This window comes from Pollicipes pollicipes, unplaced genomic scaffold (genome assembly GCF_011947565.3).
Source record: "Pollicipes pollicipes isolate AB1234 unplaced genomic scaffold, Ppol_2.1 Scaffold_4002;HRSCAF=4701_pilon_pilon_pilon, whole genome shotgun sequence".
NCBI lineage: Eukaryota > Metazoa > Arthropoda > Thecostraca > Pollicipedomorpha > Pollicipedidae > Pollicipes > Pollicipes pollicipes.
In genome coordinates, this window is record NW_023596420.1 from 14,784,353 (window position 1) to 14,926,877 (window position 142,525).

At 54.4% G+C, this 142,525-nt stretch overlaps 5 protein-coding genes and 1 long non-coding RNA gene across 6 annotated transcripts in view; 3 read left to right on the top strand and 3 right to left on the bottom strand.

Annotated features, from left to right (window-relative positions):
* The first annotated feature begins 8,635 nt into the window (after positions 1–8,635).
* Positions 8,636–23,349, top strand: LOC119093574 (uncharacterized). The gene is made up of 6 exons (XM_037216543.1): positions 8,636–9,105; positions 18,016–18,069; positions 20,149–20,220; positions 20,416–20,637; positions 21,766–21,966; positions 22,296–23,349. The coding sequence occupies exons 1-6, from the start codon at positions 8,971–8,973 to the stop codon at positions 22,806–22,808; spliced, it is 1,197 nt and encodes a 398-aa protein (XP_037072438.1). The 5' UTR covers positions 8,636–8,970; the 3' UTR covers positions 22,809–23,349.
* A 12,520-nt stretch (positions 23,350–35,869) lies between these two features.
* LOC119094134 (transmembrane protein fend) lies at positions 35,870–51,943 on the bottom strand. Its single transcript, XM_037217209.1, has 8 exons — positions 51,802–51,943; positions 46,490–46,549; positions 42,678–42,752; positions 40,037–40,237; positions 39,274–39,540; positions 37,831–38,040; positions 36,079–36,187; positions 35,870–35,946 (listed from the first exon to the last, which is right to left on the bottom strand). The coding sequence occupies exons 1-8, from the start codon at positions 51,922–51,924 to the stop codon at positions 35,870–35,872; spliced, it is 1,122 nt and encodes a 373-aa protein (XP_037073104.1). The 5' UTR covers positions 51,925–51,943.
* A 19,630-nt stretch (positions 51,944–71,573) lies between these two features.
* LOC119093236 (uncharacterized) lies at positions 71,574–79,478 on the bottom strand. The gene is made up of 2 exons (XR_005093621.1): positions 79,396–79,478; positions 71,574–72,106 (listed from the first exon to the last, which is right to left on the bottom strand). It is a non-coding gene; the product is annotated as an uncharacterized LOC119093236 (long non-coding RNA).
* A 647-nt stretch (positions 79,479–80,125) lies between these two features.
* Positions 80,126–82,307, top strand: LOC119093234 (uncharacterized). The gene is made up of 2 exons (XM_037216150.1): positions 80,126–80,209; positions 80,622–82,307. The coding sequence occupies exons 1-2, from the start codon at positions 80,158–80,160 to the stop codon at positions 81,905–81,907; spliced, it is 1,338 nt and encodes a 445-aa protein (XP_037072045.1). The 5' UTR covers positions 80,126–80,157; the 3' UTR covers positions 81,908–82,307.
* Positions 82,308–98,804: 16,497 nt separating this feature from the next.
* Positions 98,805–101,147, top strand: LOC119093235 (uncharacterized). Its single transcript, XM_037216151.1, has 2 exons — positions 98,805–98,875; positions 99,289–101,147. The coding sequence occupies exons 1-2, from the start codon at positions 98,824–98,826 to the stop codon at positions 100,572–100,574; spliced, it is 1,338 nt and encodes a 445-aa protein (XP_037072046.1). The 5' UTR covers positions 98,805–98,823; the 3' UTR covers positions 100,575–101,147.
* Positions 101,148–124,253: 23,106 nt separating this feature from the next.
* The window catches only part of LOC119093960 (nephrin-like), a 28,223-nt gene continuing 9,951 nt past the window's right edge, over positions 124,254–142,525 (bottom strand). The window contains 18 exon segments of the mRNA XM_037216987.1: positions 124,254–125,745; positions 126,083–126,192; positions 126,511–126,672; positions 126,946–127,117; positions 127,119–127,139; positions 128,105–128,332; positions 128,783–128,961; positions 129,493–129,774; positions 130,101–130,373; positions 130,831–130,958; positions 131,727–131,910; positions 132,493–132,783; positions 133,434–133,599; positions 134,595–134,731; positions 135,304–135,594; positions 136,576–136,755; positions 137,018–137,179; positions 138,203–138,382. Coding sequence (XP_037072882.1) covers positions 125,371–125,745; positions 126,083–126,192; positions 126,511–126,672; positions 126,946–127,117; positions 127,119–127,139; positions 128,105–128,332; positions 128,783–128,961; positions 129,493–129,774; positions 130,101–130,373; positions 130,831–130,958; positions 131,727–131,910; positions 132,493–132,783; positions 133,434–133,599; positions 134,595–134,731; positions 135,304–135,594; positions 136,576–136,755; positions 137,018–137,179; positions 138,203–138,382 — 3,521 coding nt within the window. The 3' untranslated portion in view covers positions 124,254–125,370.

Sequence of the window (142,525 nt, forward strand, 5' to 3'; positions counted from 1 at the left end):
GAATACTAACTGGGATAAAAACGTATTCATGGCACAAATATCGGCAAACTAGGTGATGAAACATACCCCCGTGATGAAGTCAAAATGTTATGCGCTTATTGGTGCTAAATGAGTTAGGCACGCTTATGGCAACTAGGGCACCGTCAACAGAGCCCTTGTCCATACACATGTGCATTCACCCTCACCTTCCCAGTGAGCCACATGTAGCATGCCGGTCGGCTAACGCGCCAGAATTGAAACATGTCTCTAAAAATTGAGTGTGCTGCAGTGTCAGCGCCAGGGCCCCGTTGTTTACGTTACGAACCGAGCATGACACGCGCCCCAGTGGCGAGCAGAATGCTCAAGCAGTCTCTCCATGCGGATGCACAGATCAGGGTCCTTCCACCGTGATGTCAAGGTGCCGGTCTCCAGCCCTCATGCCGATGCTGTGATCCTGACGAGCCTGGAGAGCACAGCAGACCCGGCGGTCCATCCTACCGAGCAGGCTCAGACCAGACAGCATGCAGGGCACACACAGCAGACCCGGCTGGTCCCATCCAACGAGCAGGCTCAGACAGACAGCAGGTAGGCGCACACAGCAGGACCCGGCGGTCCATCCTACCGAGCTGCGCAGGAGGAGCCTGCGCGACTGAACGCGGGGCGTGTCTCACCCACCAGCCGGCCGGCCGGCTGGTCAGCTCCGAAGGCGGCGAAGGTGCCGGGACATACGCCCTACGGGAGAGAGCCTCACACTGTTGGTGATACAGATGGTAACTTCATGCAATACCATGTGCGTCATGCCAAATTCTGAAATGACGGGAAGCTGCTCAACTTTCATTAACAGCGATGTTGCGCCTATAGGCGCCGCAATGGGTAGGGGAGATGTCCCCTCACTAAACGTCAAAATAAACCCCACTAATCCTCAGACTTCTCCGAAATCCAGAAAGACCGGCGAAGGTTAGCGAAGTTTTCTGGCCCCATACACCTATGCCCCACAACCTGATTGTTGCCCCCCTCAGCCTAAAGGCTCTGGCGATGCCACTAGTTCGCTCATGGTGGGTCGACCAGCAGCTATCACGCCGACGTTCAGCTGATTGGGAGCATGCGACCTATCGCGACCGATATCACCCGCCAAGGACGCTCGTGCGCTCGGCCGATCTCAAGCGTGACGAGCCCGTTGAGCGGTGGTTCGCTCGGACACCCAACGTGCAACGAACCGAGCAGACGCGCCGCAGCGCGTCACAATGAGAGCGCGGGAAAAGCAATCGCCTCCAAATCGCGGGTGTTGGTGGTACCTGACCGGCCGAGCAGCGCGTCCCGTGCCACCGGTAGCCGACTCGCGCTCCCCGTGACCACGGCGGCTGCGGCGGTGGCGCGGCGGGGGGTCCGGCGCCGCCGCCCCTGACAGGTCGACGCTGATCCCCATTAGGGTGGAGCTGCGCCGCGGCCGCTCGGCCTGACGCCTTTGTTGGCGCGCGGCGCGGCCGCCGCCGGCGACGGCAGCCGCCGCTAATGGCCGTCTGATCGGTGTGACGCATCGGCTGGGGTCGGATGGTCCCGGCCGGCTGCGGCGCGACGGCCGGAGCTGGGGTCCAGGGCACGGGACACGCCTCAGGCGCCCCCGGTCGCGGGACGACGCGCGGTGCGGCCGGCGCTGCTCGCGTCACGACCCGAATCCACAAGCGCTTGTTTTCTCCGCCATCCGGCTGTTGCACAGAGCACGCATCCGAGAGGTGCAGAAGCCGTGACAGATGTTAGGCATCGGCATCGGTACGTGGGCACAATGCATGACACTTCCTCAGCGCCCCCTAAAGACTTAGAGCCCTCCAGGGGGCAAATGCTCGGCGGCTTCTTGACTCGGATGTGAAGATCTTGTCTGTGAGAGCAAGTCGAGACCGTTGTCAGAGAGACCGCAAGTCGAGACAGTTGTCAGAGAGACCGCAAGTCGAGGCAGTTGTCAGGCGCGTTTTTGGGCGTGAATCCCGCCCACAAGAGACAGCTAGTTGGTGCACTCCGAACCCGAACTGGACACGGACCTGACTGGTGGCGTGTTCAGGCCGGCCGCTGGTGACACCGCGTGTTCAGGCCGGCTGCTGGTGACACCGCGTGTGCAGGCCGGCTGCTGGCTACACCGCGTGTTCAGGCCGGCCGCTGGTGACACCGTGTGTGCAGGCCGGCTGCTGGCTACACCGCGTGTTCAGGCCGGCCGCTGGTGACACCGTGTGTGCAGGCCGGCTGCTGGCTACACCGCGTGTTCAGGCCGGCCCGCTGGTGAACCGTGTGTGCAGGCCGGCTGCTGGCTACCACCGCGTGTTCAGGCCGGCCGCTGGTGACACCGTGTGTGCAGGCCGGCTGCTGGCTACACCGCGTGTTCAGGCCGGCCGCTGGTGACACCGCGTCTCCAGGCGTGAAGGATCGCGCCAGCTGCTCGCTAGAGCTATGCAAATGACCAAGGCCGTCGACTGGGAGTGACAGGCGCGGCCGCTTACCGTGCGGCGGGCGCACCAGTGGTCCATCAGTGTCACGCTCCTAATCCGCTTACAGTCCGGCCATGTTATGAAATAATCTAATGAAGCCGATGGGTTGTGACGATAAATCAAACCGCAATACATTGGTGCGTCCAAACTCGGATTACGCAGAGTGACCAGCGTGGGTAATTTGGCGGGCTCACACTCGGCAACAAAGGCGGAGATTTTTTTGACGTAAAAGTCAGAACCAGCAACGCAGAAACTGTCAAAAAACTCTGATCGTCCAAATTACTTTTTGGAGTCGCCCTTTTCACGCTTTACCACAGGGTCATGTTAAACTTTTACAAGGGGTGGAAATGCTCCCTGACCTCGAGGCTGATAAATCCTGCATTTTAGCACGAAAAGATCTCGCTTAGTGTAAATACAACCAAAATGCAGTTCACTGATATGTGGGAGTTATATGATTCCCAGAACAAATGCATTCTGATTAAAGACGAAGTGCGGGTTCAATAGGCGACCCTTTGCAAACCCAGGCAGATTCCAGTGACGCTCCTCGGACGGAAAGAGTAATGTTACCCGCATCTGACAACGCAAATCGCATGCAAAGCGCTGGCTGCAAGCATTGCCATCGACATCCAAGCGCAGTATTGACTACAATGCCGCCGCGTGATACGGCGGCCGCCCCGAGGCCCGCCTTGCACCTGCTGCGACAGCCTTCCGTCCCCGCACATCGCCCACCCGCCGGGCCCCGTCAGCGTCCCGTGCGAACGCTGCGACGCGGCGCTAGCGGCCGTCGCTCGGCCGCCTCCGGCCGTCGCTCATGCGTCGCGCGCGCGCTCGGTCCGACTGCCAAGTGGCCGCCCGCGCCCGCCGCGACGGCCGCCCGCATTCAGCTGTCGCTGCCATCGGTCGGCGGGGCGCGGCGCGCTGGCCGCGGCGGCGGACGCGGCGCGCCGGGACGCGCGCGGCGCGACGGGCCGTGTGCCGCGCGCGATACAATCGGAGCGGTGCGCCAGCGGCGGCGACGGTCCCACGGGCCGGCCGCGGAGGCTGCGGCGGCAGGGGTCGGTCTCAGGAGCAGGTGCTTTAGGACCTCATGGGTTTGAGAGGTTGCAGGTCATCACAGGCACGCTGTTGATGTATTGGCACTGACATCGTTACCTGCCGGCACTTCTCCTACCACTTCAGCTCTGTGCACGACCGATTTTCGTGTGTATGAAATTCAACACGCCCGGAAAGGAGCAACCGCGTTCACAGATGTATATTTAGAAGCCTCAAAACACCATTTCGAGGTTATTTGTGTTCCATAGATAAGACAGTAGCATTAGCCTTATTCCTCGGAAAAAAACAGGAGAATAGCCGTATAGTTAGGTCGATATTTTAACTGAACCACTGAACCACTGAACAACATACGTTATTTGTGTTCAACAAGCAATTTCGTTTCGTAGCGCAAAACGCCCCAGACGCACCTGTTGGAAGTTAGCAGCACTGATCATTGGATCGTCCACGACACCCACACACTTCGGAACTAATGTGGACGCGCCTGTGGTCGCCGCGACAAGTCCACGCCACGAGGCGAGAGCGCTTAGGGCTTAGTTTGTGTTACGTTAACTGAAAAACCACGATGGTAACGACGAAGCCGTGATTTCACAACCACAACCCGCGTGTTTTTTTAACCGGTGCGCTTGAACCACGGTAGCACTTGCAAATTGTCAATCTAAGAACATAGTGGCGTTCTGCTTTAAGGACGCCCACGCCATGAACCAGAAACGGGAGTAGTAAGAGCTTCAACAGTGCTCGGCTGGCTGGTCATTACGCTTTTCAAGGCCACAGGGATATTTATTCTCGATCGGATCGTGTTTTAGTGGTGCCGTTCTTTTATTGACTGGTATATATCTGACCTGTCTGCTGGTAGAAAGTCGACAGGCTTTTAAAGGTTATCTAGATTAAAACACTGGATGGGACTTCTTTTTGGAAAGCTGACCTTCCAAGTGACCAAAGCCAGCCTCAGGAATAAATAGCTTTCGTTTTGTCCAAAAGAATGTATATTCTCATGTGTTCTTACTGCCATATTCTGCTGGCTCCGTCAAGTAAAACCAATGCTGTACCACTACATAATACAAAAAGATTATTAAGGGCTAGGAAGAGTCGCCTCTTGGTCATCCATTTGGGCTCCTCCCCAAACCGCTAGCACTCAGAAGTGGTGCGATCGCTTGGCTGTTGTCGGCCGCCTGCACCCCAGTGTGCATGCATTCATTCGCGTGACTTGATAAGACAGCACAAATGAATGACCGCCACCTGGGTGAACGACAGGTGGAGATAACATTGGAAAGACTGAAAACCACGGTGCACTTGTGGTGGCGGTGGGATCAAGTTCAGCGCGCTTTAAGGCTTGACACGGTTCGTCCTGCGCTCTGAAGTCATTTGACACGTGACCCCTGCCACCGCCTGAATATCATGCCAACTAGAGCAAATAGCGAGCGCCCCAAGCGGCTGAAAACCAACGCGCCACAAATGGGTACATCGGAGCATGGATATTCCAACCAAATGAGCCACCTAGACGGACAGCGTTATGCTCACACGGTCGTAATTCACCTGTGGCGCCACTTCTGTCCAGCTTTAACATCCGACAAAGATCCCACGTGATGACACGTAGAAGCTTTGCTACTCCCGTCAAGACACTTACTGATATTGTGCCCCAATGCGTTACCGGCGTAGGATGCATGTTGGCTCATTGTTTATTACCTGACTCTGCCACTGTTGCATCTTGCGAGGTAGTGTAAAGGAAATATCAAATGATGGGTAGATTGCTACACAATGGACGAAAGAGAAGCCTTAGGAGAATGGCGTCAGAAAGTTTGTCGGCATCCATACCGCACGGTTGCTAGTGTCTACAGACGCGTCTGAAATGTTATTTCCATTGATAACCATGACAGCAGGTGTCAAAAAGAAACAACAACATTGCTCGACAGCTGAAACTGAAAGCTGACACCTACACCTGAACTAATACCTAATAAACCGAGCCCGTCACCAACCGTTGAAATGACCCTCACACCTCCCCCTTGCCAGACCGCCTGGCGTCGCCCCTGCACAAGCAATGTCGTTTTCTGTGCATACGGCATGTGTTATTTGCATTTATCTCGTTATTGGAAGCTGTGATAACATCTATTCGTAAGATTAGACCGTCTACGTGCTATTTGGCATGCCTGAAGTCGAAATGTAATCGCTCAAACTCCTCCCCTTCTTGCTCCTGGATCCACCTCTTGCACATTGCATACAATGCACATCTCCCAAACGCGATCAGTCCTAATGGAGCGATGGTGTGATAATTCCTCTTAGCCAAACATCGAACGAGCCCTGTGAGAGAACCGTTGATGGAGCATTCACCTCGAACAGCCTATGGTTTGCCCTAACATACCTCCTGAAGCGAGGTGCTTTGCTTCCTGGAGGCGACTGCGGATGTTTGGACAACTGACATTTTGACATGCCGTGTGAAGCTGGCATTTAGAAAAACTCACCTGTTTTCAGAACAGTTGTTTCATGGGAGGCAGCTGTTTATGGGTTTCTTATAAGCAGATATGGCGAGCATACAGATGTGAAAAACGCCCGGGTTAAGATGACCATCGCGTGACAGGGGACAAAGAGAATGCTTCACACTTCAGAACTGTCAGAGAAGGATAAAATAGGTTCAAAAAGCGTTCGGTGGACGTGACAATGTTGGTTGGTTTGGTTTGCTTTGTTTTCTTGTCACAAAGTGCCGGAATCCTAAAATGGCGGCAGGCGTCGGGACCCGCCGCTCCCTGTCACCGGAAGTCTCGGGTGATCGGTATGCATGCGCCACGTGCAGTCTGGGTGGTTTGTGCGATTCTTCACACAGCTGCAGCTCACAACAAGGCATTTCAGGCACCAGTTTTATTAGCGATATTATAGCATCGTGAAACACATGTTTGTGTTGCAGAATGGGAGAGAAGACAGCAAAACTGGGAGAATGACTCAGGGTAGCTCGCATGACCTCCGGCGCCGCCAGGTTCAACTCGCAGCGCCTGTGATACCATGCAGCTGGACAATGTACACACTTGCAAGAGATCCTGAAAGGCTGACGGTTTTTTGAAATTCTCAAAAACCTTATAGGATGTTACATTAACACCCCTACCAGGGTGAGGGTTAAAAGGTGAGGGCGATCACGTGAATTTGCTGGTTTTCAAGCCGATTGAATGCGCGTGTATGAGGGGTTCCCACAGGACTTCCGTAAGGGAGAGCCCGACCTCAAGGGAGCCGGACACGAGCCGTCAGAGGAGCTCTGCTTGAGTCCTCACGATACCCTCTCAGCGAGAAGCAGCTGCATGACAGTATGTCGATGCTATCTTTGCGGGGCCTGTTGGTGGTTTTGGGAGCCTGAAGCGGTGAAGTGACTTATCTTAGTCCTTGGATGAATGAAAATGATCCTGGTCTCATGCAGACGTATTATTAAGTCCGCATGAGGCGATCATGTCGAGCTGAATGGTGAGGTTTTGAATGCCAGTGTCGCCTCTGACCCGTGAATAAAAAAAAAACACAAACCAACTGGCAATCTTTGCCAATGCGGAGAGAGGGAAATAGCAAACGCTTCGGCATATCTTGCCTTGTATCACGATTAAGCCTTACCCGTCCACGTGATTCTGCAAGCTCCGAGGCCCGGCGTGAGGGTGAGCTCGGCCGCCGCAGCCTCGCTGCCGGAAAGTCGCTCACTCGCACTGGCCTCCCGAACACCGCCTACACCATCAGCGGACACAAACTCGCGTGAAGCGTACAGAAGCGCAGGTGCATGACCACTGCAGCGACACGGCAGATGTAGAGGGTGCATGCAAGTCCGGTGGCTATCCTGTGACTATAGAGTCTCATCGGCGATTTGCATGGAAAATCCTTAGTTATCCTGACATCTCAAGTTCACTGACTTAGTCCTAAAATAATTCAACATAACGCTCAGGGGCATGCGCGTAACTAAGCAGCCCGGATGGTGTTTCAAGTTGACAACATTGTTGAAACAAAAATATTAAATAAAAATGAGAGATATAAACAAAAGACTTGCTATGCATGTCATTATCGGATATCGAGATTTCTTAAGCTCCTAGTTAAACAATATTACAATCAGATGCTGGTCATTTTGTCAAAATTTGGCGTTTCAAGCTGTGGCTATGGTACCTAGTGAACAAGATTCAGCCAAAAAAAAGAAAACTAAAACGGGTGCATATCAAGGTGAAAATTTTCTGTATATGTGGAGACCGCGACCTTCAAAATGCGTAAAAATATCAGTAATTCGCGGTACTCCCACATCGCAACAACCCACCCGCGGTACTTTGCTAATGGCTGCACGAAAGGCAGGCGGCTAACGCGTCAGGTTCCGATGACGCACGCCGAGTAAAAGGTTAGAGAATTACTTCCCTAGAATATCACTAATCATGAGCATTGCACGAATATCACGGACATCCTGGTTAGTCAACTTAACACTCCTATCACGTGTCGAATATAAGGACGTTTGATGCATGTTTAGAATAAGTTCGTTATTCGCCGTGATCCGCACTCAAGCCGCCGGCACGTTTCTTTTCGGCGTTATTCTTGGTGCAGATCATCAAAGCCCTTCAGCTTAGCCGCCTACACTCCGCGCAACTCTCAGTTTCATCGGCCATCGGATGGCAAGACATGATATTTCAATTGCCTCATTATTTTGAAATATTTTTATATCAGTTCCTGCACTGATTCCAAACGTTTTTTGCATACAAGTGCCGTAGCTAGCAATTTTTATTCTTATTTTTGCTCGTACTTGTTCACATATGGCCATGAACGCGGCTAAAAACTTAAGTTCCTACAACGTAGCCAATGTTTGCTTGATGACGCCGTTTGTCTAGTGTTTCCTCGTCTACTCCACATCTGAAATATGAAGTTGATTATTGTCGACAAAATATTTCCACTCTCTCAAAACCTGTTTCTACCATTCCATCTTCATGAACTTTTTTGTCGTTTGCCTCTTGTCAGAGATCCGTCTACTCTGCGTCCTACCCGTAACCCCAGTCCTCTGTAATCGCCCAGTCTGCCTCCTCCGCCCGCTCCGCCCCCTCCGTCCGCTCCGTCCCCTCCGCCCCCTCCGCCGACCAATGCAGCGAGCAGCGGCCTCCCCGGCGCTCAGTAGGCTGCTGGCGGCGGCGCGGTGAGGTTCCATACGGATGATCGCTGCCGCAGTCTGGCGCGGAGTTCAGTAGGCTGCTGGCGGCGGCTCGAGGAGGTTCCGTACCGCTGATCTCTGTCCCAGTCTGGCGCGACCGGCGAGTCGAGACGTCGCTCCGTGCTGAAGTCGGCGGCTGTTCCGCGCCGACTCGCACCGTCGGAATTCGGCGGTTCTGCTGCGCTGACTGCCCGTGTCGGAGGGTCGGCGGCGCGGCTCGTGTCGGCGCGTGCCCGGGAGGACTCGTGACCCGTGTCGGGGCGTGCCCGGGAGGAATCGCGGCTCGCGTCGGGGCGTGCCCGGGAGGACTGGCGACCCGGCGAGATGCGTGCTCTGATGCTCGTGCTCGGCCTTTTCGTGACGGCGGCGCTGGCGCAGGCCGAGCGAACCCCTGTGAAGCGGGAACCCCCCAAGGAGGAAGCGTTTGTGGCCAAGTGTCGCAGTCAATGTGCCGCCCAGGTGAGTAGAACGGTGTGGTGATGCTTGTGAGATCAGGTGGATCTGGCAATAGCACAGTTTATTTTAAGCTCGCTTGGTGGACGGGCAATTATTGAGTGCTATATGGGCATTTTGGCTGTCGTGCAGGAAAAAAAATGGAGCTGAGCGTCGGGTGCAATGAAATTGGGTTAATATCACAATCGTGACATAATTGTACCTTGTAAGCAAATGATTCCCTCCGAAAATATCACCGCACTTAAATGTTTGCAAATCGAGCAGATGTGTTCACGTTGGTGTACATGTGGAAACGCAGAAGCAGTCGCAGCGATGCATTTTGACGGGATTTTGCATTGGGCCTCTTCGCAAATGACATTTCGAGTGTAGTGTACCAAGTGAGCCTGGTTGACAACATCTGTTCCCAATTCTTGTATAGTCAAAACTTGCTTTCATTTGCCTGTTCCTTGGTCTGGGGGAATGGATGCTGGGTCCGTCGTCCAGCGGATAGGTACGGGTCCCAAGGCGGGCGTATGATGTGACCTGACTTGCATGACAAGATCAGCTGGCAACTGGCGAACGAGAAACAACTCAGCCCCCGGGTGGTGAAGCCGTGCGACACGTACATAGCATGTGCCGAGCATAAATGTTCCATTAAATTACGCAAGTACAACTAGAAGGGCACGCACAACAAGATTCGCCGAGCAATTCCTTTGAGGCCACGCCACCCAAGCAAATGATTCTGAATAGTTAAAAAACCTCAGATGTGCATTGTCTTTATATAATGATATTGGCTGAGGCCCGTGTTGAAAGCTTAGTTGCTCTTTTACGTCAATTTTCAGAGAAAGACAAAAAAAGCATTTAAAACGTACAGTGCTACGTACGCCCTTTCAGGTTCAATAACAGCGTAGAATACCTGTTCCAACTGTGTCAATTCAAAAGAGGCATCTTTACAATTCGTACGTTTATCACCGATGAAGTCTTCTTTCAAATCTATGACAAAATCTTCACAGTGATTAGTAGGAAGTGGTTGGGAGTGAGAGGCCTGAGAACTGCACATTAGCTGTTTTCTTTTCCTTTCACACATTGATGGAAAGCAGGAGCTGGGCATGTTGGGAGAGAGTCTGTGGTTTTGCTCCATCTAAGACTGCCTGTGCCCTCGGGCTGCAGGAGCTTTCCACAAATCCCTTGTATTGCTGGACTAATGAGCAGCTTCCAATAAGATCAGAATTGATAGCTTACTGTGGTCGTGACTCACTCTGGATGCAATGAACGCCTGCTTGTAGATGTACATCTTGCTTGGGATAGCGTTAAGTGTGGTCTGCAGTATGATGATGTCGTATACTGGCATCATTTATCATATTGCTTTAGCAATGATCATTGATGCTGATTTTTTGCTTTCGTTTTGGCGTAAGGTCGTTTCAGACACCTGTGGCTTCAGAATTTGAGGAAACTCTTACACAGCCCTCTCGTCCAGAAAAGCCCTTCACCCTATAACCAACCGGACATGTTATATGTGAGGCTATGATAACCAACCCATAAACCTTGACTTCGGCTATCATTCGGTACGCTCCCGAATTTTAAGGAATCTCTCTCTCTCTCTCTCTCTCTCTCTCTCTCTCTCTCTCTCTCTCTCTCTCTCTCTCTCTCTCTCTCTCTCTCTCTCTCTCTCTCTCTCTCTCTCTCTCTCTCTCTCTCTCTCTCTCTCTCTCTCTCTCTCTCTCTCTCTCTCTCTCTCTCTCTCTCTCTCTCTCTCTCTCTCTCTCTCTCTCTCTCTCTCTCCTCTCTCTCTCTCTCTCTCTCTCTCTCTCTCTCTCTCTCTCTCTCTCTCTCTCTCTCTCTCTCTTCTCTCTCTCTCTCTTCCTCTCTCTCCTCTCTCTCTTCTCTCTCTATCCTCTCTCTATTCTCTTCTCTCTCTCTCTCTCTCTCTCTCTCTCTCTCTCTCTCTCTCTCCCTCTCTCTGCGGCTCTGCATGTCTATCTGTCTCGGTCTGTTGCTGGTTATTATAAGGTCACGCAAGTTTGATGCTTATTATCATTTTCTGCTCGCGCTGCTTCGATACAACGCCCTCTGCCTGCTGGCATGACGAGAACTGTGGGCCAATATCAGCATGTCGAGTAAGTCCGGTAGCGCCGAGCCATGACCAACTTATGTCAATACTGGTCGCCTACTGTTAACCACGATCATTGCTATCAACTGCAATTATACTTCTTATCGTGAGACCACGAGGTAATTTATTCAGCATAACGAACTATGGAAGCCCAATGCAAGCGCTTTATGTAACATGCATGAGAAAAACGACCTGGAGCCTCTCTCTCTCTCTCTCTCTCTCTCTGCGGCTCTGCATGTCTATCTGTCTCGGTCTGTTGCTGGTTATTATAAGGTCACGCAAGTTTGATGCTTATCATCATTTTCTGCTCGCGCTGCTTCGATACAACGCCCTCTGCCTGCTGGCATGACGAGAACTGTGGGCCAATATCAGCATGTCGAGTAAGTCCGGTAGCGCCGAGCCATGACCAACTTATGTCAATACTGGTCGCCTACTGTTAACCACGATCATTGCTATCAACTGCAATTATACTTCTTATCGTGAGACCACGAGGTAATTTATTCAGCATAACGAACTATGAAAGCCCAATGCAAGCGCTTTATGTAACATGCATGAGAAAAACGACCTGGAGCCGGATCTCGTTTTGACAATCAATAAGATTTACGGGACGTCTATGCCATCTGTATGTGTTTAATATGGCGGTCGGATGCAACTATACAACTTGACGTAACATTGGGCTGTCAAGTAAAGATGAGGCATTTTTAAAACATTGCGGAGTGTTTAAGTGTGTTAGCGGTTTTGACATGAAGCAAATATGCCGTGCGTGTTCAAAATTGAGCATATACACAGCACGCCGGTATATCATGTTCGAACCGAAATTGGCAAAAGGGAGTGAAATATTGAAAACCAAATCGGTTAAATCAAATTCCACATTTAGGATTGGCTAGTTGCCTGGGTGTCTCCAAATAGTAATCCGTTTTTAAATATAGATGCTACATAAAGTTCCTATAGAATCCAAAAAGCGAACGATGCTTTGGTGCTTAAATTGAAACAGAGAGGCGCATCCTTCATACTGCGTGAATGCTTATAAATAAGCAATATACACAAACTCGAAGCAGAAACCACTCAAATGCACACCCGAAGACGGCGACACCGGACGACACCCGGAACTGACGTCGGGCTCACGTCTGTATTTCGATCGCACCGCTCGCGCACCGTGGGAAGCGTGCCCGGTTCCCGCCGGTCGTAATGCACTTGGGAACACTCACAGCACGGTTAGCGTACCCAGGCCCGCCTTTCTCAGCCGTTCCCTCTGCGCAGGCTCACAGAGCCGTCCCGTATAACCGACGCCGATCATGCTCTCACGACTCCTTCCGCAGAGGCGCGCCCCGGCCGAAAGGCGCGAGCTCTGTTATCTTTTTACTATAGCACGCTTGTTGTCGTTTGTTGTTGTTTGTTGTTGCGATGCCGAGCGTTGATGCCAAGCAGTTGGCGGGCGTTCTGTGTTGAATGGCGAACATTAATTCGCGTTGTGCAATGTGAAACTCGACGAATTGCGTGCAGCAACCCATCCTCTTGTTAACCAACGACTGTTTCCGACCTCTATCCACACGAACCAGGCGAACATGGCCGATTACAGCCGGTCAGTTAAGTGTTGACAACGCTGTTAGTTACGGCCATCGCGCGGTTTGCAATTGCCTCGGAATGTCAATTGCGCGATTGTCATGGTACTGATTTCTAATAGCTCAAAGACAACAGGGATGATCATTATTCAGTGTTTTGCGCCTTCTTGCCTCTGCAATTTTCCGCTGTTGCGACGGCGCAAAGACGGTTATCCAACAGCCTGAGAGCAGCCGAGACCAATTGGAGTCATACTGTGAGTCGTAGCTCAGATGTGGAATAGTTAGAGGTTTTCGGGACGGTTTGGAGCAACCAGGAACTGGTTGAAAAGAAATCGTGGCCTTTAACTTTTGTTCTCTGTTGCTCTGTTGACTTACAAGTCATGCTGTGTTCGTTTTTGTGAGAGATGTTAGAGAAACAGCGCTTCCACCGCTCATGTCAAAACCGTCTCACGTTCTGCCGGCATCTTCACAAGCCGTAAATTTCCCTGCATACGCTGACGTCTCTTTTTACCGGAACGGAGACCTGGCGGGCGATAAGCACGCTGAAGGTCGTCGTGCGCCCGTTGATTGGATCTGACCTTGCTCCTGCATCCGTCCAGCGTCAGTCGGCGGCGTCCGTGCCTGATAGCAGTCGCCGCGCAGTCCACCGATTGCTATCGCGCCGCCGATTTCGTCCAGCCCCGCCTCCGGACCACATCCAAAACTCGATCTCGGCCGATTTTTGCCCGCCTGCAGCATGCACAAACCCCGGCTGACACGACGGCAGTCGGACTATCCGGTCGGCGGCGGTGCTGAGGCCGGCCGGTCACGTGGGCGACTGTACGGGCCTGCCTCGCGGTCGGCGGTGACAACCCCGCAGCCGGCGCCTGCGGTCCGGCGCCGGCCTGCTGACGCCGTGACCGGCGGTGAGCGACGCGACGTCACCGTGGCCGCTCGTGTGCTGTGAAGAGCTTGGAGAGCTGAGAAAGCCTGTCGGAGGCTCGCAAGGACTGAAAGGCTCTGAAATTATTTCCAAAAATTAACGCAATGCCATCCGCTGGGTCTGTGAGATGATGATATCTGCCGAGAGTCCGTTTAAGAGTGTGGACAAATTGGTCCGAGCCTGAAAAACTATTGATGGGCCTTTGAGAGTGATGAGTTTTTTTGAGCGGTGTAAGACTGATAGACGTTGAGTCCACAAGGCACTACACGACCCTGTGGGGCTCGCAAGTATCTCAGGGCTGGCCGTTTGGAACCGAGAGCCCGCAGCAGCCGGTGAGAGCGCGCAGCGGCCGGTGAGACTCCTCTGCAGCTGGTGGGAGCCCGCTGCAGCCGTTGAGACCCCGCGGCAGCCGGTGAGAGCCCGCTGCAGCCGGTGAGAGCCCGCTGCAGCCGGTGAGAGCCCAGCTCGCTCTCAGCCTGTTCACTCCGCAAGTCCGCTGAGCGAGCTTGCGGAGCCAGGTGAGAGCCCTGTGGGATCCCGCTGCGGCCGCACTCTTACCGCCGCTGCCGTGGGAGCGGCGCCGGGTCCGTGAGAGCCGGCAGTGCCAGACCGCAGCCCTAACGGCAGCCCGGTCACGCCAGGCGGCGCCGGAAGAAGCCACTTCCGGGACGGTCGGACCGAACCGAAGCGGACGGCGGGTTCCCACAGGCGGCGGCTGCCGGCGTCGACGAATTAGCGACTGTGATTGGTTCGCGTGGCATCGGATGTGCGGTGAAGCTGTTTTTGCACAACTGTCATGTATACTCGCGAGTACAAATCATCGGGATTTACCAGTCATAAACACGACCACAAACCACCACCAGTTCGTTGTGGACTGAAACGGTGCTATTTTTCTAACAGGGAAGACAACTTGGAATCGTTTCGGTAACTGGCTGTGTGCTCTCAGGGTTGAGTTCACGGAAAAAGTTATCCATTTTGTCTACAACGAAGCACCAGTTCTGATTGTATTAGGTTCTCTTAAACCCTGCTTGACACGGCACAAAAACCTTTGTTTTCACTACTCCCACGTGAGGCGCCACATGGCTGCCATCATATGCGCAGTGTCGTCGGGTTCCCAGCACGACCATTATCGACAGCCCTGCTCACTCTACTGCGGTCCATGGTTGACTTCATGCGCCGACCGACAGCGCGGGTAGATCAGCCAATATGGAGCCGAGCTCATGACTGCAGCGGCAGAAAATGTTGCGCCACTATCAGGCGCCGGTAGCGTGATTTCACAAATGCGACTAACCTGCATGCGCCATGTTTGCCAGCCAGCTCATTAATCGTCCGTTTTTGCAGCGGCTACATAAATTGGGTGCCAAAAATGCACACGACTACATCATCAATTTCGCTGAAATTATCCAATCGCCACATGGTGATAAATGGCCAGGGCATCGCCGACAAAGTGCAGGAAAATCGTGCATAACCGGTCTTCCGATTTCATTAATGGTCAGTCTTAATTCTTTCATTCATATCGCACATCGTTTCCAAGTTATCTAAAGAAAAACTCGAAGAAAGGTCCTAAGTCTAGCTATATGACGTGCGCGTGTCCCTCCGCATGCGTCTCTGTTTCCCCTCAGCGCGTCTACCCTCGGTTGTTGTACAGATCCCTTCACATACATCAAACATTTAGGTGATAACCTTAACCTTACAAGCGTTAAAGGACGATCCCAGCTCCAGCCAATGCTCCTTTCTCTTGTAGATGCCTTCTGACCCGCCACGGACACCCTCTGTCCCGCCACGGACGCCCTCTGCCCCGCCACGGATGACCTCTGCCCCGCCACGGACACCCTCTGTCTCGCCACGGACGCCCTCTGCCCGCCACGGATGACCTCTGCCCCGCCACGGACACCCTCTGTCCCGCCACGGACGCCCTCTGCCCGCCACGGATGACCTCTGTCCCGCCACGGACACCCTCTGTCCGGCCACGGGTCGCCTCGTCTCGGCGGCTGCGTCCGTCACGGCCGTGAAGGTCGTCCGCACGTCGGCGGCAGACCGAGCGTGGCCGGCGTGCCGCTTGAGGGACCTTCTCCCGGGTCGGGCCGGTCCGCCGGCTGGGTTTGGCTCCCCTGGCGCTGATGGCCGGGTCGGGCGCCGGACGCTGCTCTGCTTCTCCGGCGAGCGAGCTGCGGCCGACGGAGAGACCGGTCAGTGGCGCGGGGCGGCGGCGCACCGGACAGCAACACAAGACAGGGGCAGCGGGCAGCGTCACGATAGCCGTGCCGGGCAGCCGAGCAGTCGGGCAGTGATATCTGACAGCCGTGCCTGACGATGCCACTGGATGTACATTTATTCATTGCTCCAAGTTCATTTGTGCGGCCATTATACAAAGACGGCGACTCCAGATACGCATCAGGACATCGATACCGGACAGTGACACCAAACAGGGACGTCACGGGACTTTCAGGGCGGCTGCTACGCCAGCTGTCCCACCACCATCACTACCTCTCGAGCTCGAGCCACGGCCGGCAACCCTCGGTCGGCCCAGATGGCTCGTGACGTCATGCATCGGGACAGCCCCGCGAGCGGGGTCGCTGCCAGAAGACTGGTTGGTTCCAGCCACCGGTCGGTGGCCGGTCGGAGCTCCGCTCGTGACTGGAACGCTGCCAGATCGAGGACGTCTGGTGGCGGCGATAGGAGGAGTTTCGCGACATGATGATCGCCATCAGTCTGCCCGCTGCCCCGACGGTCGTGATGCTGGTGATGCCCCTTCCCCTTGACTTCGGCGAGTAGCATTGCTGTGAAGCGAAACTAACTCGAAGGAGTTGTACCCATTCAGTGGTGTGCTGAGAATGTGGCAACGGTAACGCGATCAATGTTGATTTCCTGGCACCAAAACACCGCTTTGTACCACTGTGTTTCAGAGTTGGGCGCTGTCCACAAATGTCCTCATAACATGGTCACCAGAATGCATCATCCCTTCTCCTCTCCTCTCAAACGGAGAACTGTTGACAATGCAAGAAAATGTCGCCTTTGATTTTTGAAAATAGGGGAGCTAGGACGCAAGCAATCATTTTGGCAAATCTGTAAATCCAGCCTGGTGCCGCGGTGCCCGACTCTGAGCGCCTCCCGTCGTGGCCAGTACGGGTAGCGGCGCTCCCCCGCGCTGGAGCCGCCCGGACCACAGCTGGGTCTGACCAGAGCCGCCCGGACCACAGCTGGCCTGGCCGGAGCCGCCCGCACCACAGCTGGCCTGGCCGGAGCCGCCCGGACCACAGCTGGTCTGGCCGGAGCCGCCCGGACCCCAGCTGGTCTGGCCGGAGCCGCCCGGACCACAGCTGGCCTGGCTGCAGCCGCCCGGACCACAGCTGGCCTGGCCGGAGCCGCCCGGACCACAGCTGGGCCTGGCCGGAGCCGCCCGGACCACAGCTGGCCTGGCCGGAGCCGCCGACGTCCGCGGAATGCGCGTCGCTGTTTTGCCGCGCTCCCGCTATCTCGGCGTATCTGGCGCACCCGCTGCGACCGATAAGTGATCGGCTGGTGACGATAGCCAGGCGAAGGCGTGCGACTCGGCTCGCTGGGGCATTCCTGGCGCGCCGGCCGGCTGCCGGTGACACCCGTCTCCGGTAACAGGGCCTTCTCCGGTGACGGCGCCGTGTTGTGGTAGAGGGTTCAGCGGCTCGGCCTCGGTGCGTGTGCTCACCATGCGCGGGCCGCGGCCGCACAGCCACGAGCTCAACGACGGGCCGCAAAAACCAGGCAGGGACCACCCTCACACCACTGTCCGACTGCGAACGATGCCGTGGAGTCGCTATGCCCGCTGCCGGCCGGGCGCCGCGGAGACGTCGAGGGTCTGATCGGCGCTCCGGGCGGCTCCGTCCGGAGCCTCGCGGGCGCTGCCTCCAGAATGAATCGATCACGGGCGGCGCGGACCGCCATCTGGTCCGCGGCGGTCGCTGACGGGCGTCGGACCGCCGTGAAAACACGGCCGGCCCGCTCCGGCCCTGATCGCGCCTCGCCGCACGCTAATTGTTACCGGGACGGCCCGGACTTCGCCGGCCTGTGCGCGCCTATTGACGTAATTGCTGTTTTTACCGGAAAAATCGGCGGGGTAATGGCTGCGCTCGGTTACGAAGCCTGGCATTATCGCTCGGGCATTGGTCCTATTCTGCATGTATGAGTCTATTATGGGGGCACAGTAATGGCGTTATAATTAAAGGGCCACCGGTTCGGTCATTCAAAGGGGTAGGTCGCCGGTACGGAAGCAATATAGATGCCGTAATTATGTCTGGCTTTGTCGGGTCGGTGACCTGTTTTTTTGCGGTGGTCCGCGTCTAATGACAGATCTCCCTTTGTTGCAGCTGACGTCCGACCACTCCCGGGACAGTTGTCTCGAGCAGGAGGAGTGTCTTCGGGTGAGTACTCTCCTGTCGGCTCGCTTTTGAAGCCGCTCGCTGTTCACACGTGACTTCATCCATGAAGCCCGAGTTTAAACCTATGGCGTCTCGGACAGGTGACAGCGTGTCTTCCGTTCTCACGGTCATCGGTAGCGTCTGGATACAGTGGCCCTCAAGAGCCCACAGTGACAGTCCTGAAGTCCCGTTATCCTCCAGTAACAGTTCGGAAGTCCTGTGATCCTCCAGTGACAGTTCTGAAGTCCCGTGGTTCTCCAGTGGCGGTTCTGAAGTCCCGTGATCCTCCAGTGACAGTCCTGAAGTCCCGTGATCCTCCAGTGACAGTCCTGAAGTCCCGTGATCCTCCAGTGACAGTCCTGAGGTCCTGTGATCCTCCAGTGACAGTTCGTAAGTTCCGTGATCCTCCAGTGACAGTTCTGAAGTTGATCCTCCAGTAAGCCTGTTCCCTAACACCGATCCCAGGACGTCAGCGTCGGCGTCGGCGTCGGCGCGGCCATAGCCGGGGTCGGCTGCGTGCGCTGGAGGCTCCCCTCGTCGGCTGTGTGTGCCGCCCCCGCCGCGCTGGCGTCAAGCGGCATTGACCGCATGTCTGGGCCGGCCGGGCACCTCGCGCTTTGATTCACTGGTGAGGTGTGTGCGACACCGCTCGCCCCGCCGTCAGCCGCACACATGCCGACCGGGCGGCGACCAGACGCCGTTTGAGGGCACGCCGCTCACTGGCACCACGACACCCTCCCAACGACCATGGCTACGGTCAACTTCGGCCTCAGTGCTTCTTGGCGCTCGACGGAAAGCCACAAACTCGGCTCGTGCTCAACTATTGAATGAGGTCCTGAATTCTGTCGATTCCCACCAGCTGTCTAAATCCGGTGCACTGTCTCATGGCTCGAGTCCGCAACCATCTTCGGCCCAGCGTGTGCCGTCCCGTCCATTACGGCTCCCCGGTTCACCCACAGCGGCATCGCCACCCCTCCACGTCCACCGACAGCGGCATCGCCACCCCTTCATATCCACCCACAGCGACATCGCCACTCCTCCACGTCCACCCATAGCACTATGGCCATCCCTCCTCGTTCACACACAGCGGCATTGCCATCCCTCCTCGTCCACCCATAGCGCCATCGCCACCCCTCCACGTCCACCCACAGCGGTATCGCCACCCCTCTACGTCCACACACAGCGGCATCGCACCCCTCCACGACGTTCTCAATCTCAACTTTGAGTTTTATTTTGTCGGCTTTGTCTCAACGCTGTCGGCTATTTACTCTGACGTATGCCATCATTCCCTCTAGCGACACCTCCGCCAGCGACTCTCGCGACTTCACCACCTACGTAGTAGACCCCACGCCACCAGCCTCGCCATCCTCTTGCCCCGCCTTTATTCCCTCCTCGCCAGCGGCCGTCACGGCCGATCGGCGCTCCTGCCTGCCGTGAAATTTCGCCTTTCGCCGGCCGCCTTCATCGGCTGCGATTGAATGGCGGGCGCCGGTCGAGAGCTGACGCGTCATCAATCGACCTCAGCGCCAGCCGTGCGCAGTCACCGATGCTGAGAGATGGCCCCGGCGCCGGCAGATGGACAAATCGGTCCGCGACTGTCCGTGGGCGAGAGGGGGTGGGGGACATGGATCGGCGCCGGTACAAGCGCCGCGGATGGAACCCCGCCTGCTGTCAACACCGGAGTGGCGGAGTCAGAGCTCCACGAAACGTCACATTTGAAGCGAGCGGGAATGTTTTGTGCATAATATTATGCTAGATAAAAATGCTTCTGGACATCTCCCCTATTTCTGCCGAAACAGGCGCCCGATAATTTATTGTGCATCTCGGCAGATGAGAATGGCGGACTCGTAATCACTTGATTTGAGCTAGTTGGCAGGGAAGCGTCTATGCTATACATATCTAACTAAAATAGTTGTAAGTAAGCTACGCAGCAGTACTGCAGCGCGGGTTATTCGGTGTTGAACTGAACGCCTCGGCCTGGCTTGGCGCACACCACGCATATACGAATGTTGTGTCCGCCTCTCCTCCTGCGCTCACTATGCGTCACTGGAACCTAGTCAATGGCGTTCCTCTTCTTTACAGTGCTGGGCTTCATGCCAGGCGTTCCAGAGTGACCACTTCATCAGGGACTACTGTGAACGCAACAAAGCCTGCGTAAGTAAAACACGTACTCGCCCTCACCATGTGCTGTAGCTTCGGCCCGAGGAGATTGCCACGCATCCTTGCCGTACATTGGCGCTATATGGCGGCAGCAGCATGGCGCGGCAGCAGCTCCCAACGAACGAATGCTCAAAGATGGAGACCACGGCTTGGCTTCCGTGCCTGACCCCAGCCTTACTCGCTGCGCAGACGGCGGGCTGCCGCCAGGCGTGCCGGTTCTACCTGGCGCCGGGCGGGCCAGCCGAGGTCACAGAGGATCACCCGGAGGTGGTCCTGGTGGACCACGTGCAGGGCGCCCTGCCCGAGACGCCCGCCTACAGCATAGTGGACGGCGAAGAGGCCGGCTGGAGCGGAGCAGCCGGTCTCGGGGTGGAGCTCCCCGGAGGTGCGGAACCACAGACGGACACCGAGGTGAGCCGGCACAGGTGTTCGCCCTTCTGCGCGCGCCTGGTTCAGGGAGCTGTGGCTGACTTTTACTTCCGTTTGCGGCATGTTGGTCGCTGTGATTGTAGGGGCACGTGTGTGCGTCGGCGGGTGCGAGGCTTATGAGCACCTCCGTTTGGACGAACAGGGAGTGCACTCGGGATTGGGTACACGGGACGACCGGGCCCGCACTCGGGATTAGGTACACGGGGCGACCGGGCCCGCACTCGGGATTAGGTACACGGGACGACCGGACCCGCATGCGGATTTGCATCGCCCGTTGCGGTTCTCTTTACCACCTCCGTCTGCCTCTAACGGTCATCAATCAGCCTGACTAAATCTGCAGTCTTTGTAGACGCTTCCGAGCATTTCATGCAAACGAAACAAACGCGTTCTATGCCGGATTGAGCTTCCTGTCTATCAAAGGACACCTTCAGCCCTGTAGGGCATGCATAAGGTTACGATCGGTGGCTTAACGGAAGCTTTGTTTCAAATAGGTGCATGCATAAGTTTTTCTTCCTTCGGTCCCTGTTTTGGCCGCCTTCGTGTCTTTAATGAAAATAGTACATTTCGATAGTTAACCGTGTCGGTACTAAACTGTGTGGAACAATGCAACCGAGCGTTTTCTTCACCAAACATCAAAGTCAGGCCAAGCTTAGTTGAACAACGAGGCGTGTGCTGTGTGGGCTCCCTGTGAACGCGTCAACACCCATCCCGCCGTCCAGTGACCCTACAGATACGCCGTGCGCTAGGGATGGTGTGTGCTCCCTCGAGATGTCCCCAGCGTGGTTCTCGCGCATTTTTTGCCTTCCGAACCTTCATCCCCATTGTGTTCAGGGTCGCCGCGTGTTTTTCAGCTCGCAGCGTCTGGGTGGTGACATTGTTCTCCGTTTGTTTTTGCGGACGGGGTGAGCCCTCGAGGCGGGCTGATGCTATCTGGCGAGGACTTAAAGCGTCGGCGGCCGCTCTGATTAGCATCGCTTATTCGGAGCGATGGCGATCAGCCGGCGGTCGGGGCCGTGCCCGGCTGCCGGTCACGCCGCCGAGTCACGCCCCCCCCCCCCTCCCCCCGATCCTATCTAGGCCGGCCCTGACGCTCGGCGCCCCTGGCGGCAGGCGCGCTGGCCGCTGCGGCTGGCCGCCATGCGGTTCGGCTCGCCGCTCGTCTCGGCTACGGTGGCCTGGGAGTCGCGCGGCGCCGGCGTGCAGTACCTGGCCACCTGGGAGCTGCTGTCGGGCGGCCTGCGCGGCCACCTGGTGTCGGCCGACACCTCGGCCAGCCTGCCGCTCTGGCCGGACGAGCAGTACCTGGTGCAGGTGAGTCAGCCGCCCCGCCCCCACCCCTCACGCGAGCCTGCTGACGGATGGGCCGCTCCGGGCCGCGGCGGACGCGTTTCTCGGACTGAGTGCGGTGCGTTCGATTTACGCAAGTCGTGAATGCTGCAACGGCGTATGGTAATGTGACGGTGCGCTGCACGTGCGCATTCCGTCGTTATTTATGGCCGCTATCAGGGGATGCGCTAACCCCACCCTGCACGATAAATCAAAACACCATCAATCATCTCGCACGGGTATGCGTGTGTGCATTTGTCCCCTCCCCTCCTCCCCGTGCCCTCGCAGTGACGGCTGCCTCTCGGCGTTATCAGGTGTTCAGCAACGGTGCCGCTAGTCAGCCGCTGCTGGTCAGCACCAGCCGATCGGCGGCGCCGCCCGAGTCCGCCAGCCAGCTGAGCCCGTCGCTCCCGGACCCAGCTGAGGCGGACGTCAGCGGACAGCCGGCGGTGGCCGATCGGTCCCGGCCGCCGGCAACGCCGCTACCCGAGTCAGCACCCGAGGAGGGCTGCCTGCCGCGCGCGCTGAGAGTGCGCCTGCTGGCGTTGCTGCTGCTGGCGCTGGGCTGCGCGGCGGGTGTATTTGCCTCCTGGTGCTGTCTCCGTCGCCTTCGACAGCTGGCGGCGGCCGCCGACGCCGACCCCGCACCCGACTCTGACCCCTACTCCGAAACCGAGTCGGTCTGCGACTCGGTACTGGATGCGGACGCGGAGGCCGGCGGCGAGCGACGGACGCTGCTGGCTCGCGGTCTACTGAGATTGCCGCCGCAGGTGCTGGCCGACCCGCGCAGCGCGCCCGTCTTCACCGTGCCGCGTATCAAGCGGTGAGCCGCTGAGGACGCCACGGCAGTGGCGCACCGGCGGACGGCGCGAGACAACCAAAGAGGTGTTACTGTTCTGTTGAGGCTGTGACGTGTTTTGTTACGGTGGTCCCGGCTCGGGCCGCTCTGTGATACCATTTAGAGAGTTAGAAGCGCAGCGGGTACCGGCGCTGCTGCGAGCGTGGAGTGTGAATGGAGCCACGGGCGTCATTCCGCGCCTGTCGCAGAATACAGTGCGTGTGGGTCCTACGTCACTCGGATGTAAGCGTCGTAAGTTGTGGTATTTTGTTGTTCAGACAAGTGCCTCCTTGTTGTCTCCAGCCGGTCATCACTCGGCCTGGCAATGAGCAGTTGTCTAGAAATGCAGTCGAAGTGTCAGCAAGGTCAGAAAACCTAGGCGAAACTGTTGCAAAATCCACTTACACCATCGACGCAACATGTGGTCGCACTGCCAGTGATGCGATTACCAGTCGAACCTACGCATGCATACACATCACGGGAGCGATATGGGTTCAGCCTGTGCATACCTCGCTCGCATCGTGTAAATACAGCCTTCTTGTGAGCCTGCCGTATGTGCTGGCCGGCGAGCGTGCCCCAACGCGGCGGCGCGGACTCACCCCTGCCGGCGGCGGCCGTTCCACGGAACGAGGCCGGCCCTCCGCCGGCTGCGGAGAACGACGCCGGCAAACGGCCGCCCACGGCGGCCCGGCCACGCTCGGGCAGGGCAGGCAGGGCAAGCCCGGGACGGGCGGCACCACCCCGCCGACGGGCGGACGAGCGGAACAGCTCGTCCTTGGCGAGGGTCGGCTCGGAGGGAGTTGACCTCATAACTGGTAGCCTGCTTCAGCATCCATATTCCGGGCTCATATCGTCTGCCTAGCAAACACCCACTGCAAGGGTTAACTCGCTATCAAGGGAGTGGAGCGGTCGCCCGCTCTGCTTGACCTAGCATTTTGCAAGTCATCGGCAATGCACTTCTCACAGCGGCGCACACGAGCCAAGTTTGTGTGCCGATCGTGCGTGCGAATCAGCCGGAGCAAAGTAACGTTACGAGGTCTGCGAGTGATGCCCCGCAGGCAGCAGCCGCCGCCGAGCGCCTGTCGCCGCTGCCGTCTATCACCAGCACGTCGCCGCTGCCAGCGACGGTGTTTGACAGCCGCATAGCTCTTAAGGGATTCTCACACACGCACGCTGCGAGCTACGCACACGCTGGGGTGAAGCCAGCGCCGGATCTTGGATGGGGCGAGCTGGGTGCGGTTTGAGAGGCCGAAGTTGGCAAAATTTCATTTCTAATATCGGTGCTTCAGCAAAGATCACGTGAAACGACAATGCAGACACTATAGCTTCTGGGGAGGAGCGATGGCCCCGGCGCACTAGGGTCCTGGTCACCGCGGTGACCCCTTTGGATCCTTCCCGGACGCGAGGGGCGGGCGGCCGGAGCCCGGCGGCGCTACCGTAGCTGCAGCACACGGGCCGTATGCTAATCCGGCCGGACTAATGAGGAGGTGCGCGGTGGCCGTCGGCCGCCGCGTGCAAATGCTAATGCGGGCTCATAATGGTGCGTTTCCTCACCGGCGTGGGATACGCCGCGCGGCCGGCGGGATCGGCGCTCCTCACGGGGCCGCGTAAAGAGGACGAAAAAACGCGCGCACCGCCGCCGAGCCAGCCCCGAACCGCGCGCTCCCCAGCTGCCCGCCGCTCCGCAGCCGCGGGGTTATGTGACACGAGGCGCGGGCAAAAACGGAGGTGTCGGCGCCCAAGGTTTATGGGGCGGTAGGCGGAGCTATCGGGCGGTATCGCGACCGGTGCTGGCGGTCCAGGCGGTGCCGGGATCGGCCGTCTCTTCTGGACCGGCAGTCCCGGCACGTCGACTCCCTCCGCCTCGCCCCGCTGTCTACGCTCCTGTAATGGACGGCGCCGCCTGAGTGATTGGTCCGCGGCTCGGCGCTGTTGGCGGCAATTAGGACTGGTGCTTGGAGAATGGCCCGATCGGGAGGTCCGGGCGCTGACGGATGTGGCGAACCTCGGGCAGCGCACAGACACCTGACGTCTTCCTCTTCAGCGAAGCTGACGCGGCCCCTCTCGGTCGGTCAGCCGCCGTACCGGCTCTTGCAGGCCGCGTGAGGAGCACGCGGAGCTGTGGGCGTCACCCCGACCTCACGCGCCCCGGTCCTGGCGAGATCGGGGCCAATCTAGTCCGGCGACCTGGCCGGCACGCTACAGCTTCAGCCGCGCCGACGCCGCCTGCCGGCTCGGACGCCTCTGTCACCGCTCCACATCGGGTGACGCCATGGCAGCGATCTGGCCGTGTCGATCTAATCTACCGACTTCAGAGGCGTCGCTCGACTCGCTCCGATTGTTTAATGCGAGCAGCGGCTGTTCACGCTCACCTGTGATCGACGCGCGACACCCGACACTGGCCGCCTGTTTCTCTGCAGGGGTCGAGGCAATAAACAGGACCGCCAATGCTTCGGCCGGCCCTGATCGGGTGTCGACCGATCGCGGTCCACATCTGTCCGGGCCGGTGTGTGTTTCGGCCGATAGCTCGGGGCACGCCGGGGCGGCGGGCGCGGCGGTCCGCACGGTCGTGGCACCGGCCCGCAGAGGCGACTGTCTGCAGCTCCGCCGGCGGAGGCGGCTGTCGGTGAGTGGCGCTGCACCGGCCCTGCTGGTGGGAGCCAGTCGGCTTTGAGCCTGTTCGTGTGTTTTGTGGCGGTCTGCCCTGGAATCAGCCGCAGAGCGTGCTGTTCATCCCCTAAAGCTCAACTGTCGACCGACAGCCGCTTTCAACTCTGAACTGTCGACCGACAGCTGCTCTCAACTCTGAACTGTCGACCGACGGCTGCTCTCAGCTCTGAACTGTCGACCGACAGCTGCTCTCAACTCTGAACTGTCGACCGACAGCTGCTCTCAGCTCTGAACTGTCGACCGACAGCTGCTCTCAACTCTGAACTGTCGACCGACAGCTGCTCTCAACTCTGAACTGTCGACCGACAGCTGCTCTCAACTCTGAACTGTCGACCGACAGCTGCTCTCAGCTCTGAACTGTCGACCGACAGCTGCTCTCAACTCTGAACTGTCGACCGACAGCTGCTCTCAGCTCCGAACTGTCGACCGACAGCTGCTCTGAACTGTCGACCGACAGCTGCTCTCAGCTCTGAACTGTCGACCGACAGCTGCTCTGAACTGTCGACCGACAGCTGCTCTGAACTGTCGACCGACAGCTGCTCTCAGCTCTGAACTGTCGACCGACAGCTGCTCTCAACTCTGAACTGTCGGCGGCGTGGTTAGCTGATTTTATCTGAAACTATGTCATTTGTTGTGAATGCTATCGCCCGGCCCCGGAGGACGTTCCTGTCGTCTCAGTCTGCACCTGATCAAATTTATAACGCGCGCGGTGTTGTCAGGGCGAACATCGGTTTCAGTCGTGGTTAGTTCGCCCGGCTGCCGCCCCGCTCACAGGGTGCATGGAGTTGGTGACAGCTGATTTTGCTTAGCACCCTTTCACCCGCCTGATAAACGGTTTGTTCCAATGGTCATTGTCATTGTACAGCTATTGCATCAGCAAACAATGAAAAGGAAGACAATGGCAATGATTAAATCAAATAAGTTTCTAACAGACTGTGCATCTTTTTGGAACAGAGTGGCTTTGACATTCCAACAGAGTTGACTGTTTTCGAGGTAGAGATATCAGGTCAAACGGGCGGTGAAGAGCGGCGGTTCTGATTTATACGCATCTCAGCACCGTAGAAAACATGCGTTTTCCACAAACTCTGTACATCTAACATCTGCCACTGATTTTAACAGAAAGCAGGCTCAAGTGCCGGAGTATGGGTTATGGGGCAACGTGCTATTTCTTGCGTCATTTATGATGCGTTTGATAGAAAACCGTCCCACATACATTACTGACATTTTCGTGTAAGGTGTCCCAGGCGATGACGATTCTGTGTGTTCTGGAGAGGGCTGGGCCACAGATAGCGATGGATATCTCGAACCGCTCCAACAGAAGGCGATTCTAGGTGCCGGGCGGTCCGCGAGTCCGGCGACAGCCACGCATTTACAGAGCCCCTGGTGCATCCTGCCCGTGACCACCAGTGAACGTAGCAACGTGTCGTCAGCAAGCCCCAGCCCTGCCCCATGCCGTAAGGAAGCCCTGTGCTCGGTCGTCAGTGAGCCCTGCCCAGGTCGTCAGGAAGCCCTGTGCTCGGTCGTCAGTGAGTACCGCCCAGGTCGTCGGCGTGCCCCGCCGGCCGGGCGTGTCGCCCCTGACCTGGCCGGCGGTCATGACGGACGGCCGGCCGCGCGACACAGGCCTATCGCATCCGATCGCCGCTCGCCGTTTCCATAAACACCGCCAGCGCCGGCCACCGATTCTATCGGCGAATTTACGGCGCGCCGGGAGAGGGCTGCCCCGGAGGGGGCCGGCTCCGGCCTTTCTTCCCCGGTCCGGCCTGCTGTTTAGGCTGAAATAGGAGGCCGGCAGCTTTGTGGGGATTTCGAGTGGGCGTATTTAAGGTGTGCCAAGCGCCACCGCGTCCTAATCGTCTCCCGGGAGTCAGAGTCGGCCCGAGACTGGCACCGCGGCGCGACAGCGAGCGCCAGCCGGCTGCTGGGCCGTGCCACCAGCCGCACCGCGGCGCGCGGCGCCATCAAAACAATCGGCCACTTTATGCCACTCCGTGGGCGTAAAATCCGCCCACAAAGCGGGCCTGTGCGTTGTAAACCCAGGTGCAAAGTCGGATAAATCTCCCCGGGCTGTTCATAAATAATTCAATCATGCCCGCGTTGCAAGACGTCGACGCAGCTTGAGCACTCCGCTTTGGCTGTGCGGGTGCTTTATGGGTGTGCTTAGCCGCAGCCGACAAGGCTCGGGTTTGTTTTGGGAGCTTGCAGGCACTAACATAAAACACGCATCGGAGCTGCTTGGGAGCTTCAATGCTAGATGCTCCTCGGAGGCGGCCGACTGAGTGGCTTTGTGGGGAGCATACCACAACAGACATCGAAATGATCTTAGTTCGATTATCTTTTACCGTGGAGCTGATGCCGGGCTCAGCGCGTAAACTGGTGCTTCTGTTTGCCAAATGTGATACACCATATCGCAGTTTGTTGCAAGACTATTTATGTAGCCGCACATTAATGCAAATCACGTTTCGGTACAGCGGCCTCCTTTTCGGGACCGAGCGGAGACGTCGCGCGGCAGCTGCATCCAGCGGTGATTATTTGGGGTCACGCCTCACCGCGCGCGCCGCGTGTCCGGCAGGGGGTGGCAGTGGTGACGGGCCACATCGCGCAGCTTCGAGAGCAAACATACCGCCGCGTCCGGAGACTCGACGGCGCTGCAAGTCAGAGGATCGCCTTGTCGAATGTCACGCGCCGTCATTTTCAAAGCGGGAATGACCTGGGTCCGGCCGGGGAGCCGGGCGAGACGTCGGGAGAGCTGAAGGCGGACGTCAAACGTTTAGAAACACGACAATGAGCGTGTGCGTCTGCACGGCCGCGGAATTGTCAAGAAAGTCCACGTCGGACAGCTGAATGGTTGCAAGCTTAAAGGCTTACCCAAGCCTCGCGGACTTCGCTTCCTTCTGGAGACGGTTTTATTCGTCAAATCGGTGAGGATTATCATTGCGAGATTTCAGGCACACATTGTCAAAATGGACTGAAGGGACTTCAAGAGAAAACCACTGGCGCGATAGGGGGTGCTGCTTAAGCCCCGGATGTCAGGATGACATGTGATTTTGTAAGCCCTTGCATGCACCTCTGTCAAGTGCAGGCATGGTTAAGCCGAGGGTATCAAGATAGGGACCAAGAGTTCCTGGGACGGATATGCGGCTACATGCTTAGCTGAGAATGTAAATCATTCCGGACTGTCTCTCAAATAAATTGTGCTGGTTGTATGAATGTAGCTCTGGCATGTGTAGCAGAGCAAGAACGAGAGCGAGGTTATATTTGACGAATGGAAAGGAAGTTATTTTAATACAAGTCATTCAGTGCGTGAGTTCCCCTCTGTTCGCTCCGGCTTCATCCAACATGGGCATTGATCATACGTCACATGGAAAATGTTGGGCACAAACCCAATTTACTGATTGTTTATGAGTGGGTGTCACCTACTCATCGATCTGTTTCGGAACAGCAGACGAATTTAAGTAATCAAAATTGCATTTTTGCTGGCGGATCTGATGGTTTTATGCATGTTGATTGCAACTTCTAATACTGGTAGCTCAGTTGGAAATGCCCTGTGAAGATGAAAAAATCATTGTTGGTTAAGTAATAGTTGCTTCATAATCTTTCACCGAGCTCTAATAGACGTTCTTTGAAATAACAGATAGACGAGAAGCAGAGACACAAACAGAGAAGCGAGCACTGGCAATAATCTATTATTCAGCATCATTTAAAAGTGCGTCAGTTACTGGACAACACGACAAATCCCCCCCTCCCCCCCCCCCATCCCTGCTCGAAGCCATTGCGCATGATCTCGCACGTGATCCTAATGAGCCCCATGGAATGTCTGCAGTGAGACGTCAGTTTTCGTGGCAGACCTCGGTAAATTGCAGCCGTGGAATGTCGACAGCTGGGGAGCGAGCGAATTCCTTCGGAGCCGTTGCGCGAATGCCTCATTAAGAAATGCGTTACGCTTGGTAATTGTGCCTTACCGTTCACGCCCAAGAAACAGATGAAGGTGATATGGACGATAAGGCCGCTTGCTTCTTCTCAGTTTGATGCCCGCATTTACAGTGAGGATATCACCGATGAGACGGGATTTTGCCTCTTGAATGGTACGCATAAACCTGAGCTCGATGATGGCGACTGCCGTCTGTTTCTGCATATCACATGACGACATAGCCTGCTTGGTATTTACCTTGCCGATGACGGGGTGGCCGTAAGCTACCACAGTACTCGACCAAGCTCAGCTTGCCATGACGAATGATCTTGCTGAGCGGCAGCAACTCTTATTCTTTTTCTTTGTTTTTACAACGGGGCGATTTGTAAAGAGACCCTTGGACGATCGACTGCAACGAGACCAACAACTGCAGCCCATTCACAACAATGTCGTGAATGGATGAAATAAGCAATGAGAATGCAAGACCAAGCACACAACGTGGGTGTCACCGTCAGAGTTTTAGTCATTCAGATGAGGTAATGAATAGCTCTCGCATGGCGACATCTGGCTGAAAGCTGCGTTGGTCAATATATGGCTCCTAACCGTGCTTGTATGGGAGCTACACCGGCGCACGCTACAACCGCTGCAAATACGCAGCCAATATTCACCGTGTATGGACTCTCTTCGACACCACGACACTCACTGCAGCACGCTTGTCCGCCTGGCTGCTCCGATTCCCCCCCCCCCAACCCCCCCTCTCCCACCCCACCCCATCCCGACATGGCGCCCGTCTGACGGCGCCCGTTGGCCCACACAAGTCCTCCGTTGGTACCTCCGTCACCACATGGCGCCTGCCTGACCACCCCAGCTTCAGCCTCTGTTAGCCCAGCTGAGGGCTGTTTTTGTGGGCAGAGGTGTATCAGCGTACCTGCAGCCCGTGTCCGCCTCGATGGCCATGACGCTGAGTGAGCTCATTCTCCAGCAGACCTTCTGCCGCGGAACAGACGGTCAGCAGCGGACCAGGCGAAGAAGCATCCGACCGTGGACTGGCGAGCAGGGGATGGGGGGAGGGGCAGGCAGAGAAGAGGAGTGAGTGAGAGAGAGAGGGGGAGAGGGAGAGGGAAAGGGGGAGAGAGAGAGAGAGAGAGAGAGAGAGAGAGAGAGAGAGAGAGAGAGAGAGAGAGAGAGAGAGAGAGAGAGAGAGAGAGAGAGAGAGAGAGAGAGAGAGAGAGAGAGAGAGAGAGAGAGAGAGAGAGAGAGAGAGAGAGAGAGAGAGGAGCAGCTGACGAGGCCAGCACGCCTGGCGCACCAAGCCTCACGTCAGGACAGCACAGCGGTGGTCCCGGATAATCGCCGGCTTAGTGGCGACAAATTGAGAGCGGACGGGCGCCTGCGCTCGCCACAGTGACAGACTTGTTTGTCAGCTCCCTCCGGTTTAGCACCGCTAGACTTGGCCGCCGCCTTTGAGCGGGCTGGTCGGCAGATCCTCCCAACGACACACGGCGGCGGCGATTGGTGGCCGCCTGGAGACCTGCGAAGGCAGCTGGGGATTCAGCGTTTATTCCGACTGTGAACGCCGACTTCCGTGTATCCCAGAGTGGGCGATTTCGGCGTGTTTGCCGAATCGTCTGGGGGATCATTGGCTCGGCCCAATGAGCCAGAATTTGTCTGGGCGAGTCGGCGCGTCTTTGAAAGGCTGTCTGGTCGGCTCCTTTGAGCGGAAACAGACGCCGCCCGCGCTGGCAGCGGCCGCCGCGCCGTCATTCCTCGAACGGACGGGGAGGGAGGCGTGCCAAGTCAGGCCTCCCTTCGAGGGAGCCGATGCGAGCAGCGAGATCCGATGGAATAGATCCGATGGAATCATTCTCCATATGGAAACAATGCTCTGGCTCGAATATGATGCGAGCGATACGTAGTTGCTGAGTTTGTTTTACTTGCTAGTCGATCTTTTTCAATTTTAGAGTGATATAAGGCTCTCTCTCTCTCTCTCTCTCTCTCTCTCTCTCTCTCTCTCTCTCTCTCTCTCTCTCTCTCTCTCTCTCTCTCTCTCTCTCCTCTCTCTCTCCTCTCTCTCTCTCTCTCTCTCTCTCTCTCGTTGTATCTCTCTCTGAGGGAGGAGAGTGGACAAAACTGTGCAGGCATTACAGAGGTCATAAAAATTAAGTGCAAAGCCATCACAGCTTTCGCATTTTTCATCAAGCGATGTTCGCTTCAGAAGCAAGTAGTCCTGCTTCCGGCGCGACCGGCAAGGTGAGAACGGCACGTTTAACAAGGGGGAGGCAGCCACCACCGGGGTGGTCTCGCGCCTCCGACTGTCGGTAGGGGCACGAAGCTATCCAAGGGGAGGCAGCCGCCACCGGGGTGGCTCGCGCCTTCGACTGTCGGTAGGGGCACGAGGCTATCCAAGGGGCGGCAGCCACCACCGGGGTGGCTCGCGCCCCCGACTGTCGGTAGGGGCACGAAGCTATCCAAGGGGGAGGCAGCCGCCACCGGGGTGGTCTCGCGCCTCCGACTGTCGGTAGGGGCACGAAGCTATCCGTCAGCGCCGTCTGAACACCGAGCCTCCGATCAAAGTCGACAAACAACAGCTGGCGTCATGGGCTGTCTCGACTCGATTATCGTTAAAAACAAAGCCGGTTCTGTTTGCTTTCGAATTAGGGCGCTCGCTGCGCGTTTGCTCAAGCTCGAAAGGTGGATCACGTTTCCTAGCGCTGCTTGCTCGACCTGTTTGGCTTAGACTCCAATATTCAAATCGAGCAGTTCGCCGTCCATTTGGAAGGGGGCGGCTTTTAAGCGGGGTGAGCTCCCACTGAGCACACAGGTGCTCGGCGTCCGAACGGCGATGGGTCGGCGGCACTCTCCCTGCAGTAACACAGACAGTAAATCAAGGGAAACGGACGCGCCCGGTGCATCACTGATGCGAGAAACCGCTGTTTCACGAGCGAGGTGCGGCGTTCACAGCCGAGACGCCTCGGCCGCCCAAGCACGCCTGGTCACCTGAACCACCTCTGAGACACGCCATTCACACACGCCGCTGAACATTACCAGTGTCGATGGCCTGTACTGCACACACACGTGGCAACTGTGCCGTGCATACATGATTGGCTTACGCCGCTGGCCGACGCCCTCGGCCCGTGGCTGCTCTGTGCCTCTCCCCTCCGCCCTCCCCCTGCCAGGTGCCGTGTTGCCACCACCAGATCGGCGAACATCAAAGTGACGGCTCACCGACTCCGGGGTTGTTCTCGGCGAAAGCGAGGCTGTGGCGGCCAGGCACTTTTTCTCCTACAGTGCTCCGCTGGATGACAATTAGCGCTGCCCGCAACCACCGCACGTCAGCTGAGCGGTATACACCGGTCAAAAAGTGGCCGGTGCCCCCCGCCCCCCCTCTAGTGCCCGTCCCCCATCAGCTTGCTCACTCTTTGAGATGACGCACCGGTTTGCCACGCATCAGCTCCGCCGCTGTGGAGTGAGCAGCGGAAACGGTCGGCATGTGTCAGACGCCACATATCTGCTCGGCGTTCGACCGGCGTCCACACGACAGCCACCAGCGCCGTGCCAGATGTAATGTAGATGCTACATGCTTTACAAACAATAAGTCGTATAGCCCCGGACGGTGCGGCCCGCCGAGATCTGGCGCAGCGATGACCACCCTGCCTGCTGTCGCGTGCCTGGATAGAGCACGCAGCAAAAACTCCGCGCAATGTTATCGCACCACGAAAAAAACTTTGCCAGAACAAAACTTTGCATCTAAGCGTTTTTCCGCCAAGACTCTAGGCTATGTGCGTTGGCTAACTAACGTACGCGCGTGCGCTGTTGGAATAGCCGTGCAACACGCAGTATGCACTGTAAATTAATGCGCTTACTTTAATTACTGATTTCAATACCCCAGTTCAATGGTTTAATGGCCTACCATATCTGACGCCGGACTCGTGTGATGCCGCCAGGCAGGACTCGCGGGCCTCGGGCACCACTGCACTGGAGAGAGCGAGGGATCTGCCACACCGATGCCGCGTTCTGTCTCCGGTCACGGCTCGCGCCATGGCCGGAGCCTGCGACCAGAGACTCTCCGCCTCGCTGCATTCGTGTGTGGTGAGGACTGCACACGATCGACGGTTACGGCCGCCGGTCCAGCAGCCGCTGTGGTGCTGGTCCAGCGGCCGCTGTGGTACCCGTCCACCGGCCGCTGCAGTGCCGGTCCAGCGGCCGCTACGGTGCCGGTCCCGCGGCCGCTGTGGCGCCGGTCCCGCGGCCGCTGCGGTGCCGGTCCGCGGCCGCTGCGTTGCAGGTCCGCGGCCGCTGTGGTGCTGGTCCAGTCGCCGCTGCGGTACCCGTCCACCGGCCGCTGCAAGTGCCGGTCCAGCGGCCGCTACGGTGCCGGTCCCGCGACCGCTACGGTACCCGTCCAGCGACCGCCGCGAGAGAAACTCGTTCGGACGATACCGGGAGGGGCATTAGAGTCAATCTCCAAACCATCGAACTGAAGCGCCTGATTGGTATGGGGTTGTCATCTCTTCTCGAAATCTATAAAATAATTTAAACTGACTTCCAAGGCATTTTAGAGGAAATCGATTCGAGACACTGTAGACGACACGGCCCGTGACTTCGATGGACCTGACACCCCAATTCTCCAGCGTCAGCCCTCCATAAAGATGGACGCCTGCTGGCCGCATTGTCGGCCCACACTTGGCCGACCTCAGCGGCTGCTCCTCCTTTCCCGGAAGCACTACCTCCCGGCTAAAACAGCCGCCGACAGACCGAGACTTTTACGGCGCTTTTTGTCCGCCACGAACTGTGCCGAGTCGTCGCGCGCACTCGAGGGGCCCTAAACTTAACAGCGCTGTAAACCCGGCGTGTTTGTAGCTGCAGCACGGTGACGGCCGGCCGGCGGCGGCGGCGGAGGCTCCACTCCCAGGGCCGGCGGCTCCTCGCCGCCGCCGGGGAGTGCCACCTGCACGCCACCGTGGGCGCCGCACCCGCCGCCGCGCCGTTAATTAGATTATGAGACCGGCGGCGGCGGCGGCGGCTGCGGAGCGCCTCAGCCGCCGGCGGGCCCCTGTCGCCCGGTGCCGGCACGCCATCAGCCCTGCAGGCCGGCGAGGGGGAGGGCTCGCGCACGCCCCGGCGCCGGTTCCGTGAGGTGGGCCGGCAGCTGTCGACCCGCCTGCCACCTGATCTGGAGGCCTGATCTGGGGGCGGAGCAGAGCGGCCTCAGCGCCCGCGCCGCTCCAGCGCGGCAGACCGGCCCAGTCGACTTCGAAGCCGACCCGTGCGACCCGTGCCGTGTTAGGCCCGTGCGAGGGCCGCTCTCCACTCCGACCCGTGCGAGGGCCGTCCTCCACTCCGACGCGTGCGAGGGCCGCCCTCCACTCCGACCCGTGCGAGGGGCGCCCTCCTCTCCGACGCGGACCCGACCTTGATCCCGACCTCAGCTTCGGCCGGCCATCCGGCGATGGCACCCAGAAGACCAAGTCATAAATCAATCAGCGGACGAATAATGGAGTCCTCCCCTGATGACTCTTCAGTGGATCCCATAGTCTTTGGAGGGGTGCCGGCCTGGTAGAGCGATAACGTAGCTTCAGAGCTCAGCAAGCATCTCTTCTCGAAATATTGAATAGACAAATATGATAGCATGACATAAGCTACCACCTTATCAGCGAAATTCGGCGCATAAATTTAAATTATGAAAAGGAGACAGCAGACTTTCTCTCTCCATCTCTGCGTATATTAGACACATAATATTTGTACACCAGCTGCACCAAGTCCCTGCGCACAACACCCACCATCTCGAGGTAAGAAACACCACGCATGAACTCCGACACACATAAAGCACCACAACTACACTACAAAAAACACCACGCATGAACTCCCACACATAACTACAAAAACGTTATTTACACTGTACAGAGGGCATGCCAGCGTCGCGCAACACCCATTATCACAGTCCATATTCGCACAGTGGCGATCCACCCAGCGGTGTTGATAAATACACAGAGGGTCGAAAGGGCGACACGCGCGCGAGACAACTCACGGAAGGGCGAAACGCGCGCGAGACAACTCACGGAAGGGCGACACGTGCGCGAGACAACTCACGGAAGGGCGACACACGCGCGAGACAACTCACCGAGGGGCGACACGCGCGCGAGACAACTCACGGACAATGGGCAACTGGACCATTACCGGCGTCGTAAACGGTGACGTTCGTGATTTTACAGTACTGACACCAGTAGAGCGCCAATGCGGAGACGCGTGAAGAAAGAAACAACGCGAGAGGCGAGACGAGGAACAAGACAAATCTCCAGGAGCGGGGACAACAGTGTGCAGTCTGATGGCTAGGCTCCTGATGAGGGCCGTGACGTTCCTCCAGCACCAGGCGACCGCAGCATCATGCCAATCTCCCCGCAGCACATCTGTCGCAGGACCGACACGTCACGAGCACACAGAGACACGGCCACGATGTCACACGGAAAGTTCTACGCCGGCTCTGGAACGTGACGCACCGCCACAGACGCCTCCAGCAACGGCGACGGCACGGGCTTCTGCTGGACGTCTGACGAGACGGCGAACACGCAGTGGGCGCCGGGCAACGGCGGCCGGCGCTGGCCGCAGCTGCGCGGCGCGCGCGTCACCAGCGCCAGCGCCGCGGCCAGCGCCAGCAGCGCCAGCGCCAGCAGCGCGCAACGCTGGGCCGACACGGGCGCCGGCGGCGACGGTTGCCGGCCGGCCGCCTCGCTGTACGTGCTGATGACCAGCGGTTCGGAGCGTGGCAGGCCGGGCGACATCATCTCGACCTGCAAGACGGAGAGGATTCAGCCCACTAGCGCCACCGGTGGCTGCCGAGGGAAGCTCATCGGCGCGCCGGGCTGGGAGTCGCACGCCGCGAACGGCGCGCATCGCGACCTCCGCCTGCTAGACGGAGGTCTCGATGCGTGTCGAATGCTGGCATGCGCCGAATCTCGCTAATGTAAATAATAACACTTCTTCATCTGGCAGGTGAGATTTATCGACCCGCCTGCATCATTGCTCGCTGCAAAATTTAATAACGCCAATTAGAATGCAGTTAAGTCAGACCTCGTCGGCAAACCGCCTCATCGTAACTCATCGGGAATAAGAGTGCGAGACAGGGAGCAGGCATGAACAGCCAACACCGCACCCGACCCCTAGTTCCTGAGAGCCGGTCACATCTCGGCACGTTCGGGCGCGGTCACGACTGAAGAGGGGAGTGGGGAGGGGAAAGTCCGGGATTAGGGTGACTTTCTAGGAGATGTTGATGCGCTAGCTCGGATTCTGGGAAGACATGTTGAGGAAGGAACCCTTTGAGCGTCCTATCACGCGGGCTGGAGGGCTTGCATGCAAGCCACTTGAAATGATGCGATGATCTCATTAGAAACTCTGCGGATCACGATCTGCTTTTGCGTCCTTTTAGCCATTACTATAGAACACCGAGTGAGTTTCGGGTACACAATGCTGGCCGATCGCAGCCTTCTACTCTCTTACTGTTTTTATCCGAGAAATGGACCAGGCGATGTGAGGATTCGCATTCTTACCCGCCGTCACGGAGTCAGTGCAGAAGACCCTCTGTATTCGCACGCTGATTTAGCCGGCGCTGTTTTGGCTGAGCACGCGCAGACTCACTCGCCGCGCGACACAAAAACAAACGCCATGATGGTAACCTGAGCGGAGCACTAACTCGAACGAGCCAACCGCCATTGGGCTGGGGGGCTGAGGCACGTCAGCGGTGTTGAGCCGGCGTGCTCCCCGGCCGCGACACAGACGGCTCAGGTGGCAAATGGATGACAGGTCACGGTGTCACACATTTGCACTCGACACCGATACCGAGCCCTCAATGAAAATAATGCACTGAAACACTGTAAGAGATTGGGCTCACAACAAGACTTTCTTTTGGGCTAGGTAAGCGCCGATGGAGCAAGTTCTACCGATTTATATGGCACTTTTCTTCGCAGAACCGTTTCTCTTTCCGCTCTAATAGTTCTGAAAATGTTCTGGTCCTTTTGTAAACACTACGGAAAGTCAATAAGTGCAGCCGGTTCTTTCATCATGATACTTCATAGCATCATGGCGAAAGACAGAACACAAAAATTAAAAACAGTTCACTTGTCCGAGACCTGTTAGGGTGAAGAGCTGTTCTTCCATCATTCATGAAGAGAACTGTGCCCACTTGCGTTGTCAGAAGGAAACCAGTAAATTGCGCTTACTCAACGCCAACCATTGTTCTGATAAAGTTCATAAATAGGTGCAGAGCGTCTGGAAAAGGATCGGTGGTGACCGGGATGTAACGCCAATTCGTTCTACGCCACCGCCACATCCCCACACTTAAGTTAAGAAGCATAGACTCCCTGAGGGTGCTCGAGCCTGAGAAGCTTCCCTCATATTTACTGGCGAGCAGCGTTGCTGTCGTCCTGCGCCCACGCACCTGAATTTTGTAGACCGACTCTGGCCACAAGCTTAGTGTGACCGCCGTCATATCGGTGTAGAGGTGGCCTTTGATGCCGCCGCCGCTGACCTCCCAGGTCACGAGGTACTCGGTGCGGGCCCGCGTCAGGGGCTCCCAGCTGATCTCGGCCAGCACCATGTTGTCGACACGTCCCAACGAGATGGTCTCCAGCGGCCAGACGGCCGGAACCTGACGGGCAGATTGTGGTTAGGACCGCCGCACCGTCTTCCACGGACCGATTCTCGCTGTCGGTCGGCGAGGAACCGGGGTCATGCTCGCTCTTGGTCACACTCCCTGGACCTGTCAGGCCGACATCCCCAGAGACGTCTCACGCAGAGCTGAAAGCACATGCAGCACAACGGCACCCGTCTCCAGCAGCCACGCCCACAGCATTTCGAGAGGAAGTTGCGGTTGACACCGCACGACGGGGACGTCTCCCACAGCCGGACTCCCAGGACTCGCGGGCACGTACACGACGGGGAGGTCACTCACAGCCGGACTCCCGAGGCTCGCGGGCACGTATACGACGGGGACGTCTCCCACAGCCGGACTCCCGAGGCTCGCGGGCACGCATACGACGGGGACGTCTCCCACAGCCGGACTGCCGGGGCTCGCGGGCACGTATACGACGGGGACGTCTCCCACAGCCGGACTGCCGGGGCTCGCGGGCACGTATACGACGGGGACGTCTCCCACAGCCGGACTGCCGGGGCTCGCGGGCACGTATACGACGGGACGTCTCCCACAGCCGGACTCCTGGGGCTCGCGGACACGTAGAGCGCCAGACTTCGTAACTCGATCAGCCTTACCGGAGAGGCCCCTGGCCTGTCCCGAGTAAAGCACGAGCGTAATCCCCATGGCGTGGGTCCTAAATCAGAGCTACATGTGATGTGCAAGCATCTGGGCAAAGGCTGATTGGCTCACTGAGCTGTGTCGGTAGCACGCAGCGGTGCCACACTCGCGAGGTTTCCAGTATTTTAGCAGCCAAAGCGGCACCGACTCCCGCCTTCCGCGGCCGCCAGCCGGCTAATCGACTTAATCGCTTACGCGGTAGACCTTCGGGTCCTCAGGTCCGAGAACTCGGCACAGTTTTACCCCGTGAAAGGCGCAACGCGACTTAAACTGTCTGCATGACAAACTGAGCCGAGTAGTGCGCGGCGTACACGGCGCGTTGTTCGCCTGGCAAGTAGGGAAGCCCCATCGCGTAACCGACTGGCAGGGAATCAAAAACTCTTTCGTTAAGTCGTTATGCACCTGTAAGCTGCTGAGGCCAAATTTGAAGACGTCTGAACGGGTTTGTTGGGTTTTGGTGGACCAAATCAGCGGGCAGACGAAGACCGCAGATCGGACGTTGCAGGCAACCCCGTCACGACGCAGACCGAGCCACAGACATGCCTGGACCTCGCCCGTCCCCGGCTGTACCTGGGCATGGAAGCTCTCAGCGTCGAGCCGCTGCCCGCCGTCCTGTGGCCGTCGAGGAACCTCGGGGGACTCCAGAGCCTCGGAGTATTCCGGGACCTCGGCGGGCCGCCGGGCATCGGAGGACACCGCGGCCTCGGAGGGTCGCGGGGTTTCGGAGGGCTGGAAGACGGCGTCGGCGGCCGCTAGCTGCCCCCAGCGCGCCACAGCCAGTAGGCGCAGCGGCGTACCCGCCGGCAGCTGGTTCACGGCTACACTCCGCTCCGGCGTCTGAGACAGGTCAGGCCGGGCCGCGGTCAGGTCACGAGGTATGGGGTGGAGGTCGCGAGCGAGGGGCAGCGATACGTCTCAGCGCACTGTCCGGTAATTGGCCTGCAGTGGGCGAAATTGTCCTCGAAATTCGGCCTCATCGGGCTACACACTGCCTACAGCGACCTCATAGGACCACACACTGCCTACGGGTGGTGAGCTGGTATGTTGGGCGTAGGCGTGGACATCAAATACTGCACTTTGGCATTGCATAACTATTCATTGCATAATGGGACATGCATGGGTATCGAACCAGTAGACAACTTTTGGTTTTCACTGCATGTGATTCCTATTTTATGCGACGTTAAGTCCTGACCTGTGGTCCTGCAAAATTAGTCACTGCTACGGTACATTATCATGGGCTTGTCTTATCAAGGCATCTGTGATTTGGGTGACTCTGGTTTGGCCGCGGCTTCGGCTGGCGTGAGGCGCTGACTGCCCTTTTCGTCTGTCTCACCTGCACAACCTCCTCCCAGATGTCATCGGCCCTCGCCAGCAGCAGGTACACCACGCTGTTGTCCGGCGGGGCCCCCTCCATCCTCCAACGGACTTCGCCGCCGTCGACGCTCAGCTCCAGCTGCGGAGGACGCCGCGACCGCGGAGGTGGCGCCGCCGGTGGTGCGGCGAGGAACTGACAGGCCAGCCGGCAGCCAGCGTCCTGTGGCCGACAGGAGGCGCGCGTCAGCCCGCCGTCCTGGCGTTATCCAGCGTCCGTGTGACCTCAAGTCTCGTCCCAGCCGTGCCAGGGCACCGGAGGCTTAATGGCGCTGGCTGCTGCCTTTGGAAGCTCATGGCGCTCGCCGCTGCCTTTGGAGGCTAATCGCATTTGCGAGCATCGCGTGCGCGGTGATAACTTACCCAGCGGGTCGTATCCCCGGGCTGCGGTAAGGAAACTTAGAGTTACATCTTGGTACTGGCGTCAAGAGCATTGCGTCTGGTTTCTCCTGCACTTATCTGTGCAGATAAGCTCTACATCCTTCTTAAGAATAAGATACGGGCGGACCCAGACGTAAGAGGAAGGGCAGACATACGTTCCGTGTCAACGAATTTGTTGCAGGGGGGTTATTTTGTGGTATGTGATAATACTTTACCCGGTGGCTTCGAATAATCTTTGCTAATGTGTGGTCAAAACAGACAGTCGTATCTACATAGATGTTCCTTGGTCTCCAGTGCTTCATTGCCGAGCCGCACTTCGTAAGTGTGGTATACAAAAATTGTCGTAAAAAAGGAAGTGTGAAAAAAGCAGCGCACGATTTCCAACAACGGTCCGTAACAGCAACCAACCAAACAGCTCGCATTTACGGCACGGATATAATCCCATTAAGCCCTGTGTTAGGCACCCACTGAAATGAAATCATTGGAACACATCTAAAATCGGCAAGCTGCTAGCGTGGCAAACGATTACTACGGCGTCTGTCTTAACATTTACAATTCACCAGAGAGCCTCAAGATTTTGACCACAGACAAACTCTCGTTGCATTCCCTCTTTTGTTTCTTGGCCGCGAGAGTCATTTCGAGAACGCCTGACTGCATTCGACGTGGGTCAACCGGCGCCCACACAGTTCTGGCTCCACCTCGTACTCCAGCTCTGCAGCTCTGGCTCCACCTCGTACTCCAGCTCTGCAGCTCTGGCTCTACCTCGTACTCCAGCTCTGCAGCTCTGGCGCCGCCTCGTTCTCCAGCTCTGCAGCTCTGTTACCGTCTCGTGCTCTGGCTCGGCAGCTCTGCTACCGTCTCGTGCCCCGGCTCTGTAGCTCTGGTGCCGCCTCGTGCTCCGGCTCTGCAGCTCTGGTTCCGTCTCGTGTTCCGGCTCTGCAGCTCTGGTTTCGTCTCGTGCTCCGGCTCTACAGTTCTAGTGTCGTCTCGTGTTCCGACTCTGCATCTCTGGTTCCGTCTCGTGCTCCGGCTCTGCAGCTCTGGTTTCGTCTCGTGCTCCGGCTCTACAGTTCTAGTGTCGTCTCGTGTTCCGACTCTGCAGCTCTGGTTCCGTCTCGTGCTCCGGCTCTGTGGCCTTGGCACCGCCTCGTGCACCGGCTCTGTGGCTGTGGTGCCGTCTCGTGCTCCGTCTGTGTGGCTGTGGTGCCGTCTCGCGCTCTGGCTCTGTGGCTGTGGCGCCGTCTCGCGCTCAGGCTCTGTAGTTCTCGTGCCGTCTTGTGCTCCGGCTTTGTAGCTGTGGTGCCGTCTCGTGCTCCGGCTCCGTAGCTGTCGTGCCGTCTCGTGCTCCGGCTTTGTAGCTGTGGCGCCGTCTCGCACTCCGACTCTGTAGCTCTGGTGCCTTCTTGTGGTGCGGCTCTCTTGCTCCAAGATCGGTGCTCCGTGAGTCGTGCACCGATGAGACCCGACCCTGACCGGCCGGGTCACACAGTGCCGTGCGCGTGTCGACGCCAGCAATTAAACCGATCCCGGGACATTACAACAGCCGCTCGCCCTTGAAGGCAGCGACAGTGGCAGCTCGGACGGGCAATAAATGGGGGGCCAACTCCGAGTGCCAACCGGCCGGCGGCGAGCCGGGGGGGCACCGGGTCGGCCGGCCCCGGCCGTAATTTAGAGACCGCCGGCAGGCACAGAGCCGGCCGCGCAACCCACACTGCGCTCACTCTCACTTTTGCACGGCGGTAAGTCATGCCGCCGACCAGGGCCGATAGCGATCGGACGTCGGACGCCGACGCCCACCGCCCGGCAGCCAGGTCAGTGCCGAGGCATTGGAAGCAGGGCACTAGCGATCCGATGCCATGCACACACTGTGAAAGTTGATACGTCATGGTAGTGCGTGAAAATAACTGGCCTCAAAAACGGTTTCCCACTCCACTTTTTGGAGCAATTCTTCGTCCCTGACCCGTGAATCAGCAGTTCGACGTCGCGGGCGATTCAGCTGCTGTGACAATTTCACGGCTGGCGAGGGTTGCGACAAGCAAACTGCATCGGAGCCCATTGCAGAAGAGCAGCGCAGTGGGCCCGCTCCCGGCTGCAGGGGAGCTGATAGTGGAGCAGCGCCCCCGGCAGACGTTACCCCACCACAAGCGAGGAGCGCGCCGTCGCGCTACCCGAGGCGCCGAGCGCGGCTGGGGGGCGCCGCTGCCGTGACGGGCTCTACTTACACAATACGGCAGCCGACGGCAGGCCGAGCGGCGGGCGTCAGGGGCGCGGCGCAGCGAGCCACACCTGTCCCAGCACTGCCGGCAGAGGCGGGCACGTGCCTCAGCCGGGTTCCCGGCCGGCACAGGGGCGCACACGGGTGGCCGGCCGGCACAGGGGCGCACACGGGTGGCCGGCCGACACAGGGGCGCACACGGGTGGCCGGCCGACACAGGGGCGCACACGGGTGGCCGGCCGACACAGGGGCGCACACGGGTGGCCGGCCGACACAGGGGCGCACACGGATGGCCGCCCGACACAGGGGAGCATACGGGTGGCCGGCCGACACAGGGGAGCACACGGGTGGCCGGCCGAGGCGCGGTCGTGCGGTGCACAGCGCACGCACTCGGCTGTTGGAGAGATCGAATGCCGTTTAAAGGCACCAATATTTTGTGATTGGTACTTGGTTGGCGGCATGCAATAGCGTTAATATCGTACATAGATCCAGGCATCCTATGGGCCTGCGAATGTTTGTGATCCATGGTTTGATTCATACAATTAATTTCGTTTGTGATCCATCTGAACGCCACGTTACTTTGGCGACAATGAACTCCTATTCACTTTGCTCTGTTGCCAACTCGTCCGTCACTCCAAAGAAAGGTCCGACCTCGATGCCGCCTTCGCTCTAGTAGCCCTGGGTTCCACCTAGATCCTATGTAATCCAACAGAACACTAAAATGAACAACGGCGAACAGTAATCACTTACAATGTGCGAACACTTACATTGTGCAAAACAAGAAAAAGGAAGCAAAATGGCTGAAGTAGTCAACGTGCTTACTAATACCAATATATAAGCAAGCAATTTGTGTAAATGTTCTACTCGATGAAGCTTGGTCACACCCGTGCTCTCTACGCCACCAACACAAATAGGAAAGTAGATTTGCATAATTGGGAAGGATTTGCTAGCAGATGCCATCGATATTTGTTTGGTCAGCCCGACGGCTTCCGTTCCAAAAACGCTGCACTGAAGCTATTATTATTCTGGTCGCACGTGTTCCTAAGGCTTTAAAGGGATTGCACTTTTTTACAAGAGCTGAATTAGTTCTAGAAACCGGTAAATCAAGATAACTGAAGTCCAATGACAGCAGCATCTTTCTGAAAATGGTTTTATCCACACAGAACAGCGGCTAAAAATGCATTGTGATGGCACCGCGTCTTTCTGAAGAAATGCCTAATGCCAACAGAAATAGCCCATTTCTGGCAACTATGGTGAAAAATGACGTGTTTTACTATATGCCGCTAGAACACACTTCTGATATGAGACCATTGGGTATGTAGAACGCATATGTCGCTACATCGAAAATGAAAAAAGTGATCCGCACCATATTATTAGGAAATCTACTTGATTGCGTCATTTTCTTCGCGAAGGATTGAAAGCTGACTACGCGTCGACGCTTAATTACCAAAACAGCGGCGTGCCCTTGATCCTTCGGCCTGTATGATTCCGGGGCCATCGGCGTCTCGCGCCGCCGTTGAGCGTCCCGACTCCGGTCCAGGAGATTCTGGATGCGTCACGTTATCATACACTGAAGGCTCTGTACTAACGGGCTACAATTACCCGTCCCTTCATGCAATCAGACGCCGTTTCGCATAGCGTTCTGATCGCCAAATGACTGTCATTCGCGTCTGTTGTCGCCAGTTGTTTGTTCTGGACTTGCGCCCGTTAGTCACGACCAGTCAACAAACCCTCACCGGAATATTGTTCCGGTGGTACGACGCACGGGACCCGGTTCCTCTTATCATAACCAACCGAGAGGAGCGCGGGGCGGGGCGGGCGGGAGGGGCGGGGGTGCACTGGGGTCGGCCCCACCGTCCCAGCCCAATACCCCGCGCCCACCCTCATTAACGGCCGGACCCGCCGCGGCGCTGCGAAGGTCGCCTCGCCGACCGCCCGGCCTGCCACTGTCGCCCTTACGGCGGCGGCCGCCCGGGGGCGGGCGGGCAGCCGGGGGCCGGCGGTGGCCCTGCCCGGCCCGGCAGACAGCGGCCCAGACGGCCCGCCCGCCTGGCTAGCCGCCACCGCCCCGACGGCCGCAGAGCGGGGCAGGCGGCGGCCAGGCAGGCGCTCCTGTCTCACTGTCCGACACCCCGACTCACGGAGTAACGTCTGGTGTACAGGCACACTACTATGACCTGAATATGTGTGTTCATGCATTCGCGTTTTTTTTCCAGGGGAAGAACTGACACTAAACCTGAGTTTGGTCTTCTCACATTTTGGGGAGTTCATGGGCGTCTGCAAGAGAAAGCTATTGGCCTAGACCAGGTCGCTGGTGACTATGGCACCAGACGGTCGGCCCCGTATGCCTCATAACAGTGTGGTTTCCGTAATGTGGCATCTCCGAACACAAGGCGTCATTGCTTCAGTATATAGAATACGGCTGGTGAGGCGTGCTTTGCTTCCAGTCTCGTGTAAAATCATTCGAATTAAGCATAAAACACATGTCAAATATGATGGACGGTGTCATTCCCTTCAAAACAACGTGTTTCATAATTGAGAGATTGTTAACGAATTTAGGACTAAAGCACCACGTTGTGTCGGAGATACACCCACTGCATCCCAAAGCCTGCACCCACATTTCGTTAGCGGAAGACGAGGCCGTCCCTGCGCGCGCGCCCTGGCGATCCCGCACGCCCGCGGCCGGCTGGCGGCGCGCGCCACTTTAGAACGGGTGGGCCTGCGCCCCTGCCGTCGATAAGGCTGCCAAAGCCGAGGATCGGGTTGCCGAGGGAGGTTCGGCGTCTGAAGAACAGGGCCCGATGCTGTCGCGGACAGGGGCTCCATCACTGGCGCCAGCGCATTCGCAGCTGACAGGCCCCAGACCTTATCACAAAGCCACCAGATTAATTTAATTCATTTCGCCTAATGGCAGCTGACCGGCCGGCGGTTTGGAGCCGAATCTGAGCGCGGAATTTCTTATTTTACAGCTCATCAACACCGAATGAAATTAGCTCTGTCGGTGAGCAGTGACAAATGGCGCCCATCGCGTAATGTGTCGGCAAGGGTGCCATAAAAAGCAGATAGCTGAGGAAACGAAGGAGGGAGAGAGAGAGAGAGAGAGAGAGAGAGAGAGAGAGAGAGAGAGAGAGAGAGAGAGAGAGAGAGAGAGAGAGAGAGAGAGAGAGAGAGAGAGAGAGAGAGAGAGAGAGAGAGAGAGAGAGAGAGAGAGAGAGAGAGAGAGAGAGAGAGAGAGAGAGAGAGAGAGAGAGAGAGAGAGAGAGAGAGAGAGAGGGTGAGAGAGAGGAGAGGGAAGAAGGACAGAGAAAGAAAAAGAGAGCGGAGTAAAGTGGAAACAGTGAATATGGGTTTAAGTGGACGCTGGAAAAGGTAGAACGAAGCCCGCGGCTACGAGTGACGGAAGGAGAAAGTCAGTCGATTGGATGTTTTTTGATATCATAAAATTTATTCAAGTCCAAGGCATGCCATAGACATCCATGAAGACCGGAATGAAAAGGCGGTAAAATTTTCAAGAAGATTGCATGATAAGGAAGGGGAGCGAGGCTGGATTATCAAGGACAATGTAAGACAGAGACGGGTGAATTGGCTGTATGCGTCCATCATATCAAATAGAGCTACAGCCAGTGGTTATCTGCCACAGAAGTACCAAAGTGGTGAGGAAGCATGTGGTTATCTGCCCCAGAGAGCAGGGCTGAGGACGGCCTGCGGTGGGGTCGGCCAGGCTTGAGCGGCACCGCTGGCGCCTCCAACACCTGCGCCGCCGCAGCCGAGCGTGCCGGGACGGGACGACCGCAGCCTCTGCGTGGCCCTTCCCCTTACCGTCAGGCAGGCGCTGGTCAGCGAGCACCACTTGAAAGGCACCGGCGTCTCCAGCGTGAGCTGCAATAGAAAGCACACCGGTCAGCGGCCTGCCGCAGCCTTCGCGACCGCGTTCGTTACGCGCGGTCAGAGTCCGACCCGGACCAGGCAAAGCTTGGCCCACAACGGCCACTTTTTGTCGCGTGGCGTTGCGATGTGATGCAAGTCGGAACGGCACTGAAAAGTAGAAAACTTCACAGCCAATGAGATTCCAAAAAGCGTCCCACACAGCCACATGTGTGTGAGACGGGACGGTGCGCCGCCTCCTGGCGGATGTTAACCTAAATTTCGGTCAAACATTGAGGCATTCCAACAACATTGCTATTTCGACGAAATGATCTTTGTCGCAGGCGGTTTGTCCATATCAACGTACGCGTGATATTGGTTGCTATGGCGCTTTTCAGCGCTGTTCCGTCTCGCATCGCATCGCACCGCTGAGCATCGAAAAACAGCCAGGGGGGATGGGGGTGCTGAGGAATCTCACTAGCTCTAGCGTTATGCTACTTTTCAGTTCCGCACTGCATCGCATCGTAACGCTACGCGCCGGACATTGGCCGGTGTGGGACGGTCTTAACGCCAGACTCGGCTCCTTTACGGCGCTCCAACGCGTGACGAAGCGTCGGCCTGCCGCCGGCGCGGCCGCCGGCCGGCAGTAAAACGCCGGTTGGACCGAGCGATATCATCTGGGGCGAATTACGGCGCGCCTTCCCGCCTCCGAAGCTGCTTGCGCTGCCGCCGGCCAGCGTCATCAAATCAGCGGAGCGCACGCAACGCCGGCGGCGGCGCGGTGCCAACGCACCGAGCCCGGGCCAGCGCGGCTCCACGGCACGGGGAGCGGCTCCCGCGGCTCCTGCACGGCTCCCGCTGCGGCCATACAATGGCGGCGGGCGGCGACCCCGACCGCGCCGCGTACGTCTCTCTCCGGCGCGCGTGGCAAGCCCGCGCCGAGCACGGGCCGCCCGCGCCGCCGCTGCTCGCGCCCGAGAATACAGCCCTGGAGCGGCGCCGGCGCCGGCCAGCGTTTGGACAGCGATCTGGGAGAGGGGGGGGGGGGGGGGGAGTATGGGGCGAGGCGCTTCGGCGGCAACAAGCCGTATCTCAGGCGCCGCGCCGGTATACTGCCCTGTGTCACAATGCAGTTCCCGACGGGAGGGGCTCCCGCGTAGCGCAGACGACGGAGATACGAGCCTGTGCCGCGTTGCAGGCGCCGCGCAACGGAGTTGGGAGGGGAAACCTGTTCCATTCAATGCCCGTTGATTTACGAGCTGTCGTGCGACGCACAATTTTACGACCTGCTTTCCATGCGGTGTTTTTCATGTTTCAATTTGAAAGCAGTTGATTCAGTCTTTTCCTTGTTGTCGTACAACTGAAGGACCCATAAAATAACCGAGGGCTGTGGGCGAAGAAGCTAACGGTCTCTGATAACAGTCAGCGCGATTACCAGGAGTAGCGGCACTCCCATCATGCATGGCCCATCAACGCCACCTCGATGTGCACCGAAGATGGAATTCGTTTTAGCAATTCCGTCCCCAGCCCGCTTCGCGGTAGCCTTCTGAGATCCAGCCGGCCGAAGACCCGCATGGCCCATTGTGACCTGGCCCCAATGCGCTGTCTTATCTAAGGACATGGGGTGTAACGCATCTCAGCAAAATCATATTTATATTATGAGTAAGGAATGAGGCCCAAAGTCGGACCGAGAATGAGGAGGAGGTAAATGGAGTGGAATGTTTTCCTTCAGAAAAAAACAGCAAAATGTAACCACATTCAAAATATTTAACCAAGCCTTTTATTAAATATTATCACACCAGCCTTTCACGTCTTAACGTGAAAGCGCATAGGTGCCGACAACTAAAATTCAGGGTGTACATATACAAATAGGTGGACTTAAGGCACGCGACGTTGTTATACGCTTTGAAAATAAAAAGTGTGACCGACATGACGGCGTGCTATTCTTGTCTTCCTAAGAAAAACATGTTGCGCCATCCCCTACTGCGAAAACCTGGACGTAGTAGCTGTCTCCGCACCTTGTTACGATATGTCTAGTTGCCAAGCATGGCGCTCTGCCGCTACACGATGTGATCGAACTGTGCCAGGAAATGGTACAACTTAAAATTATCAGCATATTTATTTTTCATCAAACTAACCAAAAGCCAAGTTTCATCAGATTCACTGGGAAAGACTGAGTAAAAACCAGCTTGCTATAATCGAAAAACGGTTTTTTTGTTGCTAGTGGTCGAGGTGGCCAAATAATTTTGTTCAAATATTGGAGAAAACCGAGACGCAATTAAGGGTCCAACCCCTTCTCTCACCCGAAGTGATCTAAAGCTTTACCCATGGAGCTGCTTTCTTGACCATGCCTGAACCACTGCTGAAGATGTGGTAGTTGCCAAACTGAAGCCAGGCTCGTATTATTGATCTGTAATAATCATTTTTCAAAGGTCACTAGCTTTCGGGCATCGGCACATGGCGTCTGCTTGTTACTTACTCTGTGCATGCAACACAATACGCTTCAACATCTCCTCCAGTGAATAAATACCACAAAACGTGACCAGCACGTCTGTGCCTCGAGACTCTGAGTGCCTCGCATCAATCCCGGCGGATGGCCGGCGCATCCACACCGGCTTAAAGGCGCCGGGCTGGCGGGCCAAGAACGCACGTCTTGAGCCCGCACCCAGTCGGGCCGCCCCGGCTGCGGCTCGATGGTCGCACCAGATACGGCCGACGGCGGTGTCCTTCGCCGTGCAAAAAGCCGCGCTCGAGACGGCCGCTCGGCCAATCTGCGCATCTACACGCCGTCCTGTCCGCCGGCCGCCAGTCATTAGCACGAGATCACGACCAGCCAAGGTCAAGTGCGCGTCTCCGTGCCGATCCGGCGGCAGATCGGAAAAATGCCGGCAGATCTTGCTGGGACCGGTCACAGTGCAGCTGGCCCGGGGGCCCGTAGTGGGAGCGTTGGGCGCTCTCGCAGCGCCGTACGGCTTCGCCGAGCGGCCGCGTACAGTCTCGAAGGCGCGGTTGCCGTTTAGCGCCATCGGCCGCGCATCGGCTGGATGCCGGCGCGACGGCCGGTGGCGCGCCGCGTCCGCCGCCCATTGGGCCGTGCGCCGTGAATGCCGCGCGGCCACCTGTGCGCGCCGCGCGGCGGCCCTGAAAGGAGCGCTTCCCGAGCGGCCCGGAGCTTCATTGTTGTCGGCCGCCGCGGCCGGAGAAGTGGAGCTGGCGGACCGACGGCCAAGGATCGGTGGGAAGGGCGGCCGCGCTGGCCCCCCGTCGGGAGCGGTGACGTTTACGCCGCCCGCCGCTGACAAATACCCGCGCCGGAAGTGTCGCCCGGTGGCCGACACCTGGGAGGGACTGAGACGGGAATGTCCGGGGCCCGGCCTGGTTCGGGATGACCAGCCTGTTCGTCAGTCCGACTATCGAACATCGGTTGAAGGGATGTCGCGGACAAGCGACTGAGTGTCGGGGCCCCACCTCGGGGTGGAGCGGCCTCTGGGACGGTCCTCATAAGACCCCGCGTCTACACCGCCGTTCCGCGAGGGAGCGCAATCGAGTCTGATCGTAGCCGCCGCAGAGCTGTCCGTCCGCCGCATTTCCCGCCCTAGCCGGGCTGGCGGACGGACGATCAGTGATGGGTGTACAGACTGGCGGCCGTGACGCGGCGACATCTGCGCCGGGTCGGAGCGGAACAGCCCACCACGCACCCCGGAAGCGGTCTGCGCACCACGCGCCGGGCCGGGCGACCGCAGCAGCTCGAGCGAGCTTCGATTGCAGCCGGCGATAGCGCCGTCTGACCGGCGGGGTCGAATCGGCGCTCCTCGCTTATCGGCGAGCTCCCGCGCGGCGCCGCACTCCGCCTTGATCCGCCGCACTCCGCCTTGATCCGTGGCGCGCGCAGGCGGAGCGGCGAATCGTGGGCTGGGAGGCTACCGCGTCAGATTAGAGCCCTCGCGCTCGCGTCGGCGGCCGTTCAGCCGCGACGGCGGCCGGACCGGTCGGCCGCCGACAGCGCCAGTGCAGCCACTTGTCGGACAAGTCGGCCGCCGTGCGAGCTGCCTGATGTGACATTGTCGCACAACTCCTGCAAAACGGCCGCTCACGCGTTCCGGGTCGGACCCGTCCGACGACAATGGTGACGCTCGGGGCGCGGCCGCACGGCGTCCGGGGAGGGGGGGGGGGGGGGTCTGTGAACTGAGCGCGGCGCTGGGGAGCGCTTCCGGCTCACCGAGACTGTAAGGTGGGCAGCGGTGACCCGTCAGGCCGCACTAGGGACGCCATTCACCCAATTGCGCGCAATGATCTCCTCAATCACACGAAATATATCAAGTCTTAAAATCGGGGAGAAGTCCACTGCTTCAAAATCGCCTGACAGCTTCGGCGCTGAGCCAGAGAGCTGAGTCCGGTCGGCCGCGTCCGGCACCGCGCGCGTCTCGGGCCATCGTACTTCACGCGACGAGTGCCCACAGCGGGCTCTGGTTCAGGAGCGGAGCGGGGACTGCGCAGCCAGCTCTCTGGTCTGGTCAGAGACTGGTCCGCTGACTGGTCCGCTCCAGCGCCGGCCAAACTGACCCCTACTGCTTGCGTCAGGGGCAGCCGGCGGACAGGCGTTGGAAGCCCCGTCGCCGTCGGGTCTCGATGGCGCGGACTCGGAGCCGGGTGTGATGACCAGCGCGGGGAACGGGCGACAATCGGCTGCACAGCACGCGCCAGCGCTATAGTCCCAGAAGAAACCCATATGAAGCGAACGAGGCCTATCACTGCAGTCAGTGGAGGGCGCCGGAAAGATCACGTGGAGTCGCCAGAGACAGAACGAATGTGTCTGGTTCTGCCTCGCCAAACATGTGTCTTGTTCTGTCCCAGGAAGAGTGCGTGCCGTTCTAGCCCAGCATCCCAGTCAGTATCAATGGTTAGAACGTAACCCTTGCTTGTTTATCCATAAGTGTTGGTAAGCAGCAGGTTCATTCTGTTCCATTCCATGCAGCGCTTCTTAGTATGACATCTCACCAAAGGTGTCGGCAATTATTATCAATGAACAGCACATAACACCAGACAGGTTTGACGAAGGTAGCTAGATGGCAGGTACAACACGTCAAATAGGTACGAGTACAAATAGGCTGTGGTGGGGTACTGGCCAGGCAATATGCACTTGCAGGCGTCAAAAACATCACAATCACAATTTTCCGCAATACGCAAGCCCCTCCATCCCCGAACGAATCGCAATCAAGGGTTTGACCCCACCATAACCTGACACAATCCAACGCCTCCTGTCTCACCTCGTCCAGACATGTCGCTCTGCACTGAGCCGTCGTCAGCGCCGCCACCTCATCAGTTCCTCGCGCCCTGGCCACGGCCGCCAGCGCCAGCAGCAGGGCCGCTGTCACCACCGAGCTCCACATGACGTCCGCGAGCTCCCCACACCGCACACGTCAGCCGGCGCGCCGAGCCCGCTCTGAGCGTGCCCGGAGCCGGCGCCGGGCGAGCGCGCGCTGGGGCCTGCCCGCGGCACCGCCGCTGGCCGCCGTCCCGCCGCCCGCCGCCGCCGCCCGCCGCCCGCCGCCCGCCGCCCGCCGCCCGCCGCCCGACAAAAACGCAAGGGCTGGGAGAACGCAGGACGGCTGACCGGACTGGGGCTGGGGGTGGGGTGGACGGCGCGGGCGCGGAGGTGGGGAGGTGGACGGGGGATGGGGGAGCGGTAACGTCGCCGGCCACCGGCGTCGGCAGCAGGAGTTTCGGAAGAATGGCGGTCTTCCCATCCCTGACCGCGTTCGATCTGTCGTCGGTACGTTTGTCAGCTGGAATGTGTGACGTCTTCCGTGCTGACGGAGTGTTCGATGTGTGGGCTGACCGGAAAGTTGTTAAATTTACTTTACTTTTTACTTTGCTTTTTAACTACTTCTAACTACTGACTACTAATCCGTAAGTGGATTGTTTCTTCCCATTCTCATCTCATTTCAACTTCTTCTCTTGTCTTTTCTTTTCATTTTAAAAGTTTTTCACTCATTTTTGTGTGCAAAAGGTCTATCAATCGTTCACTGCTACTTGTGCTTGCATAAAGGCCATCCTTTCATTGAACTCCCACTGGTACCGGCAAAGCCCATGTGCGAGACCCGTGGCGTTTCACTCCTGATCCCGATGTCTTACGATCACTTCAGCGCTACTTGTGTAAGTGGCCCTACCATATCAAACGCACTCGCCAACGTAAGAGCTACCAAATAAACTCCTCCCGCTTTTTACGTAAGTTGTTCAGTGCATTAGCGAGGAACGATATTCACACAGATAGGACAGTAGTGTTACCTTTAATCCTCGGAGAAAAGCCAGGAGAATAAAGATATAGTTGGGTTGGTGTTTCGGAAACATGCCTTTATCGAAACAAGAGCAGAAGTGAATTCAAGATTGCCTGCAGATGATCCTAATCGATTTTTCTGGTTTTTTAACAGCAAGCCACAGTTGTTACAGGAAACCAACATTCAGGGGATTAAACAAAGAGCGCTTGCCAGCCATTACCACGATACAGTGTCAATCACAGCCCAGTATTCGCCCTACAGTACGTGAGGTGAGGTGGGGGCACTTGTCTAATTTTGGTGAAAATGCGACGTAAGAGAGATAAGGAGGGAAATGAAAAGCTAAGAGCAGCCATGGAGAGGTGAGGGACAATGACTGGCGTGGTGTGTGGTTGCGTTGCTCGGTGATACAGTAGCGTTATAGGTAAACACCTGAAATGAAAGGGGCGAAATTGAAATGAGTTGGAAATAGGAAGAACCACTCACATACGGATGGGATAGACAATGGGAACACTGGAGCACGAACCGCACTTCCAAACACCCCTATATAGGTATTGTGTCATGGTCCACGGTAAGCCAGAGTTAGTACGTGGTCTGAAGTAGTTAAAAGGTAAAGGAAATATGGAAAGTGAAGTTAAAAAACTCTCCCGTCAGCCCAAACATGCTTCGTCAGCATGCACGACGTCATACATTCCAGCTGGCAATCGTGCTGACGGCAGATCGAACGGGCCAGAGTGCTTTTTTAATCTGGCAGCGCTTTCCTCCCATGCTGACGTGCTGACAAAAAAATCCTGGCATCATTGTCAGCCGGCGCGTAACGTCACAGATCACGTAATTTCGTGGTGCGGTGACGTTGCGTAGGGCGGGTACTGGGCCGTGATCGGTGCTGACAAACGTGCTAACGACAGGTCGAAGGCGGCCCCTGACCCCTGACTGACTCACAGTAATGTTGTGCCTCCCACCCCGAACAAAATCCTGGAACAGTTCCTCAGGCAAGGGGCACCAAAACCTCGATTTCGAGGTACCGTGACCTTTATTTTCAAGAGAGGTTTCGTGCGTCTCACCATGACGAAATTCTTGAACGGTCCGTTCTTTTGACGTTTGGCAAAATGACACTAACATTTCTACTTTGGGGTCATAAACTTTATTTTCCAGAGACGCCCAATTCCAGCGGCACCTAAAAGAGTCTCAAAACACATATGCTTAGAAGAAAACCAATTTTGGGGGAAATAGCATTACGTTTGTAGTTCCAATGACAAAATCATGGATCGGCTTATTCGGCGAAGGAACACCGGAACCTTCATTCCGCACTACCAAAACCTTCATATTCTATAGGCAACAAGTGTAAGCGGGTCACTGAGCGCGTCCCGAAATCTTCACTTTAAGCAGTACCACGATTTCTTTACTTTCCATGCTGGCCAAATTCTGGACTGAACCCTATCGCAAATGGGCGCTACACAACCTTTATTGCGGAGTATCATGAACATTATCTGAGCCCGCACCCAATTACAGCGGGCACTACACTGGATTCCAAAACGTTTATTTTCAAGAGTCAGTAAAGTTCAGGGGCAGCACAACGCCTGTACCTCTCCAGGGTGGAAATCCGAGACCGGCCCATTTGCGCGATGAGCCATCAACACTTTTACTTCGGGGCAGCATAACCTTTATTCTTAGCAGGTACCAAATCCAAACAAGTCATTTCAAGGACACAAGCATCTTTGTTTTCAAAGGGCACCAAAATCGGGGGCTACACAACTTTTGTGTCTTCCATTCTGGCTAAATCGTAAGTCGGACCTCTCGTCGAAAAACAAGTCCGATGTTTTCATTTCGGGCATGACGACCTGTATTTTGAAGAGGCATCCACTGCTAGGGAGCCACCGCGAAGGTGTCCGAGCCCTTTTATTTAAAGTGGCGTCAAACTTCAGAGGGCACGATGGTTGCCCCATTTCTTTTTCGAGGAACCGAGGCCGCCACTGTCGGTGGGACAGGGACACGTGACCTACCTTAGGTCTTTAGGTCCTGCGGTCCTGAAGAGCCCTTTGGACCCGAGGGAACGACATTTAAGGGTCCGATCGAAGCGGCCGAAGGGCGGACCGGGAGATGAAGGGACCTCAGTCAGCAGGCAATATCGAACACTCCGTCTCGCGCCGGCCCTGGCCCTGGGGCCTCTTTCCCAAGTCAGTGAAGGACCAGGCCTGCAAATTTTAATTCAAAGGATCGTGCTTTGGTCTAGCCCCGGTGCGGATCAGAGAATCACAATGCCTAACAAGGGGCCCCGTGTCGGCAATAAGCCCAAGGACGGCCTCGGGCATATTTGCTGAACAGGGACGGGTGAGGGACATGGGACGTGAAAAGGCCTCTTGCCTTGGCTATGACCCCCCTTGGAATGACAGGAGACATGAGGAAGCATGATGCACGGTTTGCACCTACAATGAGACGGTGACCTCTAGCAGTATGAGGTCGCAGGACCGAGCGAGCAGCCTTCCGCACCGTTTTACCCAGGGGCAGGAGTCGATAAGCCGAATTGGTTGTGTCAGGTGCCCAGGTCCCAGGGCATGCCGCATCAGGGATGTGACCGGAGCATGAGATGTCCCTCTGAGGGCCTCTTGATCGACCTGGGCGCCCAGTCCCCGTATCGCCAGAATAACAGTTGCTAGTTACCCCGAGCTGGGACGAGACGGCCCTTCAGCTCCTGACCAGGACAATTAGCGGCGCAATTTCGAGGTAGATTCCCAGAATGCAATTAGCAGTTGCAGCATCACGCAACCGCAACCGAAATCACGCCGTTGGGTCATGAGTCCGTGGTGCTGTACATGCTAGAACGATATGAAAATACTTAGGCAACTGTGGACGAAATACGTAGGCGTTACACATTGTGCGTTGTGTAAACTACGTATGACAAGATATGCGTCTTTTACAAGCTTCTACTATGCGATACTACAACTGCAATATGTTTCGAATGCAAGCCGATTTTACGTGCCGGGATGTAGTCTGCGCAATATTCTTGTTTTCAATACCTGGAGCTCATTTTGCTTATGCATCCCTCGTGTCACGTTTCTCAATTAAAATGTAAGAATTTCTCGCCATCCTTCAAGACGCTCAAAACATGCAGCACAATATTTGAATATTTCCAAGTTAACAACACAAAAGACGTTACTTATATTCCAGGGAGCTGGCGGCATGTTCTACTTCAAGACAGAATATCGCGAGTTTCGTCGCTTTCTGCTGACACCACCAACATTTCAATTTTGGCGTCATGACATGCTGCCCGAATGACACTACAAGTTATAAAATGTGAACAGGTTATTGTTGTTGCGTTTAACCATTCTCTGTGGGGTTTGATTCCCCGCGGTGTCCGCCCTTTCTGCCAGGGCGAGAGACAGGCGTCGCCATGTGGTCCCAGAAGAGGCGTCGTACAGCTCTAACGACGCATAACCATTCACTGTGATGCTGGGGACTTCCAAAACGCAACTTTTGCAGGACTCGCTTTGCGTAAGTTATTGGATATTGTGTAACATAAGTGTCTTTCTTCAACGCCAAATTGTGAGTCGCTACAAAATCTTGAATTATCTTTGCTTCAAAGAACTGACAGGGCATCGGGAGCCAGATTCCAAACTGTGAAGGGCAAGCAAAATATAACGGTAGCTGTGCCAAATATTTGGGGGACCAAACATGGGCAGGGGCAGCCCAACAATGGAGGCCCGAACTCAAACTGGAGGGGGGGGGGGGGGCACGGCCACTCCAAACAGAGCAAAGGCTGCGCCCCGGTCTGTGGTGAGCTGAAGATGACGAACTGTGGCTTGGTTTGTTTGAGTTGTTGAGCATTGGCACGACACCAAGGCGTTAGTTTTATGAGCAATAGCAATTTTGGAAATTTAGCTGCATCTGTCCAAAGTAATCAAGTTTAATGGATAAATGGGCATGAGATCAGATCACATCAGCATGGAATCCTCAGTCATTTCTTTGTTTTTCCCCGTAGCCCATTTTAAGCGTTCATGAGGAATAGGAGAGCTATAATCCCGAGCAAACAAAAAACCATAATAAGAATAGGAGAGTATAAAGCCCGCCCCTCTCCCTTGTTCTTACAGATAAGCACGTGCACAATTGTGCTGTGCTTTTCTACACGGAACGGCAGCGCATACAATTGTTCTAAGCTAAGGCATCCCTCCTCATTGCATGAATGCGGTCAGATAGCACATTCAAATTACCTTGAGGAGATTGAGCAAAGCTGATCAAACCTTCATCGTAATACGAACAGCCAAGCCCCCCCCCCCCCCCCCCTCCAGACCCCTCGATACCCGTCCTGCACTCAGCAAAACCGTACACAGCCGCGAGTACGGACCGGAGATCAGATTTTGGGGGCCTTGAGAAAAGCCCAAATATTGCGGCAATAAGTCGTCAATCAAGCCTAATTAAAGCACATGTTTGCTTTTACACCAAGCGAGGAGACCGATACCTCATGAAGCCGCTACCCCAAATCATCGGCAAGACCACTGTCCTAAGGTTTACTTGATTCTAAGATAGGTCATAAGTGATTTGGACTGATAACCTTTGCAAAAAAGAACGCGGTGTAAGTCATTCCACACCTGTTTGTGAAGCGCCAGTGACTGGTCATGTCAGCACTCCAGGGCCCTGGCCATCCGGGATTTCAGCCCGCCGTTTCAGGTGAACCTGCAATTTTAATATCAAATGCACCAAATGGGGTTTTAATAACAAGCCAGAAGTAAACACAGTGATGCGTAACAGTATTATAAACAGTACTAGACGACCTGAAATGTGCAGGCCAAGTGCTCCTGGCTTACCTAGTGATGCATAGCTGATGGTAGATTAAATGCGCGCAAATTACATTATTTCTTTACCCGTGCTGCTCCAAAACGCCGGAGCATCACACCGTTTTCTTTAGGTGCAACAGCCTGGTAGCATTGTTCGGTTATCTACAGGAGCGCCTGCAGTTGCCTGCCCCCCCCCCCCCCCCCCCACACACACACACACTGCAAGCCCGGTCGTTTAAGCCTTACATCAGTCCGGTTTCTTGCCCCAGTCCGCTGATGCGGAAGGCTGATTGGGGAGGCCAACGACGCCTTCGAGAGCACTGTGGAGGAGTCTAGTAGCCCTTACGGGCGTATGCCTCTCACCACGGTCGGTGCTGTTCCGCAAGGCTGTCAGGACGGTGACCGAGGCTGGTATGACCGCGCTATGGATTTACGTGTCGTAGGAATTAGCTCACCGTGCACCAGAAGCTTGCAGCTCCCTGTTTTCGTGAATGCGAGCTAAAATCGCGGGCATCATGCCTGGTTTGAGTGCCAACAAGATCACCTATCGTGCATCATGGGTAGCACACCATCTGGAGCATAACATTTTGCCAACAGACTTTCCTTTATTGCTGTGGATGCAAAGATGGACCGATCGGCAGCCGGTGGGTACATGCGCACCAGGAAGACGCTCTTCCGGCGTCCGCTGGGTCTCGGGTTTCAAACACCTTCTGAGCAGCAAGTATGACGTCAATAATGAAACCGAGGGTTTATCGCTGGGCTGTGGAAGCTGATGATCCATCCTAGCTGGGGACTGCCAGTTGGCCAGCAGGGCGTGGAGTGCCCAGGTGGATGTCCCTGCGCTAGAAGATACAAGTCCCTTAGCCTTGACAGATTGCAGTACAGAGCAGCAATACTTATCACCGGTGCAGTCTACGGAACACACACTCGCGCACCGTTGGACGATTTGGGATGAAACGCTCTCAGATCATGAAGAAACATAGACAAACTGCGCAGTTCCACATCCTCATCCGCTACCAACATCAACTGCCAACAAACGTGAGTGTACTTTTACCTGACACACGAGCAATTGCAACAGGACGCCTACTGCGCAATGCAATGAACCTCACATTACCACCGAACAGATCCTCAGCATACCAACAATTTTACATTCCATCAAGTGCGAGAAGGTGGAGCCAACTCCCAGTTGAGGTGTCTTTCCTGCAGTCTGCTCGTTCCCTCAAACGGAAAATATACCAGCGCTGCAATGTGGCCGCGCCTCCGGTGTATCGTGGCTTTGGATCCAGGCATGGTAACATCCTAAATACTAGGCTGAGATTGGGAAAGCCAGACCTTAATGCTCACATGTTCGAATTCCAAAATCCAACTACACCCAGTCTCTCTTGCTTGTGTGGCTAACCATATGAAGACCCTTAACACTTTGCATTGAACTGTCCCCGCTATCATGAAATCAGAATTTTGAAGCTACGTAAAACAGATCGTATCATTTCAAACTTTTCTGAGCTCACTTACGACGAGCAACCAAGTATCTATCTCAGAGATAACTGTCTAAAAGATTGCACTGGGCAGCAGATAGCAAAAATTTTCCAAGCATTTCTTTTTCAGACCAAACGATTCGCCTAAAAACTTCCAGCGGGCGCGGACAACAGACGGACCACTAGGTGGCGTTGCCCGGCCGGGCGTTCGGCGCCGGCCGGAGACGGCCAATGTGTAAACCGAGGCGGCGGCGGCGCCTGGCCGCGTCGGCATACAGATCGGACGAGTGGGCGGTGGGTCGTGTGTTCCCTGGCGACGATGGCCATAGCTTGCTATTGTTAGGAGAGGTGCTCAGATTTAAGCCTTCCGCTTATGCGCCAAACCACTCATCATATTATGTACTGCCTAATGTCCATAATCGAAATCAAACATCAAAACCACAGTAATGAGCCGCAGTCTGGTACCATGGGAGGTCCTCCATAAACCTTACATACGTTTCGAGCACATTTCGGCTGATATATGCCTGCTTTGTTGCCGTGGTACCGTTGTACTGCCTGCTGTGTTGCCATGGTACTGTTGTGCCGCCTGCTGTGTTGCCGTGACACTATTGTACTGCCTGCTGTGTTACCGTGGTACTGCTGTACTGTTGTGTGTTCGACTTGTTTGCTAGGGGCTGCTGTGCTCTTTGGCGCGCTGCATCGCCCAGGCAACGTGATGAGAAGCCGTTGGCCCGAAACAAAACGCGTACATAGTGCTCGATTGTCCGCTGCGCGGTTACAGAACACTATGATAGCCACCATAAATTATCACGTTCACGAAATTGTGATGCTTGGTAACGTAACATTGAGTGGCCTCTTATTTACGGTCCCCGTCCTAAAATGTCTGGAGACTCAGTCCGACGGACAAGGAAGCTCTGCCTCCATTGGTAGTGTCAATAGATTTGATTACTGCTCGGCGGGCAATCGTGTATGATTTGCATAGATTATGAGACTTGCTGGGTCTGCTCGGCAAGCGCACGGCACTCCTGAGGATGATTCCTCAGAGCCATCTCAGGTGCACTGATGCAGGTGCTGAGGAGCGCACCGCTCCTCAGCACCTGCATCAGTCCGAATACGAGCCGGGCACCGGGCAGGAACACTGTGATGGCCCGAGTCGGTTGCCGCCATCGCTTACCGCTGAGGAGTCTCCCACGCCTGCGACGATGGTTGATCTGCTGCAGTTCCTCGACTCATCACGTGTGAGAGTATCGCTGACAGTGAATGGCGGCTCGTGACTCCTTCCTAGCGACAGCACTGCCGCGTGAGCTGATCTGCCGTTTGCCCGCCGATGATGACCCACCGCCGGAACACCGGCCACATCAACAGCACACACCGCCGGAACACCGGCCACATCAACAGCACACAGCGCCGGAACACCGGCCACATCAACAGCACACAGCGCCGGAACACCGGCCACATCAACAGCACACAGCGGAGCCGAGGTGTCGGGACGGCCGCCTCCTACGGAACACTAGCGGCGGTACACCGCCTCAGGGTCGCGCAAGCGGCGTTACACCGCCCCAGGGTCGCGGGAGCGGAGATACATCGCCTCAGGGTCGCGGGAGCGGCGTTACACCGCCCCAGGGTCGTGGAAGCGGCGTTACACTGTCTCAGGGTCTCGGGAGAATCTGCCGGATCTCGGTTGTTGCATGCTGGCCAGCAGAGGCGGGGGGGGGGGGGGGGGGAAGGAGGGTCGCGCCGACGTGTTTGCTCAGCCGTGCGTGTGGTGGCCGCGAATGGATGATGACATCCTACACCTGATGAGTCAGAGCCAGAGGTGTGATCAAATGAGGAATCCGACTCCCTTTGTCCCTATGCATCTGTGGTGAAACGCCAGTGTGTCTGCATGACTGCGAGCACGTGGTGGTTCCACGGGGGGCTACATGTTGCCGATTATGGCTGATGCTTGCTCAAGACGGGCCAAGTTGTATCCTGCCGTGACCTCTGTCACAGCCACCACGCTGGAAAAGGTCACGAAGTCCTGTGACGCATGAGGTCTGCCGCTCCTGTTGTGCTCCGACCGTGTGGAATACCTTACCAGTCCTGCGTTCCACGAGTTCAGACTTTTCACGGCACTGGGCGCATCAGGTACCCCCCCACCCCCGTTTTCCGGAAGAGCAATAGCTTAGCTGAACGCTATGTGCAAACGTTTTATCAGAAATATCGCTCTTCGCAGGGCTCAGTAGCCACAAAGGCGGCCCCATTCCCGTACCAGTATCGGAAACAATCTCTCACCACTTCTAAACAATCATCGACCCGGCCTTTTATCGGTTGGCAGCTGTGCAGCCGTGTGGACTTACCAGACCGGACATGGCCCTCGCCACAGAAAAACGGCAGCGGCCTAGAGGCGGTGCACGTATCAAGGGGCTCAATCGAGGTTTGCAGAAGCGGGTGACGCAATGTGGGTCATGTCATTGAATGGGCTACGAGGCTTAGATGGACAGATTGGCCACCTGGTAATACTGGAAGCGATGGGTGCCAAAGGGACAGTTTAACCGCTCGATGGGCGAGTGGTGCGGTGGCGTGTAGACCACATCAGGAAGAAGGATCCGGTGGGCGCACCGCGGGCGACGGCGCGTCACGTGTCGTTCTGGGATGGCGTGCCTGGCCACGAGCCGGCGCCCGCAGCGGTGCCTGCGGCCTCCTCGCCGCCGCTCCCGTGCCGGAGCCGGAGTCGAGGCGGTTGAGCCAAGAGCAGGCGTGCTGTTCGGTGAATTATGGCGCTGACGGGTTCGCGGAGACACGGATAAGAGGTAAATGGCGTGTTCGGTTTCGCTCCCGTTGATACGTGCGTTGTTGCGTTGCATGGTACTGTGGTGGAGGCGCATTGCGATTAATGACCGATGACGTCACCGGTGACGTCACAGGTCGCGACGACTTCCGATAGGTCGCCTATGCCTGAGCTGTGACCGGCGGCAGAGAGCACTAACGCAGGGAGTCCATACTGGACCGCTGAGCTGTGCGCACCACGAATGTAACACAGCGGTCGGTTTGGGAGGGAGCCCCGTGCAGAGCAGCCCCTTTCCTTCAGCTGCCGTTTTGGTGTCCAGCAGCGGGGTAGTGCCAGCGGTGGTAGATTTCTTTCATCGTCAATCGAATCGCAGGATGGGGGTAGTTTAAGTTTTTCAGACACATCGTGAGACTCCCGCCACCCTGACTTCAACTTTGTATCACATTATCTACGTACGTCCTTAAGAACAGATCGGGTGGTTCCTGGGGATACGAAAGAATGAGATTATCTTCCACTCCCCTAAATATTACCGCTGGGAGAAAAGCCATTAGGAAATCCCAGTTTAAGTTGGCCCCTTTGTTGGCAGAAGTGCAAGTTGTTGTTTTAGCGGTAAACTAGTAATAATGTGATGTTTTCTGGTTGAGAAAGCATTGTGTTTTCTCTCAGAGACAGGTTAGCTTATTTAGATGGCCATCTACCGCAGACACAATTCGACGAAGTGGACCTAAGGCTTATGGTTTTTTTTTTTCTGGCAAACCCTAAAGCGCTGTCGCACGTGATGAATGCGTCAAAAGCGCTAATGCCATTTTTTGATCCGCCTTACCTTTCATCAAACAGTCAAGTATCCATTAAGAAAAGGTTTCAAGTATGGAAATTATATTTCCAGGGTTCGAGCTTCATGCTGATGCTTCGTTCTCTGTTTTAGTGATAAAGTCAGCTGTGTTAAGCACAAGCCCCATCACTTGCGTGGGGGTTGAACTAAAATGTTGGCATCCTCTTTCAGCTTTTTCAGCTGCGGTTGTGCCGTTCTGCTCAAGTGCGGATGCTCATATATTTGGGGTCCGTCAATCTATGGTACCTTTCTTTTCAGGGATTCAAGAGATCACCCGGTTTCAAGGTGCCTGCCGCGCCGGAAGGTCAGGGCAATCAAGAGAGAGGTCAGAACACGTTCATTCACCATACCTAGTGTAATGCGGCTGTCATATAACGTGGTTGCTCGGTTAACCTGGTGCTGGTGAGCCTCGTGTTACATACGTCCACGGTGCTGGGTACTTCCCTGCTCTTGTGGGACAGCTAAGCTGGCTGCTAAGTAACCACCTAAGCTGGTTGAGCCAGCCGCAGCCGCCGAGCACTCGGCGGCTGCTGAAGCTCCGGCAAATCGCATTGCCGCGGCTGCTGTTCACCTCCTCGCGTCGGCTGCTGCGTTCCGACTATCTGGTGGTCTATCCCCCGTTGCGCCTGCTGGTACTGCGCCGCCATCGTGGGCAGCTTGCTGAGCGTCAGCCGTAGCTGGCCATGTGCTGGCGGCTGCTGCTGTGCAGTTGGTCTTGTCGAGTTTTCGTCTGCCGCTGTAGACCCTGAAGACGCAGCTGCCAGCGTTTCGATGCTTGCCTTCAAATTAATTCTCAATGCTCCTGTTGGTATTATTCTTCTACAATTGGCAGCTGCTGGTCTGATACCGTTGGTCGTTCCTGCCGTCTTTGTTGTTGCTATTGCTGCAGCTGCTGATGCTCCTGAAGCTTATCTTTTTTCCTGGGGATGTCGTTATCCTGCCTTGAGGCCATCTTCTATGAACGCTCGCCGGCGCAGGACATATAATGCCTGTTCAACTCCTCCTTAAATACATCGTATGATGCTGTTGTCGATGGTCTGAGACCAGGAAAGCTCTGGACATTTCGAGAATAAATTTGCGGGCAAGTCGAAGTTTCTGCGGACAACTAAATATTTTCTACATCTACGTCATTACTAGGAATTTTCCATCGTTGGCATACTTTACGTACAGTCGCCGAACGCCCCCCCCCCCCTCCCCCACCCCCACCCACCCCCACCAACTGAATAAAAGCTTGGTCTCTGCATCCTGCACGTTTTTCGCTATGTTCTATAGCCTCAAATACGCATGAAGCATGTGCGTGCACGTCTGTGGACAGACGTCAACATTTTCTCTCTAAGCTAGACACCCGCGAACTTGTACAGACTTCTTCGTGCGGACTATTCCAAGGTTACTCAGGGGTGCATAACGCCATAAAAACGTCACGCGAATACTGCCACCCCATTGGCCGTATTTGCTGCGGTGCGGTGCGATGTTCAATCGAAGCAAACCCTAATTGCCGAGCAATTTGTGCCTGGCGTACAGCAGCACGATATCTGGCACAAGTGGACGTCAGTTGGCCCTAGAATAATGTTATGCATGCAGCGTAAGTTTCGCGATTGGTTGGGTTGTTTGGATTAGAGCCCTTTCGACCAGGAATGATCCTTTCAGGGCTATGAGATGAAGGAAAATGATCAACGGTGGGACAGGCTCGCGTGCGCCTGGGGGGCCAACCACCGGGCTTTAACCCGCGCATGCGCACTGGGTACCCAGTCGGAGTCCCCCTTCCCACGGGGCTTTCGGCCCACTGCCGGTTGACGCATGCAGCCCGCCTTGGATAAACGGGGTGTCGCGAGAACACAGGGTGAAGAAATGTGGAGGATGAGAAGGGTCGGATTAAGTTTCGCGACTTTGACTTTTGACTTTGGTTTCAAGGCGTTTCGACCCGCTCAAACCGCTCCACGCCTTGAAAAACTAAAAATTATTTTCTAGTATTCATAACATTTGAAGCATGTTGGTACGTTTTAGAAAAGTGAACAAGAGATCAAGCAAATGTGGATTATTATCTCCTAATGGGGTTTTAAAGATAGCCCGGGTTATATTGACGGCAATAGTTTCGCAGAATATTTCGTTCTCGTTCGTATTGTCCATATCCAAGAAGAATGTGTTTGATTATAAGAGGACGACCGTACGGATAACCGAAGGGACGAGGCTGTTGCAAATATAACTGTGACTGAGCTTCGTATGTCCAAGTCGGAGACTGGTCAACGCATTCTTCAAAAGACCTGTGTGGTTTACTGATGTCCATGGTGCCGTGCCTGCTTTGATGTCATGAGGTTGAATTCCGGCGTTCTCTGTACATTGTTGATGCCAAAATCGTGATGTTATGTTATGTTATGAATGGATATCTTTCCAGCGGTATGGTCAACAGGCATGGGTGTAACATGAGGGGCTGTCGAGGCTTCATTGGTCAATGGGTCAGCCCGCTTATTCTCTGCGTTACCTCTGTGGCTTGGGATCCACAAACAATTGGTTTTGATGTCCTGTGTATCCAAAGAATGATGCAGACATGTTATATTGACAAGGAGGTGATGAGTTAAGTCGGGATCAATGCGTGACTGTAAATCTGCCTTTGAATCGGAGCAGATCACACAATTTCTGGTGTTTCCATGATGTTCTATTTCTTGCAAGGAAAGAAATAGAGCAAATAATTTCGCAAGGTAAGGGATCGCAAAGGTTCCGTCTACATTTTGTTTGTGAATAATGCAGACGACATTGTATATCACATCCGGTGAGGTTTTTTGGTGACGTTTTAAGGTTTTCTGGACCCATCCGGAAAAATAAAGTGACAATTTGGATATTTCACAACCATGCGGTTGAGCTTTCGTTGTGCATGAGCCGTTGTGACAGACCTTTTAAGATTTGTAAAAAGCAACAAAACTTTCCGTGGTGTCAACTGTCAGGAAGGCGCTAATAAGTCTAGTGGCATGGAGACCTGCTGAAGAACGCAATTTAAGCTTTAGCAGAATACGGTTCCGCGAAACGCGGTTGTGAGGTCAGAGCAACGTTTTGCCGGTCCTATGTAGGTATGACGAATTCGGGGCAGAGTATATATGAAGGCAAATAGTGGATGGTTAGGATTTTGTCGAATCTTTGTGATGTATCTCAAGGTTAAGTATATACGTCAGAGGGCGAGAGGCATAATGTATGCATCTACCTCGAGTGTGGAAATGGGAAAGGTCCGCAGTGCCCCTTGTGCGGGCCGCAAAAACATATTTTGAATGCCAGGTAGGAATTTTGAATTATTTTTACCATTACCCGCATACGCTACGGAACCATGTTCAATGGTAGGAAGACCCAAAAATTTATATAATAGTGATAATGAATGGCGATCAGCACCGTATCTCGATCTTGTAACGCCTCTAAACAATTTCAAATGTTTCATGCATTTGGTGCGGACATGTTCGACCTGTTTGCTCTTTGCTAATCGCGAGTCAAGAACGATACCAAGAAATTTGAGTGATGAAACAAAAGGAATGTGGTGGCCTTCAAGACGTAGAGAATATGTTGATGTATCTCGTCGCCTTTTACTGAAAACCATATCAGCTGGTGGTGGTGGTGGTGGTGGTGGTGGTGGTGGTGGTGGTGGTGGTGGTGGTGGTGGCGGTGGTGGTGGTGGTGGTGGTGGTGGTGGTGGTGGTGGTGGTGGTGGTGTGCGTGTGCGTGTGCGTGTGCGTGTGCGTGTGCGTGCGTGTGCGTTTGCGTGTGTACCAATAGTGAAGGTTTGGGGCGCGAGAGTCACCAGGCAAAGCTGCGGCAATGTCGGAGGCCGAGATCGAATATGTGTCGACTTTCCCGCGCTTCCCAAGATCAAATGACGGGGAAAACAGAAAAAGTTAGGTGAAAAGTGCGTGCTTTAGGACTAGTGCAAACGACAGACCCCCAAATGGCAGCTACATAAAGCACTCCCTTGTGGAACGCGCGACCAAAATCAATCGCGCTGTACCAAGGCAGTTTTATCAATCAGGAACGACTAATGCATGTATGTAACAACCAGTGATCGACAATGTATCACAATACAAATGGAGCGAAATTTTGTGGGTTACGTTTTGTACTAAATAATACGGGAAGTTGGACAATGGTACTAGTTATGACGAAAATAATACTGGGAATAGAAAAACTTAAGACGAGTGTCAGAACAGAGCATGCGAAAGCAAGTAAACCAAATGTAATATCGGATTAATACGAGAACACCACGAGAAAGGGCCGACACACGTTCATATGACGATATTTGAGTTCTGACAATAACGCACCGATAGCACGACACCTCTCGAGAAGCTGAAGTACTACAAGTGAGTCAGCCCGTCCGCTACAATAGGAACTTCGCGCGGCCAGTTTGGCAGCCCCTCTGTTATAAGAACGTTTCCCGTCGCCATTAGCGATGTCGTATTCAGGAGGGCATTTACTATATAGTGAAATGTTGTTGAGTGGAGTAGTTTTTCCACTTAAAGGCATACCAATTGTTACAAGTGAGCATATTTCATCATACCTGATGTTTGCCTCCATATTTTTGATTGCGGAACATTTTTTGAAAAGTTTCCGCTGAGGGATTTCTTGTCCTGGGTCCAATTGGACGCCTCACCTGTGACTGTTGTCCAAACGGGCGCACAGACTCCCGACCGAGGTACGCCTTTAAACGATGGGTGGCTTGAATGGCTGCGCCCAGATATTTGCAGACCGCTTACTTTATCATGTACATGGTGTTGGCTGTGCCTGCAGATCGTGTCACCGAACGAAATCCATCGGACGAGTAGCTCTGTGTATCGCCGGTTCACGGTCGCTCGGTGTGACCGGGCCAGGCCATCAGCGATCTGCACATCTGTGTTTATATATGAAGGCCCTTGATGCAAGAGTGTATACATGTACAATGTATCGACTATGTATGGCATGCGTATTACGATTTGCGTCAGTCCGAGGTGACTGGTGGTTCATGAGCTCACGTATGAGTGCAGTTGCATGCCAGATCATCGTTGTACGACTTAGCGATGTATGCAAGGCGATGGCACGGTAGAGCATGGCGTGCCAGTGCTTGCCAGCGAGGCAATGTTCCTGGTAGACAGGTGCGAAACGAATTCGTTGGGATGGGTGATTCGGGGAGCATTATTACGAGAGGAGGCAGCAAGCACTAATGTAGTGAATCATTGGCAATCTTTCCGGCGACGGCTATGGCTTGCTTATGTCTTGTGAACTGACGAAGGCTGGGGCTGATAACGGTATTGTCAATTGATGATGACATTGTGCGACCACTTTTTTAACTCTGTGGTTGGGTTCCGTTGAAAAATATATCTTTTTGTGGTGGGATCTTGTTTGTTTAAGTGTGGGAAAAAAGTCACGAAACTTGCGTATTATCATCAACGCCACAATGCGCGAACATGAATAAAACTATTTTCTTTCTACCGGAAGACTGATAAGCAGGGTTAAAGGCACAACAACATTTTTCATCGGGAGAGGATCGAAAACGATATTGTTGAAACGATAAGCCCCAAGAATACCTTATTTTCAGAAGTTTTGCCTCCCTCATGAGGGTCACTGTCCCGGTTCTGCCCTTTCCTCCACCCCTATACGTCCTGCACCCCCAGAGAGCCCACAAAAAGGCAACGAGCCTGGCAGAGACATATGTGAAATTTAAACTATGAAGAGGATGCCACAATTGCAATTTTGCATTGAACATAACGGCAACAACGTGATGCGAGATAAAGAAACAATACATGTGATAAAACATATGACATACACATACAATATAAAAGTATAACAACAATACGTATCAGAAACATACTTCACAGAGTGTTTCATTGAACAAACACACACAAGCATAGAAAGTAGAGACACACAACTTGTCACCTGGAGCCCCCTCCGAATTATTTACAGGTATTTGAACGGCGGTGCTCAAACTCGGGGCTTTGGACTTCGAATCCCTGCTTGTTATTTCCAGTCTATGGGCTTACATGATAGATTATTAAACCTACCAGCCATGAAGTGCCGCCCAGCTTCTTTTGTCAAAAGCCAGATGGATTTACATGACCTGAAATCGTAGAAACATTCTAGTGAATCCAGACTGTAAAGCCCTCTTCGTCTGTTCTAAAATTAAGCACAAATCCTTGGAGCGTGATAGGGCGGATGGGCAGCGTGTGGCAAGAACTGACTGAGAATGAGCAGCGGGTGGGTATGACCAGGGCCCACGAGTGACCGGTAGATTGAATCGAGAAAATCCTAACCGCAAAGGCTTCCGATGCCCCGGATAAAGCATTGCCTAATGTCCAGCTCTGGCGTGAGCGTGGACGGCCAATGCTGTAGTGAAAGTGGACTGTCTGCATGGCGTGGCTTTGGACCACACAGTTCTGCGGCAGTGAGCTGAAGCGGAAACTTCTATTCTCTTTTGTGGGGGGGGGGGGGGGGGCAGGTGCCTCTCCTTATTTTGAGGGGAGAGGGTCACATCAACCCACGGGTCACATTTAGCGGGTTAACTCGTTATCCCAGCACGGACTCAGCTGCAGCCCAGGCCACGCCGGTACGGCAGGACCGGGGTTCGGCCGCCGGCGGCGGGGTGGCAGCGATGACCGTCGCCGCAGTATCGTCACTGGCCTGCGGACCTCCTCTGACGGTGCCGATCGCCGGCGGCGGGGTGGCAGCGTTGACCGTCGCCGCAGGATCGTCACTGGCCTGCGGACCTCCTCTGACGGCGCCGGCCGTTGCCGAGCGCGATGGCCGGCCCGGCACCGCGCTCGGCAAGAGGCCAGCGTCGCAGGCGGCGCCGCCGCTGTCACGTCTGTTAACAGCCCGGCCAATATGCCGCCGGTTGATTTTCGAGTCATCTTCTACTTATATATTGTCTGCAACAACCAGGAATTTAACAAAAAAAACAGGGGCACAAAGAGCAGAACGGGCCTTTCCAAGGCTGGCAAGTTCCTTCATATGAACTCTTATCTTGTCCGCGTAAAATCTGCCTGCCAAAGTGTAGTATGCACTAATCCTTCTCAAAACCAGCATGTTCTGAAGATAACCGATCAACATGTCGTAGCCTCCAGCAAAGCTCCTTCCGTACCCCGTCCGGGCATCTCCAAGGCCCGCTTACAATACGGAAGGGTTCTCCATGGCATAAGACCCGAGTCTGGTTTAAAATGGACTGGCGGTAGCATTACCTCACTTCTTACCTGCATGCTTCTTACCATAGCTCTTGAAATCATCCAGCAACTGACGGGGCTTTAACTCCGTCCCAGCCTACAGCCCGGCACGAAGCATGACGGTAGCGCTCCGGCCGGCAGTCACCGCAGCCGTGCAGCTGTGCTAACGCCGGCACGAACCCGCCCACGTATTTGTACAACGTAACGAGATTAATCAAAGACTATCACGCTAGTGATCAAGACAGAATGGCATCACGGCACACTGTTTTGCAATGCCCGAGACATTTAGAACAACAAGCCCCGGACAATGACAATGAACACGTTCTGGCAGAACTGAGGGGCGAAAAAAGTCGCCGTCAGAACTCTGACCCCTCTAGCTCTGGTATGTTTTTTTTTAACATAGCCGTGGCGAGACAGTTGGTGCAGCGACCAAGGTCAGGGACCGAAACAATACTCATCGATGGAAAAGCGCCAAAATTCAGCTAATGCCGACAAATCTGCCAGCCCGTATTCGCCTCCCGTGACCGAAGCGCTGATGCTAAAACAGTACCTACCAGTGCAGCCCCCTGACCTGGCGGCTCACAGCGAGTAATCTACGAGGAGGGCTGGACAGTCAGCGTCACATAAGGCGGGTACTTGGCTGTGAATGGCCAGAATAAGCAGCATACATGGCGCATGCCTTCCGAAACCGCTGCATGTGGCAATCCGAAACCTACATTTCATTTCTAAACCCATCGAGTTTGGTTTTCTCATGTCGTTTTGCGATATCTTTTCAACTGCTTCATTTGCAGCGCTCCTCTGCGATCTTATTCGCAAACTGAATGAGTGTTTCATACCACTTCACAGCTGAAATCTTTAACGGGAGCATCTGCTAATGAATCATGGCGTGTCCTCTTAGGAGTACCTGTGGGCTTCCACCACTTCAACCACTAATTTTTGCGCGCAAGGGTCTAATTGGAAGATTACCACCCGGACATTTCACCCCACAATCAGTTTGGGCCTAAAGCTCACCTGTCGGGTCCAAGCGCGCGATCTTTCTTCCTATGGCCACTGAATGCTCACTTGCAAATGCTAAAAACCTTCCGAGCCTCTCAGCCGGTATCGAAACTAAGATGCTACGCGTTTGTAGTACCAAAGGTTATGCGTATATCGCAGTTCCAAAATTATGGCATATTTTGTTATTTCTTCCCTCTTAATGTGTCGCGTGCAACCTCTGCTAAACAAAACAAGTGCTCACCAAACATCAGACAGGCTGGCTATTGCGGAAAGCCTTGGCCTCCGACTATCAAGCTTCGGCACTAGTATAACGCGTAACCGAACGAAGCGTTACACTAGTCCGCATCCATCAGCTGTGCTTGAATGGGGAGCTTCAAAACAGCTTCTCCTACTGGTTGAGCGCGCTTGCAACCTGTAGCAAGCAAATTCAGCACATAACATTGGGCCTGTTCCCCGGCTACAGGCCGAGGACGGCAAACCGTGCAGAGGCATGAATATACTGATGTATCTAACTGGATTGAAATGTCTTCCTTTCATTATACACTTTTTGGTCATTTAGCAACATGTATTCTGAATGTATTTTGCGGCCACGGGCCTAGCTCACGGTGTCGAAAGGTTTAAGAATGCTCACTTTAAGTGGTCCCACCGTCACAGCTGCTGGCACACTGGCCGAGCCGTATCATGAGGTCCTTCACGTTTTGATGACGTCGCAAAACACAGAATGGTGCGATAAGGGCTGTAGGATTGCTTTAAAAAATCAAGTATCGATTTAGTTGTATTTTCATCGCTTATCACGACTAGACATCACCTGGTCTGAACGGATCGGTCATACAAACTCCGCATTTGCGCATTTGCCGTCACCGCAGACTACCCAGCGCCGTTCACTCCTTTTCAACCACGCACATGCCTATTCCTAAGATGGCGTGGCATGCCTCCATTGCCGTCTTCAAGCCACCGATCTTCACACGGGCACAGTCGACCAGAGTCTCCTCTGCTATCTCGCCAGGGTCGAGCTGGGGCGGCTGCACAACGAGCTCGCTCTCGTTCTCTCCATCGCTGTAGTAGGACGGCGCCAGCTCACTGAAGCTCAGCCGGCCGGCCAGGTCGGCCACCCGCACCAGACCGCATATGCAGCTGCCATCTTCCGTGCAGTCCTGAACCTCCGCTTCCCAGGCGTGCCGATAGATGACGTCGCTCCAAAGGGCGGGCCGGCCCGTGATGCTCAGGGCGTTCTGTCGGAGCACGCCGCAGAGCGCGTCGGCCGCCAGCCGTGCGGGGCCGGTATGCCCTCTGGCCTGCAAACGAGTGCGCTCATCAGTTGCATTCCACTGTGCGTGGACACAGCCGATCGCTGTTCACCTTCTGGTCTGCCGCCAAGTTTGAAAAGAGCATTTACGACGGGAACGTCGGAAACCAGCGTCACCGACGTACTTCCTGTACATCGTATTCTACTTGCAAAGACACACAAAGAAGCGTCAATTTGCACTGCGTGGGTATTGGGACACACACAGAGCCCATATGCTTGCAGATATCGTCTCGAATTTCTGAAAAGCGGTGGTCGAGGGTCAGTTTGACATTCATACACATCATAATGACGCTCCATAGTGAGCTCCATGATGACGCTCTGGCTGGTATTGGCCACACATTGTCTTACTTTGGAGAAGCAGTCAACAAACCAACAAGAAATACACAATCCAACAGCGCTGGCATTCAACCGTTGGCCTTGACATAACATCACCAAGCGCACGAATAGGCACTATGTCCGTGCCAATGCGAGTACAATGTTTTATCTCCTTCCGCTTCCATAGGCCAATTCATTCAGAGCACATTATCGCATAACTTCTAAAATGATTCTGTCAACTCCTGTGCTACACTGGAGTCAGCAAACTACAACCAGAGGCGTGACAACTTCCCATTACCTTGCAGCTCCAGTGAGACGCCACACATACTGCAAACGTGTAGAATATATACAATCTGAACGAAGCGGTTTTGTGAGGGCGACACCTTCGGCGGAGGTATTTCGGGTGTGAAAGCATGCCACATGAGTCGTGCCGAAAACCCAATGTGCAGCCATTTCTCTCATGATGTTTGTCCTCCTACCAGGCGGGATGTTGTGGACGACTGGCGCCCACCGTGAGACGGGCGGGGAAGCAGAGATTCACTGCGGTGTGATTCGGGCACGTTTCCCATCGCCCGCGGAGCATGCTCTGAACCTGGTCATCGACATCAGATGGACCCTGGCCCTGGCCCAAACGGAGGCGTGCGGCCAGCGCAGGCCGGTGCCAAAGCAGCACATCGGAAATCTCGCCAGGCGTGCGGGCCTCACCGCACCAACCACGCTACCTGTCACCGCGGCCTGAGATGACAGCCTATCCAAAAGGCGCAGTTTAAGCTATTGTTGAAAAGCCAGCTGCGGAAGTGTTTGGAAACGGCGTGCGCACCTACAAAAACCAGCATGCCTTGGTGCTTCGTAAGAATGCGCAGCAATACATATCACACAAACATGCAAGCTATTCTGCGTTATCTTAATTACACGACTCAACTTGAGTACAACCAAACAGTACGGCCCCTAGCTGAACAACAAGCAAGGTCATCACGCCAGGAAAAAACAGTTTTGCGCTGCTCCTTAAGCATTCGCACACTTGACATTTATTCGACTATAGCACCGCAACCAATGGTTCATCTCAGTGTGTACCTCTTCTACGATTCGCACATTTTCCCGCAGTGTCAGCCACTACTTTTGGTACATTCAAACTTCACAGACGTCCCCCTGTTTCGCGAAATGAAACAAAGTTAGGCAGATCCCCAGCGTTGTCCGCTAAAGGTGGATGGGCCAGCCCTCGCTGACAGAGCGCCATGTGCCATGGCGGCATCCCGCTCTTGCGTACGATGCTCAACATGTGGCCGGCCTGGACGTCGCCCACACGGGCAGTTTGCTGCAACGCGACAAGATTCATACAGCGTGGTGCAATGCCATATCTATTCAAACTAGTGTGCTCCCAAACTAGTTTCCTCGTTTAGCCAAGCAGCAATGGGTGTTAAGGCACAAAGTGTCTCAACGGTACCCTTTACCGTTCCCTGATATAACCTCATTCCTAAGCTTCGTCAAGGCCACGAGTGCATTGATGCATTTTTGACAGCCATAGGGACGTGCACGGACCATGACATCACTGGGACAACTACCATACTAAAACTTTTCAGTCGAGTGCATTATAACACTTCTTTCCGCCGACGCGTATCCGCGCATCGCGTGTTTTTGGATGTTTCTCGCGCAATTCAAACAGTGGACAAAACGTACATTGGGTTCACTAATGGCTAATGGCTTTCGAGCACTTAGATTTTACGCTAAGTGGTCATTACCTTTGCTGAACAGCCACCGCTATGCTACGCATGTGCGTGCCCAGCAAGATAAAAGTGATGAGGTGCTAAATTGAGTAATAAATAGATGGCCGGCGATAACTAAAGGCTCACGATTGCTGCACGACAGAAATTACATAGCCGACACGTGACATGAAGCTGCGGAGGCGCTCGCCGACCCAATGACTCTGACAGGAAGCGCCAGTTGACTTCCGCTCACCGATCATGACTTTCAGTTACGCAACGGATCTCTATGTGTTCCGGGTCGTCACTGAAGCCGATATCCGCCCCATCCACCGAGCGGCCGCCATCCCACCCACGTCCGGGGCCCGCATCAGCGTCCACTGCCTCGCAGAGCGGCGGCGGGCGATGACGGGCGGCCGCCGGCGTCATCCGCCGACGACCGCCCGACGCCTGCGTGTGACGCCGTCCGAGACCGCCCGGGCGAGGCGGGGCCGAGCGCCGGGCCGGCGGTGACAGGTCAAACGCCGAGCCGGCACAGTGACGAGAGGCGCCGAGTGAGCCGCCACCCCCGCCGCACCGGACGTGACCGTGGGCGTGCGCCCGCGCCGCCGCCGCCGCCGCCGACAACCGCAGTCGTGCCGGCAGCCACCGGCCAGCGCGCACCCATAGCTGTTGGACGGACCGTGCCCCGTCAGGGGAAATGGACACTTCAACGGTGATAGCGCGCCTACGAGTTTCGAAGTATTTGGCACGTGTAGCAGGCATCACAGCCCCTTAGCCAGCCTGGTATTCCAGGCTAACGGGAATGGTATACTAGTGACCAACGGAACAACCATTGCTTCCCTCAAAACCACCATCTTGTTTGCTCGCTCCGTCAATGGTCTAAACATTTCATTTTCCATATGCGGCACATTCTATTTTCCTTGCAAAAGACAAGGTCAAACACCAAAAGCTTGGGCTCAGAATAAAAAGCAATGCTGAATGCTGGTAGGTCAATGCAAGCATTCGCGAGCGGTCTTCTTTTATTATCTGCTTAGATGATACATAAAAATAAACGATGTATCTGTTCGAAAATGGAAACCTAGGAACAATGCGCATATCAGCCTGCAAATAACAAGTCTGGCACTAGGTTGGCTGAAAACGTACCGGAAGGGCTTACCGGTCGTAAACGCCGCGAAAGGAATTTACGTTAAAAAGTAAAGATTTTTCCACAGCAAAGTAAAGAAAAGAGGGAAATTATCCGCACATGTCGAAATTGATTTTTTTTTTCGCGGCATAAACGTTTCCGAACAGGCGCGTGATATTTAGGATCATATTTGCTCTCAACGTTGTCTTACAGCCATTCGAAGTCAGACCGGCTCCTAACAGCTGAACTAGATAACGTAACCGGATTCAGGCACGTAACATAGCAGAAGACCGACATAGGTCCAATCTGTTACATACATACCAACGCAAAGACTGCCTTTGGTATACGAGGCCTTGAAATGCTTCCCGGAATGGCGCCAGCGTCGTGAGCGGTCACTCGTGACGGGTAAACCGCAGGCTGAGAACGGCAACACCAGATGATCTTTCGGAAAGGTCAAAGGAGGCTAGGCCGCCTGACACAATTGTGCTGTCATCAGTGATCATCACAACGCAATACGTGGGTGTGGGAAAGCCTACGCCAACTGCAATCCGTTCACCTTTCTATTCTGTATTATATTTATAAGCCTGCCCACTTTAATTAATACACTCTTCTACGCCAATACCGGGTGCCTTGGGATGGTCATTTAAGCACGTAACATTTTTTAGGGCCAAGCTGTAATTGATTGGTCTTCAGTTTAAAAGGCGTTATGAAGGTGGAATCATCCGTATAAGTCATTTCTACCAAACATCTTATAATTATCACTTCTAGCTATCCACAATCACAGTCAGTCTCCAGTAGCTCCGCCTAATCTGAATTTGTACGGCAAGATCAACCCGGGGTGCGATCTGCATTTGAATCAGCTGAGGGGCCTACATGAGCGGTAAATGACCAGACCTGAACAAAAACCGAACCAAGATGTGCTATTCACGCGTCTGACATCCCCCATATTTACTGTTAAAGGGGAGACCTTAAAAGTGGGAGGAGTGGATCCACGTAATTGAAAGCGCTGTCAGCAGCAAGTGGTTGTTTAAGTATGTTAACTAGCTAATATGAAAGCTACTCAGATTTAACAATAGGCGAGGGTAAATGCGTTCCCAATCACCTGACAGACTTGACATCGTATTCCCGACACGCTCCGATATTTAGGAACCTTCTGAGATAGTCGTTCATATAGCACGACCAAAATGCAACTAATGAAAGAGGCATTCCGGCTGGCGCGTGACTAGTTATATCGACATATTTTACGGGCTTCTTAAGCCACAGATTATATGATCAAGTGGCTTTTGAAGCAACGAATACCCTGTTTCGGCAACAAATAATTGATTGCATTTTTGCTACCAATCATTTCAGTTCATTAATTGCTTAAAAAGACAGCCTCTATTGTCAATTTCTCAAGATTTTGTGCGACTGCACATGTGTAATATTCCTGAGGGGGCTTAGCAAAATCATATCCAACATATTACTCAAGGCAAAATAAAAAATGACTGGCCAAAATGCTGCAATATGTCACAAAGACATATCTTTTAACGATTTCGCATTTGGCTTGCATCTCTAGAGCGTTTAAATATATATTCCTTGCTATGGAGTACTCTGTAACGTTTGTAAAACACTGAGTGGGCTAACATTGACAATCCTATTGCGCAGTTGTCTCCAATGATCTACTATCCCATGCTGAAAAAGAATGTCGTAATCTGGTCCCGCTGTGGTTTAACATTATCTTATGTCGGCGTACTATCGCTGTGTTCGTTTTGTTAAATGTGCATATTTCCCTACGATGATCCTGTTGATGACTACGCACAAATTGAAAGGCTTCGACGAGGTCTTCCCAGCGTTCTTTATTTGCTCCGAAACACATTCAGCTTCACTAATGTCCGTCAAAAGCAGACATTTAGCAAAACAATTTCACGTGTAAGTCGCCGTTATTGCACATCTCTTGCAGGCAACAATACTTTCCAGAAGTTGGAGCTCAAGCCTGTACTCTACTCCAAACGTGTCCTCACATATGCACAATTAGCGCTTCCCCTCTATTTTTTGCACGCATGCATGTTGCATTCCTGTTGATAGTCCGCAAACATTGTTTTTTCTTGACTCAGCAGTCTAATCCGATGTCAACGGAATGCTGTAAATATGACATTCTCTGCCTCTGCCTCTGCCTCTGCCTCTGCCTCTGCCTCTGCCTCTGCCTCTGCCTCTGCCTCTGCCTCTGCCTCTGCCTCTGCCTCTGCCTCTGCCTCTGCCTCTGCCTCTGCCTCTGCCTCTGCCTCTGCCTCTGCCTCTGCCTCTGCCTCTGCCTCTGCCTCTGCCTCTGCCTCTGCCTCTGCCTCTGCCTCTGCCTCTGCCTCTGCCTCTGCCTCTGCCTCTGCCTCTGCCTCTGCCTCTGCCTCTGCCTCTGCCTCTGCCTCTGCCTCTGCCTCTGCCTCTGCCTCTGCCTCTGCCCTCTGCCTCTGCCTCTGCCTCTGCCTCTGCCTCTGCCTCTGCCTCTGCCTCTGCCTCTGCCTCTGCCTCTCTGCCTCTGCCTCTGCCTCTGCCTCCTCTCTCTCTCTCTCTCTCTCCTCTCTCTCTCTCTCTCTCTCTCTCTCTCTCTCTCTCTCTCTCCTCTCTCTCTCTCTCTCTCTCTCTCTCTCTCTCTCTCTCTCTCTCTCTCTCTCTCTCTGTTTCGATCACAGACATTTTCGGCTTTTTCGACTTGTTGGATCTCTTGACTGCCCATGTGTGACTTCCTAATACGCTCTTTACCTACGCGTATGATCTTATTTGCAACAGTTGAATTTCGTTCGCCATGTTTCAGACCACTCAGCGATGTCGCCCAAATTCGTCCGGAGTAGGCCACGGTCAGTTTTATCTCATGTTGCCCGGAACACTTTGACATCATCTGCGAACTTCGAAACGCTCTTGTGTTGCCCATCACCAATGTCAGTACCATACATCAAGGTTACCCTTGATGTATGGTACTGACATTGGTACTGGTACTGACATACACCTCTGATGTATGGTTGACCCACAGACAACTCCGTGCTCTGTGGGTCCCCACCAAGGACATTGATTAAACAATATATGCATAGTAGCCGACAAATAAGCATATCCATTGCCTTTTCTTCTCAGGGTAATAGAAACACTTTTTCGCCCCGATAGGCACAAGGCCGATACAAAAATCATGAAGCATTAAGTCGACGCCTCATATACTTTATACAAACAAAACTACACGAAATAATCCTTTGTTTATATGATGACGTTATCAAAAAGCGTGTTGCCGCTTCATTGCTACTTTCCTTCACTTAATGTATGGCGCAGTGCATTGTCCATGAATAGGGTCCCCCCAGAATGTCGTTATGTTAGCGGCCACACCTGCCGCCGAAGAGCCATCCTTTTGGCATCTGACGTCAACAAAAACAGCAGCACTCGACGGGAACATGTGTGTTTGACAATCAAGGACAGCATGAGCACAAAATGTGCAGAGTTTAAACGGATATTTAATTTATGCTGGTATGGGAGGTAAATATGAAAACTGAACTTGGATCGCAAATGTGGCCACAATCCAATACGCATTCGCAAGAGGCTGAAGACTTACACATCGCTTATATCCCCATGATACAAGGGAGCGTTTCAAATTTAAAAAAAAATATTGTCTTTTAAATTTTGAGTGACCAGATATGGTGACCTTGTGACATTTTCTTATCTGACCTACCATGGCATGTGGTATCTCACAAATGTGTTTTGAACATTCATGATTCAAGTATTGCGTGTTACATGGCGATAGAAAATGTAATAAAAATTTGTTTATATTGACATCAAGATGCCACAAATGGCATTGGATTGGATGGGCGATACTGAGCACGAGACATGCCACAATACTTGTGATTGGAAGATTTAAGTCGAAGTCATATTGGGGATCCAACGCAAATAAACGTTTGCTTTCCGTAACTAGCAACCGGAATTATTATTACATCACATATTTGGATACATTTCGACAATGAGACTAACTGACAACACAAAGGTTGACTGACAGTTGCGTTGAACATTGCTATCTCCATTTCCGTTCACATTTCAACCAACGTAGAGGTACGACACACATAATTGTGCTTTCTTTCCTTATTATTTAACAAATTTGAACGATAACCTTCTGGGATCGGAGCTCACCCTGAGCAGCGCTTGCTGTGTGAGTCCCGGCCCCTACCATCCGATGGCGCGATCACAGGTGAACGGCAGGATCTGGTGGCGTGGGTTGAACGTGCCGCAATGGTCGGCAGGCGGCACGGTCCGTCCCGCTCTCTGACGTCACCGGACCTTTGGCGCGGCCGCTGCCAACGGCCGCGGTTCATAGTTGCCAAATGACGCCCGCGGCCTGGAGTGTCATAAAAATTTGGCCTTCGGCCTGGAGTATCATACGTTTTGTTGAATATTGACAATACAACCAATGTACCCCAGATGAAATTGTTTAATCGTCACCTCTTGGCATATTGGTGATTGATGACTGCCAACATTATAACTTACGCAGAGACGACGTTATAACGTTTTCACGTTCTAAGGGAAAAGATGACGGAGGCAACATCCGAGCCCCGTGGTCGGATCACTGGGGTCGTCACAGTTAAGGGTTCAGAGCATTTCCACAGGTTCTACAGGTTCTACAGGTTTCTACAGGTTCCACAGGTTCTATGTTACAAACACGACAGTTACATGCTGTTTGTAAGCTTGTCAACTGGATGAGGTGCGGACGCGTCGGACAGCAGAAACTGGCGGAAGACCAGCCCGTCCCTCTCTCCCACAAAAAAAAACACCAACGATGCGTCATCATGACGTCACCTGGCCCGCAGGATGATGGGCAGTAACACGGCTCCCGCCCGTCTATATAACGTCCGGACGGCTGGCGGAAGGCACCACACCGCCCACCGGTCCGACAAGATGACGGCGCTGCCGCTGCTGCTGCTGCTCGCCGCGACCGCCGCTGCCATGAGTAAGTTACGTACTCTAGCTAGTGCGAAGGGATCGCTGAGTTCACCATTATAAACACAACGCAACATGACCGTTTGCCAACTTCCATGACAACCATCTAGTTGCAGAATGCCTCGTGGATGACAACGTCCTATACGGACACGAAAAACGTAAGTTTCGAGCTCGTTATGTCATCTTTCGTTCAGTGATCCTGCCACAAACCAGCATTTAAAGCCTCGAAACCCTCTCCATCAGCTCCATTCGCTTGAAAAAAAGACATCGCGTCTCTATCCAGCTGAACAAGTGAGCCATCCCGTAGCCTTCCCTAGTCCAGTGACATCAACATTGCTACGGAGAAAGATTCCACCCCTCCTCCATACAAGCGTGTTCACGTAAGCGCAACGTCACTAATACCACCGCCGCGCGTCCCACAGTGCCGGGTGGCGAGGACATGGCGCGGATCCAGCGCATCCTACAGTCGCCGGCCGCCCGCAAGGTGGTGGACGAGTTGGGTCTCACCGTGCCCGAGATGCCCCAGTACGATGTCATGGCCAACATCGAGAACGTCGACATCAACCAGCTGGCGACGCAGGCCGGCGACAGCGGCTGCCTGCCGGCCGGCGTCAGCTTCGCCGACAGCACACGAGACGCCGTGCGCAACTGCATCCGGGACTCTTACAACGCCGTCAAGAGTAACCCGCTGGGTCGACCCCGGCGGCCCGCCCGACGCCGCTGGGGCCGCAGCCTGATTGGCAACATCAAGGCGCGCGCGCAGCAGCGAGCCATGACGCTCATGCAGACGTGCCTGCTTGCCAACCTCAGCCTGACGGCCGACGGCCAGCTCAGCCAGAGCGGCGTCGACGCCATAGTTGACGGCATGACGGCACCCGACGACTTCAAGCAGCACAAGAAGCAGCTGGCGCAGGTGTGCATCGCCGAGACGCCCGCCGCACTGAGCGGTGCCGCGCGCCAGCAGTTCCAGCTGCGCTGCCTCGGCGAACTGAACGGGCTCGACTGTGCGCTAGGCGTCGCCAACCAGACGTCACCGACGCTGGAGCTGGCCGCGCGCGAGTCGGCCGGCAAGTGTCTGAAGAAGGGCCTGCGGCCGTCGGCGCGCGCCATCATGGCCCATGCCGCCTGCACGGCCGAGGAGGTGTCGTCGCTCATGCGCCAGCGGCTGACGGCGACGGCTGCCGGCCGGCGACGCCGCGACACCGACGCCATGATGCTGCTGCGCCACATCGGCGGCCTGGAGGGCGTCGAGCGCGCGCTGGGCGTCGGACCGACGCCGCGGCCGTGCCGGCCCACGCTGTTCCGCCGCTGCCCGCCGCCGCCGCCGAAGCGTCAGCTCACCGAACAGCAGGTGGACGAGTACATCGCACGTGCCGAGGCCGTCGTCGGCCCTCTGGACCAGGTGTTCGCCGGCGTGCCGCAGCGGGCCGACAGCGTCACCGCCTGCTTCCTCGGCGCCATGGACACGCTCAACGACGACGGCAGCGTCAACGTGGACGCCTTCCGCGCCATGGTGGCCGAGTTCAGCGGCGACGACGAGGAGACCACCGCACAGCTGCAGGCCACGCTCACCAAGGTCATCGACTACTGCGAGACGGAGGGCCTCACCGGCAGCGCGCACGAGTTCCACGCGTGCATCAGCACGGGCGCCGCCTACGCCTGCCGCGTGCACGAGCTGAGCAGTGGCGCCGACCAGCCGGCCGGCTAGCAGCCTGGCGTCCCGCCCCAGACCTGCCCGTATCGACTTATCGGAGTCCGAATCTATGCATACTCATCACTGTTGTCCTTCGTGTAAAGCGTCGCATTGGATATGCCACTTCAAGTATCTTCACACCGTCAATCATACAGTTTCCGTCGGATGTTGAATTCGACCAACACCCACGTGAGGGTGGGGAAGCGTTGCCTTAGTTCACGCTGTATCAAACTCAGTGGTGTTAACTAGTCTCGAATGCTCATCAGCTTCCTTGTTTTAAAATATATTATTTATATGTGCTACCTTGTGTAATACATGTTTGCTTGACACTGAACAACCTTTTAAGGAAAACATCAGTCTATCCAGGAACAGATGTTGAGACACAAAGGGAATACAAAAACACGCCGTTTCAGAATAGCAACAAGGAATATACCTCAAAAAAATTCATTGAGTGGCGCGCGTCGGGCACGCGTCGCAACTGGAACCGCACAGTGACCTTACAGGAGAGAACGCCCGGAAAACGTGAAAATGATGCATAGGTATTGTGTGAGAAAATCGTGAAGCAAACACTAAACGCTCAGAAATTATTTCTCAGCTCCGTGGTCTGAAGAGGAAGTTTTGTCCTGCCACACTGCCACTGGGAAACTGCCGCAGGTGGGTCTCTGTAAATATTCCACCCCTTCCTCCCTCCCCTCCCCCCCCCCCCCCCCCCAATAGAATGGAGTGATTTCCACAAACCACGAACTTGAAAGCTAAAAAAACACATATTCCTCGAAAATAACGCCGCAAAGATTTCGGCAGTTGCAGCATAGTTCGCACGTTATGAGGTAGAAGCACCAATATTGCTTCAGCCTAAGGCATTTACAGAATACTTGATAACATAAGAACCGCCTATTGATTAGATCGATGTCATGGCGAAAAAAAGAAAAACGATCATTCAGAAGACGTGATTGATTTGCTCGGAACTTTTATGATACACTCAGCTGTTAAGGATATACGGTTGTCGTCTCCCTCTCACCAAAGTAGGAAGGACTGGCACAGCCCAGAATGTATTTACAGTTAAACAAAATACCGCGGTAGTATTGCAGATGGGTCCAGGGATTGAAACTTTCGCGAACTCGTACCAAAACCAGAATGACCATAATGCCACATACGGTTAACACAAACTGAACTGCAACCTGACATGCACAAGGATCGGCCGAAAAGGATTGCCAGACAACACCAAAATGATGCTGGACATTTACAAGTGCAGCAGCCATAAACCCATTACAAAGGCACAGACGAGCTGAAGGCTTGTCGCTCCACATCTTCGTATTGACAGATGGAGGATGGAGATGTTTATTGCTAACATGATGATGGTGAGAATTTGGATTTCAAGGCGCGCCGACTGTCCCCGTCATGTGAAGCCCGTTTGCTGGGTGATCTCAATGAGGCGGAATAATGAAGCGTGACGGCTTCAATAGGGGCGTACCTGTGCGGCGACTGCCTGACAAGACACGCATGAATCATAATTGTACGGAACATGTGCGACCGCTCCACCACGTGAATGCCGAGCGCTGAAAAGAGAAAACGAAGCATCAAGTGGCTCTGCCAGGAAATGGAAATCCGTATGTAATGATGCCGACTAAATATAACGAGCAGATCACGTCCCATGTCCAACAAACACAGTCGACAGTCATCACGGCTTTTGTACATTTCCTGTCGCTCCAGAAGCAAAATTCAGTGTCATTTGACTGACGTGGTTATCGGTTCACAACGCTTCAATTTCTTACCAAAACACCATTGTCCAATATGTGATATCCGTATCTTCACAGAGGATGAAACGAGATAACAGCTAACTTCTCAATACGCTACCCGTTTTCGCCATACATTAATGCACTGAACGGACTTTAAAAAGCTTTTAAAGTGCTTTCATGTAAACGCTCTGACAGGAAAAAGATTGCTTTCATGCAATTCCATCAACATGCAGTGGGCCACACACGTGCGTACAACTGAAAATTACTGTCCATATAAAACGAAACCCTTCAATGCATTTCTTCATCCCCTACATTCAGTTCACCCCAAATTCTACGAAAATTCTAGGCAAGGCAATCGGCAATGTGAGTCGGTCGAGGGCGTTGATGCTGGCTGCACCACTCTTCTTCACATCGGTGACGTGTAGGGCAGCCCGGGCTTCGAGGATCATTTCATTCAATGCCCATTCATCTTTAATCAAGCTAAGGTCTGGACGTCCTGTAAGCTCTGCATGTCCTAAAGGCAAGCCCTGTAGGTGCTGTGAGCCCTGCAAGTACTGCATACCTTTGAACAGGGACAATGCAAGGATATAGGAGTACGTTTTGTCGCGTCTGCGTCAGAAATGACACGAATGCTTTTAATGAGTTCTGAAAAGCTTTGGCATGAAAAGATTTGGCGTCCTACCTCTTCATAAAAGCATGATCTTGCTTACCACCAGCTAACCACAATATCATTACCTCATGCGTCTTCAAACACATGCGTTTAAATCTCTGCGAAACATTTTTAGAGAAACATGCCATTCTTCGAATAGTTGCACACAAACGTGAAATCTTTAGAATGATGGAGCCGCTTGCCGGAATGTAATTCATTGAAGTTGACATTTTAAGCCGCCTTAGTATTTTTTGCTAAAAAACGGGTAATGACTCCAACTGAAATGCACACGAATGGATGCAAATAAGCTACATATGCCCCAAAAGGCCAAAAGGCCTTCAAATTTTACAAGTTCTATAGCAGAGGAGATAATATGACAAAAATTCGTTCTGCTACAGAGCAAGAACGAAAACTTCAGTAGCCACAGCGATAGAAAAACCTCACCACTTTTCATTTCTTGCTTTGGTTCGCTGCATCACAACGCCGATGGCATGAATACTGTCAATGCGTTATGTTAGCCCGAAATAAAACACACTAGCGCTCGTTTCCTGGTGTTATGACATAGTCTGAATAACGTGTCATACTTACCGGATAATTAAAATAAAAGCACAACAAAACGCCTAGAACGCGAAAGTAAACACGGATGGTTATTTCTCCACAGGCCGGCGAGATGGCACGAGACTGAGCGCAACCGATGTTCATTCGCATGAGTGATCTGACCTGAAACAGGAGTAGCTGCTATCCACAGAAAACAGGAGCTGCCACGCCTTTTTAGGATTTTTCGAATCACGAAGAAGACTCGGATTTACATCATTTGGTAGGACGAGGATTGTTTTGAGGTCAAAGAAGGATATCACCAACCAATAATGCCTGCTGCAGTCTCAAGACACAGCGTGTCATGTAGCTTTCAACCATATCCTTGCATTTAAAGATTGCCACCGCCTGAACATTCAAGGAAACGTGACTATGTACAACTGCGTACGAGCATGATCCGTTTGCGCAAAATTAAAAAGCTGAACGGACGAACAGCGGTGGTCTAGAGGGGACATGACAAAAAAAAACACAAATTATGGCGGGCCAACGCTAACAGCCAACCTGCCCTTTCACTAACAGTTTGATACATACAGCGTGTCCCAAAATTGATGCGCGGTTGGTGCTGCCTATCATTTCACCTCTCGCGAACGCTGAGTGAGTAGAATTCTACCGCGCTCGGCCGCAGGGCATGCCGTCGTGTCAGGTGGTCACATGACCCTAGCGGCCGGCCTGACCTCGGCCGGTAGCGGGCGGGAGAGGTCATTCCTTCTGATAGCCAACGCGTCGAGTCCGCATATCGCCAACGGTGAAGGAGCACAAGCCATCGATCCGCTACCGCGCGGTTGGGACGGTCAAGGGCGGCATGACCCAGGTGCAGGTCGCCAGGGACTTGGGCGTCAACGCAGCGACCATTGGGCGCTGGCTGGCCCGGGACCGCTCAGGGGAGACGCTCGAAAACCGCACGGGTCGTGGGCGGAAGTCGGCCTTGAGCCGAGCGGCGAAGATCGTCATTGCCAAGTCGGCCTTCAAAAGACACCACTTGACGAGAACCCTGGCGAGAAAAACTGACGGCGAAGAAGCACCCAGTCTCCAAGTCGGCCTTCAAAAAGCGCCACTTGACGAAAACCCTAGCGACAAAACTGACGGCGAAGAAGCACCCAGCCTCCAAGTCGGCCGTCAAAGACGTCACTTGACGAGAACCCTAGCGACAAGACTGAAGGCGAAGAAGCATCCAGCCTCCAAGTCGGCCGTCCAACGGTATCTGAAGACCGGCCTGCAACTGAAGCCGCTCAAGCTCAGGTCGCAGCCAAGGTTTGCCGTGGACCAGAAACGCAGGCGACTGGAATTCACCAAGGCCCGCAAGAACTGGTCTGTTCGAGACTGGAGACGCGTCCCGTTCAGTGACGAGTCGCTCTTCGAGCTCTCCCGAGCACCTAACGGCCAGAACGACCGGGTCTGGGCCGGCAATAGCCCGGAGGTGCTGTTCACCGAGACAGTGAAATAGCCGCTAAAGACTCATGTCTGGGGCCAGACGAGCTACAGAGGCCTCCCGAGTTACACCAAGTCCCACGCCGGCAGACCGTCACCGCCGACTACTACGTAAGAGGGGTGCTGGAGAAGACTGCATCCTCGGCGATGCAGCGGAGGAAGGAGAATGGCTCGCCAACCAGGGTCAACATCCTGCCAGACATGTCGAGGGCGATTTTCCAGCAGGACGGCAATCCCGCTCACCACGCCAGGAAGACCCAGGACTGGTGCCGCGCCAACTTCCTGGGTTTGTGAGAGAAGGGTATGTGGCAAGGCAACAGCCCCGACATGTCGCCGATCGAGAACCTCTGGGCGATCGTTAAGGAGAAGCTCAGCAAGATGTCGCCAGCCACTTCACAGAAGACCCTGTTTCAAAACGTGCAACCGGCGTGTCGGAGGGCCAAGGCGGAGACTCTCCACAGCCTGATGTGCGGCATGCCGGAGCGCATGCGGCAGTGGCTACGACTGCGTGAGGATTACATTGGCAAATAAACCATGAACCGGTCTTATTTATTTTCTCTATCACTGAGGCTGATACAACCGCGCATCAATTTCGGGACATACTGCATTTCGGGTTTTCATACGCTGTAACCATAAAAGCGAGTGTCACCCATTTCTGATGCATCCGCCAGACACGGTTGACAGGATTCGCGACTACTTTTCCCTAGTTTATTTTTCAAAAGTTCGTTATCATTTCCTAATGATAAAAACAGAGCAGAGATAAATTTTTGTCCATAAATGCTGACGGTTTCCCTGAAGCCAACCGATTTGAAATGGTGACAAGGTGATGCGTACTGGGTACCCGCACCACATACAAATGGTGCGTGAAAACTGAACTCGACAAGGATGACACACCTGACCTACCCATCGCTGTCAGAGGTGCTGGGAAGAGTCAGCATGTGTCAGCACGCGTAACACGGCTCCCGCCCGCCTATATAACGTCCGGACGGCTGGCGGAAGGCACCACACCACCCACCGGTCCGACAAGATGACGGCGCTGCCGCTGCTGCTGCTGCTCGCTGCGACCGCCGCCGCCATGAGTAAGTTACGCACTCTAGCTAGTGCGATAAGATCGCTGAATTAATCATTACAAACACAACGCAACACAATATCTTGTCGGCTTCCATGTCTGACACACAAGCTGACGAGGGTTGCGTAGCAATCAGTGCTGTAAGAACACGTTTAACGTAAATTTTGCGCTCATTAGTTCTGCCAATCACTCGCCAATACTGCTACAGCCTACGATAAGAGGGCAGACTTACTTTTCAAGCACCGCATGTTTTCTAAGTTCTCCTGTGTCCGTTTCTCTTAGCAAGTGATGCAACTGTGCAGCTATTGCCAGTTCGGTGCTCTTCAGACTTTTACAAAGCGACACAGACTCTTTCCCATCTCACCGCGTCCACTAAGTCTCATATGTCACCAACGCCACCGCCGCGCGTCCCACAGTGCCGGGTGGCGAGGACATGGCGCGTCTCCAGCGCATACTACAGTCGCCGGCCGCCCGCAAGGTGGTGGACGAGCTGGGTCTCACCGTGCCCGAGATGCCCCAGTACGATATCATGGCCAACATCGAGAACGTCGACATCAACCAGCTGGCGACGCAGGCCGGCGACAGCGGATGCCTGCCGGCCGGCGTCAGCTTCGCCGACAGCACACGAGACACCGTGCGCAACTGCATCCGGGAACTCTTACAACGCCGTCAAGAGTAACCCGCTGGGTCGACCCCAGCGGCCTGCCCGACGCCGCTGGGGCCGCAGCCTGATCGAAAACATCAAGGCGCGCGCGCAGCAGCGGGCCATGACGCTCATGCAGACGTGCCTGCTTGCCAACCTCAGCCTGACGGCCGACGGCCAGCTCAGCCAGAGCGGCATCGACGCCATAGTTGACGGCATGACGGCACCCGACGACTTCAAGCAGCACAAGAAGCAGCTGGCGCAGGTGTGCATCGCCGAGACGCCCGCCGCACTGAGCGGTGCCGCGCGCCAGCAGTTCCAGCTGCGCTGCCTCGGCGAACTGAACGGGCTCGACTGTGCGCTAGGCGTCGCCAACCAGACGTCACCGACGCTGGAGCTGGCCGCGCGCGAGTCGGCCGGCAAGTGTCTGAAGAAGGGCCTGCGGCCGTCGGCGCGCGCCATCATGGCCCATGCCGCCTGCACGGCCGAGGAGGTGTCGTCGCTCATGCGCCAGCGGCTGACGGCGACGGCTGCCGGCCGGCGACGCCGCGACACCGACGCCATGATGCTGCTGCGCCACATCGGCGGCCTGGAGGGCGTCGAGCGCGCGCTGGGCGTCGGACCGACGCCGCGGCCGTGCCGGCCCACGCTGTTCCGCCGCTGCCCGCCACCGCCGCCGAAGCGTCAGCTCACCGAACAGCAGGTGGACGAGTACATCGCACGTGCCGAGGCCGTCGTCGGCCCTCTGGACCAGGTGTTCGCCGGCGTGCCGCAGCGGGCCGACAGCGTCACCGCCTGCTTCCTCGGCGCCATGGACACGCTCAACGACGACGGCAGCGTCAACGTGGACGCCTTCCGCGCCATGGTGGCCGAGTTCAACGGCGACGACGAGGAGACCACCGCACAGCTGCAGGCCACGCTCACCAAGGTCATCGACTACTGCGAGACGGAGGGCCTCACCGGCAGCGCGCACGAGTTCCACGCGTGCATTAGCACGGGCGCCGCCTACGCCTGCCGCGTGCACGAGCTGAGCAGTGGCGCCGACCAGCCGGCCGGCTAGCAGCCTGGCGTCCCGCCCCGGACCTGCCCGTGCCGACCCATCGGACTCCGGTCCTATGTACACATCACTGTTGTCCTCCGTGAAAGCGTCGCATCGAACGTGTCACTTAAAGTGTCTTTACACCTTCACTCAGACCATTGTTGTAAATTCAACCACGCCAGCACCCTCTGAAGCATTGCCTTGGTTCACTTAGTATCAAATTCAGGGAGGATCACTAACTTCGAATGTTTGCCAGCTTCCTTGTATCAAAATATGTGTTATGTTTATGTGCCCTCTCGTGTAATAAATGTTTGCTAGACGCTGGACGATCCTTTCAAGAAAGCATTAATATTTGTACAGAAACAGATGATGAAACGCAAAGGGAACACAAAAACGTGCCATTTTAGAAAAGCAACAAGGAATATACCTCAAAGAACTCGGTGTGTGGCGTACGTCGGGTACCCGTCGCAAATGGGACCGCACGCTAACCTTAGAGGACAGAGAGCCTGCAAAACGTGAAAATAATGCATAGGTATTGTGGCGAGAAAATGGTGGGCCAAACACGAAGGCTTCAGCAATTATTTCTCAGCGATTTTACGTGTGATTCTCAGTGATTTGACGAGCAGCCTTGCCATTGTCCTGGGGTCAGGCAACTACATTGGCCGTTGGCCAACATTCACTGGCATATTGGGCCACGTACTTGAGTCACGGTTAAAAATGTTGATCAATTCCATCATTTGGGGCAGAATGAAAACCATCTCATTTTCATGCCTAGAGAAATGTGCAACATTATGCTCCCATTGTTCATATGCGTTATGCTTCGTCTATGCGTTTGTTACCGTAAGCATGTTTTAAAACTTACACGGAGTTAAAAGACAACAAAAATATAGACATTCTGTGAGGAAGTTTTCGAGTACACCAGGAACTCTATTCGCACGATGCGCAAAGCGGTTCGAGAAATAAACTGCGTTCAAGTTCAGTTTTACACAGCAGGTGATACCTTCTGAAAAATGAAGTTCAAAGTGGTGCATTATTCCTTCTTCCAAAGAATCTATCTATCTATTTATCGATATATATATATATATATATATATACATCTCTCTATTTCATATATCATATCTATATTATATATATATATATGCATATATATATATATATATATATATATATATATATACATATATGCATATATATACATATATATATATATATAATATAACTTTTTTATTACGTCGTCGGCCGACCTTTACCAAAAGACGGTTGTTGCAAATATCACTACATTCTCGGCAGGTCTGGTGGATATAACCTTTCCGAAACACTACCGATGCACGGGTGAGCTCGGGACATACGACAGTGCGCAAAATGCGCGCAAGGTGTGCCAAACTGAGCAGACGATATCGGGTATGCCGAATCGCTTCTGACAGGTCAAAATATGACACTGACTTGGAGTTACCGGGCGTGGTCCAACATCCATAGAACAGACTAGATATGCGCCGGTAGACCACCTCACAATTTATGCTACATTACGCATGATTTGAGTTATATTACATTCTCCAAATGACCCAGCGTAATTCGTTCCCACTTCATTGGAAAAAACATCCCTCTCGCCCATGCATGCTATGAGTCGTAGCGACCACTGCAATCAATCTCAGGATAAGGGGTGGAGTTCCCCAACCGGATGGGGGAAGGGAAGAGACCGGTCCCCCAACTTTGCAAAAGAAATTGGGTTTACTCTGAGAACAAAATCGTTGCCGTAGTTATCGTAAGATGCTTCTAGCTATTTGGTGATGTTCGATCCCTAAAAAAACATATTTTGCCAAACTATGCCCTGCTCAGAACAAAAGTGATGGCTCTATACGACATTAATTGTTCGTAATGGTGATGACATGTGGGTGTTGTTGGATTTCTAAGGCAATAAACGATCGGATTTAAGATTAAACAACTTACATTGACCTAGGACCAGGCATTATGGCCAGACCGAGGTCAAAACCACCTGCTGTTTTACTGAAGAGCTTGATTTACGTGGTAGTTTCTGATGGCCATTTCGATTTCTCTGTTATAACAGGGACCGCAAGTCATCTTCCATAGATTTAATAGGTCAGAGTAGCACAGTGACCTAAAGCGACTCAGATCAACCTCTTGTTTGTTAGGAGCGCACAGACAGGCGCAATCCTTAACGCAAATTCAAGTAAAAATCAAACAATCTCGCCGGTTTTTGGTCAGCATGATATAAACATTCAATATGACAACTGAGCTTAAGTGTACACCAGCAACCTTTCGTTTAGAACAGGCATGTAGGTTCGGGGCGGTGCGTGCGGAGGTCTAGGGACATTTAAGACATCAGTATTGAGTTTGAGCAATATTATTTGACCCGAAGGTCATGAAAAAGTGGATTCAAAATGTTACACAAAAGTGAGTTCACATATTGTCTAACTCACCCTGCGAATTTAGTGCCTATCTTTCTTTTAGCATTTGAGATCTCAGGGGGCAAAGTGGCCCAACCCCAGCGTAAGGTCGTTAACTGGTCACACGGCTGCGCGTTAATACGTGCACCATAAGCCAACTGATCATGACATGCACAGACAAGCTTGAGGCTCGTTGCTTTCCGGCCTCGTAATGACAGATGACGAATGCAGTAGCTCGCAGTTCCGTAATGACATTGACAGGATCATGAAGCGCGATGACCAGTAACAGATATCGCGTGGGCAAGCTTCCATTCCAAAAATATATGCATTCGAAATGCATGAAAATCGCATGACTGCCCTCTCACGCAACTCGGGACCGACCAAGAGAGGAAAACCATGCATAAAGCGATTCAGCCAAAAAAATGCAAAGCCGTACGTAACGCTGCCATCTCAACACAGCAGGCGGACGACACCCGATCTCACACGCAAAATACAGTTGGTACTCATCGCGGCTTGTGCTGCCAACTGAACACAACAGGAGGACGACGTCCCATCTCACATACAAAATACAGTTGATATCCATCGCGGCTTGTGCTACAATCTGAGCACAACAGGCGGACGGCGTCCCATCCCACACACAAAATACAGTTGGTAGTTGTCACGGCTGGTGTCATTTCCTGTTATGAAAGCCGCGAAACAGAGTGACCTTTGTCTAATGCAGCTATCCTTCACAACGCGTACATTCATTTTCATAAAAACATGTATTTTCTGTGCTTTCAGTGTCAGCGGTCGTAGTAGGCCGACAAATTATTTCCCAACACGCTCAGAACTATGTAGTTTGCATGAGGTACGTGGAGCTCCTGGGTTCGAACCGCATGGCAAACTTTACTTGACCCTGGAAATCCGAAGTCGAATCAATAATTTTGCTAAACTTGAGTCGCTGAATCCAACCGAATTGCAAATAAAGGAGGGCTTCAAACTACTCAGGTCTCAAAGCGTTCGAATTTTACAAGGACGAAAAACTCATAACAGGAGAGGTGATGTAACAGTAAATCAGCACGCAACTGATCAAGTTAGAAGCCGTCAACACCCACGGGGATACCACAACACGAGCACCCTGCACTTCCTGCGCTCGTGATGTCATCAACGCCGTTGGCATAAACATCACCCTTACGTTCCGCTAGTGCGGATGAAACGCCAGAACTCGTGTGTTGGTGTTACAGCATGCCTTCGAAAAGCAGACGTGCTTTTACGAAAATTACGACCTACCATCCACCGAAAAGCCCCGAAAACGAAAGGACACACTGCTAATTATTGTCCACGGTTTGTCGTAATGGCAATGGGCCACGCGCAACTACTGTCCAGCTGATTGAATGGGTTCAGCGGAAACAAGAATAGCTGTTATGCACAGGAAAGCGCAACGAAATATTCATTTTTATTTCCTTGCATCACGAAGAAGGCCTAGAGTGACATCCCTTGGTAGGTGGGGTGCTATTTTTTAGGTAAATGTGAGGTACCGTGACAATAACTGCTGCAAACTCAAGACATCGTGTTCTGTGTCTTTGTCAATGACATTGAATTTCAAGACCTCAGCTGACTGAACAATCCAAGCAAAATTACTACTAAAACTGTATACGAGCGTAGCCCAGTTCCACGAAATGAAAGAGCTCAGGGGCAGACAGCGCTGGTCTAATGGTGGAGACGTGGACGGGGAGGGAGATCACTGGAGGCCAGCGCTAAGGATTCAGCTTGCTCATTTACCAATTTATTGATGATTATTTAGGCCTAAATGTATTGCGACCGCATTGACGGTCGATGACAATCTCTTATACGCCCGCCTGATGCCTATTTCAAAACTACGCCTCCCTGCAGCTTTATCCAGTTTCCACATCTTTTCTGATAATTAAAGTAGCGCGCTAAAAACTTTTGTCCTCGATGCCTTCTAACGGTTTTAGTTCCATCAGACCAATCTGAAATCACAATGTGATGCGTACCGGGTGCGCATACTATCTACCAAAAGCGGCGTGAAAACTGAACTCGAAAAGGATGGCACACCTGACCTACCCATCGCTGTCAGAAGTGTTGGGAAGAGTCAGCACGTGTCAGCACGCGTAACACGGCTCCCGTCCCGCTATATAACGTCCGGACGGCTGGCGGAGGGCACCACACCATCCACCGGTCCGACAAGATGACGGCGCTGCCGCTGCCGCTGCTGCTGCTGCTCGCCGCGACCGCCGCTGCCATGAGTAAGTTACGTAGTCTAGCTCGTACGATGGGATCGCTGAGTTCATCATTACAAACACAACGCAACACAAAATATAGCAGTCTCCCATGTCTAACACAAACTGACGAGTGTTCCGTAGCTATTAGAGTGCTGTAAGAGCATATTTATCGTAAATTTTGCGCTCATTAGTTCTGCCAATCACTCGCCAATACTGCCACAGCCTACGACAAGAGGGCAGACTTACTTTTCAAGCACCGCATGTTTTCTAAGTTCTCCTGTGTCCGTTTCTCTTAGCAAGTGATGCAACTGTGTAGCTGTTGCCAGTTCGGTGCTCTTCAGACTTTTACAAAGCGACACAGACTCTCTTTCCCATCTCACCCCGTCCACTAAGTCCCATATGTCACCAACGCCACCGCCGCGCGTCCCACAGTGCCGGGTGGCGAGGACATGGCGCGGATCCAGCGCATACTACAGTCGCCGGCCGCCCGCAAGGTGGTGGACGAGCTGGGTCTCACCGTGCCCGAGATGCCCCAGTACGATGTCATGGCCAACATCGAGAACGTCGACATCAACCAGCTGGCAACGCAGGCCGGCGACAGCGGCTGCCTGCCGGCCGGCGTCAGCTTCGCCCACAGCACACGAGACACTGTGCGCAACTGCATCCGGGACTCTTACAACGCCGTCAAGAGTAACCCGCTGGGTCGACCCCAGCGCCCTGCCCGACGCCGCTGGGGCCGCAGCCTGATAGAAAACATCAAGGCGCGCGCGCAGCAGCGGGCCATGACGCTCATGCAGACGTGCTTGCTTGCCAACCTCAGCCTGACGGCCGACGGCCAGCTCAGCCAGAGCGGCGTCGACGCCATAGTTGACGGCATGACGGCACCCGACGACTTCAAGCAGCACAAGAAGCAGCTGGCGCAGGTGTGCATCGCCGAGACGCCCGCCGCACTGAGCGGTGCCGCGCGCCAGCAGTTCCAGCTGCGCTGCCTCGGCGAACTGAACGGGCTCGACTGTGCGCTAGGCGTCGCCAACCAGACGTCACCGACGCTGGAGTTGGCCGTGCGCGAGTCGGCCGGCAAGTGTCTGACGAACGGCCTTCGGCCGTCGGCGCGCGCCATCATGGCCCATGCCGCCTGCACGGCCGAGGAGGTGTCGTCGCTCATGCGCCAGCGGCTGACGGCGACGGCTGCCGGCCGGCGACGCCGCGACACCGACGCCATGATGCTGCTGCGCCACATCGGCGGCCTGGAGGGCGTCGAGCGCGCGCTGGGCGTCGGACCGACGCCGCGGCCGTGCCGGCCCACGCTGTTCCGCCGCTGCCCGCCGCCGCCGCCGAAGCGTCAGCTCACCGGGCAGCAGGTGGACGAGTACATCGCACGCGCCGAGGCCGTCGTCGGCCCTCTGGGCCAGGTGTTCGCCGGCGTGCCGCAGCGGGCCCACAGCGTCACCGCCTGCTTCCTCGGCGCCATGGACACGCTCAACGACGACGGCAGCGTCAACGTGGACGCCTTCCGCGCCATGGTGGCCGAGTTCAGCGGCGACGACGAGGAGACCACCGCACAGCTGCAGGCCACGCTCACCAAGGTCATCGACTACTGCGAGACGGAGGGCCTCACCGGCAGCGCGCACGAGTTCCACGCGTGCATCAGCACGGGCGCCGCCTACGCCTGCCGCGTGCACGAGCTGAGCAGTGGCGCCGACCAGCCGGCCGGCTAGCAGCCTGGCGTCCCGCCCCAGACCTGCCCGTATCGACTCATTGGACTCCGGTCCTTTGTACGCATCACTGTTGTCCCTCGTGTAAAGCGTCGCATCGAGTGTGTCGCTTCAAGTACTTTCGCACCTTTACTCAGACCACTTCCACTGTATTTTGAACTATGCCAGAAACATTTTTAGACTGAAAAATATGGCCTTAATTTGCGACGTGTTGATTTTAGGGAGCATTAGTACGCTTGATAGTTTGACAGCTTGCTTGCATCAGAAATGTGTGTTACAGATATGTCCTGTCTCATGTAATAAATGTTTGCTCGTAAGAATATAGCCATTTGTCTATTGAGGAAGACCTTTCTACCTATACAGAAACAGATGCTGCAGCAGAAAGGAAATGCGAACACGTACTGTTTTCAAATAGCAACAAAGACTATGTGACAAAGGATTCACTGCGTGGCTTGCGTTGACAGTGCATCTCACACGGTACTGCACGAAGATAATGCCGAAATGCCAGAATCTGGAAAAGGTGGAAATAATGCACCCTGCGCTAAAAAAAGAAAGAACAGGCTTTAAGGTTCAACTATCACACCTCAGTTCCATGAGCTACCCAAAGTTTCATCATTAGGAATTCCAGGGGTCTAGAAATTGTATTCGCTGCCGACATATGTTAGTCAATTCCATAATCTGAGGTGGAAAACAAACCATCTTAGTTCAATGCCTTTGTGTCTTCTATGTCTCTTCTATGTGTCTGTTACCGTAAGCATGTGTTATAACGAACACTGAATTAAAAGACAACAAAAATATAGACAAACTGTGAGAACGTTTTCAAGCACACCAGAAGTCGTATCACCACGATGCGCGAAGCGGTTCGAGAAATAAACTGCCTTTAGGTTTAGCTTCAGGCAAAACACTCTTCCTTTTCCAAAGACAAACTCAAAGATCGCATATTCTTCCCTATCAGGGAAAGAGATGTTTTAGCACATTAGCGAGGAACCTCATGCACGTGGATAACACGGTGCTAATGGCGCCATTCCCCGTAGAATTACGAGGACAATGAACAGGTAGATACACCGATATCTTTCGGGTATATATACACATATATATACACATATATATATATATATATATATATATATATATATATATATATATATATATATATAAATGTCGTCGGTCGAATTTCACCAACAGACAGATTTTGCAAAGATGCACTCGTCTCTCGCCATGTCTGTCGGATATCACCTTTTCGAGGCACTACCGATGGAAAGGTTAGCTCGGGACATACGATGGCGCGCAAAATGTGTGCAAGGTGTGTCATAGCGAGCAAATGATGTCGGGGGTCATGATAACATAGTGCACCAGGCATGCTAAATCGCTTGTGATGAGTGATAATACGAAACTCACTTGAGGTTACCGGGCGAGATCCAACAATATTCGTACAGCAAAAGAGATATGTGCCAGTAAAGCATCTCAAAAGGTATCCCACGCTATATCATTCGGATCATATTACGTCCTGCAAATGACTCAGCCCAATTCCTTCTCTTTCATTCAAAAAACTGTCCCTCACACCGGTGCATATTATGAGTCGTAGGCACCACTGCAGTCAGTCTCAGGACGAGGAGTGAGGTTTACTAATCGAATGGGCGGTCCAGCCTCCCCCCCCCCCCCCCAACTTTGCAAAATAAAGTACGTTAAATCGACGGAAAAAGCTGTTGTCGTACCTTAAGGCAGTTCTAGCCATTTTGCAAATGTTCAAGTCCCCGAATGTATTTCGTCAAACTATGCCCATGCTCAGGACAGATGTGATGGCTCTATAGGACCTTAATTATTTGCAATGGTGTGTTGGTGTGGTCTGGTTTCTTACACCACAGAACATTGAATTTCGTATTAAAACCAACCTGCTATTTTACGGCAGATATCAATTTGTGAGTATATTTGTTGGTCAATACAAATTTCTTGATAACGGGGACCGCAACAAAATTCTTCCACATACTTATAAAAGGTCATAATAGCCCGGTAACCTAACGTGACCCAGATCAACCCTTTGTTTTGAAGTACACACCACGTGGCGTAATCTTTAACGCAGATCTAAATTACAAAATCAAACCATCCTCGCTAGCTCCTAGTCAACATGACCCTCTAAGGGCACAACAAGGTAACTGACTTGAAGTGAACACCAATACTCTTTCGTGTATAACAGGCATCTAAGTCAAAGTGGTTGCACGAGGTCTGGGGACACTGGACACCCATATTGAGTTTGAACTTTTTTGACACGGAGGCCCAACCTGTTGGCCTCAAAATCAGTTGCAAAAGTGAATTCGCCTGAAGACTAACTCAACCAATAAATTAAGTGCATCTATCCCTCTTAGTATTTGATATCTCGGGGGGGGGGGAAGTAAACTGCGAAACCCTAGCGAAAGGTTTCTAACCGGCCGCACAGGGAGGTGTCTTAATACGAGCGGCATAAATAAATTACTAATTACAGGCGCGGCCAGGCTTGAGGATTGTTGCTTTCCAGCCTCGTATTGCTAGATAACGAATGCCGCAGTTTGCAGTTACCTCATGATATTGTAAGAGGACCAAGTAGTATGATGGCCAACAATCGGAACATGTGCGAACTGCCTAACAAGAAATGTGCGGAACATGTATGATCGCTCTCCTGGGCAAGTGCGGAGCGATTAGAAAAGGAAAACCGAGCGTCAAGCAGCTCTGCCAGGAAATGCAAAGCCGCGTGTAATGCTGCCAACCGAATACAACAGGCGGCTGACGTACCATGTTATGCACAACACACAGTCGATAGTCATTGCGGCTTATATCATTGACACAGCTGCGAAATTCAGTGGCTTTTGTCTCACGCATTGGTCCTTTTCACAACAACTATATTTGTATGAATCGCATGTCTTTTGTGCGTTACATATGTCTTCACAGCGGACGAACCAGTCAAAGAATACATTTTTCAACATGCTCAAAACCGCATCCTTTCTCCTAATTAGTGTAGACAAACGAAAGATCACAGGATTTTAGCCGCATGACCTACTTTATTTCATCTTCGAGATTCCAAACCGACCCAATACTGCCGTGCAAAGGCAAAAAGGTGTAAGTGTTGTTTAAACTAATGGCGCTTGGGCCGTTTCGCCTTTGAACGACAGAACAATTTTCCTTAAATTGAGCCGTTGAATTCAAACGAAATACATAGAAGCGGATGTCGACAAGCTACAGGTGTCTACGCCGCTTTGTAGAGAGTGCCGGGTACCCGCACCACATACAAATGCGGCGTCAAACCTGAACTCGACAAGGATGACACACCTGACCTACCCATCGCTGTCAGAGGTGCTGGGAAGTCAGCATGTGTCAGCACGCGTAACACGGCTCCCGTCCCGCTATATAACGTCCGGACGGCTGGCGGAGGGCGCCACACCACCCACCGGTCCGACGAGATGACGGCGCTGCCGCTGCTGCTGCTGCTCGCTGCGACCGCCGCCGCCATGAGTAAGTTACGTACTCTAGCTAGTGCGATAAGATCGCTGAATTAATCATTACAGACACAACGCAACACAACATCTTGTCGGCTTCCATGTCTAACACATAAACTGACGAGTGTTTCGTAGCTATCAGAGTGCTGTATCGGCACATTGGTAGTACCTTTTGTGCTGATCAGTGCAGTCTCCGCTCCCTCATGCTGCGCACGCCCGCCACGAGAGGACCGTGTCCCTTTTTTAAATCCAATACATATAACTTAAAAGTTCCCCTGCGCCTACGTCTTTCAGCAAGTGATCCAATTGTGTGGCTGTTGCCAATCGGTGCTCCTCAGACTTTTGCAAAGCAACATTCGACCCTTTTCCCATCTCACCGCGTCCATTAAGTCTCATATGTCACCAACGCCACCGCCGCGCGTCCCACAGTGCCGGGTGGCGAGGACATGGCGCGGATCCAGCGCATCCTACAGTCGCCGGCCGCCCGCAAGGTGGTGGACGAGCTGGGCCTCACCGTGCCCGAGATGCCCCAGTACGATGTCATGGCCAACATCGAGAACGTCGACATCAACCAGCTGGCGACGCAGGCCGGCGAAAGCGGATGCCTGCCGGCCGGCGTCAGCTTCGCCGACAGCACACGAGACACCGTGCGCAACTGCATCCGGGACTCTTACAACGCCGTCAAGAGTAACCCGCTGGGTCGACCCCAGCGGCCTGCCCGACGCCGCTGGGGCCGCAGCCTGATCGAAAACATCAAGGCGCGCGCGCAGCAGCGGGCCATGACGCTCATGCAGACGTGCCTGCTTGCCAACCTCAGCCTGACGGCCGACGGCCAGCTCAGCCAGAGCGGCGTCGACGCCATAGTTGATGGCATGACGGCACCCGACGACTTCAAGCAGCACAAGAAGCAGCTGGCGCAGGTGTGCATCGCCGAGACGCCCGCCGCACTGAGCGGTGCCGCGCGCCAGCAGTTCCAGCTGCGCTGCCTCGGCGAACTGAACGGGCTCGACTGTGCGCTAGGCGTCGCCAACCAGACGTCACCGACGCTGGAACTGGCCGCGCGCGAGTCGGCCGGCAAGTGTCTGAAGAAGGGTCTGCGGCCGTCGGCGCGCGCCACCATAGCCCATGCCGCCTGCACGGCCGAGGACGTGTCGTCGCTCATGCGCCAGCGGCTGACGGCGACGGCTGCCGGCCGGCGACGCCGCGACACCGACGCCATGATGCTGCTGCGCCACATCGGCGGCCTGGAGGGCGTCGAGCGCGCGCTGGGCGTCGGACCGACGCCGCGGCCGTGCCGGCCCACGCTGTTCCGCCGCTGCCCGCCGCCGCCGCCGAAGCGTCAGCTCACCGAACAGCAGGTGGACGAGTACATCGCACGTGCCGAGGCCGTCGTCGGCCCTCTGGACCAGGTGTTCGCCGGCGTGCCGCAGCGGGCCGACAGCATCACCGCCTGCTTCCTCGGCGCCATGGACACGCTCAACGACGACGGCAGCGTCAACGTGGACGCCTTCCGCGCCATGGTGGCCGAGTTCAACGGCGACGACGAGGAGACCGTCGCACAGCTGCAGGCCACGCTCACCAAGGTCATCGACAACTGCGAGACGGAGGGCCTCACCGGCAGCGCGCACGAGTTCCACGCGTGCATTAGCACGGGCGTCGCCTACGCCTGCCGCGTGCACGAGCTGAGCAGTGGTGCCGACCAGCCGGCCGGCTAGCAGCCTGGCGTCCCGCCCTGGACCTGCCCATATCGACTCATCGTACTACGGTCCTTTGTACGCATCACTGTTGTCCCTCGTGTAAAGCGTCGCATCGGATGTCACTTAAAGTATCTTCACACCTTCACTCAGACCACTTCCGTTGTATGTTCGACCACGCCAGAAACCTTTTCAGACTGAATAAATATTGTCTTAATTCGTGACGTGATAAAACGTGTTGATTTTAGGGAGCACTAGCAGGTTGGGGAGTTTGACAGCATCAGAAATATGTGTCACAGATATGTCCTGTCGCGTGTAATAAATGTGTGCTCGTAAAAATAGAGCTATTTGTCTTTTGAAGAAGACCTTACTGCATGTACAGAAACAGATGCTACAGCACAAAGGAAATGCGAAAATGTGCTGTTTGCAAATAGCAACAAAGAATATATGCCAAAGGCTTCAATGGGTGGCTTGCGTTGGCACTGCACCACACACGGTATTGCACGAGGATAACGCCGGAGGGCAGAACCTGCAAAAGGTTGAAATAATGCACGCTGCGCCAAAAAAGAAAGAGGGAACTTTAAGGTTAAGCTATCATATCTCGGTTCCGTGGCCTACCAAAAAATTTCATCATTACGAATGCCAGGGGTCTAGAAATTGCATTGGCTACTGACATACGTTAATCAATTCTACAACCTGAGGTGGAATGCAAACCATGTCAATTCAATATCTCTAAAGAAGTGTACAGCATCAGGCTCCATATGTGTCTGCTATCTTAAGCATGTGTTATAACGTACACGGAGTTAAAAGACAACAAAAAATAGACAAACTGTGAGAAGGCTTTCACGCACACCACAAGCAGTATCCGCACGATGCGCAAAGTGGTTCGAGAAATAAACTGCCTTCAGGTTTAGTTTGATGCAAAACATGCCCCCTTTTCGGAAAACAAAGCTCAAGGATCGTATATGCTTCTCTTTTTGAGTCAGAGATGATTCCAGTAAATTTGCGAGGAACCTTATGCACATAACTAACACGGTGCTGATAGCACTATTCCACGTAAAAAAGCGAAGCCAATGGACAGATAATTGATAATTCGGCTACATGCCTTTACCGAAATGAAAATCAGTACCCGATAGTCGATTATCGATTTATATATATATATATATATATATATATATATATATATATCGCTTGTCGAATATTATCAACAGACAGATTTTGCAAAGATGCACTCGTCTCTCGGCATGTCTGTCGGATATGACCTTTTCTAAACACTACCGATGGACAGGTTAGCTCGAGACATACGATAGTACGCAAAATGTGCGCAGTGCGTCATATTGAAAAAAAAAACGATTTGGGGGATGATGATAAAATAGTGCACCAGGCATGCCGAATCGCTTTTGATGGGTCACATTATGAAACTCACTTGAGGTTACCGGGCGTGATCCAACGATATCCATACAACAGACGATATACGATACCAGCACACCACCTCAGAAGTTATTCAACGTTATATGACTCGAATCATATCACAGCCTGCAACTGACAGAGCACAAGCCCTTCTCTTTTCCTTGGAAAAGCCATCCCTCCCACCGATGCACATTATGAGTCGTGGGGACCACTGCAGTCAATCTCAGGACGAGGGGTGAGGTCTCCTAGTCGAATGGGTGGAGGGGAATGTCCAGCCTCAACTTTGCAAAAGACATTGGGTTAAATCTGGGGAAAAAGCCGTTGCCGCAATAACTCAACCGTATTTCTAGTCATTTTGCGATGATCAATCTCCAAACTTATGTTGCACAACTATGCTCCCTGCTCAGTACAGATGTGATGGCTCTTTCGACCCTGATTGTTCGTAATGGTGTGTGAGTGCTGTCCGATTTCTTAGGCAATAAAAGAATCGAATCCAGAATTAACACAACTTACCTAGACTTAGGGAGAGGAATGAAAATAAGACTGAGGTCAAAAACAACCTGTTATCTTAATGAAGAGCTTGATTTACTGGTAGTTCATGATGGTCATATCAAATTTCTTTATAGCAGGGACCGCAACAGACATCTTCCAAGGACCTCTGAAAGGTCAGTGGGACCCAAGTACCTTAAATGACCCAGATCAACCTTTCATTTGGTAGGAATGTACCGCCAAGCCTAATCCATAAAGAAGATTTGAACCGAAAAATGAAGGCAATCTCGTAGGTTTTTGGTCAAAATGACCTACGATAGGTAAAAGGTAATTGACCTAAAGTGAACACTAGTAACCTCACGTTTAGACAAGGTATCTAGGTCCAGGGCGGTTGTACGAGGTCTGGGGGCACTTTGGAAATCAATGCTGAGTTCGAACGAATTTGACCCGAAAGCCATGACCGATGGGCCTCAAAACTTGTTTTATAGAAGTGTGTTAACCTATAGACTAACTTGCGCTGTGGATTTAGCGTCATCATCGTAACCATGTTAATGAAAAAAGCATGCAATAGAAATGCAAGTGTCTCAACCCCCCTTAGTCTTTGAGATCTCAGGGGGCAAATTAACCGCAACCAGCCACCCGGACGGGTGTTATAGAGCAGCACAAATTAAATCACCATTACAGGCACAGATAACCATGAGGTTTGTTGTTTTCCAGCCTCGTATTGCTAGATGACAAATGCAGTAGTTTGCAGTTACGTCATGATATCGTGAGAGTCTCATGTAGTGTGATGATCAACAATAGGAACGTGTGCAGACTGCCTTACAGGAAATGTTAAGATCAGAAATGTGCGGAACATGCATGATCGCTCTCCTGGGCAAGTGTGGAGCGATTAGAAGAGAAAACCAAGCGTCAAGCAGCTCTGCCAGGAAATGCAAAGCCGCGTGTAATGCTGCCAACTGAATACAACAGGCGGCTGATGTACCATGGCACGCACAAAACACAGTCGATACTTATTACGGCTTATATCATTTCCTGCTCACACAGCCGCGAAATTCAGTGGCTTTTGTCTCACGCATTTATCCCATTCACAACACATATTTTTTGCATAAACCTCATGTCTTTTATGTGTTAAACATGTCTTCACAGCGGACAACGTAGTCCAACAATACATTTCCCAACATGCTCAGAGCCGTATCCTTTGTTCCACTTCATATAGACAGACGTAAGATCACTGGGTTTTAGCCACATGACCTACTTTGTTTCATCTTAGAGATTCTAAAGCGATCCAATACTGCGTTGCGAAGGCAAAAAGGTGTAAGTGTTATTTGAACTAATGGCGCTTAGGCCGTGTTGCCTCTGAAGGACAGAACAATTTTCCTTAAATTGAGCCGTTGGCTTCAACCGAAATACAAATAAAGGGATGGCTACAGGCTACAGATGTTTATGCCGCTTTTGCAGAGGGTACCCGGTGCACGTACTATCCAAAAAAACGCGTTAAACCTGAACTCGACAAGGATGACACACCTGACCTACCCATCGCTGTCAGAGGTGCTGGGAAGAGTCAGCATGTGTCAGCACGCGTAACACGGCTCCCGTCCCACTATATAACGTCCGGACGGCTGGCAGAGGGCACCACACCACCCACCGGTCCGACAAGATGACGGCGCTGCCGCTGCTGCTGCTGCTCGCTGCGACCGCCGCCGCCATGAGTAAGTTACGCACTCTAGCTAGTGCGATAAGATCGCTGAATTAATCATTACAAACATAACGCAACACAATATCTTGTCGGCTTCCATGTCTAACACATAAGGTCACGAGTGTTTCGTAGCTATCAGAGTGCTGTATGGGTACATTGGTAGTAGCTTGTGCTGATCAGTGCAGTCTCCACCCGTCCACGCTATGAACGCCCGCCATGAGAGGACCGTCTCACTTTTTTAATCCAATGCATATAACTTAAAAGTTCCCTGCGCCCACTTGTCTCAGCAAGTGGTTCAACAGTGTAGCTGTTGCCAATTCGGTGCTCCTCAGACTTTTCCAAAGCAACATTCGACTCTCTTTCCCATCTCACCGCGTCCACTAAGTCTCATATGTCACCAACGCCACCGCCGCGCGTCCCACAGTGCCGGGTGGCGAGGACATGGCGCGGATCCAGCGCATACTACAGTCGCCGGCTGTCCGCAAGGTGGTGGACGAGCTGGGCCTCACCGTGCCCGAGATGTCTCAGTACGATGTCATGGCGAACATCGAGAATGTCGACATCAATCAGCTGGCAACGCAGGCCGGCGACAGCGGCTGCCTGCCGGCCGGTGTCAGCTTCGCCGACAGCACACGAGACACCGTGCGCAACTGCATCCGGGACTCTTACAACGCCGTCAAGAGTAATCCGCTGGGTCGACCCCAGCGCCCTGCCCGACGCCGCTGGGGCCGCAGCCTGATCGAAAACATCAAGGCGAGCGCGCAGCAGCGGGCCATGACGCTCATGCAGACGTGCTTGCTTGCCAACCTCAGCCTGACGGTCGACGGCCAGCTCAGCCAGAGCGGCGTCGACGCCATAGCTGACGGCATGACGGCACCCGACGACTTCAAGCAGCACAAGAAGCAGCTGGCGCAGGTGTGCATCGCCGAGACGCCCGCCGCACTGAGCGGTGCCGCGCGCCAGCAGTTCCAGCTGCGCTGCCTCGGCGAACTGAACGGGCTCGACTGTGCGCTAGGCGTCGCCAACCAGACGTCACCGACGCTGGAGTTGGCCGTGCGCGAGTCGGCCGGCAAGTGTCTGACGAACGGCCTTCGGCCGTCGGCGCGCGCCATCATGGCCCATGCCGCCTGCACGGCCGAGGAGGTGTCGTCGCTCATGCGCCAGCGGCTGACGGCGACGGCTGCCGGCCGGCGACGCCGCGACACCGACGCCATGATGCTGCTGCGCCACATCGGCGGCTTGGAGGGCGTCGAGCGCGCGCTGGGCGTCGGACCGACGCCGCGGCCGTGCCGGCCCACGCTGTTCCGCCGCTGCCCGCCGCCGCCGCCGAAGCGTCAGCTCACCGAACAGCAGGTGGACGAGTACATCGCACGTGCCGAGGCCGTCGTCGGCCCTCTGGACCAGGTGTTCGCCGGCGTGCCGCAGCGGGCCGACAGCGTCACCGCCTGCTTCCTCGGCGCCATGGACACGCTCAACGACGACGGCAGCGTCAACGTGGACGCCTTCCGCGCCATGGTGGCCGAGTTCAACGGCGACGACGAGGAGACCGTCGCACAGCTGCAGGCCACGCTCACCAAGGTCATCGACAACTGCGAGACGGAGGGCCTCACCGGCAGCGCGCACGAGTTCCACGCGTGCATTAGCACGGGCGCCGCCTACGCCTGCCGCGTGCACGAGCTGAGCAGTGGCGCCGACCAGCCGGCCGGCTAGCAGCCTGGCGTCCCGCCCCAGACCTGTCCATATCGACTCATTGGACTCCGGTCCTTTGTACGCATCACCGTTGTCCCTCGTGTAAAGCGTCGCATCGGATGTGTCACTTCAAGTATCCTCACACCTTCACTCCGATCATTGCCGTTGTATAGTCAACCACGCCAGCACTCTCTGAGACATTGCCTTAGTTCACTTAGTATCAAATTCAGAGAATATCACTAACCACGAATGTTCCCCTGCTTCCTTGTATCAAAATATGTGATGTTTATGCGCTATCTCGTGTAATGAATGTTTGCTTGACGCCTGACAATCCTTTAAAGAAAGCATTAAAAGTTATACAGGCACAGATGCTGAAACGCAGTGAACATAAAAAACGCGCCGTTTTAGAAGAGCAATAAGGAATATATGGCAACGAATTTAATATGTGGCGTCCGGGCACGCGTCGCAAATAGAACCGCACACTGACCTTACAGGAGAGAGCCCCTGGAAAACATCAAAATAGTGCATAGGTATTGTAGCGAGAAAATCCTGGAGCAAACACGAAAGCTTCATCGACCATTCCTCAGCTCAGTGATCTTACGAACAAGCTTATTCTTATCCTGGGGTCAGGCAACTACATTTACTGTTGGCCAACATTCACTGGCATATTGGATTACGTATTTGAGTCACGGTCAAAAACGTTGATCAATTCCATCATTTGGGGCAGAATGCAAACCGTCTTATTTCAATGTCTCTATAGAAGTGCTCAACATTAGGCTCCCTATGTTTCTTCTATGTGTCTGTTACCGTAAGCATGTTTTACAACTTACACGGAGTTAAAAGACACACATAATACATACATCATACAACATAAGTATACATATATACATACATACATATAGATATATATATATATATACATATATATATATATATATATATATATATATATATATACATATATATATATATATGTGTGTGTGTGTGTGTGTGTGTGTGTGTGTGTGTGTGTGTGTGTGTGTGTGTGTGTGTGTGTGTGTGTGTGTGTGTGTGTGTGTGTGTGTGTGTGTGTGTGTGTGTGCGTGTGTGTGCGTGTGTGCGCGCGCGCGTGCGTGCGTGCGTGCGTGCGTGCGTGCGTGCGTGCGTGCGTGCGTGCGTGCGTGCGTGCGTGCGTGCGTGCGTGTGTGTGTGTGCGTGTGTGTGTGTGTGTAATACAGGGATCTTACATATCATCAGCCGACCTTTACCAACAGACAGTTGTTGCAAACATCCACTAAACACTCGTTATGTCTGTTGGTTATAGCCTTTTCTAAACACTACCGATGGGTAGGTTAGCTCGGGACATACGATAGTACGCAAAAAGCGCGAAAAGTGTGTCATTTTGAAAAATACGATATCAGGGATCATTATAAAACAGTGCATCAGGTATACCGAATCGCTTTTAACGGGTCAGAATATGAAACTCACTTGAAGTTACCGTGCGTGATACAACGATATACATACAACAGACGAGATACGTGCCAGTGGGGTCACCTCAGAAGTTATTCCGCGTTAGATGATTCCAATCATATCACATCCTGCGACTGATCCAGCGCAATTCCTTCTCTTTTCCTTGGAAAAATGATCCCTTCTGGCGATGCATGTATGAGTCGTGAGGACCACCGCAGTCAATCTCAGGACGAGGGGGTGAGGTTTGCTAGTCGAATGAAGGGGGGAAGGTCTAGCTCCAACTTTGCAAAGGAAAGTGGGCCAAGTCTGGGGAGAAAGCCGTTGCCGTAATAACGCAACCGCATTTCTAGCCATTTTGCGATGATCAATCTCCAAACTTATGTTGCACAACCATGCCCCCTGCTCAATACAGATGTGATGGCTCTTTCGACCCTGATTGTTCGTTATGGTGTGTGAGTGTTGCCCGATTTCTTAGGCAATAAAACAATTGAATTTAGCATTAAAACAACTTACCTAGACTCAGGGAGAGGAATGAAAGTCAGACTGGGGTCAAAAACAACCAGCTATTTTGCTGGAGAGCTTGATTTACAGGTACCTCATGATGGTCAAATCGAGTTTCTTGATAGCAGGGACCGCAACAGACATCTTCCAAGGGCATCTGAACGGTCAGCGTAACCGAATTATCTAAAGCGACCCAGATCAACCTTTCATTTGGTAGGAACGCACCGCCAAGCGTAATCCTTAATGAAGATTTGAACTGAAAAATGAATGCAATCTCGTAGATTTTTGGTCAAAATGACCTCCGAAAGGTAAAATGTAAGTGACCTAAAGTGAATACTAGTAACCTCCCGTTTAGACAGCGATCTAGGTTCAGGGCGGTTGCACGCGGCCTGGGGGCACCTCAGAAATCAATATTGAGTTTGAACGAATTTGACCCGAAAGTCATGACCTATTGGCCTCAAAATGTTTGATAAAAGTGAGTAAATCTATAGACCAACTTGCGCTGTGGATTTAGCGTCATCATCATCATCATTGCCATGCTTATTAAACAAGCATGCAAAAGAAATGCAAAGCGTCTCTACCCCTCTTAGTCTTTGAGATCTCAGGGAACAATTTGAGCCCAAACAGCCACCCGGACGGCTGTTAATACAAGCAGCATAAAATAAATAACAATGACAGGCACAGCCTTTATTTACAGGCACAGGCACATTACAGATGACCTTGAGGCTTGTTCCTTCGCAGCCTTGTATTGCTAGATGACAAATGCAGTAGTTTGCAGTTACGTCACGATATCGTGAGTCTCATGTAGTATGATGATCAACAATAGGAACGTGTGCAGACACCCTTACAGGAAATGTCTAGATCAAAAATGTGTGGAACATGTATGATCGCTCTCCTGTTTAAGTGTGGAGCGATTAGAAGAGAAAACCAAGCGTCGAGCAGCTCTGCCAGGAAATGCAAAGCCGCGTGTAATTCTGCCAACTGAATACAACAGGCGGCTGCTGTACCATGTTATGCACAACACACAGTCGATAGTCGTTGCGGCTTATATCATTTCCTGCTGACACAGCTGCGAAATTCAGTGCCTTTTGTCTGAGGCATTGGTCCTTTTCACAACACCTATATTTTTCATGAATCGCATGTCTTGTCTGTGCTATATGTCTTCACAGGGGACGAACCAATCAAACAATGCATTTCCCAACATGCTCAGAGCCGTATCCTTGGTTCCACTTAATGTAGACAGACGTAAGATCATTGGATTTTAGCCGCATGACCTCTTTATTTCATCTTCGAGATTCTAAACCGACCCAATACTGCCGTGCAAAGGCAAAGGGTGTGTTATTTGAACCAATGGCACTTAGGCCGTTTTGCCTTTGAACGGTAGAACAACTTTCCTTTAATTGGGCCGCTGGCTTCAACCGAAATACAAATAAAGGGATGGCTACAGGCAACAGATGTTTACGCCGCTCCTGCAGAGTACCGGGTGCACGTACTATCCACCAAAAGCGGCGTTAAAATTGAACTCGACAAGAATTGCACACCTCACCCACCCATCGCTGTCGGAAGTGCTGGGAAGAGTCAGCATGTGTCAGCACGCGTAACATGGCTCCCGTCACGCGATATAACGTCCGGACGACTGGCAGAGGGCACCACACCACCCACCGGTCCGACAAGATGACGGCGCTGCCGCTGCTGCTGCTGCTCGCTGCGACCGCCGCCGCCATGAGTAAGTTACGTACTCTAGCTAGTACAATAGGATCGCTGAGTTCATCATTAAAAATACAACGCAACACAATATCTTGTCAGCTTACATGCCTGCCATCTAAGCTGACGTGTGATCCGTAGCTATCAGAGTGCTGAATGGGCACATTAGTTGTAACTTCTGTACCGATAAGTGCAGTCTCCACTCGCTAGTAGTGTCGCAGCATCCCCTAAACTTCCCAACACTCATTTTCTCTCAGCAAGTGAAACAGCTGAACACCTTTTGTTACTTCAGTCCAGTTCATGTCGTTACAAAAAAACTCTGCTCCTCCTCCCATCTCACCGCGTCCACTAAGTCTCATATGCCACCAACGCCACCGCCGCGCGTCCCACAGTGCCGGGTGGCGAGAACATGGCGCGGATCCAGCGCATACTACAGTCGCCGGCCGTCCGCAAGGTGGTGGACGAGCTGGGTCTCACCGTGCCCGAGATGCCCCAGTACGATATCATGGCCAACATCGAGAATGTCGACATCAATCAGCTGGCAACGCAGGCCGGCGAAAGCGGTTGCCTGCCGGCCGGCGTCAGCTTCGCCGACAGCACACGAGACACCGTGCGCAACTGCATCCAGGACTCTTACAACGCCGTCAAGAGTAATCCGCTGGGTCGACCCCAGCGCCCTGCCCGACGCCGCTGGGGCCGCAGCCTGATCGAAAACATCAAGGCGAGCGCGCAGCAGCGGGCCATGACGCTCATGCAGACGTGCTTGCTTGCCAACCTCAGCCTGACGGCCGACGGCCAGCTCAGCCAGAGCGGCATCGACGCCATAGTTGACGGCATGACGGCACCCGACGACTTCAAGCAGCACAAGAAGCAGCTGGCGCAGGTGTGCATCGCCGAGACGCCCGCCGCACTGAGCGGTGCCGCGCGCCAGCAGTTCCAGCTGCGCTGCCTCGGCGAACTGAACGGGCTCGACTGTGCGCTAGGCGTCGCCAACCAGACGTCACCGACGCTGGAGTTGGCCGTGCGCGAGTTGGCCGGCAAGTGTCTGAAGAAGGGCCTGCGGCCGTCGGCGCGCGCCATCATGGCCCATGCCGCCTGCACGGCCGAGGAGGTGTCGTCGCTCATGCGCCAGCGGCTGACGGCGACGGCTGCCGGCCGGCGACGCCGCGACACCGACGCCATGATGCTGCTGCGCCACATCGGCGGCCTGGAGGGCGTCGAGCGCGCGCTGGGCGTCGGACCGACGCCGCGGCCGTGCCGGCCCACGCTGTTCCGCCGCTGCCCGCCGCCGCCGCCGAAGCGTCAGCTCACCGAACAGCAGGTGGACGAGTACATCGCACGTGCCGAGGCCGTCGTCGGCCCTCTGGACCAGGTGTTCGCCGGCGTGCCGCAGCGGGCCGACAGCGTCACCGCCTGCTTCCTCGGCGCCATGGACACGCTCAACGACGACGGCAGCGTCAACGTGGACGCCTTCCGCGCCATGGTGGCCGAGTTCAACGGCGACGACGAGGAAACCACCGCACAGCTGCAGGCCACGCTCACCAAGGTCATCGACTACTGCGAGACGGAGGGCCTCACCGGCAGCGCGCACGAGTTCCACACGTGTATCAGCGCCGCCGCCGCCTACGCCTGCCGCGTGCACGAGCTGAGCAGTGGCGCCGACCAACCGGCCGGCTAGCAGCCTGGCGTCCCGCCCCAGACCTGCCCATATCGACTCATCGTACTACGGTCCTTTGTACGCATCACTGTTGTCCTTCGTGTAAAGCGTCGCATCGGATGTGCCACTTCAAGTATGTTCACACCTTCACTAAGACCGCTTCCCCCGTGTGTTTAACCACGCGAGCACCCTCCGAAGCATTGCCTTAGTTCACTTAGTGTCAAATTCAGAGAGGACCACTGACCACGAAAGCTCGCCAGCTTCCTTGAATCAAAAGATGTGTTATGTTCATGCGCCATTTGGTGTAATAAATATTTGCTTGACGCTGGACAATCCTCTAACACGTGCCCGGGTGGGGAGTCAAACTGACGCCCCTCCCCCTCCCCTCCCCCACCCCGAATGCTTTTTTCCAGAATGGTTTCCGGACGCCGCGGTGCAGTCGCGCCGAATGTTGCATAGCTGCAGATAATTAAATGGTGGATCGTTTGGCATAAAACATTAAGATGTACCTTGTAAGGTCGCTGATCTATGGCAGGTCAAAGTCAGGCTACGGTTTCAGCGAAGTCAGTTTCTAGGGAATCGTTCAATCTGATGCAACAACGTAGTGTTACACGAAGCCATACATCGTATTCCGGTCCTGTATGTGATCTTCGCTTCAGTCCCGCGGCGACCGACATCGCATTGCTTTACCGATCAATCGGAAATGAGAGCCTTCAGTCTTGAAGTGAACTCGCTCAATCTTGGGAATTATCATTTCAAATGATCACCATTCAAGAATTGCACCAGCACTTGTTAAAAATTTCGCAGAAACGTTTCTCCGTATCTCCGTATCTGAATTGTACACTACAGATCGATATACGACGGGAAGCCGCGAGGCTCTGTCGCCCGAACACTCCCTCCTTGCCTGTGTCACGCGTGCGATACACGTATGCGTGCCACCGACGCTTGCACAGACAGCGCCCCAGAGCGGCGGCCATTGCGGCGGCGTCGGCCCGCTCACCGGACATGGGATCGGGCCGGGCGGTCACCACTCACGTGTCGTCGGACGCGGCTGTGTAGCACCGTCTCGAGACAGCCCCCGCCCGGTACTACCGTCGGCTCGGCCAGCAGACAGCACAGGGCGAACAAGCTCGAGTCTATCTGCCTCTGCAAAGAAGCCAGCTAGGAGGTCAGTACCTCCCAGGGCTCTGGCATGGGCAGCGCGTTTCGCAGATTTAATAGTGAAATAGGTCTGCGTTCTAACCACTTCAAAGGGAGCCGAACACATTTCACCAGGATAAGCACTGACAAAGGCCAAAACTTAGCGACATTGAATCAACACTCCTGCTGATATATTTTGACTGCAATACTTTGACGTTCGTCCTCGCTCTCCACGTCCTTCCCATCTGTCATTTTCCTCAACGGATCATCGATCGCTGCGCGTGCACAGTCTCACCTCCAGCTCGTCGCGCAGCTGCTCTGGCTGGGCGTAGTGTACGAGCAGGGTGACCACAGGCGCGCCGTCTCTGCTCAGCTCCAGGTAGCTCTCCCCACCGACGCGCGTGACGCCTACACCGTCCAGCCGGCCAACCAGCCGGCCGGGCTCGGCGGCGCGCAGCTCGTCCACCACCTCCGGCAGCAGCGCGAGCCCGCCCAGCAGCGCGGCGCCCGTCAGCCGGGCCAGCAGCGCCGCGCGCCGCGCGCCCAGCCGCTCCAGCACCAGCAGGCCGCGCGCCGCCAGCGCGCGCCGCACTTCGGCGTGGATCGTGCGCTGACAGGCGACCACGCCGCCGGCCGGCAGCGGCAGGCTGGCGAGCGCCGCGACGCAGCGCTCGGCGGCGAGCGGGCGGCGCGCGAGCGCGGCCGGCAACGCCAGCTCGGCGGCCGGCAGCGCCTCATCCGGCCCGCCGAGATGCGGCGTAAACAAGAGGCAGGGGCGCGGCCCAGCGGCGGCTGGCAGCGGAGCGCCGTCCAGCGCCGGCTCGCGCAGCAGCAGGGCCGACAGCGGGCGCGACTCGGCCAGCGCGCCTGACGCCACCAGCTGCACGTGCACCTGGCCGAGCGCGGCGCGCCCGTCGGCGGCCGTCTCGACCGGCACGACCAGCAGGAAGGCGCGCAGCACCTGCAGCGCCAGGTGCCGCCGCTCGTCAGCCGTCAGGCCCAGCACCGGCTTGGAGCGAAGCACCGTGCTGACGACAGCCAGCAGCTGTGGCACCTCCAGCTGCAGGCGCAGGTGCTGCTCGGCTGCCGCTTGCAGGCAGACGGCCGCCAGCGTCTGCAGGCCGAGACGCAGCGGGCGACGCGGCGCAGGCAGTCGCAGCAGGCGCGCCAGCAGCCCGGCCTGCAGCGTGCCGGCTGTCAGGCCACCGTCCTTCCAGACGTCGGTCTGATGGCGGACGGCCGTAGTGACCAGCACCAGCGGCGGCCGCGGCGGCGGCAGCGCGGCTGCCAGCCGTTCCGAGCACGAGACCAGCGAGAGGAGGCCACACTCAGTGACGACGGCCGCCGCGCCGCCACCACGCCCCAGGCACTGGCGCAGCAGGGCCTCTAGTGATGAGAAGCCACCCACAATCTCTGGGTCATCCAGTAATACACACTTGACAGGCTTTGCTGCTGGTTGTTCCAAAGTTATCCCACTCTGTGGATGGCAACATGTGAGATGTTAACTTTGCCATAAAAATATAAGGCCGGACAATCAGGTGATGTCAGTTTCTCTTCTCTTCAGTTAAACTCCTGGCATGCAATGATACATTCGCAAGTTTACAGATTTGCTTAAATGTTTCTTGCTATGGTGTATGCACCAATGCTCCTGTGGTCATCCGCAGAAGGGAATTATTCACACATAATGTTAAATTCAGCTCATGATGGTACTGAATGTTCCCAAATGTAAAATACACAGAATAGAAAAGCAGAGCTGCTGAGAGCAGCAGTACATATCAGTCACCTTTGAGGTCATCTGCAATAATAATCATTATCATCCTGCTTAGAGCTCAGTAGCTAAACACCTGCTTATTTTCATAATTGCTTTACTCACCATTCATTTCCAATTAGCTTTTTTATTTAACAGCTGCAATTTCTGATGTGATAAGTCACATTTTCACATTCAGATCAGTCACATCATTAATTTCACCATATGATTACTAAGCACTTACCATGCCACTCCCATTCATGCAACTTGTTTGACAAAACAGACCAAGCCTAATGCTTTCTCATTTCATCCACCTTCTCTAGAACTTTCTGCTCCAGATGTCTTGCTCCCTGTAACAGGATATACTTAACAGTGATGTACATGCACATAATATTAAATAAAAGAGGATACAGTAGTTTACATCTTCCTTTATCAGTTGCCAACTGGCCAGGATTATATTGAATTATCTCAAAAGAGCTAGCCTGACTGTAATTTAAGCACCTGGCATCAAATGTATGGGCAACACTGATACAGGATAACATGATTCAAGGTCTCACACTTTAACACCATATACATAGATGTAATCAATACCACCCCAGGTAGCATAAACATGCATGCAATACCAGGCCATGACAGAAGCACTTACAATTATCAGAGGCAAGTCCTTCTTTTGCTCCTTGGCCACAAACATTTCCTGGTTTTGGATCCACACCCAACCGTAATGCAATCCAATGAGAGATGGAATGCCCACCATGAACACGACATTCCTCCGCGCAAACCGACCAATTTTGTCCATTTTATTTGTTGCAGACGACCACCAAAAGATGAGAAAAATCAGCCTTTAGGCTGAAATAAGCATTATGTAACAATGATCGTCAGCAACCCAGATTCCACCTAAGATAGATATAACGAGTCTTAGAACCGTGTGTTATTTACCGTCGTAGGTATTTGTCTTCATCACGCAGTAGTTGCCTCAAAGTTGTACTACGGAAAACGCTACTAAATATAATATTCCACGGGGACAGGTAAGATGACAGACATATTACAGAAAAAGAAATGCTCGGGTGATAAAGTGATTGCATATTCAAGGTCAATAAAAGTGTCTCAAAGCTTCGGCTTTAAGCTGAGCTAACCATCATCAATCTCATCGAGCTATTAACGAATGAGCAGGTTTTATTAATAACCTATAGGCTGCTTTCTTTGGCATACACGTTTTTAAGATTCCATGCGAACTTTTTGAATGGATGGATCCCTGGGATCAGGGTACACGCCAAGCATTGCCTGCTGTGCGAGCCTGGTCCCTACCATCTGATCGCGCAATTCCACGTCAACGGCAAACCTTGGTGGTGTAAGTGTAACGTGCTGCGATGCTCGGCCCGACCAGTTCTGTCCTCTAACGTCTCATGATGTTTACCGCGGGCGCTGTCGCCGTCCGTAGGCCATACCTGCCAAGGCCAAATAGCGGGGACTTAGAGCGACTCGAACCCATCCCACAACAGGTGGTGGATCGGAAGGCAGGCGCTCTAAGCAGCTGAGCTATCGAGGCGGACAAAAACAACAACAACGGAGTGTTTGACGAAGCCATACATCTCTGAGATGCTTTCTTAGGCAACACAAATATTGAATGAGCAAATCGCGTTGACCTAAGGTGAGATATGAGGGTCAGACCAAGTCCGAAACCAACCTACTTTATTACTCTAGGGCTTGCTGCGTGGGATAATTTCTGGTGCTCAATTCGAATTCATTAATAGCAGGAACCACGTTATACATCTTCCATTGGCTTATCAGTGGTTGAATTAGCTCATTGACCTATGATGACCCAGCTTGACATTTTATTTTTAGGAACATACCATCTAGCGTAGTCTTTGTCGCTTATTCAAATGGAAAACTCAGAGCAGTCTTCTATGACGTTGGTCACCATGACCTTAAAAATGCAAAACAATGTCACTAATCTTAAATGAGGTGTGATCTTTTGCTTAAAAGCACTTATCTGAGTTCTGGGGGCACTTTCGAGCCCAGCCTGGAAGTTGAACTTCATCGACCTTATTTGATTTAAAGATCATGACCTAGGAACCTCAAATTTTGACCTAAGTGAGCCTACGTACAGGTCAACACACTCTGTAAATTTGGTGTCTCTAGCTTTCTTAGTTTCCGAGATATCAGGGTGTCAAATTGCTCCCCCCTCGAGGGAAGGGTGTCTAGCCGGCCACCCGGGCGCGTGTTGACGCAGGCACAAGCAAGGCTACCAAACCACGTAAGTGTGGTTGGTGGACCCAAGGACGGTTGAGAGCTGAATAATGAGTGTGAATTGCATTTAACATTGAAAACATCGTAGAGAATGCTATTTCGAATCTCCAATCATTTCATCGTGGCGCAGGCAGGCATGTATTACGCAGTGTGTTGTAGGTGTAGGGCGGTCTTTGTCTCTGAAAAAAGCAGCAGCGGTGGAATATTTATGGAGAGGGCGGGAGGGCGAGGTGACTCGGTTTGTACCTGTGATCTGTACGGCAGCGATTTGTGCCTCGTTCCTTTCTATGCACCGTCAAAGAGCTGTTGTCTATTGCTCAAATGTTCAATGTTGCGCGGAGTTGGAGGGGCAGAGTTTGCCCCGCCAATCCGCCGCCTGCAGCAAGAACCACTGGCGCCCTGGCTCCCGGTTGGCGGTTTGCACTTGGGAAAGAGAGGAAGATTGATGCTTGAAAACTGCATTTCCTGTCATTTATATGTGTCAAATATCATGCCATGTATAAATTGAACTAAATGCATCACCAGTGGCGCATGCAAAAGGGGGGGGGGGTACCAGAGACACAAGCCCCCCCCCCCCCTCCTCCTTAGGTTCCGGCTTCCGATGGTCCAGGAGGGCCCACCGGGTCGACGATCAAGGACCTTGGCGAAGGGCCTAAGCGCACGGTCAAGCGGAGTCTTCTTCAGGGGCCCGACCTGCGGGGACGGACCCTCAGATCAGACCCCCGCACCTGTCAGGGGCCTACAGTGCCTACCAGAGGGTCCTGTGTTGGCAAGGGGTTCCGGGTCGACCAAGAGCAGTGTTCAATGGGGCCCGAAGACGGGCCCGGGGCTCGCCGAAACCGACAGTCAAGAATCTAAGTGGAGGACACAAGGGCCCGAACGGCCGGCTGTAGGTTACACAAAGGATCACGGCCCGTTGGACTGTTTGGGCCCCTGAAATATTAGACAGGGGGCCCTTTATACCGTTTAAGAACCCCTGAGACATTGCAACACCAAGTAGGTGGCTAAGCGTCGGTCTAAACTCTGGGATCCCATTTCCCAAGCAAGGACAAGGCCGGGGCCCATGATTTGCAGTGGTCTGGGTGCCTGAAACAATGTCTGGGGTCCAGTGTTGGTCATGGGTCCACGGTGTCTGACAGTGGGCCATATGTCGGCCAGTGTCCCCGAGTCCGTCACGGGCTTTGTCTGAGGAGGCCGAAAAAGGGCCCAATGCCCCCTCGGAATCAAAGATCAAGGACCCGGTTGGAAGGCTGAGGAGGCCATAGGGCCAGAAGGACTCCACGTATGTTGCAATACGAACGCACCCCGTCCGTTGGGCCTTGACCTTCAAGGCCAGTCATAGGGCCACTGCATCGACTGGGGATCTGTGGGACAGTGCAGGCCTCATGCTAGCGTTTGAGCGCTCAGCCTCAATTTGTACCAGTCCGGTTATGAAGTGAATAGAGTAGCTGGATGAACCCACATTGAAAGGGAGAGGGCTTGGGCCCGCCCCTGGTGAATGTGCTGGGTATTTAACAAATAACAAATATGGCGGTGGAAAAAGCTGCGCACCGTTCGGTTCCGTATCAGCCAGGCATCCCGCGCTGAACGTTTTACACTGTTGGAGCTTTTGTCATCCTCAGGCCTGGATTTGGCATCGGGACGCGAGTATGTGCATCTGACTTTCGGCGGATGAGGTCGCATGCCCAGCACCGAACTAACCTATCTCAGCGATCACTCACTCACTCACTGCGCCAGGTGTGCCAGCTCCTGAGGAATACTCGGGACGTGCAGCACGTCCAGACCGAGGGTGTCTTCGGCCGGCGGCAACTCAGTCACTCAACTTGGCAACCTAGCCAGCATCGACTGACCAAGGGTCCATGGAGGGATCTGAAGTCGCCAATACTGTCGCACTAGACTCCATGTGCCGGAAAGCCTATGCATTCGCCCAGCATGTCATAAACATGCCCTGCCTTCGAACAGCACGCTATCAAGGTGGATGCGTGGCTTTCAAGTTCCAGCACGATGCTGGCACCGTCCATGCGGCACTCCAGGTGCTGAAGCCGGTGGTGGAGACCACCATGGACCCGCTGGAGTGCATCTGATACTGTCTTTGCGTTAGCGAGATAACATTGCACGGTCGACAGTCCTATAACTTGAGCCTACTGCCAGCAGACGGGGAATATCGTTGTTCACTGATCCACTGCATTCATTATGAATGGCCAAAAGGTTATGGGCTTGGGATGGGATGCGTTCTTAGGCTGCATTTCGTTAATGCCGGAGGAAATCTGATCTGGTATTTGCCAGGAAAGGTGGAGCAAACCAGTGGCACCTCTTGCACTATGAACTAGCGACCGTCAGGGCCTAGCTCTGGTGAGTGACTAGACCCCAGTGTGCATTGACTTGGCAGTCTCCATACATGGAGCCGCGCGAATGTGCCTGGCCAGCTCCGGGTCGGGGGCCCCTGCCGAGGACCTTGGGGCACCTTACAAGCTCCTTGCGCTGAAATACCCGACTGCTCCTCAAAGATATTTCAGCCAGGAAGGTGAGAGATACGCCCGCACTCGCTCCTGTACACCCTCAAGGGCTACATCGATGCGACTAATTTGTTCTGTCGGGTGATCCGCCGAGCTGAAGCCCAAGCCAAATGCCAACTGGGGCTCCGAAGTTCCATGGATTTGCTTGGAGTAGGTACCCGCAGGGCGGCAGCGGTGATGGACGAAATAAACTGATAACCCGGGGGTGCAGTTTTGAGTCCATCTAGTGCTTCCAAAGTCATGGATGAATCCTTGCGTGAAGCACTTCTTTGGCGTAAAACGCGATGAGTCGGTCTCTGAAAGCTTCCTTCCTGGGTCCTACACTACCGCCTTGCTTCTTGAAATGCTTTCAATACCAGACATAACTGTCAAGCTTTCTTCATTCATTCATATTTAATTTGACCTTACGAATCATTCTACCCACCAAACGTGTTGTAATACGTGCGATCTCTCGAGACCGTCATCACGCGTGCGGCCGTCTTAGCTTTAAAGGCGTGCCCCCGGTGACGTCAACTAGGGGTCCTTGCTGAGAAGTGCGTTGTCGGAATGGTTTCACCTGGTCTATATCACCTTGGTTCGGATAAAATCATTTAAGAAAAAAGTTCTGCTCCATGGTCGAATCGACTGCGTTTATGAAACCCGAGGGATGCTTGGTAAAGTACGGAAAAACTCCTTCACATGTCCCCGGGAATGGTAAAATTTTACGTGCATAGGCGTACATAGTTAGTCATCACTTTAAGCAGCCAGATTCAAACTAAATGCTTGGGAAGCTACTTTCCATGCCACAATGGCACGCCACTCTCTCTGTGAAACTGGCTACAAGCACGGCCAAAACACAGAGTATTTTATTAATGGACTTAATTTAAACGTGATAGGTATGTAGGGTATTTGTTCGGTATCATACAGATCACTTTGTCATGGAGCCCGGTGCGGGTAGCAACGCCTAGTCGCTGTCTCCTTCACTTGAGTCTGAACTGACCCGCGCATGACAAGCGAAGGTTTGCGACGCTTTCGAAAACTTCAAGAATCACGAAACCAGCCACAGGTGTAGTGAAGCGCGTGGCCCAGCCTGAACTAGCCCCTTTAACGGAAACCATTTCCTGCCGGATACCCGCCTGGTGAGCAATTGTTTTCTGCCATTTCTGTCACAGTACTGAAACACCAATCGACGGATCTCGTGACGGTCAGTTCGGAGCCGAACTTTGCTAGTCTCGCCAGTCTGGATGCCAGGGTAGCCTCTTCTAGTTTAAGGAGGCAGACGGTCTCCCAGCTTTGTCTCCCTCGAAGATGGCTGGTAGCTTGTCCCACAGTGTCCTCGCCGGACCATTGCTAGCCGTACTGATCTTGCGGAGGCAGGACTGGCTATTTTTTTACGATAGAAACAGCTGTCCGCGCTCCTGAACGCCTTGAGTCGTGTTCTAGAGTTTTCGGGATACCTGCTTGGGCACTCAAATATGTCGAGCGCTCTGTTGCATCATTTTGACACGATGGCGTGCTAGCCGCGGATCACCATGACAGACGGGTCTGACAGACAAGATATATACAAGACAGGTCTGACAGTAGACAACGCAGGACAAGTCTGATCGCATTGGATCTCAGCACCTTATATCTCCCCACACTCCTCGAATCTACGTACGTTAGCTTTGTATCGCATGCCCTCATCTGCCATGTTGCCGTTCGCAAAGTTTCTAAGCACAAATCTTCGTCAACGCGAAACTTAATGCACGCAAATCACCGCATCGACACATCCCTATGACTTAAGACATGACATTCGCAAAGCATTGCATTCGCTGTTGTTCGTATCGCGTTTCCTCGTATGCACATTTCTTGATGCCTCCTTTCGTCACATATCATTTATTCATATACACGATTCTGCGCGCGCCCATATTTTTGTAACCTATGTATTTGCGGGCTCCTTCGTAATGCGTCTTTTTGTACACGCAAATCTTTATCGTGCCGTACTTGTTCTCAAAGGCAATGAATGATTCCAATCGCATTTTGTCATTCACTCAACTCTTTGCATCCCGTTTATTCAGGTGTGCTGTAGTTGTCCAAATGAGTGCGTGCCATGCTGGATGCAACTTAGCGCGTAAGTCGTATGTAACTCAACTTGACGGAATGCTGCGCGGGTCGCGCCTCATGGCATGCACGTATCTCTGTCAGTTTGAGAACCATGTCCGACATGCGCACTTCCTGGCGCGCTTCATGTCTGCATGCGCACTGCGGTTAGCTGATATGTACGTATTTCACTCAGTGTGGTTATATTATTCATTTTTGGTACGCCTATTTCATCGCAGACATAAAGATATAAAGACATAACAACATATGGTTGGAAAAAAGCCTCAGGGGTCCACGAGGCTGGCCCGCCTCAGGTTCCACACCTATCTTGAAACCAATCTTACCACCTGAACTGCACGAATTAGGCTATAAATGAGATGTTGAAACCGTTAGAACTTGTCCAAACGATTTGTGAATGTGGCTTGAGAGAGACTTCCTCAACCTTTGTTTGATAGCCCATTCCAATGATTCATTACTCTTTGACTAAATTACACCTCCCTCTTCATAGTAATATACCTACCTTTTGCTAAACGAAACTGGTTTCCCCCAAGCATTGGCCTAATTTACAGTGCTTCATGTAGATCTACTTAATTTATCTTTTTCGTAATCTTGATACGTCTGTCGTATCCTTCTTATTGTACGATATTTTAGTGAATATAAATCCAAGACCCTGAGCCTATCTTTTTATTCTAAGTCGCCAGCCCCATTTTTCATCCTAGTCCTTTCTCGCTGTACTTGTTTCGGCCCCTATATATATCTCTTTTTTGAAGGATGGGGACTACGCCTCCACGCAATACATTAGGTGTGGTCTGACGTAAGCTAAGTACAACTTTTTGACAACATTCCTACTGTTGTGACGCACATTCCTGTTACTAAATGCTTAATGGATCGGCTGAAGACAATTCAACAATCTTTTGTTTGGTGCCAGATTCGTCAAAAATGGCCTGAAAGAATTCGATCCACAGCTTTGTGAGAATCGGGACTATACCACGTGAATCCTATGGACTAGTAGAAAAAGAACGCCGTGAAATGGTTTTGCTGCCAATGTACTTCTGTGGCGGCGGAATATTGCTGCCTTCTTACCACCATTCAACCCGTCTACCCTGTGCTGAGTTGCATCTGACTTCGCCGAATCATTTTACACGGATGAAGACGCAAGGCCAAGCCCATATTAGGGTTGTATCGGCAGTTATTGGTACCACGCCCAGACGACCTCGACGATGTATGTGCGATGCCGATGTATTCCTCGGTTGGTGAGATTGTACTACAATGGTGGTCCGGGTTGTGCTCCTGGTAACCGTACTAGTCCATACTCTTCGCAGATCATGTTCCTGGCAAGGCGTCTATTTCCGTCATTCAACTGGCCATCTGGGCAGCATTGCAATGTTCACACACAGTGAGCGCGAAGATTGCTTTTGATCCGTGTCTTCTCAACAGATGACCATTTACCAATGTCTACAACCTTTGGAAAAGTTCGTTGTTTGGGTGGTAGTGCAAACGTATGAATGGGCGCAATAAAGGCGGTAGATGAGCGTACTATATCTCGTGCGGAGCATCACGCGCTCGTGGTGTGCCGGGCGTCGGGCGTAAATTCCGTGCCTTAAGACTGTGGGAGGACGCTGTGCAGTCGGTCGGGTCTCTGATATTTGAAGTACTCTGCATCGTTGGGCGTTTTGGAAAATGTAGCAGAGTGGACAGAAGGCGCGGTAAATCGTATACCCATTGGGTCAATAGATGCACCTACAAAGGTTTGTAGTCGGGAGGGTGGGGGGGGGGGGGGTGGGGGGGGGGGGGGGGGGGGGCGGGAAAGTTGCCGGTTGCGTTGGTACCTCGTTTTGTCACTTGCAAGCATGGCGTGCATTTATGATGTGTAAAACGTAACTGGTGGTAGGGGAAGAAAAAAAACGTCTTGAAAAATGGACAACAGGTATCTTCAAAATGAGTTTCGCAGCAAGATTTAGCACCTTTTGAATCTTGAACGGATTGAGCTGTGAGCCGCTGCCTTCACTTCTGTGCAATAAGGGACCTGTGACTGAACCAAAATGTCCACCAGGGCGGTTGGGACACCGACAGGCAGGCTGTGCTTCAGATGACCGACCAAGATACCGAAACAGCGGCGGCACGCGAAGCGCGTGAAGTCCAGCTGGGGTTGAGATCAAAGGCAATCGTCAGCCACGATTTGTTGGGTTTGGATCAGGGAGGCGACGACAGTAACATAACATTTTGGACGTCTACTGCGGCTGCTGCACCCTCAGTGAATTGACTGTGGCTATTGGTGAGACGTGGTGGCGCACGGAGCTCAAGGTAAGAGCTTGAAATCCTGCTTGACAACAGTGCTACCGGGGAATGACGTAGGCACTTTGCTATTTCCTAAAGGTCCTCCAGGTGGCGCTGTGTGGGTGATTTCAAGCCTACGTTGAAACCAATAAGCACCGCTTTGGTGAAGTCGTAAGTCGGTGAACAGGATAGCACGTTGTCTGTCATGTCGCAGGACTTCTCAAATCTAGCGGCCATGTAGGAACATCTCCCCGTTGTTGTTGGTGGACAGGACTTGGCCAGATATGGATAGCAGCATGGTTTCCATCGATTCAGAGAGGCGCAAGCTCTGCTGAGCCGGCGACGGGAACGGCTTCTGGGCGGACATGTGCCTGGAACCCCACGGTGGATAGAAGGTCACAGAAGGTTCCATGCTTATGGGTCCTTAGATCGGATCCCGAGTTTTTTTAGAGACTTAATGCACATGTCTCGTTCTGGGACAGCTAGTCCCTAATCTTTTGGTGGGCAGTAGGCCCTGCAATCTTAGCGATGACAGGGACGATGACAATAGACCTGAGCTTGAATCGGTTGGTAAGATCAACGTGTTTACGAAGGGCTAGACGAGCAAATGAGTTGCTGGGGAAAAGGTGGCTGGACAAAGACTTGCAGAACAGCAGTCCGTAGCTGGTGGAACCGTAGTTCGTTGGACAATAGTTGCGTGAACAAAGTTTCGCCGGATAGAAGTTCGTCTAGGGCAAAAGTTCATCTCATGTGATTTCGTCTCCATAAAGTTCGCCCAGGGCCAAAGTTCGAATATGACAAAAGTTCACCCAGGACAAACGTTCATGTGGCCGGAGCTGGCCTAGAGCAAACACTTATGTGTGACAAAAGTTCGTCTAAGGCATGTGTGCCTATCGCAGTAGTTTGCATAACGAAGAAGTTCCCATCGAAAAGGTTTGCATAAGGCAACCATTCGCATCTAATGATAGTTTGCATCATAAAATTTCGTGACAAGCGCTGACTTATGCTTGGTTTCAACCTGCTAGCATCTGTTACAGCTTCATTGTACAGCTGGCCACTGGTCCACGTAACTGATCCTCGATAACATTCAGCTCACTTCTGTAAGAGTAACGAGCACTTTATACGATCCCATTTATTCGTGCCGCACCACATCGATTACAAAACCCATGCCTGGCAGTCACCCGACCCGCGAGACGGGTTGGGCGTCATCAAGTCCCTTCAGTTTGATCGTACTTAAAATGACTGGAACATCTGGATTGTGTTACCTGCTGCGAACAGAAAATACGCGGCACAAATCACATATAAAGCAAGCGTATATCCGACTAGAGCCGTGAAAAGTGCAATTACGTGGTAATGTTTACATGCATGCCAGTTATATAGTACGATAGGAATTACACCACAATTTTGGTAAGTAACGTATTTTCGGAACGCTGCCATGCGCCATCTCGTCGCTACGCTACAGGTTACACGGTACAATGCGTGTAGCGATAGCCTGATGAACTCCGTTGATAAATATTGCTCATGGATGGCATCGATGCTACGTAATCTTAATGACCAAATGCACAGCTAACGCTGGAAGCTATCAAGCTATTGATTAAATACGTCTTTTAGTGTCACCTCGGGCCAAGAATCACGGTAACCCGTCGTCAGGTCGGACGAGCTTCAAATAAACGACCGTTACGGTTTCGTTGGGTTGTGCTAGACCGTCTCTCCCGGACAGACCCTTTCGGGGCTCATTGAATCGAGTGAGAGGTAGAACTTATGGCGCTACCGTAGCCACCCTCTTCCCGAGCATTGCTCACAGTGAGCCCTGCTATACAGCGGCCGTGCTTTTTCGGGCGCTCAAACGGGGCCGGCGACAATGACAATAAAAGGGCGCTTCGCCAGTGGATCACCAGGACAAAATCTCAGTATGGCTTAGCAAAGCAGCTGATGCAAGGCGTCTAGCATATTGTGGAAGATGTATGAGAAACAGATGACTGCGGCGACAGCCCGAATCGTGCGGAGGTTAACGTGGGCAGGCCATCCAGTGACGTAGTTGAGAACGGTGACACGAGGCTCCTGGCGGTGCTCATGGACGATCAGATCAGTCGCCCTCTGCTCTCAGCTGTCGCTGAATGGGCCGCACGCTGGCAATCTGCCGCATGCACCACTGGTACGCAGAAGTGCAGTAAATCCCACACTCAGGGCCTCTCACCAAGCAAGAACCGATCGACGCCAGACACTAACGTCACCTATACTAAGTGGCCGCGCTGTTCAAAGTCCACATTGCCGCGTATGGATGACGCCGGTGTGGCGACCCGTCTGCTGCCCGGGAGCTGCGTGCGCCCGTATGTGTTGACCCAGTCGGACGGGCCGCCGGGCGGCGGGTAGTGCTGCTCCCCGTACCGCCGGCCCAGCCCGCCCGGGGGCACCAGGTCGGGCGTGGGCACGGCCGACGGGTGCGTCCCGCCCCGGCCGTCGTAGCCGGCGTCGTAGGCGTAGGGCGTGCGCCGGACCGTGCGGCCGTAGCCGTTGGAGGCCGGCGACACGGGGCGCCCGTCGCTCAGCGCCGCCCGCGAGGACCGGCGCCCCGAGTACGAGTCGTGCTCCTGATCGCTGCTCGTGTCCTGGTCAAGACATTGCCAGTGTCATTGGTAGGCATCTTCGTGACACATTGACAGTAACCGGCACCAGCACAGGCCCTGTGACCTCCTCAACAGTAACGGACCACGCTTGATGTGAGAAATGACAGCGAGATGCGCCTAAGCTTTCCGTTGTTACCAAAACCCTAACCCGCCATTCTCCCGAGCTATGTTATCTCAGCAGTTTCAGACGCATCGCATGGGAGTTAAAACACGTTGTTTTACACACTTGTTGTGCTGCTCGCTCTGAGCCAGCGATCGGTGAGTGACGCCGTCGCCAGCCGGGCTCGTCAGCGTCCGGCGCCGCCGCCCGATGACTCACGTCGTCGCCGTCGTCCGAGTAGGTATCGTCGGCGGCGGTGGACGCCGAGCGGAGGCTCTCGCCGCCCGACATCTGGAGCGTCTCCGAGCCGGTGCTGACGGCACTCGAGGCTGCCGCGGGACCGACGGCCGTCACAAGGCGGACACGATGAGAGGCGAGCACGTGACAGGCCGGGGCTCGAGGGAGATCACTTGGATCCGACGGAAAATCGCGACGAGCCATGCGCGCGCCGACCAACTGGTCCTATCGATATCCCACCAGTTTTCCACGGCCTATCGCTTCTCCTGATCCGGCCGATCCTCCTGATCATTACGATTCGCTCATTGACGGTGTAATGCGAGCGACCCAGCAAAGTCGCAACCGTCCCGACCCTGGCCCCCACCCTGTGGCGGTGGCCCCTGGGACCTCCGCGAGGGCGCGGCACGTACCCGCCTTGCGGATGAGACGCCGCCGCCGGACGTAGCAGCTCATGAGCACCACGTTGATGACGAGGAGAATGGCGCCCGCCACCGTCACCATGGCGATGGCCACTCGCGAGAGCGTTTCGCTGGCGTAGTCGTCGTCAGGCACATACTTCACCCCCGGCCCGTCTGTGGGGGCGCGTGACGTCATCGCTACCGCAGGCTTTTAAGGTGCGCATGGGCACGAGATCTTTGGCCTGAATACAGTAAAGACAGTTGTTAAAGGCAGTTGGAAACCTCATTGAAACGCTACTTTTGCATGTGTCGTAACGCAGCGTGGTGGCATATCGTCTCGTGAATTACACTCCCAAGCAATGCAAGCAACTTGCCAGCACGACATACCAGTCCACGACATCGCTTGCGGTAACCCCTGACTGACGATTACAGATAGACAGCAGGCACCTGCAGTTTTGGCCTTGACCACGTCCTTGGTGTATCCGCTCTCTCCTCGCTCATTGAAGGCCATGACGGCGAAGCTGTACTCGGTGTTGGGGTACAGCAGCTCCACCCGGAACGTGGTGGCGTTCTCCGGCTGCACGTCGTCGTAGCTGAACCGCTCCGGTCCCACCTGTCTCTGTGTAGCGGACCCGGTAGCGCTGCGGGGTGGGGGCAGAGCCGGCGGATGTCGCCACTGCGCTGCTGGCACGGCGTCACACAGCGGGCGGATCATCCAAACAGCAGCACAGTCGACGGTGCACGCTTCTGAGGAGCATGCTGTCTTGCTAACTGCGGCTACACTTTTGTCACGCGTTCTCGGAGCTTGAGTGGAGACCGACATTATCGCTGGGACAGAGCTGCGCCTCTCTTCTAAAAGAATGCTCGCAACCGCTTGTTGGTCACGCATAGGATGGTGTGCTACATCATACAAGACTGTCATTCTCTCTCGCTATCTCGCCTTGCACTTAGCAGTGGTAATTGTAAGTCACGTAAGTCTCATCTTAGTTCTTATATCGCTCTTATTTGATAACCACGTGTCGGCCACCATGATTCAGGTCGCCTCACACGACCTGAGTCAAGGTGGCCAAAGCCACCTGAGTCTCAGTGCCCTGGATTTAAATGTCCTGGACCTAAATGAGGTCATGTGGATGATCCGGATGTGCATGTCTTGGTCCGGAGGGTATCAGTCTGAATAATATGGATTCGAATAGACCGAAGTGGCTACGAGGTGCCCAGCGGACAGCGTCACGCGCCCAGCTGCTCTTTGGCGCAAGAGGGGAGTTAAACCCACGCATCCAATGAGGAACTCCGACATCCCACCAACGGGCCTGTTTCACAGCGTGTGCACTGAATATCGGTGACCTGAATGTGATCAGGACAAGATCGCACCTGCTCCGGCGATGGCGCATCTAATTATGCCAGTGATCGAAGCCCTTGATCTCCTCTTCGGGACCGTAGCTACATCGGGTGACCCGGGCTCTGGCCAGACGGGCGCCGGACCGCGAACAGACGGACGAGAGAACACCATCCAGTCGTCACATCCCGGCGGCGAGCAGGCCACAGCAGCGCTCACGCCCCGGGTCCCGGCGGCCCGCCCGGCCGCCTGGGCAGTCGGTCGCCTCACCTGGATCAGCCCTCCGTCAAAGCCCGGTGTCCAGGTGAGCAGCACGCTGTCGTGCGTCACGTTCAGGGCGTGCAGCTCCAGCGGCGGGTCGGGCGAGGTGGTGCCGCCCAGCACGATCGGCTGCCGCTGGAAGCCCAGCTCGTTGCGCGCCACGCACACGTACTCGCCGTAGTCGGCCGTCACCACCGACACCACCTTCAGCACCGACTGCCAGGTGACCAGGTCAACCTGTGCAGCGGACATCGGGTTAAGCCCTGGGGCGGCGGATCCTTGACGTCAATATCTAATATATAATATATAATAGTCTTTCAAACAGAGAACGATGGCTCCCATCCAGCGCCAGTGCGGACCGCGAGGTAAAGACTGCCCGTAACTAATGTCGGGCTATGATATCTATTCCCGGAACCCTATGAAGTTATTATGCTTCCCTTTCAGCACTGTACACTGTAAGGTGCTGTAATTTCGCTGTCAATACCCCTCTCGTATACGTGGAGCATTCACGCATCTGCGCGAAGAGAGCTATTGCGCATCTTCGGTCATCGCTGCCTTTTCCACACACATGTATGCACCTCACAGTTCACCAGGAGCCCACGGCGGACAACGGTCATTGATGACGGCCCTCCACAGACACGGGGCGGCACACGCCTGCAGCACCGCTCGCCGGCCGGGCCCACTGACCCGTGTGTACTCCAGCTGGTGTTTCTCGGCGTCAGTCGTCTCGTCGATGACGACCCCCTGGCGGGACCACTCGAACGTGACGTTGGGAGCTCCGCGGGCGCGGCACGTGACGCGCGCCGTGTCGCCCTTCTCGGCGGCCGCCTTCAGGTGCTGCGGACTCGTATCGATCTCGGGCGCGTCTGGCGAGGGGGAGGGGGTATCAATGGAGCGTCAGCTAGGTAGCAGTGACAAGCGGAGGTTTCAGATTCTGGAGTACCTGATGACGACGGGAGGCCTGTTACCGGAGCAGAGGGGAACCGGTGATGAGAGAGGTCATAGGTGTGAGATCGGGTCAGTGGGGGAAAACGAGTGTCAAAGGCGTGAGCAAGATCGCGGCGGCTAACGTCCATCTGAACATGACACACAGCTTTCTGTTGCTGCACTTAACGCGATATTTGCTGGTTTAGAACCAAACCTGAATGTCTTTGGCATAGCTGAATATGCTGAGATTTGATATATCTGCCAAATATGACCCTCAATCAACTTCAAACTACGGCATGCAAGCGTAGCACGACGTCTATCCCGGCCGTCACGAGGGTCATCGCCGTGTCATCGCTCCAGCAGGTGGCATGGCGCCGCTCCTGGCGACAGTGACCCGGCAGACCGGCGACCCGTCTGTCCTCGCACGGGCACGCGCTCAGCCTGAGCCGCGCTCCGCCGCAGGCACGTACGCTGCACGAGCAGTCCCGCTGTGGCGTTGACCTCGCCCAGGCCGTTGTCCACCTGGCAGAGGAACTCGCCAATGTCGGCCAGCTCTGCCCCGTACACGCTCAGGTACGACGTGCCGTTGCTGTAGAACGTCTTGGTCTTGTTGGAGTCGAAGCTGAAGTCGTCGCGGTGCCAGGTGATCATGTCGTCGGTGGTGGGGTTGGCGTCGGCCACGCACTCCAGCTGCGCCGTCTCGCCAGGCGCCACCAGCAGCTCGCGGGAGATGGCGGTGACCTCAGGCTCGTCTGGTGGCGTCACGAGGCGTCAGCCTCCGTCCGTCGCGTGGTTGTCTCAACTCTGGCGGCATGCCACACTGCTGACCAGCGCCAAATGGCGAGCTATGACACAGCGGGGGTACGGACACGATGGGCTGTACAGGCCATGGGTTCTCGACCGGTGGATGGCAGTTCAGACTTCTAACACGATTAAATAAATGGTGTCTCACGACAGCATTCGCAATTCCTTGCGGCGGTATCGCCGCTGCGGAAGCTGTCCGTCTCGTATCGTGAAGGGGCCCCGCACACAGCTCACGGCGACACCTCGGTCAGCGTGCCTGACGCACTCCACTCACACTGCACGTTGACGTTAACGCGCATGGTGGAGGTGCCCTCGGTGTTCTCGGCCTCGAGCCGGTACCAGCCGGCGTCGCTCTTCTCCACCTGGCTGATGTTGAGCAGGGCGCCGAGGCCGACCACGCGCGCCTCCTCGGCGGGCAGCGCCGCCGCACCCCGGTACCAGCTGTAGGTGATGTTGTCCGGGCTGGCCCGAGCGGTGAAGTTGAGCAGGCGGGAATCGCCGGCGTGGATGTCCTCCGTCGCCGACGGCTCGGGGAACACGGGCGCGACTGGGCGACACGGAGCGAGCGTTAGCCTGGCGCACCGCTTCCTGGGGTGTTCCGATCCAGACCAGTGCGGAAGACTGCTGGAGCGTGACTGCCGGCAGCTGCTTGTGCAGGAGTCACAAACCCATGCCAAAAGCCGTCATCTCACGGCGTGGTGTCAGACGACTGGTGGGTACGCGATAGAAGTGGAACAGATACTTTTGGAACCGACACAGCTGGGACATACAATATGATCACGTTTCTGGCGAACCCCTTAGGTGTGAGGTGGCCCATGCAAACGCCGCGATGGGACAGCCCTCCGGTGAGACACCATCCCGGTGTGTATATCAGCACCCGTACTTCGCAGCCGAAGCACAGGCGCCCGACCTACGCAAAAGCACCAAATCGCCCGAAATTTACCGCTGTCCTACCCCCGCCCCCCCCCCCCCCCCCTCCCCCTGCAGCGCCCGCACCGACTCACAGGCCACGTGCAGGGTGATGGCGTCGTGCATGTTGCCCGGCAGCACGGCCTGCTGCGAGCGACAGGTGTACACGGCCTGGTCGTCCGTCCACTTCAGTCGCTTCCTCAGCCTCACGCGGCTGCTGAACCTGCCCACCCGAGCACACAGACGCCGGCTTCAGACGCTCTCCCCGTCCGCAGGACGGGCGGTCGCCCAACGCTCCCAGCTTACGTCATCAGACAGCAAACTGGCGGCGACCGCGATGAGGGACGTGGCAGCCAAAGGTGCCAGGAGGACTAAACTGGACTGAGGACTGAGTACCACGAGGGCTGAACCACCGCCCAGATTTCTGAAGATTTCAATTTGTCCCTACGGGCCAAAGTTAAACTTAAAACTACTGGAACTACTGGAAATAAGCAAAAATGTCGCATTTATAAAAACGCATTTATAAGAGCACCCGATGTCTCTGATCAGGGCTCGCAGCCGGCAGGACGGCTGCGTCGGAGGCCGCCGGAGGCGCCGGGGTCGGCAGGCGAGGCGACGGCCAAAGCTGTTCCGCGGGCCCATCGCGGAGGCATCCGACGGGGAAAGGTGAGGTGAGCGCTGAGGAGACGGACATACTGCACACTGAGAGTACGCCGGCAACAGCCACTGCAGGCGCACGGCAGGCGCACACACACAGCAGGCGCTTATGGCTATGTCGGGTGTCGAAATGGTGACAGCTAAGACACAGGAAACAGATCGGTGCAAACAGGAGCATGGTGTCACATACATGCATCACTAATCACACACGGTAACTGACAACGGCTTCCGCGCATTTATCAAAGTCGATGGCAGAAGAACGTTATCTGATGTCGGCATCCGCCGCCTTTCACAGCGGCTGCCGCAAACGGTGGCCGGTGTGAAACCCACCCACCCGCCGTGGTCGCCGGCGGGCTTGCTGGTAAGCCTGGCGACGCCCCGCGTCACTAGTTCGCTGTCACGCCACCAGGTGAGGTTAGCTGCAGGGTTGCTTGGACGTGACTCGCACGTGAGCACGGCTCGCATGCCCGCCGCCAGACTCTTCGGCTTGGCCTTCAGCTTCAGGCTGGCCGGAGGGTCTGCGCGGTGCAGGGAGTGGGTCAGACGCGGTCACCGACCGGTACGTGTCATAACGTCCGGCGCGTCGGCGATCGATCTTCGCCGCAATCGGTGATGACAGTGAACGCTCGTGGGCTAAACACTTTGCAACAGGTTGTGGTAAAACTAGAAGCTGTATGTGCACAAGGGTCCTAAAAAGACAACCCCGCAGACAACGGCAGCGTCTAGACCCCTGTCTTGTTTTGTCAGACACCGACGCGCGTACAGCACATTTGCTGCCGAAATAAAGGTATTTGTAACACCATGAGCCCCATGGTTCATTTTGTCTGCAGACGCAGCCAATAAGACCGAGACCAGATTCATAATGGGTCATGCGCGGGTGACCGGCCCGGAAAAGGTGACGCGCTCTCGGGTCCCGTTCCAGCACTGTCATACCCAATCCAACCACCGCCCAGTATTTTCAGCACACCACTAGCGTGACGTTGGAGGATTGTAGCATTACAGTACACCACTGGCGTGATATTGGTGGAGTGCCTCACCAGCCGTGCATGCAGTATACCACTGGCGTGACATTGGCGGAGTGCGTCACCAGCCGTACTTACAGTACACCAGCAGTGTAACGTTGGTGCTGTGCGGCTTGTCCATGGCCGGGTTGGTGCTGTCGCAGCGGAACACCGCCTCGTTGTCGGTAAAGTCGACAGCGAAGGTGATGACGCCGCGGGCGACGCCGTCCTCTTCGCTCGTCTCCGCCTCGCGCTCGTCGTCGCCCTTGTACCAGGAGAGCGAGGCCGGCGGACTGCCGCCCTGCGCCACGCAGGAGAGCGACACGCGCTGGCCGGCGCGCAGGTGCGTGCCCGGCACGTATCCCAGGATCCGCGGCCGCTTCGGCGGATCTGCCGTACGAGGGTGGGGGAGCGTTAGCGGCTGCCCCACCGGGCGGGGACGCTAGGGTCTGCTCCACCGGGCGGGCACGCTAGAGTCTGCCACAAGGGGACGGGGACGTTAGGGTCTGCCCCACCGGGCCGGGCACGCTAGGGTCTGCCCCACCGGGCGGGGGACGCTAGGGTCTGCTCCACCGGTCGGGGACGCTATAGTCTGCTCCACCGGGCGGGGCCGCTAGAGTCTGCCACAAGGGGACGGGGACGTTAGCGTTTGCCCCACTGGGCGGGGGACGCTAGGGTCTGCTCCACCGGTCGGGGACGCTATGGTCTGCTCCACCGGTCGGGGACGCTATGGTCTGCTCCAGCGGTCGGGGACGCTAGGGTCTGCTCCACCGGTCGGGGACGCTAGGGTCCGCGGTGGCAGGAGTTGATGAGATTGGTTTCACTGAAAAGGGGCAGTAAATAAGCTGCGTTTTATTTTAATCGAATGTAGTCAAGGTTTATATTTTAAAAATATCGAGCTTCTTGGCGCTGGTTAATGAGGAGAAGCAGACATGACTGTAACTTTGGTTGCTGGGATGTCTCTTTTAACACATCCTCAACCGCATGACTGGACCCAGCTGTGACGGCTTTGTTCACGAGAGGTGTGACGAGTCACCTACACAGCACGGTGACCTTGAGGGTGCCGACTTCGGTCAGGCCCAGTGCGGGGTTGAGAGCGTAACACGAGACCACCATGTCCTCCCTCATGGTGTCAGGGACGACTGACGAGGCGTTCGACTTCGACACCCACCCTCCGTCCGGGTGGCTTTCGATAATGTGGGACGTCTGAAATAATGCATTGTGTTATTCAGGGGTGAACGCGTCCCACAACTTCCAAAATTTACTGCAGGCTTATTGCAAAGTTCGCTGGTTTAACGACTCATCCCACTTCGACACCATACTGATGCACTTCTTTGGTGGGCTAAGTCTGGGATATGGGCGTGGGTTCGAGACGCATTGCTTGCTTGCGTCCCGGCTTCCCTGCTGCAATCCGCGTGATAGAGGATTACTACAAGTTGCTACTTAATGAACAGTGGCGACAGCCGGATAAGCTCAGCCAGCGGGAAGCAGGGGCGTGTGCAGGATGTCGCAGTGTGGATGGGGTGGGTGGGATGCAGCTCAAAGTTTTGTTGTTAACAGCTGGCAAAATTTGATGCGGGTGTAATACAACGCCGCATATTCTCGAATTTGTGCGACGAGGTTATATGACCGACGTTTTTGAGCACACATGCTAATGCGTGCAAAATGTCGATAAGGGGTGGCACGTGACTCTGGGATCGCTATGTGAGTGCACCCCAGTGTGGAGATCATGTTCAACAGATGATTGGAACGAATGACAGATACCTGCCAAAAGCCCACTTCGCTGCGCAAATAACGTGGGTGCCCCAGAACGGATCTGCTGCACCTAGTGAAAGATAAACAACGCGCGCCATGACAGCCAGGCACGGCGTCGCGCCGAGAGAGAGAGAGAGAGAGAGAGAGAGAGAGAGAGAGAGAGAGAGAGAGAGAGAGAGAGAGAGAGAGAGAGAGAGAGAGAGAGAGAGAGAGAGAGAGAGAGAGAGAGAGAGAGAGGAGAGAGAGAGAGAGAGAGAGAGAGAGAGAGAGAGGAGAGAGAGAGAGAGAGGAGAGAGGAGAGAGAGAGAGAGAGAGAAGAAGAGAGAGAGGAGAAGGAGAGAGAGAGAGAGAGAGAGAGAGAGAGGAGAGAGAGAAGAAGGAGAGAGAGAGAGAGAAGAGAGAGAGAGAGAGAGGGACCAGGTGCCGCCTCCAGCCCGCAGACGCACATTGGTGACGGTGCGGCCGTTGATGACCCAGGTGATGTTGGCCGGCGGGTTGCTGCTGGAAGTGGTGCACGAGAGCTCGACCGGCTCGCCCCGTTTGGCCTCCTCCGTGCCCGTCACCTCCACCGTCTCGGGACCGACTGGAACGCGAACGCTCGGAGAGCGCTGAGGCTACCAGACGGCGGCGAGGCGGGCCACACATTCATCCTTATACACACACCCATTCTATGATTTGTGTGCACACATTGCTGAGGGCAAAATCCGACCGGCGCGAACGTCGCCTGTGCAATTTCTGGCGCGGAACAGATCGTGTGCCCTTTACAGCGCGCACAGACTCAGCGATTTACAGCTCGGTGAGCCAGCCCTACGCGAGGTGGGTCACGGCCGTATGCATGTTCTACGCCGCGTGACAAAATACACACGGGAATCGATATGTTCAGATTGCATGCCACCAGCTTTATGATACCTATCACTGCTTCACATTCGTTTGTGAAGGCGATTGTGGAATGGTTACATGTGAGTGAGCTGTCACACCAAAAGGATTTTTTTAATGTGCTCAATCCTTCCACCATGCGTGTTCATGTATCAACGCAGCTGACGCGCTTGTATTACACGCTTGTTCAATTTGGCACACCAAGGTTCGATTAACTTAAATCCCGTGACGATCCATCCGCCACATCACATGAAAACCAAAGGGCAGATTTTGACTCACATTGAACATTCATCTGCACCGACGTCACCATCGGCTGCGGGTGAACTATCGATGACGCTTCGCACCGATAGATGGCGTGCAGGTCGGACGCCTCCGCCTTGAACGAGTACTCCGAGATGGCTCGGCCGCGGATCGTGCGGTACTGGTACGTGATGGGCTCGTCGTTCTTGAACCAGACCAGCTCGGCCAACGGGTTTCCGGCGCGGGAAATGCACGAGAGAGTCTTCTTTTCGCCCATGCGCACCACCTCGTCCTCCTCATACCCGACGATCTCCGGCGGTCCTGGCGCGTCTGCGGCAGACGTGCGCTCAGTTCTGATGGGCTTATGAAGTGCGGTTATCGACGGTATCGAGCACAAGCAGGCTCTTGAGGACCTGTGTTATGCCCCTAAATGTAAGATGATTTTTGCGCATTCACTCGTGGATACAACCGGTCGTGCCCACTCACGATTTACTTCATGTGTGTCCTAGGTGGCCTGTATGCAATACAATGTTGCGTTGTAGAAACAGACAATGATACCATATATCATAACCACCAGGCATTAAGTTGAGCTTTGTGTGGTATCATCGGATCTATGCCCAGTAGTGGTGATATTGGCCACCGTGACAAACACGCACAACCAATGATACACGGATACTTCTCACGGAGGTGACACACCCCACACGAAACCCCATCGCGCGAACGACTCCTCCGTAAGCACCAGCACCCACCGTCGCCACTGGCTATCATTCTGCGGGGCGCAGGAGCCCAGGGCGGCCCAGAGCCCGCCTGCTACCGTTCCGAGGGTCGCAGGGACCCAGGGTGGTCGAGAGCCCGCTGCCTACTGTTCCGCGGGGCGCAGGGGCCCAGGGTGTCCCAGAGCCCACTGCCTACTGTTTCGCGGGGCGCAGGGACCCAGGGTGGCCCAGAGCCCACTGCCTGCTGTTTCGCGGGAGGTGGGCAGGGACCCAGGGTGGCCCAGAGCCCGCTGCCTAATGTTCCGTGGGCCGCAAGGACCCAGGGTAGCCCAGAGGTCACTGCCCACTGTTCCGCGAGGCGCAGGGACCCAGGGTGGCCCAGAGCCCGCTGCCTAATGTTCCGTGGGCCGCAAGGACCCAGGGTAGCCCAGAGGTCACTGCCTACTGTTCCGCGAGGCGCAGGGACCCAGGGTGGCCCAGAGCCCACTGCCTTCTGTTTCGCGGGGGGAGGGGGCAGGGCCCCAGGGTGGCCCAAAGCCCACTGCCTTCTGTTCCGCGAGGCGCAGTGACCCAGGGTGGCTCGGAGCCCACTCACAGAGCACCGAGAGAGTGACGGTGGCGTTGTAGAGGTGCTGCTCGGCCGGTCTCACGGCCGGGTGCCGGGCAAGGCACGAGTAGCCCGCGCCGTTGTCCACGTGTGTGGGCTGCAGCGTTATGCTGGAGCTCGTATCGTTTCGCTCCGGGCTGTCCGGCTCCGAGAACGTCACCTCCTGGTCTGTGACAGGTGGGGGAGGGGGGGGGGGGGCGGTGGGCGGGTACGAGTCAGTGCGGTGCAGGCCAGGTCAGGTAGGTGAAGCTGAGCTTCACACGATTGGTTTCTTAATACTTCACATGTACGCATGCGCTGGATATAAAACCCAAAGCACCAGGTATTTCTTTGACCTTCAGTTCGAAACTGACAGGCCTAGACAACGTCACAAGTCCCCGGCCTGCCAGCGAGGGTGCGCAGCATCACGCCCAGCGGACGTCGTGCCCACCTGGCCGGAAGATGGCGCCGTTGCGCTGCCACTGGACGGTGGCCGCCGGCTTGGCCTCGGTGACGTCACACTGCAAGGTCAGCGAGCTGCCCTCCCTGACCTCGTACACGTCCGGGCGAGGCGTGCGGGCCGATGACGTCACCAACACGGACAGCGGCTTCACTGCCGGCGGTGACGTCGGTTGTGGTGTCGGTGGGCACGCAGCACCCAATGACGCCGTAGCTGGACCAGTCAGAGGTCTGAATACACCTCAGGGAGGTCAGCTGGAGGCGTCATGCGGTTTTTGGATTGCGAAAAGTTAGCTACCTAGAGCTGAATTATTTCAGTTTGTTTCATGCTTCTGAACTGCTAAATTTCGTCGTTGATGCATGCTAACATGACCAAAAACACGTCATTCCATCGCCAATTGAAGTAGCACTCAACATCTTTCCACATTTTAGGGCCTGTCAGCGACGATTATAATAATTGGTTGTGTAAATGAAAATAAAATAGAGATGTTAACTTGGGTTTGATGCTAACGTGAGTGTTGATGCTAAAATGAGTGTTGCCTACAGAACGCTACTTTGTTTCTGGCAAGATCATAGTGATCTGCTCTTAGCGAATCTCAGAACAATGAAGTACAGAGGGCAAGTCGTTTGATTGTTAGTTTGATTCGGAGTCAGCTGTTGGAGTATTCGCAAGCTCCGGTGAACTAAAACAGTCGATTCTAGCAATTCGTGCCAACAAATTCTGGTATTTACTTGACTGCAGAAAGATAACCTTAGGCATTATAAGTAAGCCAAAGACAGTCACGTGACGACAACAGCATGGAAAGCATAACAGCACAGCACGATACACCCGCGACAGGTTCATGGTAACCGGGCCACCCTCTGCGTCACCATCAGATGGTCGACTCATACTCACAGAGAACAAATAGCACAGCACGATACACCCGCAACAGGTTCACGGAAGCCGGGCCACCCTTTGCGTCACCATCAGACGGCCGTCTCGTACTCACAGAGAACAAACAGCACACCGCGATACACCCGCAATAGGTTCATGGTAACTGAGCCACCCTTTGCGTCGCTATCAGACGACCGTACCATAAGCACAGAGAACAAACAGCGCAGCATAGTACACCTGCAACAGGTCCATGGTAACCGGACCACCCTCCGCGTCATTATCAGACGGCCGTCTCGTACTCACAGAGAACAGTGAGGAAAGCGGCGGCGCGAATGGCGGGCTGGCCCTGGCTGGGCGACACCTGACACTGGAACCAGGCGTCGTCCTCCAGGGTCGCGTTGGTGACCTCGAGGTCGTGCACCCCCGAGCCAGCGTCGCCCAGCACCTGATACCGGGGGAAGCCTGGCAGACTGCGCTCGTATCCTGCCGGGCGGGAGCATCAACGATACCGGGGGAGGCCCGGCAGACTGCGCTCGTATCCTGCCGGGCGGGAGCATCAACGACACCGAGGGAGGCCCGGCAGACTGCGCTCGTATCCTGCCGGGCGGGGAGCATCAACGATACCGGGGGAGGCCCGGCAGACTGCGCTCGTATCCTGCCGGGCGGGGAGCATCAACGATACCGGGGGAGGCCCGGCAGACTGCGCTCGTATCCTGCCGGGCGGGAGCATCAACGATACCGGGGGAGGCCCGGCAGACTGCGCTCGTATCCTGCCGGGCGGGGAGCATCAACGACACCGAGGGAGGCCCGGCAGACTGCGCTCGTATCCTGCCGGGCGGGGAGCATCAACGATACCGGGGGAGGCCCGGCAGACTGCGCTCGTATCCTGCCGGGCGGGAGCATCGACGCGGATGTACAAGGGCATCGCCTCGTTTAACACGCACTTGTTCCGAGTCCGTTTCATAGTGCGTCTCATTCCTCTGTGCGAACATAACGCAGTGATGATTGCATAAACAGTGTGTAGCGGGGAAACGCAATCACACACTTCATATTCATTGTAGGGGAGAATCTCAGAATCTTTGTGGTTTGCAGATACGACAGACGATCCAAACTCACTAGGAATGATGCGAACGCCAGTGAGCTGGGGCGTGAATCTCGCATAAAATCTTAACCTGTATTAACGACGCGCAAGGGTGGCGACTTAATTACCCTTCGCGCTGGAAGGGGAAGGCAATTTGACCTCCTGAGATTTTAAGAACTAAGACTGCTAGAGACGCTAAGTTTAGAGGGTCGGTTAATTTGAGTGTGGACTAGCCTGTGTCAAAGGTTCAGGTTTGTAGATCAAGACCTTGGGGTCAAATAAAGTTAAACATTGTGAAAATATTGGTGTCCGAAGTGTCCCAGACCTAATGCAACCGTCGTGGGCTTAGATACATGTTCTTATTAAAACTCAGTCGGTGCTAATTTAAGGTTGATTCAACCCTGGTTGACCTTTAACAGCTCAATGTGACCAAAAACCTAAGAGATTGCCCCTACTTTGCTATCTAAACACGCATAAGGGCTTAAACTAGGCGGTGCATTCCTAAAAACAAAATAGTAACCCCATTCATTCAAAGGTCAGTGGCCTTAACTTACCTTTGAAAACCTCATGGAACATATCTGTTACGATCTCTGTCATTAAAAATTCGTAATGACCACCAGCAACTACCTCATCAATCAACTCTCGAGTAAACGAGCAGCCTAGCTTTGATCGCTGTTTGGCCTTCATACCTGATCTAAAGTCAGCGTTAGTTGTTGCAATTCTGAATTCTATTGGTTTATTTCCTAAGAAACTATCTCAAACACGCATCGCTTAGCCCAACACTCCGTTGTCCCACCAGATTAAACGATTCCCTAGAAATGGCCTTCGTTGACAGCCACGGTCTGACGTTGACCTGCTATAGGTCAGCGGCCTTACCTATCCCTTTTCTTTCGCCTGGCATCCTGGCGGAATTTGAGGTACGGATGCCAGTAAAGTGATTCCCTGACAATAACTCCTCAATTTTCCTAATAGTTTTCAAGAGAGGTCGAAATGGGGTAAAATGGGTCATATTTTCGAACGGTTTTGAAAAAGATGTCATAGTGTATGGTAGCACCGACCGAGGGTTGCAAAGTCCTTTGTTTCTAGGTGCAGTCCGTATGAGTGTGACAATGATTGCGGTCGCCTGACTAACACGTTTAGAATCACTAAGTTTGCAGGAAGAGTGGCCTGTGCGAGCTGCATCGTATAAAAATTGTACCTGTGACTAAGCGATGTCCTTTTGACTGAAAGTGAATGGAATGCCTCGACATTTTCCACTTTTCTTTTTAAGATTTTCCCCTTTCTTATTTTCATGGTCAAAATCTGAAATTGCTGGTGATATCACAGTTCACACTGCATTATTTGACGACGGATATCCCGACAACTGAAGTACACTGAAGTTGATGTACACTGTTGTTTAATGAACCGCCTAACAAAAGGCCCTGTGCTCACAGGGGCCCCGCGCCGACCAAGGGAAGTGTTTGATGAGGCCTGAAGACGGGCCCTGGCGGCCCACCGGAACCGATGACCAAAGTTCTGTTTGGGGGGCATAAGGGCCCGAAGCATTGACCTGTAAGTCATAATAAGAGTCGCGGCCCGCAGGGTGGTGATGTGAAATATCAGTCAGAGGTTCTCTTGCGCTGTTTGAGCAACCCTTGAGACAATGCGGTTGTCTAAGTTTGTCAGAGACCACGAACACCGAACAGTCGGCTCCTTGTCGGTCTGAGCCCTTGAGACCCATTTCCCAAGCAGAAACGAGGCGGGGGTCTGTGGTTTTCGATGATCGGGGCCCCTGAAACGGCATAACGGGGCTCCTGCGTTGGGTAAGTGCCACAGTGCCGAACAGGGATCCTGTGGTGACAAGTGGCTTCGAGTTGGAGCGGTGTTTGAGGGGACCCGAACAGGGGCCGAAGGGCCTCTCGAGACCAAAGATCAAGGGCCCGATGGGATGGCTGAAGGTCCGAATAGCTGGCTGTAGGTTACATTAAGGCTCCAAGCCCCTAGAGCCGTGTAGTGGTCGTGTAAATGTCAGTGGGATGACTGCTTGCACTGCTAGGGACTCCTGACACAGAGCGTTCCTCTGTTTCGGCGAGAGATCGCAAACAACAAACAGTCGGCTCCATACTGGTCTGAGCTCTGGGGACCCATTTCCCAAGCAGAGACAAGACTGGGCCCGCTACTTACATTGGTCGGACTCCTGTATCGTCCAGGGGCCAACAGAGCCTTACAAGGCACTGTGGCCCTGTGTCAACAAGGGGTCTCGAATTGACCAGGGAAAGATTTGCTCAACGAGGACGGGGGCGGGAGTCTGAATGGCAAAGGGATCTTGTGTTGTTAAGGGCCCTCTGACAATTAAAGGAAGCATACAAACTTATGAGTGCTCGCATTGAGGTAATCGAAGAATCCTGTCAAAATGTGCCGTTCAGCCCCCCCCCCCCCTTCAGCACCGAATGGTGGGCCCTCCAGCCCTTCTCCAGCACGGTGCCCATTAAGCCTAACTGGAGTCTATGTGCCAATTATTTGACCACCTGCGACGAGCAAGAATAATGTTGGCTTACTGTCGGTTCATGCGTCGATCCGGGGTCAGCTGCATGGGTCAGAACAAAACAAGGATTCCCCTGGGTCATTCACGTGGGTCTGCGTGCGTGGGTCACTGCGCTCCCGTGTCAGGGAGCGGACCAATGGGATGGGATGTATCCCTCTAAGGGCTTCTGGATCGGCCAGGGGATGCCGCCCTGTGTCGCCAGAATGAGGGGCGGAAAACACACCGCGGTGGGACAGAATGACTCTTCAGCTCTTGACCGGGAATAACAGCGCGCCCCGTAGTGCTGTACTTAAGGGGCACCTTTACCGGAAATAAATATGGGGTCTCATTAGTGTTGAATGAAGTTGTCAAAATGAGTTCAAAACGCACAAGGCCATCCCATGTTTCCCTGAGAACGCCAATTTTTTCATAATCGACTGCTGAAACAAATATCCTCAAAAGGTTTCAGCCTGCGTGCCGGGTACCGATAGTGTAGTGGTTAACGTGCCTGCTTTAACCACTGTGCGTCTGGGAAACCACAGGTACGGGGCCCCATTTCTCACGGTGCCCGCTCTTCCCGCCAGAGTGAGAGGTTGGCGGCACCATGTAGCCCCAATGACACGCCCGTTATCTCGGAGAGCAATGATGGGGATGGCTTGGGTCGCAGTTTTCGTAAAACCGAAGGGCATTGGCCACTGCAAGTAACGCCAGGGGTGGACGCCGATCGCCCAAAAACGACTATCGAAAAATAAGCTTCTGAATGTCTTGCAAACTTAATTCCTACAGTTCAAAGTTTACATTAGATGAATCTTTATTTTCAGCTTAAATAATGTCCTCTAAACAGATTAACAGTAACGGCGCCAAAAAAGAGACTCTACCGTAACTCTTCCAGTTCCATCCCCAGATTCCAGCACCATTTCGCGGTGCTGTAAAGATCAATACGCTATTGTCATCAATCTAAAAATCGCACAAGTGAAATGTACGCCAGGAATATCTCCAAGTGCACGATGTGACGTCCGAAAGCTTTCAAAGGTGCTTCTTT

Excerpts from the sequence above, each read along its gene's own strand:
- LOC119093235 (XM_037216151.1), top strand. The coding sequence starts at position 98,824 with ATGACGGCGCTGCCGCTGCTGCTGCTGCTCGCTGCGACCGCCGCCGCC. Across the intron at positions 98,876-99,288 it reads TGCGACCGCCGCCGCCATGA|TGCCGGGTGGCGAGGACATG; the intron begins GTAAGTTACGTA and ends CGCGTCCCACAG.
- LOC119094134 (XM_037217209.1), bottom strand. The coding sequence starts at position 51,924 with ATGTGGAGCTCGGTGGTGACAGCGGCCCTGCTGCTGGCGCTGGCGGCC. Across the intron at positions 46,550-51,801 it reads GAGCGACATGTCTGGACGAG|CTCACGCTGGAGACGCCGGT; the intron begins GTGAGACAGGAG and ends TTTCTATTGCAG. Across the intron at positions 42,753-46,489 it reads TGACCAGCGCCTGCCTGACG|TGCTGGGACAGGTGTGGCTC; the intron begins GTAAGGGGAAGG and ends CTCTGCCGGCAG.
- LOC119093574 (XM_037216543.1), top strand. The coding sequence starts at position 8,971 with ATGCGTGCTCTGATGCTCGTGCTCGGCCTTTTCGTGACGGCGGCGCTG. Across the intron at positions 9,106-18,015 it reads GCAGTCAATGTGCCGCCCAG|CTGACGTCCGACCACTCCCG; the intron begins GTGAGTAGAACG and ends CCTTTGTTGCAG. Across the intron at positions 21,967-22,295 it reads ACGAGCAGTACCTGGTGCAG|GTGTTCAGCAACGGTGCCGC; the intron begins GTGAGTCAGCCG and ends CGGCGTTATCAG.
- LOC119093234 (XM_037216150.1), top strand. The coding sequence starts at position 80,158 with ATGACGGCGCTGCCGCTGCTGCTGCTGCTCGCCGCGACCGCCGCTGCC. Across the intron at positions 80,210-80,621 it reads CGCGACCGCCGCTGCCATGA|TGCCGGGTGGCGAGGACATG; the intron begins GTAAGTTACGTA and ends CGCGTCCCACAG.